At 48.3% G+C, this 121896-nt stretch overlaps 3 protein-coding genes across 3 annotated transcripts; 1 reads left to right on the plus strand and 2 right to left on the minus strand.

Annotated features, from left to right (window-relative positions):
* Positions 1 to 41493: 41493 nt before the first annotated feature.
* LOC121292003 lies at positions 41494 to 108782 on the minus strand. The gene is given in 4 exon segments (XM_041213736.1): positions 41494 to 45529; positions 59093 to 59227; positions 73170 to 73267; positions 108746 to 108782. Coding segments are annotated over 3 exon segments (3825 nt in total). The 5' UTR covers positions 73189 to 73267; positions 108746 to 108782; the 3' UTR covers positions 41494 to 41858.
* LOC121291250 (zinc finger protein 45-like) lies at positions 92974 to 97078 on the minus strand. Its single transcript, XM_041212324.1, has 2 exons — positions 96425 to 97078; positions 92974 to 93501 (listed from the first exon to the last, which is right to left on the minus strand). The coding sequence occupies exons 1-2, from the start codon at positions 97076 to 97078 to the stop codon at positions 92974 to 92976; spliced, it is 1182 nt and encodes a 393-aa protein (XP_041068258.1).
* A 3342-nt stretch (positions 108783 to 112124) lies between the features above and the next one.
* On the plus strand, positions 112125 to 119469 carry LOC121291251 (beta-2-microglobulin-like; the record flags this gene model as incomplete). Its single annotated transcript, XM_041212325.1, has 5 exons — positions 112125 to 112133; positions 112548 to 112585; positions 112934 to 113253; positions 114945 to 114977; positions 119240 to 119469. Coding segments are annotated over 5 exons (630 nt in total), but the record flags the coding sequence as incomplete, so codon positions are not given.
* Between the last annotated feature and the right edge of the window lie 2427 nt (positions 119470 to 121896).

Raw genomic sequence — 121896 nt, forward strand, 5'->3', positions numbered from 1 at the left:
GGGGTGGTCGGGTCTGTGTGTGCAGATTCCAATTGGGTGTGTGGGGGTCCCATGTGGGTGGTCGGGGGTGGGGTGTGTGGGGCGTTCCCAAGATGGTGGTCGGAGATGTGCATGGGGGGGTCACATGGGGGTGGTCGGTGTTGTTTTGGGGGGGTCCCATGGGGCTGGTCTGGGGTGGGGTGTGTGGGGGTTGTCCCAAGGGGTTGGTCGGGGGCGTGTGTGGCGGGTCCCATTGGGGTGGTCGGGGGTGTGTGTGGGGGTTCCCATTGGGGTGGTCGGGGGTGTGTGTGGGGGTTCCCATTGGGGTGGTCGGGGGTGTGTGTGTTGGGGGGGGTTCTCGGGGGAGGGTCTGGTCGGGGGTAGTGTGAGTATTGCATGGTCCCATGAAGGTGGTCAGAGATGTGTGGGGGGTTCCAATGGGGTGGTCAGAGGTATGTGGGGGGCGTCTCATGGGACTGGTGGTGGGTGAGTTTGGGAGGGTCTCGTGTGTGGTCGTGGGTGTGTGAGGGGCGGGGTCCCATAGGGGCGGTCGTGGTTGTGTGGGGGGGTCACATGGGGATGGTTGTGGGTGTTTGGGGGGGTCTCATGGGGGGGTTCGTGGGTGTGAGGTGGGGGTCTCATGGTGGTAGTCGGTGGTGTGTGGGGTGGGAATCCCATGGGGATGCTTGGGGGTGTGGGGGGGGTCACATGGGGTGGTCGGGAATGTGTGTGGGGGGTCCCATGGGGCTGGTCAGAAATGAGTGTGAGTGTAGGCCCATGGGGGTGGTCGGGGTTGTATGGGGAGGTCCCATGGGGGTTGTTGTGGGTGTGTGTGGGTGTCCCATGGGGTGGTCGGGGGTGTTTGGGGGTGGTCACATGGGGTTGGTCGGGGGTGTTTGGGGGTGGTCCCATGGGGTCCTCGGGGGTGTGTGGGGGGCGTATCATGGGCTGGTCGTGGGTGTGTTAGGGGGGGTCTAATATGCGTAGTCGTGGGTGTATGAGGGGCGGGCCCCCATGGTGGTCATGGGTGTGTGGTGGGCGGTCCCATAGGGGTGGTCGGGAATGTATGTGAGTGGGTCCCTTCAGGCTGGTCGGTGTTGTGGGGGATGGGGTCCCATGGGGGTGGTCGTGGGTATGTGGGTGTGGTCTCATGGGGGTGGTTGGAGGTATGTGGGGGGATCCCATGGTGATGGTTGGGGGTTGTGTGGCGGGTCCCATGGTGTTGGTCGAGGGTGTGTGGAGGGGGGGTCCCATGGGGTGGTCGGGGATGTGTTAGGGGCGGGGTTCCATTGTGGTCGTGCGTGTGTGGTGGGCGGTCCCATGAGGGTGGTTGTGGTTGTGTGTGGGGGGTCCCAGGGGGTTTGTTGGGGGTGTGTGGGCGGGAGGGATCCCATGGGCATGGTCGGGGTTGTCTGTTGGGAGTCCCTTGGAGGTGCTCTTGGGTGTGTTGGGGTGGACCCATGGGGGTGGTCGGGGATGTGTGGAGGGTCCCACGGTGATGGTCGGGGGTGTGTGGAGGGTCCCACGGTGATGGTCGGGGGTGAGTGGGGGTGTCCCATGGGGTGATCGGGAATGTGTGTTAGGGGAGTCCCATAGAGTGGTCAGAAATGTGTGTGGGGGGGTCGCATGGGGCTGGTCAGAAATGTGTGTGGGGGGTGCCCATGGGGGTGGTCGCAGGTGTGTGGGGGGTGACCCATGGGGGTGGTCGGGTTAGTGTGGGAGGGGGTCCCATGGGGTGGTCGGGGGTGTGGTTCATCTCATGGGGGTGGTCGGGGGTGTGTGGGGGTAGTCTCATGGTGGTGATCGTGGGTGTGTGAGGCGTGTCCCGGGGGGGTGGTCGGGGGTCTGTGGGCGGGAGGGATCCCATGGGCATGGTCGGGGTTGTCTGTGGGGAGTCTCATGGAGGTGCTCTTGGGTGTGTGGGGGAGATACCATGGGGCTGGTCGGGGGTGTGTGGGGGTGGTCCCATGGGGCTGGTCGGGGGTGTGTGAGGGAGGTCCCATGGCGGTGGTCGGGGTTTTCTGTGGGGTTTCTCATGGGGGTGCTCGTGGGTATGTGGGGGTTGTCCCATAGTGGTGGTGAGGCGTGGCGTGTTTGTGGGGGGGTCCCATGGGGGTGGTCGCGGGTGTGTGTGGAGGAGTCCCATGGGGTGGTCAGGAATGTGTGTGGGGAGGGGGTCCCATGGGGGTGGTCACAAGTGTGTGGCGCCCCGTGGTGATGGTCGGGGATGTGGCGGGTGGGTCCCATGGGGGTGGTCGGGTCTGTGTGTGCAGATTCCAATTGGGTGTGTGGGGGTCCCATGTGGGTGGTCGGGGGTGGGGTGTGTGGGGCGTTCCCAAGATGGTGGTCGGAGATGTGCATGGGGGGGTCACATGGGGGTGGACGGTGTTGTTTTGGGGGGTCCCATGGGGCTGGTCTGGGGTGGGGTGTGTGGGGGTTGTCCCAAGGGGTTGGTCGGGGGCGTGTGTGGCGGGTCCCATTGGGGTGGTCGGGGGTGTGTGTGGGGTTTCCCATTGGGGTGGTCGGGGGTATGTGTGGGGGTTCCCATTGGGGTGGTCGGGGGTGTGTGTGTTGGGGGGGGTTCTCGGGGGAGGGTCTGGTCGGGGGTAGTGTGTGTATTGTATGGTCCCATGAAGGTGGTCAGAGATGTGTGGGGGGTTCCAATGGGGTGGTCAGAGGTGTGTGGGGGGCGTCTCATGGGACTGGTGGTGGGTGAGTTTGGGAGGGTCTCGTGTGTGGTCGTGGGTGTGTGAGGGGCGGGGTCCCATAGGGGCGGTCGTGGTTGTGTGGGGGGGGTCACATGGGGATGGTTGTGGGTGTTTGGGGGGTCTCATGGGGGGTTCGTGAGTGTGGTGGGGGGGTCTCATGGTGGTAGTCGGTGGTGTGTGGGGTGGGAATCCCATGGGAATGCTCGGGGGTGTGGGGGGGGGTCACATGGGGTGGTCGGGAATGTGTGTGGGGGGTCCCATGGGGCTGGTCAGAAATGAGTGTGAGGGTAGGCCCATGGGGGTGGTCGGGGTTGTGTGGGGGGGTCCCATGGGGGTTGTTGTGGGTGTGTGTGGGTGTCCCATGGGGTGGTCGGGGGTGTTTGGGGGTGGTCCCATGGGGTGGTCGGGGGTGTGTGGGGTGTGTCCCATGGGGGTGGTCGGGTTTGTGTGGGGGGGTCCCATGGGGGTTGTTGTGGGTATGTGTGGGTGTCCCATGGGGTGGTCACGGGTGCTGGGGGGGGTCCCTTGGGGTGGTCGGGGGTGTGTGGGGGGCGTATCATGGACTGGTCGTGGGTGTGTTGGGGGGGGTCTAATATGCATGGTCGTGGGTGTATGAGGGGTGGGCTCCCATGGTGGTCATGGGTGTGTGGTGGGCGGTCCCATGAGGGTGGTTGTGGTTGTGTGTGTGGGGTCCCAGGGGGGTGGTTGGGGGTCTGTGGGCGGGAGGGATCCCATGGGCATGGTCGGGGTTGTCTGTGGGGAGTCTCATGGAGGTGCTCTTGGGTGTGTGGGGGTGGTCCCATGGGGGTGGTCGGGGGTGTGTGGAGGGTCCCACGGTGATGGTCGGGGGTGTGTGGGGGTGTTCCATGGGGTTGGTCGAGGGTGTGAGGGGGGGCCCATGGGGTTGTTCGAGGGTGTGAGGGGGGGGCCCATGGGGTGATCGGGAATGTGTGTTAGGGGAGTCGCATGGGATGGTCGGGAATGTGTGTGGGGGTGTCCCATGGAGTGGTCGGAAATGTGTGTGGGGGGGTCGCATGGGGCTGGTCAGAAATGTGCGTGTGGGGTGCCCATGGGGGTGGTCAATTAGTGTGTGGGGGTGGTCCCATGGTGGTGATCGTGGGTGTGTGAGGGGCGCGGTCCCATGAGGGTGGTTGTGGTTGTGTGTGGGAGGTCCCGGGGGGGGTAGTCAGGGGTCTGTGGGCGGGAGGGATCCCATGGGCATTGTCGGGGTTGTCTGTGGGGAGTCTCATGGAGGTGCTCTTGGGTGTGTGGGGGAGGTCCCATGGGGGTGGTCGGGGTGTGTGGGGGAGGTCCCATGGGGGTGGTCCGGTGTATGTGGAGGGGTCCCATGGTGATCGTCGGGGGCGTGGGGGGTGTCCCATGGGGGTGGTCGGGTGTGTGTGGGGGGGGTATCCAATTGGGTGTGGGTGGTCCCATGGGGGTGGTTGGGGGTGGGGTGTGTGCTGGGTTCCCATGATGGTGGTCGGGGATGTGCGTGGGGTGTCCCATGGGGGAGGGGGTGGTCGGGGTGGTTTGGGGGGGTCCCTTTGTGCTGGTCTGTTGTGGGTTGTGTGGGGGTTGTCCCAAGGGGTTGTTCAAGGGTGTGTCTGGGGGGTCCCATTGGGGTGGTCGGGGGTGTGTGGTGGGGGTCCCATGGGGGTTGGTCGTGTTTGTGTGGGGGTCACATGGGGCTGGTCGTGTTTGTGTAGGGGGTTCACATGGGGGTGGTCGTGTTTGTGTGGCGGGTTCACATGGGGGCGGTCGTGGGTGTGTGGGAGTGTGCCATGGTAGTCGGGGGTGTGTGGGGGGGTAATCCCATGGGGATGTTTGGTGGTGTGTGGGGGTCCCATGGCGATGGTTGGGGGTGTGTGGGGGGGGGTCACATGGGGTGGTCAGGAATGTGTGAGGGGGGGGTCCCATGGGGTGGTCAGGAATGTGTGTGGGAGGGTCTCATGGGGTGGTTGGGAATGAGTGTGGGGGGGCCCATGGGGGTGGTCGCGGGTGTGGGGGGGTGGGTCCCATGGGGTGGTCGGCGTGTGTCTGGCGCGTCTCATGGGGGTGGTTGTGGGTGTGTGGTGGGCGGTCCCATGAGTGTGGTTGTGGTTGTGTGTGGTGGGTCCCAGGGGGTGGTCAGGGGTTTGTGGGCGGGAGGGATCCCATGGGCATGGTTGGGGATATCTGTGGGGAGTCCCATGGGGGTGCTCTTGGGTGTGTGGGGGTGGTCCCCTGGGGGTGGTTGGTGATGGGGTGTGTCTGGGGGGATCCTATGGGGGTGGTCGGGGGTGTGTGGGGGGTGCCCCATGGGGTTGGTCGAGGGTGTATGGGGGGGGGTATTCCCATGGGATGGTCGGGAATGTGTGTGGGAGGTTCCATGGAGTTGTAGGGAATGTGTCTGGGGTGTCCCATTTGGGTGGTCAGAAATGTGTGTGGAGGGGGTCCCATGGGGGTGGGCGTGGGTATGTGGGGGACGTCTCATGGCGGTGGTCGGGGTTTTCTGTGGGGTTTCCCATGGGGGTGCTTGTGGGTATGTGGGGGTTGTCACATTGGGGTGGTCAGGCGTGGGGTGTGTTTGGGGGGGGTCCCATGGGCGTGGTCAGGAATGTGTGTGGGGAGGGGTTCCCATGGGGGTGGTCGCGGGTGTGTGGCGCCCCGTGGTGATGGTCGGGCGTGTGGCGGGTGGGTCCCATGGGGGTGGTCAGGGTTGTGTGTGCAGATTCCAATTGGGTGTGGGGGGGGGTCCCATGTGGGTGGTTGGGGGTGGGGTGTGTGGTGCATTCCCATGATGGTGGTCGGAGATGTGCGTGGGGGAGTCACTTGGGGGTGGTCGGTGTTGTTTTGGGGGGTCCCATTGGGCTGGTCTGGGGTGGGGTGTGTGGAGGTTGTCCCAAGGGGTTGGTCGGGGGTGTGTGTGGGGGTTCCCATTGGGGTGGTCGGGGGTGTGGGTGGGGGGTCCCATTGGGGTGGTCGGGGGTGTGTGTGGGGGGGGTGGGGTCTCGGGGGAGGGTCTGGTCGGGGGTAGTGTGTGTATTGTATGGTCCCATGAAGGTGGTCAGAGATGTGTGGGGGGGACCAATGGGGTGGTCGGAGGTATGTGGGGTGCATCTCATGGGGCTGGTCGTGGGTGTGTTTGGGGGGGATCTCATGTGTGTGGTCGTGTGTGTGTGAGGGGCGGGGTCCCATGGGGGTGGTCGTGGGTGTGTGGTGTGCGGTCCCATAGGGGTGGTCGTGGTTGTGTGGGGGGGTCACATGGGGGTGGTCGTGGGTGTGTGGTGTGCGGTCCCATAGGGGTGGTCGTGGTTGTGTGGTGGGGTCACATGGGGGTGGTCGTGGGTGTGTGAGGGGGTTCTCATGGAGGTGGTCTTGGGTGTGTGGGGGGGTGTCATGGGGGGTGTTCGTGGTTGTGAGGGGGGTTTCCCATGGTGGTATTCGGGGGTGTGTTGGGGGGCAATCCCATGGGGATGCTTGGGGGCGTGGGGGGGGGGGGGTCACATGGGGTGGTCGGGAATGTGTATGGAGGAGTCCCATTGGGTGGTCGGGAATTTGTGTGGGGGGATCCCATGGTGTGGTCAGGAATGTGTGTGGGGAGGGGATCCCATCGGGGTGGTCGCGGGTGTGTGGGGCCCCGTGGTGATGGTCGGGGGCGGGTGGGTCCCATGGGGGTGGTCGGGGTTGTGTGTGCAGATTCCAATTGGGTGTGGCGGTGTCCCATGATGGTGGTCGGGGTTGTGCATGCGGGGGTCACGGGGGTGGTCAGTGTTGTTTTGGGGGGTCCCATGGCGGATGGTCTGGGGTGGGGTGTGTGGGGGTTGTCCCAAGGGGTTGGTCGGGGGCATGTGTGGGGGTTCCCATTGGGGTGGACAGGTGTGTGTGTGGGGGTTCCCATTGGGGTGGTCGTGGGTGTGTGTGGGGGTTCCCATTGGGGTGGTCGTGGGTGTGTGTGGGGGTTCCCATTGGGGTGGTCGGGGGTGTGTGTGGGGGGTGGGTCTCGGGGGAGGGTCTGGTCGGGGGTAGTGTGTGTATTGTATGGTCCCATGAAGGTGGTCAGAGCTGTGTGGTGGGGTCCAATGGGGTGGTCGGAGGTGTGTGGGGGTGTCTCATGGGGCTGGTCGTGTGTGTGTTTGGGGGGTATCTCATGTGTGTGGTCGTGGGTGTGTGAAGGGGTTCTCATGGAGGTGGTTGTGGGTGTGTGGGGGGTTCTCATGGGGCGTGTTCGTGGGTGTCCCATGGTGGTAGTCGGGGGTGTGTGGGGTGGGAATGCCATGGGGATGCTCGGGGGTGTGGGGGGGGTCACATGGGGTGGTCAGGAATTTGCGTGGGCGGGGGGTACCCATGGGTCTGGTCAGAAATGAGTGTGGGGGGAGGCCCATGGGGGTGGTCGGGGTTGTGTGGGGGGGTCCCATGGGGGTTGTTGTGGGTGTGTGTGGGTGTCCCATGGGATGGTCGGGGGTGTTTGGGGGTGGTCACATGGGGTTGGTCGGGGGTGTTTGGGGGTGGTCCCATGGGGTGGTCGGTGGTGTGTGGGGGGGTCCCATGGGGGCTGTTGTGGGTGTGTGTGGGTGTCCCATGCGGTGGTCAGAGGTGTTGGGGTGGTCCCATGGGGTTGTCGGGGGTGTGTGGGGGGCGTATCATGGGCTGGTCGTGGGTGTGTTGGGGGGGTCTAATATGCGTGGTCGTGGGTGTATGAGGGGCGGGCTCCCATGGTGGTCATGGGTGTGTGGTGGGCGGTCCCATGAGGGTGGTTGTGGTTGTGTGTGGGGGGTCCCAGGGGGGTGGTTGGGGGTGTGTGGGCGGGAGGGATCCCATGGGCATGGTTGGGGTTGTCTGTGGGGAGTCTCATCGAGGTGCTCTTGGGTGTGTGGGGGAGATCCCATGGGGGTGGTCGGGGGTGTGTGTGGGAGGTCCCATGGGGGTGGTCCGGTGTGTGTGGGGGTTCCCATGGTGATGGTCGCGGGCGTGGGGGGGGCCCATGGGGGTGGCCGGGTGTGTGTGTGTGGGGGGTGTCCAATTGGGTTTGGGTGGTCCCATGGGGGTGGTTGGGGGTGGGGTGTGAGCTGGGTTCCCATGATGGTGGTCGGGGATGTGCGTGGGTTGTCCCATGGGGGTGGGGGGGGGTCGGGGTTGTTTGGGGGGGTTCCATGGCGCTGGTCTGGGGTGGGGTGTGTGGGGGTTGTCCCAAGGGTTTGGTCAGGGGTGTGTCTGGGGGGTCCCATTGGGGTGGTCGGAGGGTGTGTGTGTGGGCAGGTCTCGTGGGGGTAATCAGGGGTAGGGTGTGCAGTGCATGGTCCCATGGGGGTGGTCAGAGGTGTGTGGGGGGGGTTCCATGGGGTAGTCAGGAGTATGTGTGGGGGGCTCCCATGGAGTGGACGGCATTGTGTTGGGGGGGGGGCCCCGGGTGTGGTCAGGAATGTGGGTGGGGGAGTCCCAACGGGTGGTCAGGGTGTGTGGGGGGGTTGCATGGGGATTGTCGGGGTTGTGTGTGGGGGGTCCCATGGGGGTAGCCCGGGTGTTTGGGGGCGGGTTCGCATGGGGTGGTCGTGGGTGTGTGTTGGGTGCCCCATGGGGGTGGTCGGGGTTGTGTGGGGGGCTTCTCATGGGGTGCTCGTGTGTGTGTTAGGGGGGGTCTCATATGCGTGGTCGTGGGTGTGTGAGGGGCGGGGTCCCATGGTGGTCGTGGGTGTGTGCTGGGCAGTCCCATGAGGGTGGTTGTGGTTGTGTGGGGGTCACATGGGGGTGGTCATGTTTGTGTGGGCGTTCACATGGTGGTGGCCGTGGGTGTGTTGCGGGGGTGTCCCATGGGGGTGGTCGTGTTTGTGTGGGGGGGTTACATGGGGTTGATCATGTTTGTGTGGAGGTTCACATGGGGGTGGTCGTGTTTGTGTGTTGGGGGGGGGGGGTCCCATGGCTGTGGTCGTGTTTGTGTGGGGCTTCACATGGGGGTGGTTGTGTTTGTGTGTTGGGGGGGGGGGGTCCCATGGGTGTGGTCGTGTTTGTGTGGGGCTTCACATGGGGGTGGTCGTGTTTGTGTTGGGGGTTCACATGGGGGTGCTCGTGGGTATGTGGGGGTTATCCTATTGGGGTGGTGAGGCGTGGGGTGTTTGTGGGGGGGTCCCATGGGGGTGGTCGCGGGTGTGTGGGGCCCCATGGTGATGGTCAGGGGTGTGGCGGGTGGGTCGCATGGCGGTGGTCGCGGGTGTGTGGGGCCCCGTGGTGATGGTCGGGGGTGTGGCGGGTGGGTCCCATGGGGGTGGTCGGGGTTGTGTGTGCAGATTCTATTTGGGTGTTGGGGGGTCCCATGTGGTTGGTTGGGGGTGGGGTGTGTGGGGCGTTCCCATGATGGTGGTCGGGGATGTGCGTGCAGGGGTGACATGGGGGTGGTCGGGGTTGTTTGGGGGTGTCCCATGGGGCTGGTCTGGGGTGGGGTGTGTGGGGTTGTCGCAAGGGGTTGGTTGGGGGTGTGTGTGGGGGGTCCCATTGGGGTGGTCGGGGGTGTGGGTGTGGGGGGTGCTCTCGGGGGAGGGTCTGGTCGGGTGTAGGGTGTGTATTGTATGGTCCCATGAAGGTGGCCCGAGATGTGTGGGGGGGTCCAATGGGGTGGTCGGATGTGTGTGGGGGGCGTCTCATGGGCGTGGTCGTGGGTGTGTTTGGGGGGGATCTCATGTGTATGATCTTGGGTGTGTGAGGGGCGGGGTCCCACGGGGGTGGTCGTGGTCGTGTGGGGGTGTCACATGGGCGTGGTCGTGGGTGTGTGAGGGGGTCTCATGGAGGTGGTCGTGGGTGTGTGAGGGGTTCTCATGGGGTGTTCGTGCGTGTGAGGGGGTGTCCCATGTTGGTAGTCGGGGGTGTGTGGGGTGGGAATCCCATGGGGATGCTCGGGGGTGTGGGGGGTTTCACATGGGGTGGTCGGGAATGTGTGTGGAGGGGTCCCATGGGGTGGTCGGGAATTTGTGTGGGCGGGGGGTACCCATGGGGCTGGTCAGAAATGAGTGTGGGGGGAGGCCCATGGGGGTGGTCGGCGTTGTGTGGGGGTGTCCCATGGGGTGGTCGGGGGTGTTTGGGGGTGGTCACATGGGGTTGGTCAGGGCTGTTTGGGGGTACTCCCATCGGGTGGTCGGGGGTGTGTGGGGGGGTCCCATGGGGGTTGTTGTGGGTGTGTGTGGGTGTCCCATGGGGTGGTCGGGGGTGTGTGGGGGGCGTATCATGGGCTGCTCGTGGGTGTGTTGGGGGGGTCTAATATGCGTGGTCGTGGGAGTATGAGGGGCGGGCTCCCATGGTGGTCATGGGTGTGTGGTGGGCGGTCCCATGAGGGTGGTTGTGGTTGTGTGTGGGGGGTCCCAGGGGGGTGGTTGGGGGTCTGTGAGCGGGAGGGATCCCATGGGCATGGTCGGGGTTGTCTGTGGGGAGTCCCATGGAGGTGCTCTTGGGTGTGTGGGGGAGATCCCATGGGGGTGGTCGGGGGTGTGTGTGGGAGGTCCCATGGGGGTGGTCCGGTGTGTGTGGGGGTTCCCATGGTGATGGTCGTGGGCGTGGGGGGGGCCCATGGGGGTGGTTGGGTGTGTGTGTGGGGGGTGTCCAATTAGGTTTGGGTGGTCCCATGGGTGTGGTTGGGGGTGGGGTGTGAGCTGGGTTCCCATGATGGTGGTCGGGGATGTGCGTGGGTTGTCCCATGGGGGTGGGGGGGGGTCGGGGTTGTTTAGGGGGGTCCCATGGCGCTGGTCTGGGGTGGGGTGTGTGGGGGTTGTCCCAAGGGTTTGGTCAGGGGTGTGTCTGGGGGGTCCCATTGGGGTGGTCGGGGGGTGTGTGTGTGGGCAGGTCTCGTGGGGGTAATCAGGTGTAGGGTGTGCAGTGCATGGTCCCATGGGGGTGGTCAGAGGTGTGTGGGGGGGGTTCCATGGGGTAGTCAGGAGTATGTGTGGGGGGCTCCCATGGAGTGCACGGCAATGTATGGGGGGGGTGTCCCTGGGTGTGGTCAGGAATGTGGGTGGGGGAGTCCCAACGGGTGGTCAGGGCGTGTGGGGGGTTTGCATGGGGATGGTCGGGGTTGTGTGTGGGGGGTCCCATGGGGGTAGCCCGGGTGTTTGGGGGCGGGTTCCCATGGGGTGGTCGTGGGTGTGTGTTGGCTGCCCCATGGGGGTGGTCGGCGTTGTGTGGGGGGCTTCTCATGGGGGTGCTCGTGTGTGTGTTAGGGGGTGGCTCATATGCGTGGTCGTGGGTGTGTGAAGGGCAGGGTCCCATGAGGGTGGTTGTGGTTGTGTGGGGGGTCACATGGCGGTGGTCGTGTTTGTGTGGGGGTTCACATGGTGGTGGTCGTGGGTGTGTTGGGGGGGTGTCCCATGGGGGTGGTCGTGTTTGTGTGGGGGGTCACATGGGGGTGATCATGTTTGTGTGGGGGTTCACATGGGGGTGGTCGTGTTTGTGTGTTGTGGGGGGGGGTCCCATGGGTGTGGTCGTGTTTGTGTGGGGCTTCACATGGGGGTGGTCGTGTTTGTGTTGGGGGTTCACATGGGGGTGCTCGTGGGTATGTGGGGGTTGTCCCATTGGGGTGGTGAGGTGTGGGGTGTTTGTGGGGGGGTCCCATGGGGGTGGTCGCGGGTGTGTGGGGCCCCATGGTGATGGTCAGGGGCGTGGCGGATGGGTCGCATGGCGGTGGTCGCGGGTGTGTGGGGCCCCGTGGTGATGGTCGGGGTTGTGGCGGGTGGGTCCCATGGGGGTGGTCGGGGTTGTGTGTGCAGATTCTATTTGGGTGTTGGGGGGTCCCATGTGGTTGGTTGGGGGTGGGGTGTGTGGGGCGTTCCCATGATGGTGGTCGGGGATGTGCGTGCGGGGGTGACATGGGGGTGGTCGGGGTTGTTTGGGGGTGTCCCATGGGGCTGGTCTGGGGTGGGGTGTGTGGGGTTGTCGCAAGGGGTTGGTTGGGGGTGTGTGTGGGGGGGTCCAATGGGGTGGTCGGAGGTGTGTGGGGGGCGTCTCATGGGGGTAGTCGTGGGTGTGTTTGGGGGGGATCTCATGTGTGTGATCTTGGGTGTGTGAGGGGTGGGGTCCCATGGGGGTGGTCGTGGGTGTGTGGTGGGCGGTCCCATAGGGGTGGTCGTGGTCGTGTGGGGGTGTCACATGGGCGTGGTCGTGGGTGTGTGAGGGGGTTCTCATGGAGGTGGTCGTGGGTGTGTGAGGGGGTCTCATGGAGGTGGTCGTGGGTGTGTGGGGGGGTTCTCATGGGGTGTTCGTGCGTGTGAGGGGGTGTCCCATGTTGGTAGTCGGGGGTGTGTGGGGTGGGACTCCCATGGGGATGCTCGGGGGTGTGGGGGGGTCACATGGGGTTGGTTGGGGGTGGGGAGTGTGGGGTGTTCCCATGATGGTGGTTGGGGATGTGCGTGCGGGGGTGACATGGGGGTGGTCGGTGTTGTTTGGGGGGGATCCATGGGGCTGGTCTGGGGTGGGGTGTGTGGGGTTGTCCCAAGGGGTTGGTCGGAGGTGTGTGTGGGGGGTCCCATTGGGGTGGTCGGGTGTGTGGGTGTGGGGGGTGGTCTCGGGGGAGGATCTGGTCGGGGGTAGGGTATGTATTGTATGGTCCCATGAAGGTGGTCAGAAATGTGTGGGGGGGTCCAATGGGGTGGTCGGAGGTGTGTGGAGGGCGTCTCATGGGGCTGGTCGTAGGTGTGTTTGGGGGTGTCTCATGTGTGTGATCTTGGGTGTGTGAGGGGCGGGGTCCCGTAGGGGTGGTCGTGGGTGTGTGGTGGACAGTCCAATAGGGGTGGTCGTGGTCATGTGGGGGGGGTCACATCGGGGTGGTCGTGGGTGTGTGAGGGGGTTCTCATGGAGGGGGTCGTGGGTGTGTGGGGGGTTCTCATGGGGTGTTCGTGGGTGTGAGGGGGGTGTCCCATGGTGGTAGTCGGGGGTGTGTGGGGTGGGACTCCCATGGGGATGCTCAGGGGTGTGGGGGGGGTCACATGGGGTGGTCGGGAATGTGTGTGGAGGGGTCCCATGGGGTGGTCGGGAATTTGTGTGGGCGGGGGGTACCCATGGGGCTGGTCAGAAATGAGTGTGTGCGGAGGCCCATGGGGGTGGTCGGCGTTGTGTGGGGGTGTCCCATGGGGTGGTCGGGGGTGTTTGGGGGTGGTCACATGAGGTTGGTCAGGGCTGTTTGGGGGTGGTCCCATCGGGGGGTCGGGGGTGTGTTGGGGGGTCCCATGGGGGTTGTTGTGTGTGTGTGTGGGTGTCCGATGGGGTGGTCAGGGGTGTTGGGGGGGGGTGGTCCCATGGGGTGGTCGGGGGTGTGTGGGGGGCGTATCATGGGCTGGTCGTGGGTGTGTTAGGGGGGGTCTAATATGCGTGGTCGTGGGTGTATGAGGGGCGGGCTCCCATGGTGGTCATGGGTGTGTGGTGGGCGGTCCCATGAGGGTGGTTGTGGTTGTGTGTGGGGGGTCCCAGGGGGGTGGTTGGGGGTCTGTGGGCGGGAGGGATCCCATGGGCATGGTCTGGGTTGTCTGTGGGGAGTCCCATGGAGGTGCTCTTGGGTGTGTGGGGGTGGTCCCATGGGGCTGGTCGGGGGTGTGTGGAGGGTCCCACGGTGATGGTCGGGGGTGTGTGGGGGTGTTCCATGAGGTTGTGGGGGGGGGGGGTGCCCATGGGGTTGGTCGAGGGTGTGAGGGTAGTTTCCCATGGGGTTGGTCGAGGGTGTGAGTAGGGGGGGCCCATGGGGTGGTTGGGAATGTGTGTTAGGGGAGTCCCATGGGATGGTCGGGAATGTGTGTGGGTGTGTCCCATGGAGTGGTCGGAAATGTGTGTGGGGGGGGTCACATGGGGCTGGTCAGAAATGTGTGTGGGGGGTGCCCATGGGGGTGGTCGCAGGTTTATGGAGGGTGACCCATGGGGGTGGTCGGGATAGTGTAGGGGGGGGTCCCATGGGGTGGTCGGGGGTGTGTGTGTGGGACATCTCATGGGGGTGGTCGGGGGTGTGTGGGGGTGGCCTCATGGTGGTGATCGTGGGTGTGTGAGGGGCGCGGTCCCATGAGGGTGGTTGTGGTTGTGTGTGGGGGGTCCCGGGGGGGGGTAGTCGGGGGTCTCTGGGCGGGAGGGATCCCATGGGCATTGTCGGGGTTGTCTGTGGGGAGTCTCATGGAGGTGCTCTTGGGTGTGTGGGGGAGATCCCATGGGGCTGGTCGGGGGTGTATGTGGGAGGTCCCATGGGGGTGGTCCGGTGTGTGTGGGGGCGTCCCATGGTGATGGTCGGGGGCGTGGGGGGGGTCCCATGGGGGTGCTCGTGTGTGTGTGTGTGGGGGGTGTCCAGTTGGGTGTGGGTGGTCCCATGGGGGTGGCTGGGGGTGGGGTGTGTGCTGGGTTCCGATGATGGTGGTCGGGGATGTGCGTGGGGTGTCCCATGGGGGTGGGGGGGGTCGGGGTTGATTGGGGGGGTCCCATGGCGCTGGTCTGGGGTGGGGTGTGTGGGCGTTGTCCTAAGAGTTTGGTCAGGGGTGTGTCTGGGGGGTCCCATTGGGGTGGTCGGAGGGTGTGTGTGTGGGCGGGTCTCGTGGGGGTAATCAGGGGTAGGGTGTGCAGTGCATGGTCCCATGGGGGTGGTCAGAGGTGTGTGGGGGGGTTTCCAAGGGGTAGTCAGGAGTATGTGTGGGGGGCTCCCATGGAGTGCACGGCAATGTATGGGGGGGGTGTCCCTGGGTGTGGTCAGGAATGTGGGTGGGGGTGTCCCAACGGGTGGTCAGGGTGTGTGGGGGGGTTTGCATGGGGATGGTCGGGGTTGTGTGTGGGGGGTCCCATGGGGGTAGCCCGGGTGTGTGGGGGCGGGTTCCCATGGGATGGTCGTGGGTGTGTGTTGGGTGCCCCATGGGGGTGGTCGGGGTTGTGTGGGGGACGTCTCATGGGGTGCTCGTGTGTGTGTTGGGGGGGTCTCATATGCGTGGTCGTGGGTGTGTGAGGGGCGGGGTCCCATGGTGGTCGTGGGTGTGTGGTGGGCAGTCCCATGAGGGTGGTCGTGTTTGTGTGGGGGGTCACATGGGGGTGGTCGTGTTTGTGTGGGCGTTCACATGGTGGTGGTCGTGGGTGTGTTGGGGGGTGGTCCAATGGGGGTGATTGTGTTTGTGTGGGGGGGTTACATGGTGGTGGTCATTTTTGTGTGGGGGGTCACATGGGGGTGGTCGTGTTTGTGTGGGGGTTCTCATGGGGGTGGTCGTGCGTGTGTTGGGGATTCACATGGGGGTGGTCGTGTTTGTGTGGGGGGTTCACATGGGGGTGATCGTGCGTGTGTGGGTGGTGCCATGGTAGTCGGGGGTGTGTGGGGGGGTAATCCCATGGGGATGCTTGGTGGTGTGTGGGGCTGCCATGGCGATGGTTGGGGGTGTGTGGGGGGGGGTCACATGGGGTGGTCAGGAATATGTGTGGGGGGGTCTCATGGGGTGGTTGGGAATGTGTGTGGGGGCGCCCATGAGGTTGGTTGTGGTTGTGTGTGGGGGTTCCCAGGGGTGTGGTCGGGGGTCTGTGGGCAGGAGGGATCCCATGGGCATGGTTGGGGATGGCTGTGGGGTGTCCCATGGGGGTGCTCTTGGGTGTGTGGGGGTGGTCCCCTGGGGGTGGTCGGTGGAGGGATGTGTGTGGGGGGGTCCCATGTGGTTGGTTGGGGGTGGGGTGTGTGGGGCGTTCCCATGATGGTGGTTGGGGATGTGCTTGCGGGGGTGACATGGGGCTTGTCGGGGTTGTTTGGGGGGGTCCCATGGGGCTGGTCTGTGGTGGGGTGTGTGGGGTTGTCCCAAGGGGTTGGTCGGGGGTGTGTGTGTGGGGTCCCATTGGGGTGGTCGGGGGTGTGGGTGTGGGGGGTGGTCTCAGGGGAGGGTCTGGTCGGGGGTAGGGTGTGTATTGTATGGTCCCATGAAGGTTGTCAGAGATGAGTGGGGGGGTCCAATGGGGTGGTCGGAGGTGTGTGGGGGGCGTCTCATGGGGCTGATCGTGGGTGTGTTTGGGGGGGTCTCATGTGTCTGATCTTGGGTGTGTGAGGGGTGGGGTCCCATGGTGGTGGTCGTGGGTGTGTGGTGGGCGGTCCCATAGGGGTGGTCGTGGTCGTGTGGGGGGGTCACATGGGGGTGGTCGTGGGTGTGTGAGGGGGTTCTTATAGAGGTGGTCGTGGGTGTGTGGGAGGGTCTCATGGGGTGTTCATGCGTGTGAGGGGGGTGTCCCATGGTGGTAGCGGGGTGTGTGTGGGGGGGGAATCCCATGGGGATGCTCGGGGGTGTTGGGGGGGTCACATTGGGTGGTCGGGAATAGGCGTTGCGGGGGAGACCCATGGGGGTGGTCAGAAATGAGTGTGGGGGGAGGCCCATGGGGGTGGTCGCGGGTGTGTGGGGGGTGTCCCATGCGGGTGGTCGGGTTTGTGTATGCAGATTCCAGTTGGGTGTGGGGGGGGTCCCATGTGGGTGTGTGGGGCGTTCCCAAGATGGTGGTCGGGGATGTGCGTGAGGGGGTCACATGGGGCTGGTCGGTGTTGTTTTGGGGGGTCCCATGGGTCTGGTCTCGGGTGGGGTGTGTGGGGGGTCCCACTGGGGTGGTCGGGGGTGTGTGTGTGGGGGAGGGGGTCTCGGGGGAGGGTCTGGTCGGGGGTAGTGTGTGTATTGTATGCTCCCATCAAGGTGGTCAGAGATGTGTGGGGGGGTCCAATGGGGTGGTCAGAGGTGTGTGGGGGGCGTCTCATGGGACTGGTCGTGGGTGTGTTTGGCGGGGGTCTCATGTGTGTGGTCGTGGGTGTGTGAGGGGCGGGGTCCCAGGGGGGTGGTCGGGGGTGTGTGTGGGGTGGTCCCATGGGGTGGTCGGGGGTTTGTGGGGGCGGTCCCATGGAGGTGTTTGGGGTTATGTGTGAGGGGTGGTCCCATGGGGGTGGTCGGGTGTGTGGGGGGGGTCCCATGGGGGTGGTCCGGGCTGTGTGAGGGGTGTCCCATGGAGGTGGCAGTGGGTGTGTGGGGGGGTTTAATGGGGGTGTTCGTGGGTGTGTAGGGGGTCACATGGGGTGGTCGGGAATGTGTGTGGGGCCCCCCCGTCCCATGGGGATGGACAGAAATGAGTGTGGGGGGGAGGCCCATAGGGGTGTTCCTGGGTGTGTGGGGGGGGGGGTCCCATGGGGGTGGTCGTGGGTGTGTGGGGGGGGTCTCATGGGGGTGGACGTGGGTGTGTGGGGTGGTCCCATGGGGGTGGTCGGGGGTGAGTGGGGTGGGTCTCATGGGTGTGGTCGAGGTTGTCTGTGGGCTGTCCCATGGGGGTGTTCGGGGGTGGGGTATGTGTGGGGGTGTCCCATGGGGGTGGTCAGGGGTGTCCCATGGTGATGGCCGGGTGTGTGTAGGGGGTTCCCATGGTGATGGTCGGGTTTGTGTGTGGGGGGTCCCATGAGGGTGGTTGTGGTTGTGTGTGGGGGGTCCCATGGGATCGTCGGGGGTGTGTGGGCGGGAGGGATCCCATGGGCATGGTCGGTGTTGTCTGTGGGGAGTCCCATGGAGGTGCTCTTGGGTGTGTGGGGGTGGTCCCATGGGGGTGGTCGGGGGTGTGTGGGGGTGGTCTCATGGGTGGGGTCGGGGTTGTCTGTGGGGTATCCCATGGGGGTGCTCGTGGGTGTATGGGGGTTGTCCCATGGGGGTGGGGTGTGTGTGGGGGTGGTCCCATGGGTGTGATCGGGTGTGTGTGGTGGGGGGTTCCCATATGGGTTGTCGGGGCTGTGTGTGGAGGGTATCCAATTGGGTGTGGGGGGGTCCCATGGGGGTGGTTGGGACTGGGGTGTGTGGGGGCTTCCCATGATGGTGGTCGGGTATGTGCATGGGGGGTCCCATGGGGGTGGTCGGGGTTGTTTGGGGGGGTCCCATGAGGCTGCTCTGGGGTCGGGGGTGTGGGGTTTGTCCCAATGGGGTGGTCTGGGATGTGTGTGTGGTGGGGGGTCTCGTGGGGGAGGTCAGCGGTAGGGTGTGTATTGGGGGCTCCTATGGGGCTGGTCAGAGGTGTGTGGGGGATTCCCATGGTGTGGTCGGGAATGTGTGGGGGGGTGCCCCTGGGGGTGATCAGGAATATGTGTGGGAGAGTCCCGTGGGGTGGTCGGGGGTGCGTGGGGGAGTCCCATGCGGATAATTGGGGGTGTGTGCGGGGGGGTTTCATGGGTTGGTTGGGCGTGTGTGGGGGAGCGTCTCATGGGGGTGGTCGTGGGTGTGTGTGGGGGGGTCTCATGGTGTGGTCGTGGGTGTGTGAGGGGCGGGGTCCCATCGGGGTAGTCGTGGGTGTGTGGTGGGGGTTCCCATGGGGGTGGTCGTGGTTGTGTGGGGGGGGGTCCCATGGGGGTGGTCGTGGGTGTGTGGGGGTGTCCCATGCGGATGGTCGGGGGTGTGTGGTGGGGGGAGGGATCCCATGGGTGTGTTCGGGGTTGCCTGTGGGGAATCCAATGGGGGTGCTTGTGGGAGTGTGGGGGTTGCCCCATGGGGTGGTCGGGAATGTGTGTGGGGGGGTCCCATGGAGTGGTCGGGAATGTGTGTGGGGGTGGGGGGGGGTCCCATGGGGATGGTCAGAAATGTGTGCAGGGGGTCCCATGGGGTGGTCGGGAATGTGTGGGGGTTGTCCCATGGTGGTGGTCGGGGGTGGGGTGTGTGTGGTGGGGGTTCCCATGTGGGTGGTCAGGGGTGAGTGTGGGGGATGTCCAATTGGGTGTTGGGGATCCCATGGGGGTGGTTGGGGGTGGGGTGTGTGGGGGGGTTCCCATGATTTTGGTCGGGGATGTGCATGGGGGCTCCCAATGGGGTGGTCTGGGGTGTGTGTGTGGGGGGGTGTCCCATGGAGTGGTCGGGAATGTGTGTGGGGGGGGGGCCCTAGGGCTGGTCAGGAATGTGTGTGGGGGGTCCCATGGGGGTGGTCGGGGTTGTGTGTGGGGTGTCCCATGTGGGTGTGTGCCGGGGAGGGGGGGTGTCCCATGGGGGTGGTAAGGGGTGTGTGGGGGGGTCTCATGGGGGTGGTCGTGGGTGTGTCGGGGGGGGGGGGAGTCACATGGAGTGATCGGGGTTGTCTGTGTGGTGTCCCATGGGGGTGCTCGTGGTAGTGTGGGTGTGGTTCCATGGGGGTGGTCGGGGGTGGGGTGTGTGTGGGGCGGTCCCATGGGGGTGCTTAGGAGTGTGTGGAGTTTCCCATGGTGATGGTCGGGGGTATGCGGTGGAGGCATCCATGGGGGTGGTCGTGGTTGTGTATGGGGGTCGTCGGGGGCGTGTGAGGTGGGGTCCCATGGGAGCCGCGGTGTGTGGGGGGTTCCCATGGGGGTGGTTGCAGGTGTGTGGGGGGTGTCCCATGGGGGTGGTCGGGGGTGTGTGGGGGGGGATCCCATGGGGGTGCTCGTGTGTGTGTGTGTAGGGGTGGTCCCATGGGGGTGGTCGGGGGTGTGTGGGGGTGGGTCCCATGGGGGTGCTCGTGTGTGTGTGTGTAGGGGTGGTCCCATGGGGGTGGTCGGGGGTGTGTGGGGGTGGGTCCCATGGGGGTGCTCGGGGTTGTGTGTTGGGGGGGGGGGTCCCATGGGGTGGTCAGGAATGTGTGTGGGGGGAGTCGCAGGGAGTGGTCGGGAATGTGTGTGGTGGGGTCCCATGGAGTGGTCGGGAATGTGTGTGGGGGTGTCCCATTGGGGTGGTCAGAAATGTGTGTGGGGGGGGGTCCCATGTGGTTGTCGGGGCTGTGTGGTGGGGGGTCCCATGGGGGTGGTCGTGGTTGTGTTGGTGGGATCTCATGGGGTTGGTCGTGGGTATGTGGGTGTGGGTATCTAATGGGAGTGGTCAGGGGTGTGTATGGGGGGTGTCTCATGGGGTTGGTCGTGGGTGTGTTGGGGGTCCCATGGTGGTGGTCAGGGTTGTGTGAGGGGGGTGTCCCATAAGGGTGGTCAGGGGTGGGGTGTGTGTGGGGGGGGTCCCATGGGGGCGGTCGAGGGTGGGGTCTGTGGAGAGGGTCCAATGGGGGTCGTCGGGGGTGGGGTTTGTGTGGGGGTGAACCATGGGGGTAGACGGGGGGTGAGGTGTGTGTGGGCCGGTGTCCCATGGGGGTGGTTGGGGATGTGTGGGTGGGTTTTCATGGGGGTGTTCAGGGGTGGGGTGTGTGTGTGTGGGGGTCCCAAGGGTGTGGTCGGTGTTGTGTGTTGGGGGGGATCCCATGGGGGTGGTTGGGGATGTGTGGGAAGTCCTGTGGGGCTGGTCAGGGCGTTTTAATTTTTCCTAACCTTTTCTGAATAACTATTGGTCCCCATCAGCACCATCCGAAGTTTGCGATTTAAATCAATTTTCGGATGGTTTCCAACACCAGGCAATTTCCGTGTGAACATGGGGACGTCTGAGAGGGATTCCCCCCAAAATCTGACATTGGGGAGCTTGGAAGTTGTGGCCCTAAATATACAAGAAAAGAGCAGTTGTCCTGTTATGAGCTAATCAGAGAGAGCCTCCATGGCTTTATAGAGGGTAAATCATATCTAAATAACCTAGTGATATTTTTTGAAGCTGCCGAAGATAAGGAACTGTCTATGGGCATTCTTTATATCCACTGCCAGAAGGCATTCAGTAACAGCAGAGATTGTTGACTAAACTTAAATTGCATGGAATTGAAGGCAACTTGTTAGCTCAGATAGGTTAGGAGGCAAGAGTCAGAAAGCAGGGTTAATGGATAGGTACTCAAATTAACATCATGTGACTTGTGGCTCCTCCATGGAACTGTACAAGGTGTGGTAATCTAATGTGTAATATGTCTTTAAGTAGAATGTTACAATTGAAGGGCACATGCTCTTAGTATCCAATAGCTGAGTGGCGCCGGCTATCTCAATAGTCAGTAGTCTTGAGTTAGGTTTTGAGAAACACACAAGTGTAAGTGCTGCGTCCCTTGTGTAATAAACAGTATGTGTTTCATCTAATATCCATCAGCTGAATTGCTTTATCTTCTGTACAAACTCGGCCATCCTTAGTCAAGCATGCAACCCGTGTTCTTCAGTCCCAGTGAACTGGGGGCTAAAACATAACACTGGGCTCTCAGCTTTACACTTTTCATTTTTGCTAGACAAAATATTAAGGCTTATAGAACCAAGGCTGATAGATGGAGTTAATATATACATCAACTCCAGTCTTCTTGAATACTGGAGTAGCTCAAGTAGCTGAATGACGTACCCCTGTTCCTGTGTGGTGGACTGGAGCTCTCCATTAATCCTCATCAAGAACACCGGTTCCTCCACCATTTAAAGACTTCCACAATCAGATGATTAACCAACAGAGATAATGACATGATATAAACTGAATGCTATAAGTGTCAGTTTCAGTTCAAAGGTCAGTGGTCTTCATAATGCCATTGGTTCAAAAGTCAGTGGTTTCCATTGTGGACATATCTGTGTATAGCACACGTCCAAAGAAAGGACAGAGTTAAATATGGGCAACAATTTTAGGTGTAGACAGTTATTCTGCATCCCAGCCATTAAAGGATGTTCATGGAGGAGAGACACAGAGAATCGAGGATTTGACTCAATTCGCTAATATGTGTATACGATTGGGCAGGAAATTGACCCCAATCAGTTACTAAATCAATGGTTCTGACATTATTTCCAACAAGTAACCTTATTATCAAACAGCGGTTCACTGTGAACTATGTTACAGTAGATTGGACAGTGAACATTTGCTCCCATTTGGGAACCAGCTGGATAGAGTTATTAAAGCAGTGAAGTAGAATTAGAGATTAGTTTATTAACCAATGTAAATGCCTGCTTTCCATTTTGGGAACAGTTGGAAGGAGTTACTTAAATCAATATAGTAGCATCAGGAATTAGTTTATTAACTGAAGTAAAATCTGTTCTCAATATTGGATTTTTTATGAATTTTCTGTATTATTTTAATTTGCCCCTACATTTCAGGAACTAACCTCATTATAATTTCTAGCCTTAAGTGGAAGCAATCACAGAGACTGATAGAAAAATTATGAAGCACTTTATTCAATTATTAAGAAACAACCAGCAGCTCTAAAAAAAATGTTCACAACATTGGAATATAGTTCACAATGTGATTGACCAAATAATCTTGTTCTGAAGGAGAAAAAGCCTTAGACCATCTACAAAATGGTCTACCTTGTCTTCTTCATCTGCTTCTCGTCATTGCCACTCCTTGTTAATTTGTGTTCTCCCCTGGTTGCCCCCCCTGAGAATAATCAGTTCATTCTCCTTTGTATGCACTCTTGAAGTAATCTCCTTGAAGGGTATTGATAAGGCTTTCTTTCTCATAGCCTTGTAACCACTGACGACCACAATCTTTAAAAAAAGATTCATTCACGGGATGTGGGCTTCGCTGACTGGGCCAGTATTTATTGTCCATCCCTAGTTGCGCTTGAGAAGGTGGAAGTGAGCAGCCTCTTTGAGCCGCTGCAGTCCACGTGCTGTAGGTACACCCAATGTGCTGTTAGGAAGGGAATTCCAGCATTTTGACCCAACGACAGTGAAGGAATGGTGATATATTTCCAAGTCAGGATGGTGAGTGACTCGGAGGGGAATTCCAGGTGGTGGTGTTCCCATCTATCTGCTGCCCTTGTCCTTCTAGATCACAGTGGTTGTGGCTTTAGAAGGTGCTGTCTAAGGAGCCTTGGTGAGTTCCTGTAGTGCATCTTGTAGACAGTACACACTGCTGCTTCTGTGCTTCGGAGGTGGAAGGAGTGAATGTTTGTGGATGTGGTGCCAGTCAAGTGGGCTGCTTTGTCCAGGATGGTGTCAAGCTTATTAAGTGTCGTGAGAATTGCACTCAACCAGGCAAATGGGGAATATTTCATCACATTCCTGACTTGTGCCTTGTAAATGGTGGTCAGACTTTGGGGAGTCAAGAAATGAGGTACTCGTCGCATGATTCCTAGCCTCTGACCTGCTCTTGTAGCCACAGTATTTCTATGGCTAGTCCAGTTTAGTTTCTGGTCAATGGTGACCCCCAGGGTGTAGATAATGGGGATTCAATGATGGTAATGCTATTGAATGTCAAGGGGTGATGGTTGGATTCTCTCTTGTTGGAGATGGTCATTACCTGGCACTTGTGTGGCACAAATGTTATTTGCCACTTGTCAGCCCAAGCCTGGAGATTGTCCAGGTCTTGCTGCATTCGGACATGGACAGCTTCAGTATCTGAGGAGTCGCGAACGATGCTGAACATTGTGCAATCATCAGCGAATGTTCCCACTTCTGACCTTATGATAGAAGGAAGGTCATTGATGAGGCAGCTGAAGATGGTTGGACTGAGGATACTACCCTGAGGATCTCCTGCTGTGATGTCCTGGAACTGAGATGACTGACCTCCAACATCCACAACCATCTCCCTTTGTGCTAGGTATGACTCCAACCAGTGGAGAGTTTTCCCCCTGATTCTGATTGACTCCAATTTTGCTAGGGCTTCTTGATGCCACACTCGGTCAAATGCAGCCTTGATGTCAATGCCAGTCACTCTAGCCTCAACTCTTCTGTCATCTTACTTGGCCTGTGTTCAAGTTTGTATTATTTCTGTTTGCTGGGTATTTTATTCACAGCCAGAAGTCTGCAGTAGGCGACCATCTGAACAGCTGGCTGCTCACCAATTTACAGGCTGTTTTTTCCTTCCATCAATAACATAGCAAAATTTAGAAGTGACCAAGTCAACAAATTTCAGATATCCTAACCTTACAGTCTCCCCTGTGAATCTCAAAGATATTCTTGCTGATGCTGCTTGATGCTTTCTTCCTGGTAGACAAACATTCTCCCAGAACAAGATTCCCAATCTGCTCTCCTATTTATTTAAACAATCATCTACAAGCATTTGCTAATGATCTTCTAATATTAAACTAAGATTGACACACATAACAATACTCCATTACATTTCGAGTCTATCAAATCTCTGACTTACGTGTTTTGACAAATAACAGAAAATAGCATAATATAATCAAAACAAGAATAACAATAACCTTTTGAATTATCACAAAAACTGAAGACATGGTTAGTAATTAGTTTGTTATTTTCATTGTCTCCATATTATTGGGAATAATAATGAGGTGTTTGTCCTTCTGTTTCATTAGACTGATCAAATTTAGAGTCAATTGGTATGGAATACAATTGTAAACTAACCTGTTCATCAGGAAAATGACTAGGTTGGATAAAAAGCTGGCTTTATACCATACCTCCCCGACCCGGATTTCACTCTGCATTAAAATTAACAGAGAGTAATGATGTTCAGGGGGTTCCACCTAATCCCATGTCTTTCTCAACCAATAACTTATCTTAAACTTCTCCTGCAGAATGGCTGGAATATCCGATGTTGGATTATCTCATTTCATATCAGTGTCATGTACTGGAATGGGGGTAATAACATAAGACCCAACAATTGGGAGTAGTTAGTGAGGGATAAAACAAGCATTCATTTCAGTCAGACATATTAAATTCTGATATCAAGAGTGTGTTGATTGGTCATCACATCATACTGACCATCAATATTATAAGGTCCCTTAGGCCCACTTCGCTTCCAATCTGTTAACTTTACTGGATAATTAGTAGAAATATCATCATAGGTATCAGATGGTTGATTATATTCCTAAGCAGATAACTTAAAAATATTATATGACAATTTCAACTGTTAAAACAAAGACACTGACTTAAGATGGCTGCCACAAGTTACCTGACAAGTCTACAACTACAAGGTAGTCACACTTTCAATGAGGATTGCAAGTAGGGCACATCCAGGTAGCCCTCCTGTGCAACTTCACACCTGCTGTTGTCAAGGATTACTTCAAATGTGTACTAAAATTTAAAATGACTGTCACCATTTGCATCACCACAAAAGCCACATTCTATTCTGTCATGCTGGTATAGAGAGTCGACAGATAATGGAGGAATTGATATTCCTTCCTAGCTCATTATATGGAAGAATGAGTCAATTGGAAGTGACAGCGTGGACATTAAAAATTAATCGCCTAGACAATGACACTGTAACCCATATCTATCCACACATGAGCTAATTCATTACCTTGAAGGACTACACAATGGTGATTCCGATCACATGAACTCTCTATATAACATATACCTGCTTGCTAGGGGCAGTCTAGAGAAGCAACAACTGAAGTCAGCAACTGCTTGCCTCTCTCTCTCTCTCTCTTGTGCTCTCTTTCAACTAAGCTGGATCCTGGCTGCTCATAATATGTGGTCAGCAGACAGAGAAATTCTAAAGAAGGCTTCAAATTCCAAAGTAGAGTTCCCAGGAAAAAAAATCAATGACTTTATTAAGAACTGCCTTGACCTCATGGGCAACAGGAAGGACTCATTTAGTGAACTCTTTATATCTTTGCCTTTTATCGTTGAATCTTAATTTGACCAAAAGTCAACCACCTCTACTTTGTAACTTGTACAAGAGCCTCAGCCCTTGCCCTTGTCCAGCAGGTTCGAGATTCTTGCTCCCTGTGTGGACGAGAGCATAGCACCGTGGTACAGGGAGCCATTCAAGTGGGGGAAGAAAAGAGAAATGTAGTTGTAATCAGGGATAGTATAGTTAGGGGAATAGATACTGTGCTCTGGAGCCAGGATTGAGTGCCCCAGAGGCTGCGTTGCCTACCTGGTGCCAGGGTTAAGGATATCTCGTCTGGGCTGCAGAGGAACTTGGAGTGGGAGGGGAGAGATCCAGTTGTTGTGGTCCACGTAGGTACCAATGATATAGGTAGAATGAGGAAAGAGGTTCTGCTGAGGGAATGTGAGCAGCTCGGGGCTAAATTAAAAAAGCAGAACCAAAAAGGTAATAATCTCCGGATTATTACCTGAGCCACAAACTAATTGGCACAGGGTCAATAAGATTAAAGAGGAAAATGCGTGGCTCAAAGATTGGTGTGGAAGAAGTGGGTTTGAATTCATGGGACATTGGCACCAGAACTGGGGCAAGAGGGAGCTATTCCGTTCGGATGGGCTCCACTTGAATCATGCTGGGACCAGTGTCCTGGCGAATTGCATAACTAGGGTTGTAGACAGGGCTTTAAACTAAATCGTGGGCGGGAAGGGCTCAGTTGCATGAAAATATAAAAAATCAAAGTTTAAGGAGAGGGTAAGAGTGCAGGTTAGTGACGAGGCTGATTGTTACCAAAAAGTGAAAAGAAGGGACAGAGTGCGTGAACGCTATATTACTCCAAAGAAGCACATAAGAGTAGGAAAAATTGACAATAGGGCAAACTTAAAGGCTTTGTATCTGAATGCACGTAGCATTCAGAATAAAATTAATGAGTTAATAGCGCAAATAGAGATAAATATGTATGATTTGGTGGCGAATACTGTGACGTGGTTACAGGGAGAACAGTTTGGGAGTTGAATATCCAAGGGTACTCAGTGTTTCAGAAGGAAAAGGAGATGGTGTAACTTTGTTAGTAAAGGACGAGATCAGTGCTATAGTGAGGAATGATATAGGCACTGGAGAGCAAGACGTAGAGTCAGTCTGGGTAGAAATAAGAAATAGCAAGGGAAAGAAGTCCCTGGTGGGAGTAATCTATAGGTCCCCAAACAGTAGTTCAGCAATAGGGCACAGCATAAACCAGGAAATACTGAGAGCATGTAAGAAAGTTATGGCAATAATCATGGGTGATTTTAATATGCATATAGACTAGACAAATCAAACTGGCAAGGATAGCCTCGAGGGAGAGTTCATAGAGTGTATTAGAGATTGTTTCTTGGAGCAATATGTTGTGGAACCAACCAGTGAGCAGGATATTCTGGATTTGGTTTTGTGTAATGTGATGGGATTAATTAATGATCTCACAGTAAAGGATCCTCTGGGGAAGAGTGATCATAGCATGCTAGAATTTCAAGTTCAGTTTGACAGTGAGAAACTTGAGTCCCACACTTGTGTTCTGGAGTTAAACAAAGGTAACTACATAGGCATGAGAGCAGATTTGGCGCAAGTGGACTGGGCAGGAAGACTACAAGGTAGGACAATTGATGAACAATGGCAGATGTTTAAGGAGATATTTAATTCCTCCCAAGTAAAATATATTCCAAAGAGCAAGAAAGATGGTAAGAGGGGAAAAAGCATCCATGGCTAAGCAAGGAAGTTAAAGATAACATAAGGGCAAAAGCTAAGGCTTACCAAATTGCAAAGGTCAGTGGCAGGCTGGAAGATTGGGAAACTTTTAAAGATCAACAAAGGGTTACTAAAAAAACGATAAAAAGAGCAAAGGTAAATAATGAAAGAAAACTAGCGCAAAATGTAAAAACTGATAGCAAAAGCTTCTACAAGTATATAAAAGGAAAGAGAATAGCTAAAGTGAATGTTGGTCCCTTGGAGGATGAGACTGGGGAGTTAATAGTGGGGAATGCAGAAATGGCAGAGACGCTTAATCAATAGTTTGTCTCAGTTTTCATGGTGGAGGGCACTAATACCACCCCAATGGTAACAGGTAGTGCAGAGGGTATAGAGAAGGAGGAACATAGAACAATTACCATCGCTAGAGAAAAGGTACTGAGCAAACTATTGGGATTAAAGGGTGACAATTCCCCAGGACCCGATGGCCCACATCCCTGGGTCTTAAAGAAAGTGGCAGCGGAGATAGTGGATGCACTGGCTACAATATTCCAAAATTCTCTGGATTCTGGAAAAGTTCCAGTGAATTGGAAAAATGCTAATATAATGCCCTTATTCAAAAAGGGGTTGGGGGGGGAAGCAAAAAGTAGGAAGCTATAGACCAGTTAGTTTAACGTCTGTCATTGGGAAATTGTTGGAAACCATTATTAAGGAAGTAGTAATGGGGCATTTGGAAAGTCAAAATGCAATCCATCAAAGTCAGCATGGTTTTATGAAGAGTAAATCGTGTTTGACTAACTTGCTAGACTTCTTTGAAGATGTGACAAACAAAGTGGATAATGGGGATCTTGTAGATGTAGTATATCTGGACTTCCAGAAGGCCTTTGATAAGCTGCCGCACAAAAGATTAATACACAAGATAAGATCACATGGAGTTAGGGGTAATATATTAGCTTGGATAGAGGATTGGCTAACCAACAGAAAGCAGAGAGTCGGGATAAATGGGTCTTTTTCTGGATGGCAAGCTGTAACTAGTGGGGTGCTACAGGGTTCAGTCCTTGGGCCCTAACTATTTACAATCTATATTAATGACTTGGATTCAGGGATAGAAGGTAGAGTAGCTAAATTTGCAGATGACACCAAAATAGGTGGGAAAGTAAGTTGCAATGAAGAAATAAGAAATTTACAAATGGATATGGACAGGTTAGGTGAATGGGCCAAAATTTGGTAGATGGCTTTAACGTGGATAAGTGTGAGGTTATCCATTTTGGTCGGAAGAATAAAAAGGTGACTTATTATTTAAATGGAGAGAAACTTCAGAATGCTTCAGTGCAGAAGGATCTGGGTGTCCTCGTGCATGAATTTTTGAAAGCTAATGTACAGGTACAGCAGGTAATAAGGAAGGCAAATGGAATTTTGGCATTTATTGCAAAAGTAATAAAATATAAAAATAGGGAAGTGTTGTTGCAACTATGCAAGGCATTGGTGAGACCGCACCTGGAGTACTGTGCACAGATTTGGTTCCCTTACGTGGGGAAGGATGTAGTTGATTTGGAGGCAAGTTCAGAGGATGTTCACTAGATTGATTCCAGAGAGGCAGGGCTTGTCTTATGAGGAACGATTGAGCAGTTTAGGCCTGTACTCACTAGAGTTTAGAAGGATGCATGGAGAATCTAATTGAGGTATATAAGATGCTAAAGAGGATAGACAAAGTAGACGTGGAGCGGATGTTTCCTCTTGTGGGCCATTCTAGAATGAGAGGCCATAGTTTTAGGCGAAGGGGCAGTAGATTTATATCAGAGATGAGGAGGAATTACTTTTCTCAAAGGGTCATGAATCTGTGGAATTCACTACTCCAGAGTGCAGTGGACGCCGGGACGCTGAATAAATTTAAGGAGGAGATAGATTTTTAATTAGTAACAGGTTGAAAGGTTATGGGGAGAGGGCGGGAAATTGGAGTTGAGGCCGAAATGAGATCAGCCATGATCGTAATGAATGGCGGGGCAGGCTCGAGGGGCTGAATTGCTGACTCCTGCTCCTAGTTCTAATGTTCTTATGGTATGAACTTGTTCAGGTAAAACTATTCAAAGGTGTACATGTTCACAATGATGTGAATTCACAGTGAATTACATATTCACAATGACACTCATGTTCACAGTGATGGATATGATATTTTATAATCTCAACATCTGCCCAATTGCAAATTGACATTCCTTTCTATGGCTGAGACTACAAAGAGTTAATATTACTTTGTTAGTTCTGTCAAATGTTAGGTAAAGACATGTGGCTGCAATCCAAGACTGCATACACAATTAATAAGACAATACTAAAAACTGAAGAAATCTGGTAACAATGAGAAGATGGATGTAATATTCCCTCTTCAGCTTCTTTTCACCTTTCAAATCATTGGGTGGAATTCTCCCATCCCGCCCGCAGAGGGTTTTGTGGTGGGTGGGTGGGAACAGAGAATCTAGCCGCAGGCAAAAAGTTGGAAAACCGCCGGCGTAAAAACAGTTTGCAATTCTTGCAATGGGGGGTCATTGGGGGGTCAGTTAACCCGCTGCCCAGTGGAGTGAATGCAATTTGCATTTATTAACATCTCATGAATGCCAATTAAAACAGCTACTCGCCGGAATGTTGTCTCACCTTCCAATCTTCTGTCACCTCAGCGGGAAATTATGTCAGCCTCAAACCTGTCTGAAAAGGGATGGTATGCACAAGTCGGACCTCAGTTCGTCAGTAGCTTCGAGGTGAGTGGAACATACATTGCCGACGTGCCATAGTGCTGGGACGGTCTCCTTGCAATGAACACCTCACTGCTGGGGCTGTAGGTTAGGTCTGCTTCTGCTCTTTGCTTACATTGTCCTGAAAGACACCACTGTGGTCATCATGCAGGCCTCCACTTTCAGACAGTGACCAGTACTGCGGTCAGGGTTGGGGTGTGCAGGGGTCTTCCACTCCTCTTGGCTGACACAATTGTCCACAAGGACACCACTGTGCTGCGGTGCTCAGGAGCAACTGCAATTTCGGAAACTAGCATTTCAACCGGGGGTCGAGGGTGAAGGGAGGGTGGGGATGATGAACACAAGTTGGGCTACAGGAAAGGAGGGCTGTGCAAGGGTTGTGAGGGGGGAAAGGGTGGAAGATAGAAGGTGGAGTGTAGACTGAGAGTGAGAAGCTGGAGCCCGACAAGGGTATGTGAAACGTTGACAAACAAGGGGGTCAAAGGGATTATAAATTCTTGACTGGAAGGGGATGCATGGAGACTCCGGAATGGGGTGGGGGGTTGGGGTTGTTAGAGCGGAATATGAGGGATCAGTCGCGTGGTGATTCAGAAGGTCAGACTGGGCAGTGGTTTGAAAGAGGATACTGTAGTCCTTAGTCCTCATGGCAATAGGGAACTCCATGAAAGTCCAAGTCCTTTGCCTGTGGCTTGCAATCAGGAGTCACTGAGTACAGACACTGCTGCGGCGATGTAAAAGGAGTTAGAGAGTACAGACACTCCTGCGGTGATGTGAAAGGAGTTAGAGAGTACAGACACTGCTGCGGCGATGGGAAAGAACTTAGAGAGTACAGACACTCCTGCAGTGATGTGAAAGGAGTTAGAGAGTACAGACACTCCTAAAGTGATGTGAAAGGAGTCAAAGAGTACAGACACTCCTGCAGATATGTGAAAGGAGATAGAGAGTACAGACACTCCTGCAGATATGTGAAAGGAGTTAGAGAGTACAGACATTCCTGCAGTGATGTGAAAGGAGTTAGAGAGTACAGACACTCCTGAGGTGATGTGAAAGGAGTTAGAGAGTACAGTCACTCCTGCAGTGATGTGAAAGGAGTTAGAGAGTACAGACACTCCTGAGGTGATGTGGAAGGAGTTAGAGAGTACAGACACTCCTGCGGTGATGTGAAAGGAGTTAGAGAGTACAGACCCTCCTGCGGTGATGTGAAAGGAGCTAGAGAGTACAGACACTCCTGCGGTGATGTGAAAGGATTTAGAGAGTACAGACACTCCTGCGGTGATGTGAAAGGAGTTAGAGAGTACAGACACTGCTGCGGTGATGTGAAAGGAGTTAGAGAGTACAGACACTCCTGCAGTGATGTGGAAGGAGTTAGAGAGTACCGACACTCCTTAAGTGATGTGAAAGGAGTCAAAGAGTACAGACACTCCTGCAGATATGTGAAAGGAGTTAGAGAGTACAGAAACTCCTGCGGTTGTGTGAAAGGAGTTAGAGAGTACAGACACTCCTGCAGATATGTGAAAGGAGTTAGAGAGTACAGAAACTCCTGCGGTGATGTGAAAGGAGTTAGAGAATACAGACACTCCTGAGGTGACGTGAAAGGAGTTAGAGAGTACAGACACTCCTGCAGTGATGTGAAAGGAGTTAGAGAGTACAGACACTCCTGAGGTGATGTGAAAGGAGTTAGAGAGTACAGTCACTCCTGCAGTGATGTGAAAGGAGTTAGAGAGTACAGACACTCCTGAGGTGATGTGGAAGGAGTTAGAGAGTACAGACACTCCTGCGGTGATGTGAAAGGAGTTAGAGAGTACAGACCCTCCTGCGGTGATGTGAAAGGAGCTAGAGAGTACAGACACTCCTGCGGTGATGTGAAAGGATTTAGAGAGTACAGACACTCCTAAAGTGATGTGAAAGGAGTTAGAGAGTACAGACACTGCTGCGGTGATGTGAAAGGAGTTAGAGAGTACAGACACTCCTGCAGTGATGTGGAAGGAGTTAGAGAGTACCGACACTCCTTAAGTGATGTGAAAGGAGTCAAAGAGTACAGACACTCCTGCAGATATGTGAAAGGAGTTAGAGAGTACAGAAACTCCTGCGGTTGTGTGAAAGGAGTTAGAGAGTACAGACACTCCTGCAGATATGTGAAAGGAGTTAGAGAGTACAGAAACTCCTGCGGTGATGTGAAAGGAGTTAGAGAATACAGACACTCCTGAGGTGATGTGAAAGGAGTTAGAGAGGACAGACACTCCTGCAGTGATGTGAAAGGAGTTAGAGAGTACAGACACTCCTGAGGTGATGTGAAAGGAGTTAGAGAGTACAGACACTCCTGAGGTGATGTGAAAGGAGTTAGAGAGTACAGACACTCCTGCAGTGATGTGAAAGGAGTTAAAGAGTACAGACACTCCTGAGGTGATGTGAAAGGAGTTAGAGAGTACAGACACTCCTGAGGTGATGTGAAAGGAGTTAGAGAGTACAGACACTCCTAAAGTGATGTGAAAGGAGTTAGAGAGTACAGACACTGCTGCGGTGATGTGAAAGGAGTTAGAGAGTACAGACACTCCTGCAGTGATGTGGAAGGAGTTAGAGAGTACAGACACTCCTGCGGTGATGTGAAAGGAGTTAGAGAGTACAGACACTCCTGCGGTGATGTGAAAGGAGCTAGAGAGTACAGACACTCCTGCGGTGATGTGAAAGGAGTTAGAGAGTACAGACACTCCTGCGGTGATGTGAAAGGAGTTAGAGAGTACAGACACTGCTGCGGTGATGTGAAAGGAGTTAGAGAGTACAGACACTCCTGCAGTGATGTGGAAGGAGTTAGAGAGTACAGACACTCCTGCAGTGATGTGAAAGGAGTTAGAGAGTACAGACACTCCTAAAGTGATGTGAAAGGAGTTAGAGAGTACAGACACTCCTGCGGTGATGTGAAAGAAGTTAGAGAGTACAGACACTCCTGAGGTGATGTAGAAAGGAGTCAGAGAGTACAGACACTCCTGCGGTGATGTGAAAGGAGTTAGAGAGTACAGACACTCCTGCAGTGATGTGAAATGAGTTAGAGAGTACAGACACTCCTGAGGTGATGTGAAAGGAGTTAGAGAGTACAGTCACTCCTGCAGTGATGTGAAAGGAGTTAGAGAGTACAGACACTCCTGAGGTGATGTGGAAGGAGTTAGAGAGTACAGACACTCCTGCGGTGATGTGAAAGGAGTTAGAGAGTACAGACCCTCCTGCGGTGATGTGAAAGGAGCTAGAGAGTACAGACACTCCTGCAGTGATGTGAAAGGATTTAGAGAGTACAGACACTCCTAAAGTGATGTGAAAGGAGTTAGAGAGTACAGACACTGCTGCGGTGATGTGAAAGGAGTTAGAGAGTACAGACACTCCTGCAGTGATGTGGAAGGAGTTAGAGAGTACCGACACTCCTTAAGTGATGTGAAAGGAGTCAAAGAGTACAGACACTCCTGCAGATATGTGAAAGGAGTTAGAGAGTACAGAAACTCCTGCGGTTGTGTGAAAGGAGTTAGAGAGTACAGACACTCCTGCAGATATGTGAAAGGAGTTAGAGAGTACAGAAACTCCTGCGGTGATGTGAAAGGAGTTAGAGAATACAGACACTCCTGAGGTGATGTGAAAGGAGTTAGAGAGTACAGACACTCTTGCAGTGATGTGAAAGGAGTTAGAGAGTACAGACACTCCTGAGGTGATGTGAAAGGAGTTAGAGAGTACAGACACTCCTGAGGTGATGTGAAAGGAGTTAGAGAGTACAGACACTCCTGCAGTGATGTGAAAGGAGTTAAAGAGTACAGACACTCCTGAGGTGATGTGAAAGGAGTTAGAGAGTACAGACACTCCTGAGGTGATGTGAAAGGAGTTAGAGAGTACAGACACTCCTAAAGTGATGTGAAAGGAGTTAGAGAGTACAGACACTGCTGCGGTGATGTGAAAGGAGTTAGAGAGTACAGACACTCCTGCAGTGATGTGGAAGGAGTTAGAGAGTACAGACACTCCTGCGGTGATGTGAAAGGAGTTAGAGAGTACAGACACTCCTGCGGTGATGTGAAAGGAGCTAGAGAGTACAGACACTCCTGCGGTGATGTGAAAGGAGTTAGAGAGTACAGACACTGCTGCGGTGATGTGAAAGGAGTTAGAGAGTACAGACACTCCTGCAGTGATGTGGAAGGAGTTAGAGAGTACAGACACTCCTGCAGTGATGTTAAAGGAGTTAGAGAGTACAGACACTCCTAAAGTGATGTGAAAGGAGTTAGAGAGTACAGACACTCCTGCGGTGATGTGAAAGAAGTTAGAGAGTACAGACACTCCTGAGGTGATGTAGAAAGGAGTCAGAGAGTACAGACACTCCTGCGGTGATGTGAAAGGAGTTAGAGAGTACAGACACTCCTGCAGTGATGTGAAAGGAGTTAGAGAGTACAGACACTCCTGAGGTGATGTGAAATGAGTTAGAGAGTACAGACACTCCTGCGGTGATGTGAAATGAGTTAGAGAGTACAGTCACTCCTGCAGTGATGTGAAATGAGTTAGAGAGTACAGACACTGCTGCGGTGATGTGAAATGAGTTAGAGAGTACAGACACTCCTGCAGTGATGTGAAAGGAGTTAGAGAGTACAGACACTCCTGCGGTGATGTGAAAGGAGTTAGAGAGTACAGACACTCCTGAGGTGATGTGAAAGGATTATAGAGTACAGATACTCCTGAGGTGCTGTGAAAGGAGTCAGAGAGTACAGACAGTCCAGGGGCCATGTGGAGCTCATAGCCAGAATCAGAAATAGGAGCCAGTCCAGGGGTTCAGAGGGCATGCAGCAGGAGGAATCATTGGGAGCATGGTGTACTCCAGCTGCAGGGATGGGCAAGGGCTGTGTACTCCAGAGGAAAAAAGCACAGATTGGTGTGTGGGGCTGTCTCACAGTCACTGTCCATGGGCTTGTCTGTCTCTGTACTGGGCTGCAGATGGAATGGTGATGGAAACTAGAGGCATCTGTAACCTGTGGATGGGCAGAGGTCCACATGGGGTAGGGGAATGTCACAGGCACTGAGCTGAGCAGGGAGGGTAAGAATGTTGACCACAACAACTATGTGATCAAATATTATTGGGGGAGGCTGGAGAACAACTTTCACATTGTGAGGTTCGAGGTATATATTTGGCACATGGACAGTGAGAGAGGGAGCATCGATTTCTGTTTAATAATAAAAGTGAAGAATCACCACCTTGCTGTACTGGCTCAAAACAAAAGTAACAGCGAAGCCAATCAGGAGGGGTCTGAGGCAGTGTGGGAGGAGCTCACTGCTGGGCTAGGGGGACCATGCTGGGGATGCTCTTTAACCTGTTAGTGTTGCAAGAGTGAACAGGAATCAGCTTAGAAAGAAAGAAGGAAGACCTCCTTAGGAATAAAGCTACTAAAAGCCAATGCCAATAAGTGCTGTTAAAGGGCTGTTCAGAACTCAGTGGCTTCACCTCACAGTCTTAATGGAGAATGGAGAATTTGGGAATACAGGCAATGGTGAAGGAGGCACAGCTGTATCATATATGGCATTCCATCAATGAAGGCCTGTCACATGTTCAAGAAATGTGACTCTCCTAATGGGCCAAAGGGCATCTGTTCATTGACCTTGAGCAATTGACTGGTCATTAGTCTGTCACAACAGAGATTGGAACAACGAGCTAGGTTGGTCACTCATCTCATTTACACCTTATCATCCCACACAGGGCTCAAGGGGTTACTTATCTGTGATGCCACCCTGGTCACCTCGACGTGTGAGCTAATGTCTCAGGGACAAGGCAGCATCAGCCACCATGCAAATAGGTCAGGAAAAGATGTGGAGCCCTAAATTTCCCATGGGCTTCATATTCAGAGCTTCACTTTCTTGATCCTTTAATAATTTTTGGTCTTCAATGTTTCATTTCAGAGAAAAGGCAAAAGCAGATATGGATCCAGGGCTCAATGCTGCCTTTGTCAGGGTCCTAATGCAATGGAGGAGGTGAAGGAGGGAGAGGTGACTCCGAGCACAGCTCCAGCAAGAGGGACATGGTCAATCGGAGCCAGCGCATGAACAGGAGGGTCAGGAGGAGAGACCCAGAACATAGGGGCGACTCGCTAGGCCTCGGGTTTATTGTAGAAGAGTCTCCCATTTACAAATGAGTGAGAAGCAATGCCGTGCACATCTGCGCTTGTCCTGAGCTCTGGTACATCACATATACCACATTCTTCCTGACCCCATGTGGAGCTGGAGGGCATCCCCTGCCTGTGGCATTGAAGGTGACCGCAGCACTCAGTTTCTTGGCCTCTGGTTCTTTCCAAGGATCAGTAGGGGACCTGTGCAGCATCTCACAATCTGCAACACATTGATGCATAAAGGAGGTCACAGATGCCTTTTACAGGAAGACCCATCATTGTGTCAGGTTTGGTCTAGACGTAGATAGGCTGAGATTCACCGGCCTTACCACCATCTCAGGCTACCCAAGAGTGCAGCTTGCAATAGACTGCACCCATGTGACTGTAGGGGTTCAATGCAGGAGCCTCTAATGTTTATAAACTGCAAGGGCTATCATTCCATCAATGTACAACTGGTGTGTGATCACCGGAAGCACATATTGCACATTTGTGCATGGTGCCCTGGGAGTTGCCATGACTCCTACATCCTGAGCTATTCCCAGGTGCCTGAGGTTTTCCAGGGGCCATTACATCTGCAGGGAATGCTGCTTGGGGATAAGGGGTACTCATTGAAACGCTGGCTGATGACACCGGTGTGTTGCCCTCTGTGTCGTTCCGAGGAGAGGTACAACACGGCTCACAGCTCCACACACTCCCTTAGAGAGCAGACCATGGAGCTACTGCAGATGTGTTCCAGATGCTTGGGCTGCTCAGGTGGCTCACTACAGTACACTCCCGACAGGGTTTCCCACATCATCGCAGGGGGTTGCGTCCTTCACAATCTGGCAATGCAGAGGTGAACCCCTTCCAGAGGAGGATAAGAGCTCATCGAAGGATGAAGATCCACAGGCCCAGGAACCTCATGAGGTTGCTGAGGGTCAGAATGAGCACGATCACGCCTTGGAGAAAGGAAGGCTTGGGAGGCATGACTGTGATACTTTAATCACTGACAGGTTGCAGGAAGAGTAAAGTTAAGTGATGGAATATGGCCACTTCTCTCCTAGCTTTCAGGGACATTCCCTTTGATCTCAGGGATATTCAACTACTCACAGCGAGAACAAGTCATAGATTCACATTTGCGCATTCTGGCCTCACGAATCACCAGGCCATGCTCTTTGCTTTGGTGCATGGGGCCCTGTGAGTGAGCTCACTCTGGGAACTGAGAGTCCACTCTGGAGCAAGAGCGATGAGAGGGAAGACTTGAAGCCTTCGCCACCATCTAATGATGCAAACATCGCTGTGACTGGGATGTGGACATGCCGAGGGATCTCCTCCTCCTGGGTGTCTTTTTTCTGCTACTACCACTGAGGAGACACAAATGCTGCTAGAATATCAATGCTGATGAGCTGCCCTCGCTCAATGGTGTTCCGCAAGGAAGAAGGGTTATAAACGCTTACATCACACATTTCCAATAAAGATTTAAACACATCTCCCTGACATCATACAAAGGTGCGGAGACTAGTTCAACAGAGCCTGACATCACAGGCATATGAATCTCACAGTGGGACACTGAGCGGGAGGAAAGCTAAACCTTGAAATAAGAGGATTCCAATGTACAAAATCACCATGCCTTCAGTTGACAGAAACAATCAGGTAACCATCAAACGTATTAACAAAAGTATAATTTCTTTACAGTGATAACACACACGTTACCCAAAAATGACACAAGTCTTTCTAAACTTTTCTAATTCTACCACTGCATCTGGGTGCAGCCCTGACATCTGCAGCAGAGGTGGAGACAGCCTGCTGACTGCTACGTCCTGATGTCTGTGATGACCTTGGTGGACGCCCTCTAGTGGCTCGAGGTCTGGAGGGCCCCAGTCTGATAAGGGTCTCCTGCCCTTGGCGGCCTGAGAAGCTGGAGTGGATGGGGTCACAGGCAGAGGGGGCTGTGAGCGGCTGCACAACCTTAGAGTGTCCTGAGAGGAGACCCCCGGGGTGCCCGGCTGACGCTCATCCTCTCCGAGGGCCCCACCCTGACTCCTGCAGGAGATGGTGCACCTGGAGGGAGGTCAAGGTGCCTCATCCCCATGTCACCTCCATCTTGAGTGTTATAGCTTGTTAAATTAACAAGTGGGCTGTTGAGTTGAGTGGTTAGGTGATGCCCAAGGTTGCTTTTCCTTTGAGTTTTCATCCTTAAAAACAGGCAGAAGTCTTGATGATGCCCACCAGGGTGTGTGGCCATGGAGTGCAGGGCTGTGTGCAAATCCAGCAAGACCTGCAGGACCAAGGTCCCCATAGTGGACGCCAATCTTCCCATGGTTACGTTGTGGCACTCGCTTGTTGGAGTCAGGACATCAGACAAAACGCGGTGGATTTCTCCATCATCTGCTCTAGTCTGCTGAGTGACTGATGAATCTGCCTGATGTTCGGCCTCCTGTTGCTGCATCTCTAGCACAGATTTGGCAGCTGCTTCCAGAGGCTCATCATCTGATTCGGACTGTGCGGATGGCTGGTCTCCAGCAGCCCTCCGAGTGCTGGAGACCTGAGCTGTCCCTGCCTCCGACTGCTACAGGGACGTGTCAGTGAGGTGTTCCCCAGAAAGTGAGCCCAAGCCTAATCTGTGCCCCAACGATGTGTGTGTCTCTGAGCTGGTGGAGGGTGTGTGTGAGGGCAGTGACAGTTCTTCCGGAGCTTCCTCCTCGGACGTCTGGGGGCTTGGACTGGTGCTGGGCCGGCTGTGGGCTTCGATCCGCTGGTGCCTAGTAAATGGAGAATAGAGTTTCAGTTAATGAACATAGACTATATAAGACTGCGTGTGGCTCACTGTGAATGTCAGGATTTGATGAGGTGACGGAGCTGTGGTCCATATTCAGTTCCTTGAAGAGGCCGATCTCCCCTTCCCCACGGGAGCGATCCCTGTCCTCCCCAGCCAGCTCAGCTGCAGCCTCCTCAAACTCAGTGAGGGCCATGACGTCGGCCGTCCATCCCCCGGTCTGCGCTCTCTCACGCCTGTTATGTAGCAGCTTGGCCTGAACAAAGACGCAGAAAGTCATATGATGTGAAGGGATGGAGCAGAGGTTGGGTGAGATGCATGTCCTCTGCGTGTGGTGAGCTGTCCCCAGAAAGGGCTGTGGATGGAGAGTAAGCAAATGATAGATGGGCTGTGAAAGTTTCCGTGAGGCAGTGTTGATATGTGTGAGATCCCTGAATAGAGTCGCTGTTTAAGCGCATGATGCCATGATGAGAGTTCATATTGGAGGGAGTTGGAGGAAGACTTCCCCTGGTGGAGCAGATGAGATCATTCATCCTCTTGCTGCACTGGATGGTGTTTCAGGCACAGTTGCCAGCCACGCTGACATGCTCTGCAAAGGCCAGAGATGTGAAGTTAAGTGTGCTTCCTGGAGCCACCCCTGGGATACAGGGCATGCCTGTGCACCCACACTCCTCTGATCAAGGCCTTGAGGGCCTGTTGGGTGAAGTGGTGCGCTGCCTTCTTCTTGAGGCTGCAAGCCTTGTTCTCCTGGTTGCCAGACATCTGTAACGGTCTCCTGGAGACAGATGGGCTGGAGAGAGTGAGGTTATATGTTGGACTGGAGGTTAAATATGGCGCCCAGACCTTTGACTCCTCCACCTGATGCGGTGGCGGACGAATCAGCTCCTGACCTGGCTGGTGATTCTGCACGACAATCGTGCGTGCTTTATTAATAAGTGCCGAATCCGGCATCAGTTCCCGCCATTCTGGCCAGCAAGCTGAGCGCTGCTGAAACCACTTGCCACCACACTTAGCCTCATAAATGGATAATTCCACCCACGTATCCTTGATCAGTGAAGTCAATTTTTAATCTCTGATAAGTCTCAGTTAACTCAGACCATCTTAGACCAATTTAAGATCTCATGTAGGAGAGAGACCTTTAGTCAAGCTTGTATTAGTTCTCCTGTTTAAAGGTTTTCTCCTTCACTACCATTCGTGAAGGAAAGGATCTCGTGATAAGATTATAGATGGATAGGAATGCTGGAGAACTGGTTAAAGAGTTCCATCTCTTTCTCAGTTCACTTTCTAGAACCTCTATCACTGACCTTCTCCCTTCTGGTCTCATAACCTGTAACACACTTTGCTGTTTAAATATGTATTTGACTTCTGAGATTTCTATTTTGCGTTCCTCACTGAAGCTTTTGCAAACTATTTTATCCTCATCATGAGTTTCATTGTATTGTGTGAGGAATGATACTTCTCAGCCTCCTCTGTCAACCTTTCCCCACTTCCCTCGATGACATCGCTACCTGAGTTTGATTTTTGTACGTATACTATGGGCAGGGATTTCCAGCCCCAACACTGCTAGGCATCGTCTTGGGCAGGGCGTGAAAATTTGGAAAGCTGTTGACTTTTAACGACTTTCTAAATTTTCCTGTTCCAGCCGCAATGATGCCTGCCCTTGTGTGGCTGAAAAATTCCACCCTATTGTCGGGATCATACCAGATTTGCACTAAGTGCAGCAGCGGGCAGGTAAAACAACATTTTACCCGCCGGCCACAATGGTGGCTTCTCACGCCATATCATCTCAAACCCCACCGCATTATGCATTCTCGGGAAACACGCCATTTCGGCGGCAGGTGGGCTCCGATTCGCATGCCACACCATCAACTTGCCACTTCATCATGCCGGCGCCACATTTAAAATATAGCCGCGCGCATACCTCTCTGTGCTTCTAACCCAGAACTGCTGCAAATAAAACTGCGAGTGCTGCCCAAAGCAAGGTCGGCAAACACACCTGGAAGACCTGAGTGAAGTGCAGCTCGCCAGGTGCACATTGCTGCTTACATGCTGTTGCAAAACAAGTCGGTGTGAGGGCAGATGATCAGCATGGGGGGGTGTGGTGGGGGGGGGTCCGGCGGGCTAGCCTTATGCAGATGTTTTGCAATGAGTTTCCCGATGTCCGATGGCAGAAACACGGCCCACCATCAGTGGGCTGAACGGATGATCACAAACTGCTTTCATGACATTATAAAACTGATTTGTGGCCTTCTCACTATATTGTCCACTCATGTCACCGAAAACGCCCGAAGCCAGTGGCCATGGAAAATTCCGCCCTATATCTTTGAACTCTCAGCTGTTCTTGGAACTATTGTGTCTGTTTCAAGCATTCTACATGAACACAGAATTTCCATTTTCATCCTCCTAGACCCTTACTGCCACTACTCTTAGAATAGCCTCCACATTGTAATTCTGTGTTTTAATAAAGAACTGAGGTATCCCCATTTATGTCCTCAGTTCCTTTTCTATATTTACTTTACACAACTATTTCTGATTGGTAATATTTTCATTTTCCAGGCTATGGATTTTACTACCACACGAGAATGTTTCTTCTTATCCCTCCCCCCATTGACCTCCCACCTCTTTCAGTAAAACAGTAATCTTTATCGGCGCTTCTGAATTCTCTGCTTTTGGTTTCTCATTACTCTCCCTGACCCAAATTGTTGTGTAACCAGATTACTTTCCAGTGCTTTGTCTTTGTAACCTTTTTGTTTCAAACCCTCTGCATTACAATTGAGAAATGGAACAACACCCATGTATAATTTTTCATATTTCTGCTGGTGTTTTTTCTCTATACATTTTTGGATTTCTTCTTCCAACTTACTCCAACCTAAAGGAACTCAAATATCTTAACTACTACGACACCTCTTCCTTGGAATTATTCATCATCTTCAGCCTCTTCATGTTGCCTTACCCAGATAATTATTTGCTCTCTGAGAACAGTTCAGTTTGTTTTCATTTTATAAAATTTTGAAGTAATCCAATTGATTCTGAATAAAATGATTTCCTATGTCTCAGCCTTATGACTTCTGACAACCATAAAAAAGGTTTTCTTCCCTCCTGCTCCTGATGACAGCTTATTGTAGATTCCTGGGCTTCTTACCAGCAGATAAAGGTCTCTAGTATGTGGTCATCTGAACACAAATTTTTATTTGACAATTTACAGGCGTTTTTTTTTTCATTTAGTCAACAATCCAAAGAGTCATTATTCCCATAAAATTAGCTGTGCTAAAATTTACCAAAAATCAGATTTAATTTATCAACTGAGAAATCTCTGGATATAGTTAATTCAATCAGTGAAACTGAATAAGGCATTAGTTTATCAACTGAGTGAAACAGCTGTTCTCCAGATAAGAAACAGTTGGAAAGAGTTACTCAAATCAGTAAAGGCTTAAAATGATCAACTGGGTGAAACATCAGTTTTCCATATTTGCAACAGCTGCATTATATTAATATTCATCAACAGACTTTTCAATTTAATTGACTTGATGACTGATTCAATGGCACATATTAGATATCCTTGCTTTAACTCCTTTTCTGGCCTTTTTCCATTCCTTTCCAACTTGATATTGTTTCCATTCCTCTGGTAACAGCTCTTCTCTCCCAGCAACTTCTGCTATTATCTCAGCCTGTTGCTTTACTGCACTCAGTGACTGGATTCTATTCAGGTACCCAGGTTTAGCCTCCTCTTTCTCAGATTGAATCAAAAGGTCGATGTAAGCTGGAGTTGATAATGGGTTTGGTCTGAGAGCTATTTCTTCAAGTCTTAAAATGCTCTGGGATGATTGTTCAATCAGCTCCAACACGACATCCTGAACATCAGCGAATTCCTGCTTAAGATTCTCCATGATTTTCTGCTGTGTCATCTTTTCACCAGATGCCTTTTCATACTTCTCCTTCAGCTCATTGTATGTCCTCTTCTCCTTTTTAGTTTCATAATCAAATTTGTACTTTTGTTTGAAATGAACATTCCAGAAACATTTATTAGGACAGACTGTGCAGTATCCATTCTGGCCCATTGCTGCACATCCCCTTTTACCATCATCATTAGGAATTCTACAGGGATAGTGACAGGTGAAGTGACATTTCTGACAGTTCATTATATAATTACCAGTCCCTCTGAGATCTACTTGTACAGGAACTGTGATTTCAATTTCATACTCAAAATCTTTATTTGCATCCAGGTCAACCTGGTGTTGGTTCAAAGCCTGTTGTGTCCTCCTGATCTCCCCCAGTTTCATCAGACCGACTTTGATCTGAGGCTGCAATCCCTCTATTGCAGTTTCCAGCTGCTGACGATCCCTGAGGACTTCCTTTGTCAAGCGTAAACTCTTTGTTTCCATTTTGTTCAGAGCTCTAAAGAATTTCTTCATACTGTTTGATCCCATCTTCCAGAACATTGCATCAAAGTTATCACCATCCTCCTCATCTTCCTCCTCATTGCTATCCTCAGGGCTCCTCTTGGTTCCAGAAGAGTTTCCAGGAACTGAACTTTGAGCAAATATGGCTGAATTGTTGAACTTGAAGTGAACTGGAAAACCTTTTTTATCTTTGGGACATGATACCTCAGCAACATTGATGGCCTCCAGAATGGGGAGAACTTGTCCATCTGCAAATGTCACCAGGATTTGGATGTTCTCTGCAATGTCTTTGCCAAAAATGGAGAGAATTGAATCAAAGACGTATTTCTGTGTGAGAGTCAAGCGAGCCAAAGAGGCTTGAGCAACAAAACACACGGCGTCGATCTGATCAACACCAGCTGGGGAAGTAAAGAACTCTCGGATCTGATCAATGATCAATTTATCTCGGGTTATCCCCCTGGTATTTCCAAATCCCGGAGTGTCAATGATAGTGAGAGAGTAATCAATCTGGAATCCTTCTCGATGGTGAGGTTCATAGGCAGTGATTGAGGATGTCTGACTTTCAGCCTGGGATCTTCCTGTCCCTTCGTCTATTAATTTATATCTGAAGTTGTCCTCCCATTTCACACCCAGGATGTAGTTGATCATTCCATTGATGAGAGTTGTTTTTCCTGCTCCTGTTGCCCCAAGAACCATAACTGTCCTCACACTATGTTTTTTGGTAGGTTTTCCAAAGGAGCATTTTACACGGTGTCCATCCATGTCAATTGTCTTCTTCTCTAAGGGGATTGTGTAAATGGAAGGGTTCCCTTTGGATGTTAATGTACTTTCGCTGCGAAGTTTCTCAGCCAGTCTCTTTGGTTCATTTACTATTTTTATTAAAACCCCATCACTTCTTGGTATACAAGAATCTCCTTGTCCACAGTGAGCAGAGAATGACTTGGGTTTCAATCCCCCTGAAGTATCATGATAATGATATTCATTGACTGTTGTCTTTATTTCCTCCTTTATTGCATTCTTCTTGCTGGAGATAATTATCCTAACTTTGGGATTTCTATCAGCAGATTTATTTGTAGGAAGTGTAGTGACACTGTAACTCTCACTGACCATGCTGACTCCTGCCTTGGTCACTGCTCTGTATTAGAATTGATACTCCTGGTGCGACTGTAACCCAGATATTGTGTGGGAATCGGAGTTATCCGATGTATCCACAGTTGTCCATTCCTCCTGTTGATTAGCTCGGTACTCCACCTCGTACCCAACAATCTCATCAGCACCGTATCTCGGTGGCTGTAATTGGAGTGTCACACTGTCATGTGTTCTTTCACTAACCACAGGTTTCTCTGGCTGTGATGGGAGTTCAAAGCAGTGACTCACCACAAACCCTCTCTCATACAAGTAAATCGATGCTCCTACATTACTGTCATCCTGTACAGAAGCAGCAATGAATTTTGTTTTCCCTCGTGCTCTGTTGGCTGTGAAAAAATCCAGGAATAAGCGAGAGCATTCCCTCATCTTCTGGGATACAGACACTGAGTTAAACCACTGCTGGTTGTGATGTTCTGCACTAACCTGGTGAGCAGGATTAGGTATCAGCATTCTCTCAGTTGTGTGAGATTGTAGGTAGCTGTCTGCTCCTGACAGATAGAAATCCTCTTGATACAGTGATGTGAATGTGAAGCAAACCACATACTCTGTCTCTGGATTCAACACTTCTCTATCCAACTCACTCCTTGATTTCATAATTTGTATATCTTTCAATATTATGAGATAATATCTCACCACATTCATTTCCCGCTCCTTGTCATCCAGCCATTTGATCAGTGACTGATGATTGAATGGTGACTGTTCCTTGTTCTTCAGAATGTCCACCAATAATCCTTCCTTCTTCCCACCTCCTCAGATAGATGATAACACCTTGGCTAAACTCTTCTGGAAAACCAATGCGTACTCCTGACACATTTCTTGGAATTTCTTTATCCTGTGTCTGATCTCTGGGAATTGAACAGTGACACTGTCTCCCATCATATCATTGCATCTCATCACTGCCTCATTGAGCTGCTCCAGCACAGACTGGGAGCGATTGACCAGTCCGATACTTATGTCCCGTACCAGCTGAGCAGCTTTGGAGTCCAGTTTATTGAGCGGGTAGAGCCAGACACTCATGGGCACTGTGTGCTCTCCATCCTGTTGCAGTAAATTTGGCAGATTTGTGTAGATTTTGATGGCATCTTGGAACGTAGTGGGATTGTTTTCCAAGGAGAAATCCCCATAAAATGTGCAGCTGAACTTCTGAGCATTTGTGTTTTCTCCATCGGTCACTTTTAGGGAGGCCTGACCATCAACTGCAATCACAGGAATTTTTTTAATCATCAGCTCCAGGTTACCCTGAATATCCTGTAGAGTCTCTGTTGAAGAGACCTCTTGATCAAACACAAAGAAAGCCTGAGCCCCGTACAACACTGCTGTAACCACATGAGTAGCTGTCCCCTGATCAAATACATGTGGGTAGGTTACATTCTGTCTGTCTAAGTGGCTCATTGTCAGCTGCTCAAACCTGGTTGTTGTTCGGTACTGAAGGGTCACTCGGGCCTGTTGCTTCGATCTCTTTGTATCATTGAGATATTTTGCAGATCCTTTCACCTCTACCAGCCCACCCAGGAAACTTGCTTTCAATGATGCATTCACATTCAGTGCACTGGCTTTCTTCTCAATGGAATCGGATGCAATGAGTTGAAGCTCTGTGTTAGGCTGAGGTCGCACATCGAGGTCATTCCGCAGGGCCTTTATTTCCCACAATGTTACCCCTACAGAAAAAATAGAGCAACAGGCAGATTTGATTTGAGTTTAATGGTATTAAATGAGAAATTAATCAGAGAATTTAGATAGTACATTTAGTAGATCATTTATAATGAGAAAGCTCTCTTTTGGAATGAAAATATGGCATAAATGGAATAAGCATTTCATTTTCTTAGAAAAGATTTATGCTTTTTATCAGTGCAAGTCTCACTGGTTATCATCGATCTGATTATCATTTAGCAGATTAATACAATGTGTGATTGAGGCATACAATGGAGAGCGTGCAGAAGAGGTTTACAAGAAGAGATGAGAAACTTCAGTTACGAAGATAGATTGGAGAAGTTGGGATTGTTTTCCTTGGAGAGAAGAAGATTAAGAGAAGATGTGAGAGAGACGTTTGAAATCATGAGGGGGCTGGACAGAGTAGATGTTCCCGCACGTAAAAGGATCAAGAACAGTGACGTGAGAAAATACTTTTATGCACAACGAGTGGTTCGGGTCTGGAATGCACTGCCTAGAAATGTGGTGGAGGCAGGTTCAATCATGGCATTCAAGAGAGCATTTCAGAATCACAGAATCTTAACGGCACAGAAGGAGGCCATTCGGCCCATTGTGTCTGCACAAATGAGCATTATGGTCTAGTGCCATTGCCCTGCCTTTTCTCTGTAACCCTGCACATTGTTTCTATTCAAATAATTATCTAAGGCCCTCTTGAATTTCTCAATTGAACCTGCCCCACCACACTTCCAGGCAGTGCATCCCAGACCCGAACCACTCGTTGTGTGAAAAAGTTTTTTCTCATGCCATATTTGCTTCTTTTGCAAATCACTTTAAATCTGTGCTTTCTCGTTCTTGATCCTTTTATGAGCGGGAACAGTTTCTCCCTATCTGCTCTGACTAGCCCCCTCATGATTTTTAAAACTTCTATCAAGTCTCCCCTCAGCATTCGCCTCTCCAAGGAAAACAGTCCCAACTTCTCCAATCTATCTTCATAATGAAGTTTTTCATCCTTGGGACCTTGTAAACCTCATCTGCACTCTCTCCAATGTGTTCACATCCTTCCTATAATTTGGTGCCCAGAACTGTACACAATATTCCAGCTGATGTCTAATGAGAGTCTTATATAAATTCAGCATAACCTCCTTGCTCTTGTACACCATGCCCCTATTAAAAAAGCCCAGGATACTATATGCTATATAACTTTATTAACTCTGTCCACCTGTCCTGCCACCTTCAATGATCTATGCACATATATACCCAAGTCTTTCTGCTCCTGCACCCCCTTCAAAATTTCACCCTTTATTTTATATTGTCTGTCCATGTTCTTCCTACCAAAATGCATCACCTCACACTTCTCTGCACTGAACATCATCTGCGACCTATCTGCCCACTCCACCAACTTGTCTATGTCCTCTTGAAGTTCCACACCGTCCTCCTCATGGTTCACAACACTCCCAATTTCATATCATCCGCAAACCTTGAAGTTGTCCTCTGAACACCAGGATCTAGATCATTGATATATATCAGGAAAGCAAGGGTCCCAATGTCAACCACTAGAGAACTCCATTACAAACCTTCCTCCGGCCTGAAAAACATGCATTGATCATTACTCTCTGCTTCCTATTTTTCAGCCAATTTTGTATCCCTGTTGCTACTGTCCCTTTTATTCCATGAGCAATTGCCTTTCTCACAAGTTCGCTCTGTACCACTGTGTCAAATGCCTTTTCAAAGTCCACGTACACTACATCAACAGCATTACCCACATCGACCTTTTCTATTACCTCTTCAAAAACCTCCAGCAATTTAGTTAAACACGATTTCCCCTTTAGAAATCCATGCTGGCTCTTCCATATTTTTCCATGTGTCTACTAATTCTATCCCAAACAATCCCAAATTGTTTCTAGAATCTTGCCCACACTGAGTTTAAACTGACTGGTCTGTAATTGCTGGGCTTATCCTTACAACCTTTTTTGAACAAGGGTGTAATGTTTGCAATTCCCCAGTCCTCTGGCACCTCCCCTGAGTCTAGGGAAGATTGAAAGATTATGGCCAGTGCCCCTGCAATTTCTACTCTCACTTCTTTCAATATCCTTGGATGCATCTTGTCCAGTCCTGGTGCCTTGTCAACTTTAAGTACCAAGAGTCTATTCAACACTTCCTCCTTACCAATTTTGAACCCTTCTAGTGACAGAGTTTCCTTGTCTGTCACCATGGCCTGGGTAGCATCTACCTTCTTGGTAAAGACAGATGCAAAGTATTCATTTAATACCTCAGCTGTGGCCCCTTCATCCATGTGTAAATTCTCTTTTAGGTCCCCCCAATCCTCCTTTTACCACCCTCTTAATATTTATATGCCTTTAGAAGGCTTTATTTATGAATAGAAACAATGTGCAGGGGTACGGGGAAAAGGCAGGGCAATGGCACTAGGTCATCATGCTCATTTGGAGATGCAGTCACAATGGGCCGAATGGCCTCCTTCTGTGCCATCAAATTGCTGTGATTCTGTGACTTTCTAGTTCTATGTAATTATTCTAGTTTGTCCAATCATAGTCTTTGCATCTATAACAATGTCTTCTCCCCCTCCTTCCTTTGCAGTGACATCCAGAATTACTCCAATTTTCTATTATTGGCCCTTCCTCTTCTTTATCTGCTTTTTGATGTGTCATCTGAAGTCACGGGGTCAGCTTCCACTTCTATGTGAATAACATCCAGCTCTGGGTCTTGCTGATCTCCCTCAGCCTCTCCATTGCTTCAATACTGCCTGTCATGTGTGTTATAATGACATAAAAGCATCAGTCGCCCATAAAGAATTATGAAAAAATGGTTCATTTATCTAGAATAGGCACGGGAAAACAGGTATAATTTGGTATAAAGTTTAAGATACCAGCAACAGAGCTGTATGTGCTGTGCTGCGCTGAAAGTAAAAGCGAAACTAAAACAGGGACGCATGACACACCTGTTGAGTAAATGACATGCTGCTATCCCTTAAACGCATATTACAACAATCCCCTTACTTTTTAAAAATATTTTCCACCCTTCCAAAGAGGTTGAACTACTTACAATACATTTTCATGTTTAGTTACCATTACATACGAGTTTAGAGCTGATGAATACATGAATCTCTAAACCATAGAGGTAATCTGCTGATACGCCCAGATCTTGTAATCTTGATAACCTTGGGTGAAATCATCTGCTCCCATTGGCAATATGGTGAGAAGGCCAACAATCAGTTTCACGCCTTTGTGAAGCCAGTTTGCAATCGTCTGCTCTACCTTTCAATAGCAGGCCGCATTTCCCCCACTGCATGTCAGGAACCTAATTTCAATACTTTGGTATCTCATTATAAGCCCTGCTCGCCAGAATCATCCCCCTACGCTGGATTACCCAGGCACGTCGGTGTGATTGCACATCACCGTGTTTCACAACTGGACGTAAGCAACATGCATCTAGTGAGCTGCTCTTCACTCGGGACTTCGAGGTTTGTTTGCCTGAAGCAGCACTCGTGGTCATCAGCGCCAGGCTTCACAGGCAGCACCACATCACCTTTACAGGGGCTCACAGGCAGGCTTCTAACTACCAGACCAGCTGTAAGGCGAGGGTGACTTTTCAATGGCTGCATGACTAAGACTTGCTTGGGGAAAGGGGAGAAGTGGCCTCAGGTAAGTGAAGAGGCTGCAGAATGAGGGCTGTACTGGGGAAGGAGGGTAACCCAGGGTATGTTTGGGGGCAAATGTTGATCTGTGCAAGTGACCTCGAGATGGTGAGGAGGCAGTCTCCAGAGGAGATCAGGCCAGATGGAGATGTGAGGGTGTGTGTGAGAGAGTGAGTGGTGATGCCCCTTGAGCTGGGAGTGAGTGAGATGCCAGTGAATGTGTGATGGCTTTGTGAGTGTGTAAGTTTAGAGTCATGAGAAAATTGCCTTATCTTGCAGCACAGATGAAATCATTCTTCCTCTTTCTACACTGGATGGCCAACCTCTTCTGTACAGCGCTGGCACTGACCACCACTGCCACCACCTCTCAAGCCGGAGTGGTGAGGTTGCTGGACCTCCTGCGGACAGAGTGGGGGTGGAGGACATCACGACAGGCCCCTGAAAGGCAAACCAGGGTTGGGTCACTGAACCCTTCCTGGCTTTCAGGGCCATGGCTCCACTGGAGCAGACCTGGGCTGCAAGCATTGAGAACTGTGTGCGTGGCTGCAGTTTAAATATGGCAACCGGAGTGAGGAAACGGTGAGGTATGGCAGGCAATTCAGAGGCTGCCCGTCAGTGAGTCGGCATGTTTCCTGTGGCTGTATAATTAATGAGGTGGGAAGGGGACGATACAGAGTGAAAACCTGCCATTTTGGCCGGTGGGTAAAACATCTTTTTTCACACCCACTACCACACTTAGTGCAAATCCGGGATGATTCTGCCCTTTGTCTGGAGGTATCTATAATTGCTCACAGTAATCTGTATGATTGTCATTCTTGGATGTTGTTCCTGGTTTCATTTGGGATCTTGTTCTTGATGCACTAAAACTGTACAGTTGTTGAGGAACTGGAATGGATCTGATTTGTCCTCGGTTATATTTCACTGTTGTGCCTTTATGTGTAATGATTTCATAGGACCTTAGTTCTGAACATATCCTTGTCACCTTTTTGGTTGTCATGTACCTTCTGTATGATCCTGGATGCAAATTTGTTATCTCAACTGTAAACTTGGCAATTTTGTACCCTCATTTTTATCATGTACATTGGTCATCTTCTCTTGCAGGTTTAAGTTCCTCTCTAGTTTCTGAGAGAGTACAATTAGTAACAGTAGGTAGATTGGCAAGCATTGGTCTGCCAAACATGAGCTCTGCCAGTGATGGAATAGTTGCACTTAAATGTGTCACTCTCAAATGGAAAATTGCAATGCATAGACCTTGCTGGGTCTCGCTACATTGAGAATTAATGATTTCACCATGCGAATAATTCATTCAGCTAGGCTAGATCTAGGGTAATGAGGAGAAGAAGTAGTGTGATCAATATTACACTTCTCACACATATCCTGAAAGGCTTACCAGTAAACTCTGCACTATTATCTGTAAAAAATCTCTCTAGGCACACCAAATAAACTGAAAATAACACTTGGAGTGTGCGTGACAGTTGTGCTGGACATATTGTGCAATATTGGACAATGGTCTACTTGGTAAATTGCAACCTTGGCAGTGCACTGGTCAATGGCTTTTGCCAAATCATCGCCAGTGGCTTGTGATTGGTCTCTACCACAAATCTTTTGCTAAGTAGTTAGATATGAAAATGCATGATTCTAAACACTAAAGCTAATGTTTCCTGCTCAATGTTGGAATTGTTGGAATGCATTACATAAACAGACTTTGAAGCAAATGCAATCGGTTTGCCCTTTTGTAACAAGCATGCTCCCAGATCTTTCTTTGAGTGATCTTTCTCCAGGGTAGCTGTCTCCCTGGGATTGTAAAATTGCAATTTGATGTTTCTGATAATGACTGTTTCAGTACTGGTCATCTGCATGCCATAGGAAAGGCACATCCTTTTTCAACAATTCCTTTAGTGATTAAGATTTTTGAGCAAAATTGGGAATGTATGGGGACAAGAAATTAAAGAGACCTAGGCATCTTTGAAGATCGTTCTTATCTTGAGATATTGGCATGGCTTTAATATCTTCTATTTTACCTGGTTTGGGACTTATGCCAGCGCTGGAATGAATAGAACCTAAGAAGTTGATCTGCTGCTCGTTGATGACACATTTCAGACTGTTGAACATCAACCCTTCATTATGTGTTGCTTGCATCAATTAGTGTAGATTATGGCTATGTTCTTGTTTTGTTTTTCCCACAACAGCAATGTAATCGGCGAGACACATGAATCCTGGCACAGTGCATGTAATGAGGTCCATGGAGCTTAAAAGAGATCCTAGCTGACAGATAGCCCAAGAGGAAGTCATTGAAAACAATATTGTCCAAACAGGGTATGAAATGTCGTAAGCTCCTGGGACTTCTCCGTGAGATGTACATACATCTTGATGGCATCAAGCTTCAAGAAAAATTTTGTGTCTGAAAATCTCTGATTTAACTCTTCTATTGTGGGTATTTTGTAAGGACAACATTTCAAAGCTATGTTTAAACATTGTGGATTGAGGCATATTCTCAATGATCGGTCCTTCTTTATGACACACGTAATGGAAATACATCACCACTCTTGTGTGCTCTTGTACTTTTCTGATGATTCTGCCTTTTTCCATTTTGTCCAGATCAACTTTCAATTTCTGTTTTAAGTGGCTGTTACACTTACTTGGTGGATCAATGGACAGGCTTGCATTCTCCTGCAAATGTCATGTTGCAGCTCCCTTGAACTGCCAATTTTGTCAACACATTCGGATATTTTGATCTTAGGTCATGAACTGAGAAAATAGGAGTAGTTTGAGGTTGATCCGCCGTGTGAGGTCTGACTAATCCCAAGGATTGTCACTAGTCCGGGGTCACAGCATGCCGGTAGAACTGGGATTGCTAGGCCATTCAGCTCCATGATGTAGAATGTCTGTGACATCCAGGAGGATTGATTGTATTTGCACTCCAGAACTAATGGACACTACACATGGAATAAGTGAACAACTGAAAGTTGCATGGCCCTCCATGTTGTGGATATATGTCTTTTTTAGAATTTGTGGGGTGGTATGTTGGCACTTGCCTGTGTTAATCTTGACCAGTAACAATTAGTTACTAACTTTCTTAGGGCAGATAATTCAAATCTTAGCAAATATTTCAGACAATAAGTTGGCATTTATGTTCTCCACCTAGATTGACAGTATGAAACATGTGTTTACCTCTCTTCATCTCATTGTGCACTTCATCGTCATGTTTTGATTTGTCAAATACCTCATGTTTATGTTCCTGATGGGAGATTGGATGGTCATTCTCATTGCTTGAAGGTACCCGTTGTGTAAGGTCTGTTTGGATCCGTGCATGGCTCTTTGTAGCTACATCAGCTCTAGTGCAATGGCACTTTCTGCCACATGCCTTGCAGAACTGATGGAAAGCTGAACATTTTCTTGGTCTATTCAGAAGGACACACCTTCCACATGTCTTGATAGGGTTGGGTGTTTTAGAAAGTACATCGACAATTAGGATTTTACTTAGGACCTGTAACTTCGTCAACCTGCGAGGATCACTTCATACTTACATCCATCCTTGAGTAGTTCTTTGATGCCTATAGCTTTTTGGCTTATCTAGTAGAGCCTACTGGATTCTTCCATGGAAGTGGATGTGATCACCATCACAACAATTCTGTCTGCTAGTTCTGCATCTGAAAAATCACAGTACATATCCTTTTCTCTTCATTGGCTGAAGTGGGTTCTGTAGGCTATTGTTGAAATGACATGAAATCTAGGTGATGAATATGGATGTTTCACCTGCTACTGAACCAGTCTTCTGATGTAGCCCAGATCCTTGGCGATCCTTTACCTCTTCCACTGTTAACTCTGACATGTTCAGCCTGTGGAGACCTTCATTCCCAATTGCTAGGCCAATTTTTATTGTATGCTTTTCTGGTTCTGAGATACCTGAATCAAGAAACCATAGTTCTGCAAGCTGCTTAGCATTCTGAATTCGGATATTAAGTTAGCTGCATCTCAAATGAAACTAAGGAATGTTGTGAACATTCTGACAATATCCCTTTGACCTTCCTTCTCCTGTAGTACCTGGGATGAGTGTCACTGGTGCCTCCTTCAAAGTTCATTCATTATAATCACAACCTTCTCTGGCCTGATTTTTATGATGGTTTTTTTTATTTTGTTTTGTTTTGTTGGACTCTCCCTCACTTGCTATCGATCCACCCACACCCTGGACACTCCCCTTTCCCGACAGAGCTAACCCAGTGCTGGTCCTCTTGACGCACTGTCCCACTCACTGAACTGACAGGCTTTGCCCTGCAATCTCACCATGAGGGATCATTCTGCTCACCAGCTCTTTATTTATCCTGGCACTCTACCTTCAAAGCTTATTTGTGCTGTCACCACACAGCGATTTCAGCACTTTCCGATGCTGTGGCTCTATTACCATCTGACTAGAATGTCTCATGACATAACTGTTCACCATGTCGTACCTGTACTGAATATTGTTGCCAGGCTGAGCACAGTGACCTTTAGAGGGAATCACTGCTGCACACCATATTGTGTGTGTTATAATGATATAAAGACACCAATCACTCAAAGAATTGGGTAAACACATTTTGGGTTCATTTATTTAGAATATACATATGAGAACAAATATAAATGGGCATCAAGCTTGAAGACACCAGCAGCAAAGCTGTAAGTGCTGTGCTCTGCTGAAAGCAAAAGTGACATACTTAGTTTCTGGTGAATGTCATGCTGCTATTCCTTAAAGGTGTATCGCAACACTGGCCACACATGCTATTATTACTATAGGGTTTATTGGTTCTGTGCAGTGTGTTTACTGGGTAAATGTGCATGGAATTGCCATAATGTGGAATGAAGGTAATGAGAGGGCACGGGGGGTGGAGGGGTATAGGTTGGCAGGGCGAGGGGTTGCGTGGTTAAGACATTTTGAATTTAGGTTTCAAAAGGTTTCCTCATTGAGATTATGGTCCATGACACCTCGGAAGGGCTGTGAACCACAAGTCCTTGAAAAGTTGACCCAACTCCACAAAAATTGCAGAGGGCTCGGAGATGCCAATCCCTGCAACAGTGCTGGCCAGGCTGGGAGTACAGGGTGCGGGCTTGTGACCCGCACCAGCCTGCACTCATACAGTTCTGACAAAAATTTGGGGTGTTGGAAATGGAGCCGGGAATCCCAGGATTAGACCATAAAACCATAAGACATAGGAGCAGAAATCAGGCCATTCGGCCCATCAAATCTGCTCCGCCATTCAATCATGGCTGATAAGTTTCTCAACCCCATTCTCCCACCTTCTCCCCATAACTTTTGATCCCCTTACCAATCAAGAACCTATCTATCTCAGTCTTAAATACACTCAATGACCTGGACTCCACAGCCTTCTGTGGCAATGAATTCCATAGATTCACCACTCTCTGGCTAAAGAAGTTTCCCCTCATCTCTGTTCTAAAAGGTCTTCCTTTTACTCTGAGGCTGTGCCCTCGGGTCCAAGTCTCTCCTACTAATGGAAACATCTTCCCCATGTCCACTCTATCCAGGCCTTTCAGTATTCTGTAAGTTTCAATCAGATCCCCCCTCATCCTTCTAAACTCCATCGAGTATAGACCCAGAGTCCTCAAACGTTCCTTGTATGTTAAGCCTTTCATTCCTGGGATTGTTCTTGTGAACCTCCTCTGGACCCTCTCCAGGGCCAGAACATCCTTCCTGAGATACGGGGCCCAAAATTGCTCACAATATTCTAAATGTGGTCTGACCAGAGCCTTATAAAGCCTCAGCAGCATATCGCTGCTTTTATATTCTCGTCCTCTCGAAATAAATGCCAACATTGCATTTGCCTTCCTAACTACCAACTCAACCTGCAAATTAACCTTCAGAGAATCCTGGACTAGAACTCCCAAGTCCCTTTGCACTCCAGATTTCTGAATTCTCTCCCCATTTAGAAAATAGTCTATGCCTCTATTCTTCCTACTAAAGTGCATGACCTCACACTTCCCCACATTGTATTCCATCTGCCACTTCTTTGCCCATTCTCCTAACCTGTCCAAATCCTTCTGCAGTCTCCCCGCCTCCTCAATACTACCTGTCCCTCCACCTATCTTTGTATCATCTGCAAACTTAGCCAGGATGCCCTCAGTTCCTTCATCTAGATCATTAATGTATAAAGTGAAAAGTTGTGGTCCCAACACTGACCCCTGCGGAACTCCAGTAGTCACCGGCTGCCATCCTGAGAAGGACCCCCTTATCCCCACTCTCTGCTTCCTGCCAGACAGTCAATCTTCTATCCATGCTAGTATCTTGCCTCTAACACCATGGGCTCTTATCTTACTGAGCAGCCTCCTGTGCGGCACCTTGTCAATGGCCTTCTGGAAGTCCAAGTAGATAACATCCATTGGCTCTCCTTTGTCTAACCTACTCATTACCTCCTCAAAGAATTCTAACAGATTTGTCAGGCATGACCTCCCCTTGATGAAACCATGCTGACTTTGCCCTATTTTACCAGGCACTTCCAAGTATTCTGAAATCTCATCCTTAATAATGGACTCTAAAATCTTACCAACAACCGAGGTCAGGCTAATCGGATGTAATTTCCCGTCTTTTGTCTCACTCCCTTCTTAAACAGGGGGGTTACATTAGCGATTTTCCAGTCCTCTGGGACCCTCCCTGACTCCAGTGATTCCTGAAAGATCACCACTAATGCCTCCGCTCTCTTCAGCTATCTCCTTCAGAACTCTGGGGTGTAATCCATCTGGTCCAGGTGATTTATCCACCTTCAGACCTTTCAGTTTTCCTGCACCTTCTCGTTGGCAATGGCCATCATACTCACCTCTGCCCCCCGACTCTCTTGAACTTTGGGGATGTTACTCATGTCTTCCACCGTGAAGACTGAAGCAAAGTACCTATTCAGTTCCTCCGCCATTTCTTTGTTCCCCACTACTACTTCCCCAGCGTCATTTTCCAGCAGCCCAATGTCCACTTTTGCCTCTCTCTTACCCTTTATATATCTAAAAAAAACTCTTGCATTGGGTTCTGCCCACCATTTTTAAAGGTCTGTGAAAAGTCCAGCCAATCGTCTCTATCTCATTGATGTAACCCACTAGTGGCGCACACTTGTTAGAGTTTAGTATATGGAGAAGTTTAAGCAGGTAGTTGGTAGTGGAAAGAGAGAGGCGGAGTTATCTTTGCTCCCCAGGATGATCCTGGAATAGTTCAGAATCTGCACCTGCTTCAAAATGTTAGATCATTTTCAACCAAACAGTCTGGTCTCCATTCTACCCCTGCTTTCTCCATCACTTCCAGCATCCTGAATAATTCCATAGATTGGTAAAGCAGATTTGAAGTAAAATTTCTTCACTATTAATCCGTAGTTTATATGTATGAACTGACACTAAAAAAAGACTGGTCTGTTGGGTGCATTCCATATTAGACACAGTTGTGGTCTCTTACAGTCTGCTGCCACCATATATGTTGAGGGTCTCAATGTAGGCCTCAAGGGGTTCATTTCTATGCTACCTATGCTAGGCAAGATATTGGGAGCAACCGTTCCATATTTGCAGTAAGTGCGGTAGCGGGCAGGACAGCCACCCAGTGTCGCAGGAGGATGAATGATTTTTTTTTCTGTTATTCATTCACGGGATGAGGGCTGCGCTGGCTGGGCCAGCATTTATTGTCCATCTCTAATTACCCTTGAGATGGTGATGGTGAGCTGCCTTCTTGAACCACTGCAGTCCATGTGGTGTAGTTACACCCACAATGTTGTTAGGGAGAGAGTTTCAGGGTTTTGACTGAGATCTCCTGTGTTCCACCAGGGTAAGTCACTCTTCTCATCACTCTCAAGTCACACACTCACAAACCCATCACACTCACTGCCAGCCATCACCATTCACTCTCTCTTAAAAACTTTCACTGTCCTCATCCCATCCATTGGACTACTCACCATCCACATATGCCCGAAAGCCCCACCCACCTCCACCCTGCCCGATTAGTGGCAGCTTAGTCCATGCTGTGCTCTCAGCTCAGGTGCAGGCATTCTCCTCACCTGCAAGGCTGCACTGTTAGCTTGAACCATGGTGAGACTGGTCCAACCTGGGACGCTGACATTGCATGGGGCTGTGAGCACCTCCACCAGCGATTGGAGTGTTCTCATTGCATGTTGTCATCATCCTCCTGCAATTGAGCAACTATTAGGGCCTCCAGTGTGTCTCCATAACAGCAGCATTATCACAGAAGGTATGTGCACTGCTGTAAACCAGATTTAGCTTTAGCAAGGAGATTGTACCAACGTGCACAGCTATCTGACTGTTCTGCAGTCCACGAAAACATTCCTTACTTTTCAGTCTGTGTTTGAGGGGTGAAAAGCTTTGGAGAACTTTGTGGCACTTTGATGCCTCTGCGTTGCTTGAGTGGGCAGATAAGCTAGAAGCCCGACTCCAATCAAATCAATGGCTGCACCTGAAGTGTCTCAGCTGCACAGGGATGGTCACTTTATATAAGGTGTCTCTAATGCGTGGCCACTTCCCTCGCCCACCCTACCCTACACCCCAAGTGCTTGTGCGCTACCTTCAACTGCAGGGCTGCCCTTGCCCCCCACCCCCTCAAGCCACATGAACTGCAGGGCTGCCCTTGCCCCCCACCCCCTCAAGCCACCTGAACTGCAGGGCTGCCCTTGCACACCCCTCGCCCCCAAGTCACCTCAACACTCAGGAATGCCCTTGCACCCCCCAAAACACATCGCAAGCTTGAAATCCAACAGATGACCCTGATGAGTGCTGTGCAACATTGCTGTGTACTCACCTCCGAGTCCCCCTCAAAGTACAGCCCACCAAGTGCACGCCTTTTATGTGCTGTTGTGAAACTTGTTGGCAGCTTTCCCGCCGACGTGGGTGGACAATGCAGTTGGGGAGTGGGGGGATGATTCCGGTGGGTAGGCCTAATAATGATATGCAGATGTATAACAATGAGCTTCCCAACGTCTGATGGTGGGAAACATGGTCTGCCATCGGCGGGCTGGGCGGACGATCGCAAACTGGTTTCACGCCATTTTGAAACCAATCACGCCATATTTTCCATTCACGCCACTGAACACGCCTGATGCCAGTGGGCATGGAAAAACCCAGCCATTGAGATTGCGACAAGGGCTCTGGTTGAACAGTTACATGAAGTTTATTATTAGCAATAACTACATACAGCACTGCACAGGCCTTGATCTAGTCTGGTCCTAAAAGTTACCTAGGCTGACTACTTGAGTATATGCCTGACTGACAAGGCACACATGAAGTCTTGCTGACACAGAGTCACAGACAATAGTGAATATCTAACCTGGAGGCTGTACCTTTTATCCTCCAGCCTTCCGAATGGTGATGTCACAGTAATGTCACTATGCGGCTTAAAGGTACATGTCATTATCTGCATTGGCATACATACAACACACACCATTAATCCAATTCCCCAGAGATGAGCCCCAGCTCCCTCTCTAGCTCTGTGAATATAAGTGCACAACTCTACATGGTAAATACATGCTTCAAATCCTGCTATTCAAATACTTCAAAATGCATTGATCTAGATTAAACATCATGAGCTATGGGCGATGGAGATGCAATGACATGATGGTATTGTCACTGGACTAGTAATCCAGAGATCCAGGGTCATACTCTGGGGGCCTACATTCAAATCTCACCACAGCAGATGGTGGAATTTGAATCCAATAAAAATCTGGAATTAAAAGTCTAATGGTGACCCTGAAACAATTATCGTAAAAGCCCATCTTGTTCACTAATGTCCCTTTAGGGAAGGAAATCTGCTGGTTGACATGTGACCCACAGCAATGTGATTGACTTTTAAATGCCATCTGAAAAAGGGCAATTAGGGATGGGCAATAAATGCTGACCTAGCCAGCAACACCCACATCCCATGAGCGAATTAAAAAAGAGATCATTTCGTTACCTGGGATCAGAGAATCGGATCGGCAGTCGTACAGCATTCCCAGCCGGAAAGGACGGCCCAGAGCTGCCCGTTCAATAACCAGTGTTTCTCCACTAGCTTCTGGACCATGAGGAGATCCATCCAACAGAGGCTTATCTGAAACAGAAAATTCAGTGAAATAGCTGCATTCAGTAGGTTCACATCAGCTAATTAATCAGACATTCCAGTTTAGAAATTAACTATTGGAGAACAACATTGTGACCCAGTAAATATCTCTGAAAACTATGATTAACATGGTGCAATATTTGATTCTGGCTTTAGAGCCGAGGTAGATTTATAAAAGGGAGGTCATGTCTAACAAAATTAACTGAATTTTTTGACGACGTAACTAAGGTAGTAGACAGGGGAATGTCGATGGATGTAGGTTATATGGACTTCCAGAAAGCATTGGATAACTTTCCACGTTAAAGACTACTTGGTAAAATTAGAGCTAAATTGCAGGCAAATCATTGACCCGGTTAGATGGGTTAGGCAGAAGAACAAGCATAGATAATGAGTATGGATTGAAATGGAAGTGTCTAATAGTGTCCCAAAAAGATCTGCACAGGATTCTCAACGCCAGCAAACCATTTGTACAAGTTTGCCAATGACACAGATTGGTGGTAAAGAAAGTACTGTGGATGGAAGTATGCACATAAATGTGAGGTCATTGGTTTGGATCAGAGCGGGGTAGGTCAGAGTATTTATTTAGATGGTAAAAGTTAGGAACAAGCGAGGTTGAAACATACGTAGGGGTCCATCAACACAGATCACTGGAATGTAGGAGATGGGTACAAAAGCAATGAAACAAGTGAATGGAATATTAGTCATGTAACTAGAGAGCTAGAATAGAATGGGGAAGTTTTGCTACATCTATACAAAGCCCTGGCTAAACTACTACTGTGGACAGTTCTGGGTACTGCACCTCAGAAAGGATATATTGGCATTAGAAGTAGTGCAACACAGGTTCACTCGAATGTAAAAATACAAAATATTGTGAAGGCTGAAATAAAAACAGAAAATGCAGGAAGTACTCAGCAGATCAGGGAGCAACTGTGCAGATGGAGAGAGGGAGAAAGAGACAGAGAGAGAAAGACCCATGAATGACCTGAAAATAAAGCACAGTGTCAGTAAAAGTTATTAAATTGTCCTCCAGAGAACGAGACCTGCTGTCCTTACCTGGCCAGTGTAGATAGCAACTAGAGATGGGAAATAAATGCTGGCCTTGCCAATGAGGACCCCATCTTGAGAAATAATGAGTCACAAATGACATCCTCAGTGACTGTGGTCTTCCTCTCTCTGACTAACCCCTCCTCGATCTGTCTGCAGCTTTTGACATGGCCAGACTCACCATCATTCATTATCCTGCATTTTGGAATTGCTTTTGATTTGTTCCCTTGTTAACAATCTGATTGTGGCCAGAACATCTCAATCAATGGCTTCTCTTTCTAGTCCATACCTCACCCTAAGAGTTCTGTAAGGATATTTGCTAGGTTCTGTTCTTTTCTTCATCTATATGCTGCCCCTTCATGTGATTTCTGCAGCCTCTTCTGCATTTATACTATTGACATCTATGCAAAACTCTTGTATTTCCTCCACCTCTTCAGCAGTGAGCCAGCTGCTAGTTTTAAACCCATTCAATTTTCTTTGCATTCTATAGAAAGTAAACTTAGACTGTGTAGTGGATGACTGATTGTCCAATATGGGACATAGAGATATCATGATAGGGAGACAGCCACTGCATCAAGGACTGGAGGCAGTCATTCTAGAGAATGTCACATGGCTCTGATCTCCCAGATGGCAGGAGTTCAGTTGAAAGCCATCACATTTTGGGTGAAGGTACAGAGCCCAAGGAGCGCTAAACTTTTAGAAAGAAAATTAACTTAGTAACTTAACTCAGTAACTGTCTCCCTATCATGATCATCCTCCAGGAAGCACATATCATTAGCCACCAACAGAAAAACATGGCAACATACGTAATTGCAGCAGGTTGGCACCTTGTTCCTGAATTTTCACAGTTTAATTTTTAACCCCTCTGCTGACCACTCCAACCAGTCATGGGCTGTAGGGGCGAGATTGTCATCCATCCAGTACCTCTTCATTCTTACACAAACACTGACTTGATTTTTAACCCCTTGCCCTTTGACAGGCAAGAACACAACCTCATTCCTGATCATCATAATATTAACAGTACAGTTCCAGCCCTAAGTCTCTCACCAAAAGCAGCCCGCGGGAGGGTGGGGTGTTGAACTTAAGATTCAAATGTCATGGCCCGATGATGTCACTAGCACGCAAGACAATTTTAAGATCAGCCGAGGAAAGTCGCACAGTCTGTTGCTCAGCAGCAGCACAGTGGGAGGGTTCAATTGACCAGAAGATAACATTCCCACTACTGCCATTTCCTGATCTCTAAGCCAGCAACAACCTCTCCTCTAATTAGTCACCAGAAAAGAATCCAACCTTCCCATCAACGACGACAACAATTTATATTTACATTGTGCCTCTAACATAATAAAACATCTCAAGGTATTCCGCAGGAACATCATAAAATAAAGTATGATACCGAGTAACATAAGGAGACATTAGATTCATAATATTCGGAAATATAAGACCAAAAGCTCGGTCAGAGGTAGGTTTTAAAGAGTGTCTTAAAGGGAAGTGAGGGGGAGAGGGTGGGGGCCAAGGCCATGGAGGAACGTGAAAACAAGGCTGACAATTTTTAAGTCACGATGCTGCTTGACCAGGAGCCAATGTAGCTCAGCGAGTAGAGGGATGATTGGAGAATGGGACTTGCTGCGAGTTAAGACATGAGCAGCAGACTAATTCCCACCATGATTAGAAGCTATCCCGTCCAGTCATTGAGTTTGGAGCTTATTCCCCAGCAGTGACCAAGTTTCCACTCTGCAGAGATCTTTTGTAAGATAGACAGATCATCCATGTCTGCAATCTTGCTGGATTGGTCAGCTACAATCTACCTCCCCTGCATAATTCTCATTTTCCCTGCCCTCACTTTTAGATCAGGAAAAGAGAGATGGTTGCAATGAGAGGAAAGCTTGATTAAATGTTCCTCTTGGTGTTCTGCTGAGTGTAATTAGGTGTAGGGCAGTACTGTTTCCAAGCCAATGGTAAAAGCAAACAGTTAAAGAAAGACTATATGTGACACAAGAGGAGAACAACAGATATGTGAAAATGAGGCCTTGAATCCAGTGCCACAAATGATTCAATGACCTGATCAGGTCAGAAAAGGTCAGAAAATATCTCTACGCAACTGAATTGTATACTATGTCCCCCCTCACTCTCAAATGTCAAGCATAATCTATTCACAACACTCTTCACAGCCAATTCACTTGCAACAACAGCTTTGTTTCATTGTTCATCTTATCATCCTTGCTCCCCTTATACTCATCTCTCCTCTCCTCCACCCGACACTACCAATCACTAGTCCTCAGTAACCAGTAGCCATTAACTTATGATGTCTCTCCCTGATAGTCTCTTTTACGAAATGCACTACATCTTAGGGTTTCACTCTGAGCCACAAATTGGTCTCTTGTGCCCTCCTTGCAGAAGAGGCCGCAAAATACAAGGGAGAGGTCAAGGACCAGAGGGTGAAACTAATAGATCATGGAGTGCTACTCAGCAGAAGAACAGGGTCTTGCAAATTCACAACGTATCTGTCTCTGAGTATCAGAGATGGCGAGATTAATTCTCCGTCAGGCAGGGTGACAGCATTAAATCTCAGAGATCAAAATCTTCGATAACAAAGTCACTTTGAACTGAGTTCATCACATTATCAATTATGATCATCCTAATGAGATGTGTTTCAACATTTGAAAATTTCAACGAGTGAATCTTAACCCTGGAGGAAAGAAGAGATGTTATCAGTTGGAAGCTGAGATGCATAATAAACAGTGAGGAAGCAAGTAAAAGATCAAGATGACACAGCCTGCTGAAATGGGCCAATACATAACTGATGTAAAAAGTATGAGGTAATGCATTTTGATAGGGAGAATAGGAAGAAACAATACAAGTTAATGTTGTGATAAGCCTTTAAGAGATAGCAGCACAACATCATGAGAAGGGAAGTGTGTCATGCGATCTAGTTTCACTTTTGCCTGTGAGCAGAACACACCACAGCTCTGATGTCTTCAAGCTTTCTATCTTTGTATAAATATTCTCGTGCCTAATCTTAATAAATAAACCTATAATATGTTAACTGAATCCCTTATGAGTGATTGGTGCCCATATATCATTATAACAACAGGGCATTTAAGTGGTACAATTTAAAAGGGAGCGCAAAAACATGCCTGGGTCTGCTTGTGCACAAATTGTTGAAGTTGGTGTGACAGGTTAACAAAACAATTAACAAAAATAATTAATTGTTAATACAGGATCCTTGACTTTATAAATAGAGGCAATAGTACAAAAGCCAGGAAGTTACATGAGACCTACATGGAACGAACATTAGTTTGGTCCAAACTGTAGTAATGTGCCCAATTCTGAGCGCTGCACTTTCGGAAGGATGTGAATGCATTGCATAGGGTATAGAAGAGATTTGATTAAAATGGTTCCAGAGGTGGGGGATTACAGTTACATAAAGAAGCTGGGCTTGTTCTGCTTTGAACAGAGAAGAATATTCTATAAAGAAGATGGTTTACTCTCATCCTTCTAACTGGTTATTCTATTTCTAAGGTCAATGTCAGTTGCAAATGTCAAAAATTTCAATACCTCAAAACCCAAGCCATTAATACATATCAAAAACACAGTTGGGCCTGGAGAGAAAATCGCTATGGGGAAAGAATGGTGACTGATTGGATTGCTCTTTGAAGGAGCTCAATGGGCTGAATGGCCTCCTGCTGTTCTATGAATCTATCACATGAAGAAAATGAACCCCTGCCTGAAGGCAATAAGGACTCTTCGGAGCAGCTTGATACTGCTGCATGCCACTCTCACAGGAAATGTGTGTTACCAGCATGTCAGAGGACCCATGCAGGTGCTCATAGCAACACCCTTTATTTGGATAAAGTGAGTTAGATTCAAGAAATTGTTCAATGTGAGAACAAGTTCAGTAAGGTGAAGGAGGCTGCTTGGGCCTCCATTCATGGAAGAAGCCGAGAGATTTTAAATCGTCCTGGTGGAGGATGGAGTTGGACAGGGATTGGATGTCCATGGTGAAAAGGAGACAGTTTAGGACCTGGAAACTGATAAAGTGAAGGAGAACACCGGAAGAGTCATAGCTGTAGGTAGGAAGAAACTGGACAAGGGGAGAAAAATAGTCAAGAAAGGAATTAATCAGTTCAGTGGGGCAGGTGCAAACTGAAATGATGATTCTTCAGGCAGTCTTGTATGTGGATTTTGAGACGGAGGTAAAAGTGAGTTGTTCGGGACTGGTGCACTATGAGGTTGAAAGCTATGGTGGGAAGACCTCCAGAGGACATGAGGTTAGTATCGGTTTAATTTCAGACTTAAGCTCTTTTTATGTTTTTGGTTATCTTTGTCTGGCAAACACTGGCTGTGCCCTTGATATTAACACATTAGTTGGTGCTTGAAACAATATAGGCAGAGAGACCGACCAATTAGCTGAACAAACACTGGTGGTTTATTGGAACTAAGAACAGAGCACTAACACCATGTGTGCTCCTTCAATCATCTCCAGCTCTAGAGTTAGTTACCCAAGAAGCCTGCAATTGGTCAATACAATCACATAGTCAACTAACTACATTCAATTAAAGGGGGAGGGATGTGGTAAAGTGGAGTGCTTAGTACCTTTAAGAGAAAGTACACTTGACAAGCATCACAGCATCCAAATTATTTACATGAATAACTATTTACAAGTCAAGTCTCTCAGGAAGCTTCCTCTGATGTGCTGAGAATTGTAGCTCAACGGCCTCAGCTGTTTTTTTCTGAGACCCGCTTCTCAGGGGTTAACTGTTCACCAGGCTCTTCGGTGGAAGTGGGCAATTTTGTGGCTTCAACCCTCTCGGGTTCAACATGCCCCTTCTAAATAGTGTGACATTTCTTCCACGTGCCGTGCAGACTCTAACACAGATGATGACCGTGTTTCTTCTTGTGGGGCTGCCTCTCTTCTCTGGAGATGATCCACATGTCGTCTATTTATTGGGCCGTTTATCGACACATTATAGGAAAGAGAGGTCCTGTCACAGCATTCATTTCGTCTATTAGCCAATTGGGCCCATCTCCAAATTCTCTCGCAAGAACTGCGTCTCCCACCGTGAAATTTCTTTCAGGATTATGGCCATCTTGTCTAGTCTTCTGGGCCTCTTGGCTTCCCTCCACTCTCCCCCTAAATTCAGGCTAATAAGAGTTAGACGGGTGCAGAGGCGTCTCTTCATTATTAGTTCAGCGGGGGCAATACTGCTGGTCATGTGTGTGGTATTGTCCAGTACGCGAACAGGAACCATGATAATCTGGTGCTAATGGAATCCCCATCCAGCTTTTTGATCCCAGACTTAAATGTTTGGACTGTCTGCTCAGCCAAACCATTAGAGGTGGGGTTGTAAGGCGAGGTTTTGATATGTTATTCCTTTGGGGGTTGTAAACCTGTGGAACTCCCTGCTGGTAACTGCAGTCCTGTTGTCTGACACAAGTACCTCTGGTAACCTGTGCACTGCCGACTCTGTTGCAAACTCTATGGTGGCAGCAGACATGGGTGACCAGACTTCATAGACATCCATCCACTTGGAGTGGGTGTCTATTAGTAAAAGGAACATTGTGCCCAAGAAGGGCCCCACGTAGTCAACATGGAGGTGCACCCATCGCCACCCCAGCCATTCCTAGGGGTGCAATGGAGCTGCTGGCATAGAAGATAACTTTTGACTCGGGTTTCAACGTCTGCCTCTGTCCCTGGCCACCAGAAGTAGGTGCATGCGACTTCTTCATCCTATTAATGCCAGGGTAAGCGCTATGTAATTCAGCCAATAATGGCCTTCACCCTCTCGGAAGCACGATAACCCTTGCTCCCCAGAGCAATATGCCCTCCTGGAAGGTGAGCTCACTTCTGCGATTGAAATAGGGCTTCATGTCATCAGACTTTGGCTCACCTGACCATCCATTCAAGACCTGCTCCTGGACGTGAGATAAAAGTGGATCTCGGCTTGTCCACTCATGCATTTGTTTGGCCTGGACGGGGGAGGAATCCAAAAAATTTAGTACTAAGACAAGTACCTGGGGAATTGGAACCTTCATGTTGTGATCTGCAGGAGGAGATGGCTCAGCATGTTAGCATGTGTGATCCAGCTTCCCGATCAGTGAATAAAAAAGTGTTTTCATAAGCAGCCAATTATCAGTGCCCACCTTTGGATGTGAGCAGATGCAATGGGGGTATCGCATTATCCTCTCCAAACAATCCGAGCAGAAGCTTGAGGTCAGATATATTGTGAAAATGGTGAGCGTGGAGGTATTGATGGAATTTCCAAACATCAAATGCAACAGACAAGCCTCCTTTTCAATTTGAGAATATAGTCACTCTGCAGCACTGACCGTACGAGATGTATAACCTTTGGATCATTTGGAGCCATCTGCCATCTGATGTAAAAGTACAGTCCGTACTCCATAGGGGGATGCAACACAAGTTAAAATCAAGTCTTTCTTTGGGTCAAAGTGGTCCAGTAGGGCTGATGATTTTAACAATTGCTTTACCTTCAGAAATGCATCCTGGTGCGGAGCTTGCCAAATCCATTTATGGTTTTCCTTAAGCAATGCGTATAACAGAGCCAGTAGGTTGATAGATTTGGGAGCAATCTCTCATATAGTTTATCATGTCTAAGAAGGCATTTAGTTCTTAAGTGTTTCTCGGTGCAGGTGCCTCATGAATAGCTTGACCTTTTCTTCCACAGGATGCAGGCCCTGTGCGTTGACCTAATGGCCCAAGTAAACTGCTCTTTGGCTTGGAAAAGATATTTTTCTCGCTTCTAATGCATCTCCACTTGTGAGAAGTGTTTTAGCACCTCCTCCGAATTAGCTAAGTGTTCTTTGTCAGTTCATCCAGTGACTCAGACATCATCCAGACATGGGGCAATCCCTGAAGCAGATTTTCCATGGTAAACTAGAAAATAGCGCACACAGTTGAGACCCTAAAGGGTACTCGAGAATATTGATACAATGCTCAATATGTACTGATGATCACAAATCTCCTAAAGATCCATCTGCTGGTAGGCGTGGCTCATGTTGAATATTGAATATGTGATGCCCTTTGCCAATTTTGAATATAATTTGGCAATCTTTGGTATCGGTGTCTATCAAGTTTGGCCGCCCTGTTTACCGTTAACTTATAGTCGCTGCATAAGTGTACTTGTGAGATTCAGTACGGGTACTATGGGTGCCTACCACTGGGAAAATTACCAGTCCTAAGATACCCAACTTTTCCAGCCTGTTTATCTAGGTCTCGATCTTGTCCTATAGAGCATAAGAGACTGGTCTGGCTCTGATAAATCTGGGGATTTGCGTTAATGTCTGTGTGGATTTTGGCTTGTAGCCCACGAATCCCTTCCAGCTCATCACTGAAAATGGAAGCTTACTTTTGTAAGAATTCCTGTAAGTTTCTCATTCTGATTTGAAAAATCTCAGCCCATTGCAATTTCATCTTTTTGACCCAGTTACAACCGATTAAACTGAGCTCGCCCCAGCTACTACTATAAAGGGGTAAATTTGCAGCCTGAACTCCAAACTGCACCAGTACTTGACGTATCCCTTTCATTCTTACTTCTTTGCCTGTATATGTTTTTAATTTAGTGTCCAATTCTTCCAAACTTAAAGGACGGACTCCTTTATTCAAGTGTCTGAATGTATATTCTGCTATGACAGACACTGGCACCCCAGTATCTATCGCCATCTTGACTCCAATGACTACCTGGATTGGCTCAGTTCTACCCACTTTCAGGTTGTATAATGAATAGATGTCAGACTCTGCTTCCTCTGGTTCTTCAATCAGACAGATTTCGTGATTTCTACCTTTGTTTTTAAAATGCTGCCGCAACCTCTGTTGACAGTGCCACATTATGTGACCATTGTAGTGGCAGGAAAAGCATTCGGCATTTCAGAACTGTTAATTGCCTGCAGGCTGCCTGGGTGCATTTCTCTCATTAATGTCGCAGGCTTTCACTGTAGTACTGTTGTTCTTCAATGGTCTGTACATGGTGGGCGTTCCCTGCCTTTCTGCGGAATCCAACGTTTTCGTGCCTTTTGTTACTGGCCCTTCCTGCCCTACTAGATGCACGGCACCATTTTGTGCATCTTTTGTTGCCTCTGAGTCTCTAACAGCGCTCTCCATGGCTGTTGCCAATTCTAATGCCTTACTGGAGTCTAGATTAGTTTCAGATGCTGCATATCAATCGGTCTCTCAACATGGCATCAGTTGAAGTTCCGAACTCTCAATATTCCGTTAATTCCTTTAAAGCAGCTACATAGCCAGTGATTGTCTCTCCTGGAAGCCTATTCCCCGAATTGAATTTAAAATGCTGCATAGTGACTGAGGGCTTTGGCTTCAGGTGGTTTCTTACAATGTTTACTAACTCATCAAAAAAGTCTTTGTTTCGGGAGTGTTTGGTGATGTGAGGCTGCGGATCAGCCCATGCATTTTGCTCCTGCACATGGACAAAAGAATTGCCCTCTTCTTGTCCTCCCCCACGATGTCATTAATGGTAAAGAAGGATGCCAGGCGTTCGATATAATGAGACCAGTCATTGGAAACAGGGTTGAATGGTTCAAGATGTCCAAACTGCAGCATACTCGACGACTAAGGAGACTGCTTTCAAACAGCTTTCAAGGTAGTAATGAAGTAACTTAGCTGGCTTACCCGGCTTTCTTGATTGTCATCAATTGATCCTATCCCATCCTCATTGCCAGTTTTATGTTTCTGTTTATCAGTTTCGCTTTGCCCGGCTGATGTTAGTTTCGACCTTGATATTAACACATTAGTTGGTGCTTGAAACAATATAGGCAGAGAGGCCGATTAACTGAATAAACACTGGTAGTTTATTGGAACTAAGAACAGAGTACTAACACCAAGTGTGCTCCTTCAATCACCTCCAGCTCTAGATTTATTTACCCAAGAAGTCCGCACTGTGTAGCGATTGGTCAATACAGTCACATGGTCAACTAACTAAAGTCTCTTAAAGGTACATAGCACTCCATTTTACCACATCTCCGTACCTACTTTTTTTCCCCTTTTTCTTTGCTGGCTTTGGTTTTACTTCCTTGTTTTCATTTTTGTTTGCTTTCTAATATCAGCTGTTCATCATTCTGCCACTCAGACCTCTTCTAGACCCATCTTTAGTTTCTTTACTTGACCTGCGGCCCCCATCCAATGGCCTTACACCACCGTCCCTACTACTGAATAATCTGCATTCTGATGAAAAGTCAGAGCTGAAACATTGGGCTGGATTTTATAGGGCACGGCACCCTGACTGAAAGTTGAGTGAGAGCCCGCCCACGACAAAGCCGGCTGTTCCACAGTCATTTTACACTTGACGGGGCTAAGATCGAGTCTTCTGCCTACACCTGGGGAGGAAGTCCTGCCATAGAAAGCTGCCAGACAATTGGATTGGCCAGCAGCTTGTGCAGCAACACAGCTGGGGCACCATGCAGTCTCTGAAGAGGAGCTTTTGAAAGCCAAAGGGTAACACCAAGCCCACTGAGGAACAAGAACGATGCAAGAGAAGATTTGAAGCCTTCTCCGCCATCTAATGATACCAACAAAGCTGCGACTGAGATGAGGACATGCCGAGGGATCTCCCCTTCCCATGCATGTCTTTTCTTCTGTCACTACCACTGAGGAGACACAAATATCGCTAGGTTATCAATGCTGATGAGCTACCCCCGCTCAGTAGTGTTCCGTGAGGAAGAAGGGTTAGAAATCACACACTTCAAATAAAGATTTAAACACATCTCCCTGACATCACACTAAGGGTGTGGAGACTAATTCAACTGAGGTTGACATCACAGGAAAGTGAATCTCACAGTAGGAGGAAGGCTTAACCTCGAAATAGTCTTTTAAAAATTCATTCATGGGATGTGGGCTTCGCTGGTTGGGCCAACATTTATTGCCCATCCGTTGTTGCCCTTGAGAAGGTGGTGATGAGCTGTCTTCTTGAACCACTGCAGTGCATGTGGTATAGGTACACCCACAGTGCTGTTAGGAAGGGAGTTCCAGGATTTTGACCAGCGACAGTGAAGAAATGACGATATATTTCCGTCAGGATGGTGAGTGACTTGGAGGGGAACTTCCAGGTCGTGGTGTTCCCATCTATCTGCTGCTCTTGACCTTCTAGATGGTAGCAGTCAAGGGTTTGGAAGATGCTGTCTAAGGAGCCTTGTTGAATTCCTGCAGTACATCTTGTAGATGGTACACAATGCTGCTACTGTGCGTTGGTGGTGGAGGGAGTGAATGTTTGTGGATGTGGTGCCAATCAAGTGGACTGCTTTGCCCTGGACAGTGTCAGGCTTCTTGAATGTTGTGGGAGCTGCACTCATCCAGCCAAGCAGGGAGTATTCCATCACACTCCTGACTTGTGCCTTGCAGATGATGGACAGACTTTGGGGAGTCAGGAGGTGAGTTACTTATCGCATGATTCCTAGCCTCTGACCTGCAATCTTCAATCTTCAGCCAGAAGTGCCAAGTGGATGATCCATCTTGGCCCCCTCCAGAGGTCCCCAGCATTACAGATGCCAGTCTTCATCCAAAAAAAAAGAGGATTCCAAAGTACAAAATTACCATGCCTTCAGTTGACAGGAACATTCACATAACCATCAAATTTGTTGACAAAAGTACAATTTATTTACCTGCCCAGCACACACGTGACTCAAAAGTTACATCAATCTTTCTAAAAACTTTCCTAACCCTACTGCTACGCCTGGGTGCAGCCCCACCATCCGCAGCAGAGGTGGAGGCCGCCTGCTGACTGCTATGTCCCGATGCCTGTGATGACCTTAACAGACGTCCTCTGATGGCTCGAGGCCTGGAGGGTCCTGGTCCTGGCTGCAGTCTGAGAAGCTGGAGTGGATGGGATCACAGGCAGAGGGGGCTGTGAACGGTTGCATATGCTTGGATTGTCCTGAGCGGAGGCCCCCAGTGTGTCCGGCTGATGCTCATCCTCTGAGGGCCCCACCCTGACTCCTGCAGGAGATGGTGCACCTGGAGGGAGGTCAAGGTGCCTCGTCCCCATGTCACCTACATCTTGATGATGCCCACCAGGGTGTGTGGCCATGGAGTGCAGGGCTGTGTGCAAATCTGGCAAGGCCTGCTGGACCAAGGTCTCTATTGTGTTCACCAACCTTCCCATGGTGACCTCGAGACGCTCGCATGTCAGACTCATGACATCAGACAGAATGCAGACGGACTCCGTCGTTCGCTCTAGTCTGCCGAGTAACTGCTGAATCTCTGCCTGATGTTCCACCTCCTGTTATTGCATCTCCATCACAGATTTGGCGGCTGCTTCCAGAGGTTCATCTGACTCAGACCGAGTGGGTGGCTGGTCTCCAGCAGCCCTCCGAGTGCCGGATACCTGGGCTGTCCCTGCCTCCGATTGCTACGGGGATGTGTCAGTGAGGTATTCCCCAGCAAGTGAGCCAAAGCCCCATTAGTGCCCCATTGACGTGTGTGTCTGAGCTGGTGGAGGGTGTGTGAGAGGGCAGTGAGGGTTCTTCTGGAGCTTCCTCCTCGGACGTCTGAGGGCTCGGACTGGTGCTGGGCTGGCTTGTGAGCCTCAATCCGCTGGTGCCTAGTAAAATGGAGAATAGAGTTTCAGTTAATGAGCAGGAGCTAGTTAAGACTGTGTGTGACTCACTGTGAATGTCAGGATTTGTTGAAGTGATGGAGCTGTGATCCGTATTAGGTTGCTGGGAGAGGTCGGGCTCCCCTTCCCCACAGGAGTGATCCCTGTCCTCCCAAGCCAGCTCAGCTGCAGCCTCCTTAAACTCAGTGAGGGCAATGATGTCGGCCGTCCCTCCCCAAGTCTGTGATCTCTATTGCCTGTTGTGCACAAGCTTGGCTTGTGTGAAGAAAGTCATGTGATGTGAAGGGATGGCGCAGAGGTTGGGTGAGATGAGTGTCCCCTGTGTGTGGTGAGCTCTCCCCAGAAGGGCCAGAGGATGGAGAATGAGAAACTTGATAGATGGGATGGTGGAGATGTGAACATCTTGGTGAGAGAATGAGTGCTGATATGTGTCCCCCGCTAATGGTTGCGTGAGACCCTTGGAAAGTAGCTGTTTGAGTATATAATGCCATGATGAGAGCTTGATATTGGAGGGTGTTGAAGGATGACTTACCCTGGCAGAGCGGATGAGATCATTCTTCCTCTTCCTGCGCAGGATGGCATTTCGGGCGGGGTTGTCAGTCACGCTGACCTGCTCCGTGACTGCCTCCCAGGCTGGAGAACTGAGGCTGCTGCGCTTCCTGGAGTCATCCCTGGGATAGAGCATGTGCCTTTGTACCTACCCCATTCTGATCAATTCTCAGAGGGACTGATGGGTGAAGTGGGGTGCTGCCTTTCTCTTCAGGCTCTCGGCCTTCCTCTTCTGGCTGCCAGACATCTCTGGTGGGCTGGTGAGTGTGAGATTGTGAGTTGGACTGGACTTTAAATATGGAGCCCAGACGTTCAAACCTGCCAGCTGACAGCAGGCGGACGAATCAACTCCCGACCCGCCTGGTGACTTGGATCAATAAGCGTCTCTAAATAATTAGTGGCCCTCTAAGTGTCAAATCGGGCCCGAGTTATGGACAGCAGGCTAGGTGCTGCCAAAATTGTCCACCCTGCACTTAGTTTCACAATGGGAGAATTCCGCCCACAAACTTGGTCTTGTACTCCTATGCACCTGATAACACTATCATGATCTCACGCTCAGACAGACCTATTTTCCCACACTGAAGTAATACATTCACGTAAATACGGATGGTGTCTCACACTCACACGCAGCTATTGTCACAGTCACCCATGTTGTCCCTGTCTCAAACAACTACACAAGTACAGCCTTGCACTTATACACATAAACAGGTAGACACACTCACACTCCGAAGTTCCCTTATCCTTGAAGCTATTTTACTGACCAGCATATGAAGTCTCCATTATCCAGCTGATACTGTAGAAGGCGGTTGGACCAGTGGGTTTCACAGAGATGTCATCTCATGTATTGACAGCACCTGATCTAGAATAGGAAAATTGGTCTGGTGAGAGATGAAGACAAATTCCAAGTGTGTCAGTGATTTATGCTGAGCATGGCCGGACGTACAATAAAACTATTATCAAATGCAGAAAAAGATTATTGCTGACACGGATGGAACTGGCTATATTTCCAGTCAGGCAACATTCCAAACCTTTATAGGATCTGTTGTTCGTGTCTATGACTCAACAGTACAGGTTCACAGATTTTCACTGTCTTCATCAGTTGCAGTTCTTACACATTTTGAAATTGTTTATCAGAAATTCTGTAAGTCCTGTTTTTACTGACAATATGATGCCTGACCCCATAATAAACAAAGGAAAATGGCCAGAGCATGCCGAGTCAGGGATCAAGCAGTGGATTGGATTGCCAGCTGGCAGCATGGGAGTGGGGGTAAAGGGCAGTTACTCGGAGCGGCAACATGGGAAGTGGTATTCTGCAAGGATCATTGCTGGAACCACTGTTGTTCACAATTTGCATTAAGAATTCAGACTTTGGAAATCAGAAACACAATGGCTAAGTTTGTGGATGAAGTCAAATTGAGGAATAATCAATGTGAGGAAGACTGCAACCAATTAGAAAAAGGCAATAATAAATATTAAGAATGGGCTGAAATGAATTCAGCACAAATGTGAGATATTACAGTAAAATGAGAAAAATAGGCAGTTTAAAAAGGAGGGGCGAGAGCAGGGCAACTTCAGTTTAAAAAAAGGAGGGGCGAGAGCAGGGCGACTTCAGTTTAAAAAAAGGAGGGGCGAGAGCAGGGCGACTTCAGTTTAAAAAAAGGAGGGGCGAGAGCAGGGCGACTTCAGTTTAAAAAAAGGAGGGGTGAGAGCAGGGCGACTTCAGTTTAAAAAAAGGAGGGGCGAGAGCAGGGCGACTTCAGTTTAAAAAAAGGAGGGGCGAGAGCAGGGCGACTTCAGTTTAAAAAAAGGAGGGGCGAGAGCAGGGAGACTTCAGCTTAAAAAGGAGAGGCAAGAGCAGGGAGACTTCAGTTTAAAAAGGAGAGGCGAGAGCAGGGAGACTTCAGCTTAAAAAGGAGGAGCGAGAGCAGGGCGACTTCAGTTTATAAAAAGGAGATGCGAGAGCTGGGAGACTTCAGCTTAAAAAGAGCAGGGAGACTTCCATTTGATAAAAGGTGCGGAAAGACGTGGAGACTTCAGTTTAAAAATCAAGTCAGAAGACAAGAAGATACTTATGAAACACATTCCATTCAAGAAATTAGGACTCACGACAAAGATGAAATTAGAGTTTCTAGAGGAGGTTAATGGTCTTAATCAATACTATTGGCCAGTTACAGTGCAACTTAAAGGCTGCGATACCGCCTTTAAAATTGAAACCGGCGCTGCTGTTGACATACTAGCAGATGATCTATACTGGCTTCAGTCACTACTCCTTCATCCATCAGACAAGGTCCAGGAGGCACACAAGTACCAGTCAAAGGCAGCATAATTGCTCCTCTTTGTTACAAGGGGCAACAGATCATAGATTATCTCTATGATGTCCACAATCGACTCACATTTTCATTGAGTAGAGATATTGGTGTACTTCTAGGAACTCTGGAAAAGCCAGGTGATGACCAGCATTTCTACAGTTCAATGTCTTTCATCGAACAATCTCCAACCTTTCATTTTGAACCAGTGGAACTTCAGCCTGCAGCAGCTGAGGAGGTTTATCCAATCAGCAGTAAGTTCTTTTCTGTCACAGAGACACCATGCACTGGACCCCGGGTGGAGATTGAGGTTATGAATCTCTGAGTTCTTTATGAAGTTAAGCCAGAGGTTGCAGATACAGAAGGCACTTTGGCAGACAGCGACCATCCACATGAAGACCTGCTGGAACTGAGCTGACTCTTTCTTGAAGGAGGAAGTGGCAGTTGTAGCACTGAGTGAACTGATGGAGGATAAGGTCCTCGAGGTTTGTCTATCTTTCCAGTTGATAGACATATGAAGCCTCTAATCCTTTTTTTGATGAGTATTTCTAGTGGTTGAGCAGCAGTCAGGCCTTTCACCCATTCAAACCAATGTATGCCCAGTCTGTCACTAGTTGTCCATGAAGAGTCTTCCAGAGAGAATGCTTTGCCTGATTCTATGGTACAGTCCATGGAGGGCCACACTGCCAAAGAGCTGGTAGTTCCCAGTGGTAAAAGTCAATTGACACCCATATTTCAGACCCAGCTGAAACTTTTCTTCCCTTCAGAGCTGGAGGTCAACACAGAAGTTGCATAGAATCTTGCGCACCTCTAAAGCCTTGCAATCCTGTGCAGCAAACTTGTCTTTGAGTTATTCATCTAAAAGAAATTTGTCTTCGTTTTATCATAGAAATTCATTCCATTGCAGAAGATGATTTTTTCAAAGAAATGCCATTGGGAAATCATCTCTTCTTTTCTTGAAAGGCTTACTGGAATTTTGTCTTTATTTCCCCTTCATCCCTTCATTGGATTCACAGATTTTTTTTTTATTCGTTCATGGGATTTGGGCACCATTGGCAAGGCCAGCATTTATTGCCCATCCCTAAATAACCTTGGGCATTATTAAGAGTCAAACCATATTGCTATGCATCTGGAGTCACATGTAGGGCAGACCAGGTAAGGACAGCAGATTTCCAGCCCTAAAGGACATTAATGGAGCAGATGGGTTTATAAAACAATCAATAATGGTTTCATAGTTATCGTTCAACTTTTAATTCCAAATATTTATTAAATTCAAATTCCACCACCTGCTATGATGCGATTCGAGCCAGGCTCCCCAGAGCATTAGCTGTCTAGTAACAATACCACTACACCACCACGTCCTTATAATCTACAGATCAGAGGGACTATCCAAGACAGCCTTCTCAGCCATGTCAGACCCCATCCAACTGGAGTGGAAGCAAGTCATCCTTGATACTGAGGGACTGCTGAAAAAGAAGAAAAGGTTGGGTTTGTGCTGCATTGTTGCTGTGGTGGTACTGAGGGAATGCTGCATTGGGGGAGGAGCACATTTTCAGATGCATGTTTAATCCTGGGTTCAAGCTACCATCTCGTCTGGATGTAGATGATCTCATTGCACTCTTTGATGATTAATAAGTGTGTTATTCCCCCCTTGGCTCAAAAACACATATGCCAAAATCAACTGGTTCATTTGTTGTTTGTGGGAACTTGCTGTACACAATTTGCTACCATTTCCATTCATTACTACACTGTCAACACCTCAAGTGATTTTATTAATGTGCTTTGGGACGTTCTGAAGATGTGAAAGTCTGTACTGTAAAGACACACCCTTTCTTTACAGCTCAGTAACTGGGTTGAAGCCGTTAAATCAATGGTTAACACAGATATAGAACACTCCTTTATACAGGAATCAAACCAGCCATAAACAACTAATCAGTCATAAACAACAAATCTGTAACAATTAAGCAATAATTCCATAGTCCACATGCAAACACAGAAAAATCTACTGAAAGATAGAAACATTCCAGGGAGCAGAGTCGGAGGGCGGAGTTCCAGAGAGGTGAGTATAATAACCTTACCTCGGGGATTCGCGGCCTAGTTCCAGAGAGGTGAGTATACAAACCTTACCTCGGGGATTCGCGGCCTAGTTCCAGAGAGGTGAGTATACAAACCTTACCTCGGGGATTCGCGGCCTAGTTCCAGAGAGGTGAGTATACAAACCTTACCTCGGGGACTTTTATATTTAAAAAAAATTAAAAGTGACAGCCTGTTAAATCTGTGACCTGATTGGCTGGTAGGGAATCTACACTGAATTTGAAACTAAAACATTGTTAAACTAATTAAACCAAATAAATTAATCACTTAATTAATAAGTAGAGGGTATCTAGACCAGAATCAGGGGATTACTGTTCTTAGAATTTAGCATTTATAGTAGAAATCTAGCCCTAGGGAAAGTATAGTTAATAAGGAGTCAATAAGCTGTTTTTGGATTTAAATTAATTTATTAAATAGTGCTAGAAATGGCAGTTACTGGAGTGAAGTGCTTCACCTGTGGGACGTGGGAAATTGGTGACGCTTCAAGTGTCCCGGACAACTCCATCTGCAGGAAGTGTACCCAATTGCAGCTCCTCACAGACCGCGTGGATCGGTTGGAGCAGCAGTTGGATGCACTTAGGAGCATTCAGGTGGCGGAAAGCGTCATTGACAGGAGTTTTGGAGATGTGGTCACACCCAAGATACAGACAGAAAGATTGGTGACTGCTAAAAGGGGCAGGCAGTCAGTGCAGAAATCCCCTGTGGCTGTCCCCCTCTCTAACAGGTATATCATTTTGGATACTGTTGGGGGGGGATGGCCTATCAGGGGAAAACAACAGCAGTAGCCAGAGCAGTGGTACCACTGCTGGCTCTGTTGTTCAGTGGGGGTGGGGGGGTGTCAAAGCACAGAGGAGCAATTGTCATAGGGGACTCTATAGTCAGGGGCTCAGATAGGCGCTTCTGTGGTCGTGAAAGAGACACCAGGATGGTATGTTGCCTCCCTGGTGCCTGGGTCAGGAGGTCTCTGATCGGGTACGGGACATCTGAAGGGGGAGGGAGAACAGCCAGAGGTCATGGTACACATTGGTACTAATGACATAAGCAGGAAGAGTGACGAGGTCCTGCAGCGGGAGTTCAGGGAGTTAGGCAGAAAGTTAAAAAACAGGACATCTAGGGTTGTAATCTCAGGATTACTCCCTGTGCCACGTGCCAGTGAGGCTAGAAATAGGAAGATAGTGCAGCTGAACACGTGGCTGAACAGATGGTGTAGGAGGGAGGGTTTCCGATATCTGGATCATTGGGATCTCTTCTGGGGCAGGTGGGACCTGTGCAAGAAGGACGGGTTGCATCTAAACTGGAGAAGCACCAATATCCTGGCTGTGAGATTTGCTAGTGTCACTCAGGAGGGTTTAAACTAGTATGGCAAGGGGGTGGGAAGCAGAGCAATAGGTCAGGAGGTGAAATAAAGGACTGGGAACCAGTGAATATGGCCAGTAGGACTAAGAGGAAGGGCAGGCAGGGAGAAATTACTGAACACAGTGGAACTGGGGGTCTGAAATGCATTTGTTTCAATGCGAGAAGTATAACAGGCAAGGCAGATGAGCTTAGAGCTTGGATTAGTACATGGGACTATGATGTTATTGCTATTACAGAGACTTGGTTGAAGGATGGACAGGATTGGCAGATAAACGTTGCAGGATTGAGATGTTTCAGGTAGGATAGAGAGGGATTTAGAAGAGGTGGGGGAGTTGTACTGCTGGTTAAGGAGAATATCACAGCTGTACGACAGGAGGACACCTCATTGGCCTCATGCAGCGAGGCAATATGGGTAGAGCTCCAGAATAGGAAGGGTGCAGTCACAATGTTGGGGGTTTACTATAGGCCTCCCAACTGCCCGCAGGAGATTGAGGAACAGTTATGTAGGCAGATTTTGGAAAGCAATAGTGTTGTTGTGGTGGGTGATTTTAGCTTTCCCTATATTGACTGGGAATCACTTAGTGCTAGGGGTTTGGATGGTGCAGAATTTGTAAGGTGCATCCAGGAGGGCTTCCTGAGACAATATGTAGATAGTCCAACTAGGGAAGGGGCAATACTGGACCTGGTATTAGGGAATGAACCCGGCCAGGTGGTCGAAGTTTCAGTAGGAGAGCATTTTGGGAAAAGTGACCATAATTCAGTAAGTTTCAAGGTACTGGCGGATCAGGATAACAGGAGTCCTCAGGTTAAGATGCTTAATTGGGGGAAGGCTAATTATAACAATATAAGGCAGGAACTGAGGAATCTAGACTGGAGGCGAATGTTTGAGGGCAAATCAACAACTGACATGTTGGGTGCTTTGAAACGTCAGTTGATAAGAATTCAGGACCAGCATGTTCCTGCTGGGATGAAGGATAAGCATGGCAAGTTTCAGGAATCTTGGATAATGAAGGATATTGTGAGATTAGTCAAAAAGAAAAGGGAAGCATTCATAAGGGCTAGAAGGCTGGGAACAGATGAAGCCCGTGGCGAAAACAAAGAAAGTAGGAAGAAACTTGTACAAGGAGTCAGGAGGGCTAAAAGGGGTCATGAAAAGTCACTGGCAACCAGGATTAAGGAAAATCCCAAGACCTTTTATACATATGTAAAGGGCAAGAGGGTAGCCAGGGAAAGAATGGGCCCACTCAGGGACAGAGGTGGGAATCTGTGTGGAGCCAGAAGAAATGGGAGAGAAACTAAATGAATACTTATCATCAGTATTCACCAAAAAGAAGGACTTAGCGGTCGATTTATCTAGGGAAAAGTGTATAGATAGCCTGGGTCATGTTGAGATCAAAAAAGAGGTGTTAGGCATTTTGAAGAATATTAAGGTGGATATGTCCCCAGGGCCAGATGACATCTACCCCAGAGTACTGAGGGAGGCAAGGGAGGAGATTGCTGGGGCCTTGACAGAAATCTTTGTATCCTCACTGTCTATGGGTGAGGTCCCAGAGGACTGGAGAATGGCCAATGTTGTTTCGTTGTTTAAGAAGGGTAGCAGGGATAATCCAGGAAATTACAGGCCAGTGAGCCTTACGTCAGTGGTAGGGAAATTATTGGAGAAGATTCCTCGTGACAGGATTTACTACCATTTGGAAGCAAATGGGCGTATTAGTGAGAGGCAGCATGGTTTTGTGAAGGGTAGGTCATGTCTCACTAACTTGATCGAGTTTTTCGAGGAAGTGACAAAGATGATCGACGATGTTAGGGCAGTGGATGTTATATACAAGGATTTCAGTAAGGCCTTTGACAAGGTCCCTCATGGCAGACTGATACAGAAGGTAAAGTCGCACGGGATCAGAGGTGAGCTGGCAGGATGGATACATAATTCGCTTGGCCATAGAAGACAGTGGGTAGCAGTGGAAGGGTGCTTTTCTGAATGGAGAGCTGTGACTAGTGGAGTTCCGCAAGGATCAGTGCTGGGACCTTTGCTGTTTGTGGTATACATAAATGATTTGGAGGAAAATATAACTGGGCTAATTAGTAAGTTTGCAGACGACACCAAGGTTGGAGGAGTTGCAGACAGTGAAGAGGATTGTCAAAGGATACAACAGGATATTGATCGCTTGGAGACTTGGGCAGAGAAATGGCAGATAGAGTATAATCCGGACAAATGCGAGGTAATGCATTTTGGAAGGTCTAATACAGGCAGGGATTATACAGTAAATGGCAGAACCCTTAAGTGCATCGACGGGCAGAGGGATCTGGGTGTACAGGTTGACAGGTCACTGAAAGTGGCAACGCAGGTAGTCAGGAAGGCATATGGCATGTATAGAATCTTGGTTAGGCCACACTTGGAATATTGCATGCAATTCTGGTCACCACATTACCAGAAGGATATGGAGGCATTGGAGAGGGTGCAGAGGAGGTTTACCAGGATGCTGCCTGGTCTGGAGGTTATTAGCTATGAGGAGAGGTTGTAGAAACTCAGTTTGTTCTCACTAGAACGACGGTGATTGAGGGGCGACTTGATAGAAGTTTACAAAATTATGAGTGGCATGGACAGAGTAGATAGTCAGAAGCTTTTTCCCAGGGTGGAAAAGTCAATTACGAGGGGACATAGATTTAAGGTGAGAGGAGAAAACTTTAGAGGGGATGTGTGGGGCAAGTTTTTTTACGCAGAGGGTAGTGAGTGTCTGGAATTTGTTGCCAGAGGAGGTGGTGAAAGCAGGTACGATAGTGGTGTTTAAGAGGCAGCTTGACAAATACATGAATAGGATGGGAATAGAGGGATACGGACCCCGGAAGTGCAAAATGTTTTAGTTGACGGGCAATATGATCGGCGCAGGCTTGGAGGGCCAAAGGGCCTGTTCCTGTGCTGTACTTTTCTTCGTTCTTAGTTGTTTGTTCTTTAATCTTTCCAAAAGGGCTCAGTTCATGAGAACTGATGATAGGTCACAAAGCTGAAATGTTGCATTGGATTTTGCCCTTCCACCCCTTCATAGAAATGCATTAGGAATTAGTTAACTAAAGTTCACAGGCCCACAATTTCATTCTTACCCCTCCAATCCTGACCCATGCCATTTTCCCCTAGGCAGGAAATGTGGTGGGTCACGACCCCACATGCATATCCTGAAAACTTTTGTACATCATCCACCATGCAATGTTCAATGTGAAGATGTGGGAACCCCACCAGGTAAGGCTGTTAATAAGCTTTGAGGAAAGCCTATCAAGGAGTCAGGATCAGAGAGCTCTGCCTTGAAAGGGTAAAGTTCCCAATACATTGGCCAGCATTGTGTAAAGTATTGAGATGAATATGAGTACTTTCCCCTTGGTGAAATTGCTTATATATTCAAAACTACTGACAAAAACATGTCAGGGAATCCTGTTGGAATGACTTGAACAATGACTTAAGAACCCAGTATGCAGAATCTTTGATAAAACAATTGCATGTTTGTTCTTGGACTAATTTGATTGACAGGCCATCTGCTGAACCTTTGAAGAAGCCTGGCCATCCTTTCATTCTATTTCAAAGGGTCCATGGTATTCAGCTCCAATGGGGTGCTTATAACTTTGAGGTAATTGTGAATGCTTGGCTGAGTTTCAAAATCTACAAATGGTCTGAACTTAGTAAAGGATCTGTGGACACAGCTGTGAAGGGCATAAGTGTATTATTTGATTGACAGTTTTAAGAGGTGGTAATAGGGTTATCAATCTTTGATGTGCTTCTTGAATGGATGTTTTGCTTATTGTAATCATGCTCAGTACCAGCATGAGGATAGTGGATATTTTGTGCCATAAAATAATACTTTGTGAAAGTACCTACAATCTTTGTTAAGATGGCCGCAACTTAACATGTGACTATGGACATTTAAACTGCAGACAGTATTCTACTCTATGGGCAATATTTAGTTCAACTTGGACCTGAATAAGGGACTTTGGAGCCACCTATGCAGTTTAAATATCTCATTGTGTAAAGATGAACCAGCACTTGAAGAATCTGGGATCTCTAGACTTTTAGCCTCTGAGTGCCTTATTTAACAAAGGAGAATATTTGAGCTTAAGTTGGAACAGAGATAAGAGTGAATGTCCATTGTCAACTGCTTTTGTATCATGGTGGTCTGGATCCCACAAGTGTTAACCCTGCAGTCATGTGACTGAAACTAATTGTCGGGGACTGCAGTACAATACAACCTCAACAAAGCAAATCTGGGAGTGTTAGAAACACCTGAAGCACCAGGAGACATTTGAAATAGCTGAACCATCATAGCTTCAAATGCAGCCAAAGTATTGTGCTTGTTCCAGCTTCCAAGTCCATCTCAGAACCAAACTCTGGGCCATTCATCTAAAAGAACCCTCACAGCTTCATGAGAGCCCTTTGCTTCTGAAAGACCTTAATTCCAACTGAAGTGTCAATTGAACCAAGAAGACAACAGGCCTGCATCGATACAAAGACTGAGTTATAATTCCCATTCTTATAATTACAGCTTTAACCTCATCTGTATCTAATCCTTGTGTGTGTGCACTAGTGAGTGAGATGAGCTGGGCACACATCCTGGGTGAGTGTGTGAGAGAGAAATGGACCATAGTATCATGGAGTGAACGGTCCCTACGGAATGCTGACGGTGGGGGGGGGGGGGGGGGGGGGGGGGAGTTGGGGAGATGTGTTTGGTGGTGGCATCATGCTGCAATTGGCAAAAATGGCAGAGGGTGATCATTTGAATGCGGAGGCTGGTGAGGTGGAAAACGAGGGCAAGAGGAACCCTATACTGAGGGGTAGGGGTGAGGACAGAAGCACAGGAAATGGATTGCACACAGTTGAGAGCCCGGTCAACCATGGTGGGGAGGAATCTTGGTTCGAGGGAAAAGGAAAACACGTAGGAAGTGCTGGTGTGGAAGGTATCATAAGCAGAACATATGCGACAGAGATGGGGAAACTGGGAGAATGGGATGGAATCCTTACAGGAAGCGGGGTGAGAGGAGCTGTAGTTGAGGTAGCTGTGAGAGTCAGTGGGCTTGTAATGAATATTGGTGGACAGTCTATCCCCAGAAATGGAGACAGAGAAGTCAAGGCAGGGAAAGGAAGTGTCAGAGGTGGATCGTGTGAAGGTGAGAGACGGGTGGAAATTAGATGCAAGACTGATGAGCTTTTCCAGGTCCAGGTGAGAGCATGAAGCAGCACCGATTCAGTCATTGATGAACCAGAAAAAGTGTTGTAGGAGGGGGCCTGAGCAGGACTGGAACAAGGAATGTTACACATACCCTACAAAGAGACAGGCATAACTGGGGCCCACAGCCACACCTTTTATTTGTAGGAAGTGAGACAAGCGAAGGGAGAAACTGTTCAATGATAAAACAAGATCAGCCAGGCACAGGAGGGTGGGGGTGAATGGGACTGATAGGGCCTCTGTTCATGGAAGAAGCAGAGAGTCCACAAACTATCCTGGTGGGAGATGGAGGTTTAGAGGGATTGGATGTCCATAGTGAAGAGGAGATGGTTCCGGCCAGGAAAGTAGAATTTGTTGAAATGACGTAGGGCATGAAGCAAATCACAAATGTAGGTGGGAAGAGACTGGACAAGGGAGAAAAATCAGAGTGAAGTCAGGAAGAAATAAGTTCCATGGGGCAGGAACAGGCTGAAACAATGGGCCTACTATGACAATCCTGTATGTAGATTTTGGGAAGGAGGTAGAAGTGGGCTAAATGGGGTTGAGGGACAATATGGTTGGAGATTGTGGAGGGCTGTGGAAACAATGGTTTGATGTTTGGTGGTAGGGTCACGGTGCAGGGAGAGGTAAGAAATGCCTGAGAGTTGGTGCTGAGCCTTTGCAATGTAGAGGTTTGTACACCAGACAACAGCACGGCCCCTGTCAGTGGGTTTGATAACAAAGTCACAGTTGGAACTGAGAGAAAGTGATAACAAATTCAGGGTTGGACACAAGAGAATGTGATAGTAAATCCAGGGGTGGTCCTGGGGTATTTTGTTATCAACCCTGCTGGCAAGAGTGGTGCTCTTGATCTCAAAGGGAACAAGAATTTATAATGCATGTGAAGAGGGTGCTGATTGGTTGGCAAGTGGACTCTGATTGGTAGAGGTGTTGCCATACTAGAACATTGCATGCCATGTAAAGAATTGTTCCCTTTGAGATTTCGTATTCTTGAGAATTTGTCCTGATGAATGCAAGTTAAGAAGCTTTGACACCTGATCTACTTTTCAGCAATTCTAAAGTTCTGTACTACCAAATGACTAAATGTCAAATCTTTTAGAGGGCTTAAAGGGAATTGTTTACCACATGGATGGCATGTTGATACACGGCCCCATTCAAGGTGAGCATAACATGAGAGTGGGAGCAGTGCTGAGATTGCTACAAGGGGCAGGATTGACACTCAATAGTAATGTGAGTTTGCACAGCCATCAATCAAGTTTCTTGGTCACATAGTGAGTGCATCAGGAATGAAGGTTAGCCCATCGAAGACCAGAGTCATAAAAAAATTTCCAGATCCAAGGAACATCACAGAGTTGCAAAGGTTCATAGGAATGGGTGCATCCAGTGGCAACATTTCTAAAAAAAACCTTAACAGAGCTCCAGAAGCCACTACATCACTCATTACCAAGACAATGAACGGTGTTGGGAAGAAGCACGTAAGAAATCATTAAAAAAAAATCAAGGAGCGGTTAACGTCATCTGAGATATTAGCATATCACAATCTGGCGTTACCTACAATGTTAGGGTGGGCACATCCTCTACAAGACAGGGGGCAATATCTTTTCAGGATCAAAGAGATGGAAAACACAGTCCAGTCTGTTACACATCATGGTCATTACTAGATACAGAGAAGAGTTACACAGTAATCGAAAAGGAAACATTAGCAGCCACGTGGGCACGTGAGAAATGTGTTGACTACATCTTAGGTCTTCACATTACGATCAAAACAGACCAGAAACCTTTAGACACACTACTGAAATTAAAATAGCTTGCAGTGATGCCATCAAGAGTTCAAAAGGTTTAAATTAAGATTGAAGAGGTTTGATACTCATGCAGTATATTATTAAGGTAAATTCTTTTATCCTCTTTGAGGGTCTTAGATGAGGTTGTTCATGGTCTGGATTTACAGATACTGCTGGAGGCAAGGCTATTGGTAAACCTTATCTTTCTTTGAACATTATACTAACTACGTAACGTACAGGCTTCGCATGATGCTCTACATCGAACTACCTCTCAGCATACTTTGTTGTCATGTGATCCCATGTCATTAACGATGTAAACTAAATATATTTACATATTTAAAATTAACCCTTTATACGTTATCAGACATTGAAGCAGAATCGAGAAAAATGCAATATTGAATTTGTGGAAGAAGTCAAGGAGTTTGCTATAATGAAAGTCCAGACACTATTGGTAACTACACATAGATTGAGTGAAATTAAAGATGCTCAAAAATCAGACGAGGAATGTAAGCAGATCAAAGAGTTTGGCATTGGAAGAAATTATATCCAGATGTCAGCTGTACAACTCACAGACACATCTCAAAAGAACCACTGTCACCTGCATTTTCTACAAGCCCATGGGACTGCCTAGGAATGGAGCTATTTCAGCATAAAGGGAAAATGTTCATAATAGTAGCAGATTACTACTCAAGGTGGATTGAAGTGAAACAGTTACTTGGTCACACACCAGAAACAGTGACAACGTCATTGAAAGCAATTTTTACAGTCTTTGAGATTCCTCGTATTGTGATATCCGATAATAGTCCACAATTCACAAATATTGAGTTTCAAGAATTTACAGAATTGTTTGGATTTGTTCACATAGCAAGTTAACTGAGCTTTCCTCAGGCTGATGGAGAAGCTGAGAGAGGTGTCAAAACTGTAAAAGCGTCACTGATAAAGAATGAGGCTTTTAAACCAATGCTCTTGAGTTATAGCTCCTCACTCTTGCATAATGGAATGACTCCATGTGAGTTCTTATGAGAGGAAGGTTGCAGATATGGATTCCTACCCTTCCACATACATTGATGCCACAGGTCAAAGGCACAGACAGAGAAAATACGAGAAAGAGAGGAAGCTTACTGAATTAAACAGATGAAACACTGTGATGGACATCACACAGCAAAAGCATCAGCAGATCTCCAACAGAAAGAATAGATCAGTTGAGATTTGGAGAAATAGTAGAGAAATCGCCACACACAAAATCTTACCTGCTCCAGACAGAACAGGGCACAGTAAGAAGAAACAGAAGAGCTTTGATCAAAATTGAGCAACAGAGTGAAAATCAGAGAGCAGAGAGTTCTCAAAAGTCAGAAATGAAAGTAGAAGTAGGTGATCCTGAACCATCTATTCATTCAAAATCTATTCAACAGCATCCAGAGGGCTAACACCAGAATGAGAAGACCTTATTCCCAACAAATGGGAGGAGAATGAGGTATGGTAGATTAATGAAGGCAGCATAATGCTTATTGGTATAAGAGGTGAGAATCTCAAAAAAATGGAGGAAGGAGAAGAGAGAACAAGAGGAGAACATGCAGGGAGAAAGAATATCCACCCAAGAGAGCAAAAAGAGGCTAGATTTCCTAAGAGACTTCAAAACCCTGAAAATGTTCAGAATGAGTTGCAGACTGAAGCATTGGGTTTCCAGGAACATTGGAAAACTTTGAAGTCTTAACAGAGACTTGGAGGAAATGTAGTATAATGGAGTATGTTAGACTAAGTCCCATAAAAGGGCTAACTGTAATCGCCTGCAATATCATAGAAGGAAGTGAATTATACTACTCCGATCTCAGCGCCTAGAAGAAAGCAGCATGAAAATGAGCTGGTGTAAGAGAGTGTCCTCATAACTGTAAATATATTACAGTAAGGTTAGAGGCCAGGATTTCCTGGTCCCACCAGCAGCGGTCAAAGTCACAGTCAGGAATGGAAAATCCTGCCATGGCTGTATGCAGCTGGTAGTCTTTAGGAGTTATTGTAACTACTCCAACCCAGTAACACACTGGTGTACCTTGTTCCTACATTATAACAAGGGCAACACTTTTAAAGTACTTAATTGACTGTAAAACACATTAGGATGGCTTGAATATGTGAAATGTGTCAGAAATGAATGGCTAAGAACATTGAAAAGCTTCTTTTACCACTTACAGTATGTGTTGGTGGCAGCTTGACAGCTATTTGCCTATCTCTGTGGTTCAGTGTGAATTTAAGTTTTGGATGCCACGGGTACACTAGTCTGGAATCGCTGGAGATCTCTGGAATGCATTTCTTGATTTTGTTTGTAGGTGTCTTTAGCATCCATTAGGCTGTGCACACGATCCCACAGCATTAGTAGCATGAACATCCCCAAGAGATGCAGCCACTGTGCTTACTGTCTGCTACCCATACAGAGAGCACTTCTGGTCAAGTTACCCACCAGCCCACCCCCACCTCACCCTGTGGCTTGAGGGGGATTTCCTAACCCCCCATTGTCCCCCTGTCTTTGGTTGGGGTTATTCACTGATCCTGCCATTGCCATTTACCCATACAGAGTCTCTGGTTGGGGAGATTCACTGCACAAACCACACCTACCTACCTTACTCTGTGCAAGCAGACAAAACGCTGGTTTTCCTGTCATTCCCCCGGGGAAGCCTCCAATCATTTCAGGCCCTGTAAGACTGAAATCCGGATGAGGTTCCCCAGCTCCTGGACATTGCTAGGCCTCCACCCAGCAAATTAATCACCAAAAGAAGCGACGGGGAAAGTAGAAGAAAAACGTTAGCCAGGCTGGTTAAAATCTCTATCACAAAGCATCACTGGATGAATAAATCCTTTTAACAATGAACGAACTGACATAGAGAGAGATAGGAACATTGAAGTGTGTGAAAAGTGAGCAGGAAAGAGTGGTTAGACTTGGTGGCTGGTTGAGGAAAGAGGCCCAGATAAGCCTGTTTCTGCTGTAACAGTCCTTGAGCTGCGGGTAGCCTTCCTTCAGTAACTATTCCTGTCCCTTTGGCAAATGACACACACTGTGATCCTTCCTTCACTCTGTGTCAGAAATCAGGCATTAAATTGCAGCTATCTACACCGCACGTAATTCAAGCGATTCCTTCGTCTAGCGCTGTTGTACATTTACTTGTATGAGAATCTCATGGACACATGGCACCTTTCCCCCTCAGAATGACACACTCTTCATGTGAGACTCCAGTCCTTGCTGCAGCTCAGTGCTGTTATGCATTGGGCAGCATATCTGAGGAGGGTATAGGTGAGTTTGGATTTAGAACAGTGAGGTGCAGGAGGACTGCCCGTGTCCAGTTATCTCCCTCAGGTCACCCTGACATCACCCTTACTGTTTGGATCCCTCTTCAGGTGTCCTGAGGCCTGCCCTAGATTGGGAAGGTTTCCCACTTCTTATAAGTGACCTAAATCTAACTCCAGTACCTTTCTTCACAAACTCCATTATTTACACTATACGCCTCTAGATAAGTACATCTCTCTCTCCTGTACATGCTATTTCATATTTTCTTATCAATCTCTTGAACATGACTGCTGATGTCACTGTTACATCATGATACACATCTCTATCCCATTACCATAACTATTAACCCATTATTCTCCAGAGAGCACCATCGGCTAAGATTGCAGACTCTGAAGGATCTGGGACATTGGGAACTGAGACACTGACAGAGTCACCATGCAGATCAAACCAGGATTATTACTGGGACTGAGACACTGACAGAGTCACCATGCAGATCAGACCAGGATTATTACTGGGACTGAGACACTGACAGAGTCACCATGCAGATCAGACCAGGATTATTACTGGGACTGAGACACTGACAGAGTCGCCATGCAGATCAGACCAGGATTATTACTGGGACTGAGAAACTGACAGAGTCACCATGCAGATCAGACCAGGATTACTACCAGGAACTGAGATACGCTCGCAGTACCATGCATTCCAGGACCCGGAGTCACCATTCCACCTGCGGATAATTTTCCCCTGGAACAAAACGGCTAATTAAGTTACGATGAGGTCCCATCACTCTGAAACGATAACTCTTATTTCTCTCCCCAGATGCTGGCTGACCTGCTGATTATTTCCAGAATTCTGTTTTTTTTCATTTCAGCGTGCCCACCTCGTTTTTCTCAGCACGTGAATTTCCGCCCTTGGCCTCTCAGATGTTTGGGCTTGGATGCTAAGGCCCATGTGGGTTCAAGTATGTCTTAGAATTTATATAAAATATATGATGTCGGGGGAAGTTTCATTCTTATTATAATGGCTGGAAAATCATGAAGGAGTGCGCACCTAAGTCCATACAATGCTCTCAGTTTACACAGAAACCCGGCACCAGGATAGGAACACATAAACATCAATGTACTTTTCAGCCTTGGTTTGGTGGCAACTGCCACTCAAGGAGCTGTAGTTTGTCTGTTCAGGCACTAAGTGAGTTGCAGTTCCGCAGTTTAATGGGGTCACTGGAAACCCATTTTACTTTAGTAAGATCAATCGAGGAAGGAATGCATGTTAGCGAGTGGCCTGCGTTTCCACTGCTCGTGAAGCAACATTTAAACGGGAAGATCCAAAGTGGCCTGCTCGTACCCACAGTAAATTGTAACCCCATCAGGGTTATGCAAAAAAATTAATGGTTTTAACACCTGCCAACCGTTTGCAGTGTTAAAGGTGCTATATAAATGTAGGTTGTTGTTGATTGTCACATCTGCCAACCAAACGGTTGCACAATTTGCAGCAAACAATGAAAAGTGGTTAGCAGCTGGTAAGCACTGTTATGACTCAGGCTTTTACTCAACAGTGCTTATTCAGATTCAGAGTACACTTCATGGGCAGGTCCATACCTCCCAGTAACAGAAACAGAAACCTTGTGGGTGAAGAGAACATCATGGTGCAGCAGGCACTACTACATTGTACACAATTATTTTGCAACAGGCACAACAACTTGCATTTGTATAGCACCTTAAATGTAGTAACATGTCAGAAAACACTTTGGCACTGAGCCGCATAATGAGATATTAGGGGCAGGTACCCAATTGGTCAAAGAGGTAGGTTTAAGGAACGCCCTAAAAGGGGAAAGGAGAGAACAGGAGACGGAAAGATTTAGAGGCGGAATTCCAGAGCTGAGGTAGTTGAAAGCTGCCAATGGTGAAGAGGATTTAACCAGGATTGGGGAAGGGCAGAGATCACTGAAGGTTGTAGGACTGGAGGAGGATAGAGAGATGGGCAGGAAGCAGGATGCAGGACATGCAGAGTACCTATCTTACACTCCTGGATATTTCAATAGATGAAGAAGACGCCATGCTGATAAGCTATACAATATAAGCTAAAACTAAAAAAACAAATTTATTAATGGTTGTAAATTTACACAAAGTGGTGTTTCACAACAACATGGTGTTTCACGAACACAAATATCTTAAACTACTTTGAAACCAAGAAAGCACTTTATAGTGCTTTTGAGTCCTTCTGAAGTGTCCTTTAACTGCCTTTTGAGTAAATATAAAAATGGGGTCCACAGCTGCATGGAGTACCGCTTCCATATCACTACACTGAAATATAAACACCCAAGACCCAAGATCCAATTTTCTCTGATATTTGGCTATAAAGGAAGAGGAACATCTTTCTCACTGATCAAAGCACAAAGTATGTCATCACTGGCCCTCTATCCAGCTTTACCTGTCCCTTACCAGCTTATATTTCACCTCATTTCTAAATTCCCCCAGTTCTGATGAAGAGTCATACGAAACCTTAACTGTGCTCCTCTCCGCAGACGCTGTCAGACCTGCTGAGTCTTTCCAGGTAATTTTGTTTTTGTTTATGTCATGAGTATCAATTGCTTCCCAAGGAGAATATTCAATGATGGGTCAGCCACCATAGGGAATGTGTGGCCGCTTCTCAATGGCAACTCCAGACACCGCCTGTAGTGTTTGTCTGAAATGATACAGCCCTAACGGAGACAGGTCTATAGGCTCTACCACCCGTGAAAGCAGACATCATGTTTCAGCCGCTATGTTCACGCATTGTTGACACCGAGTCCGCACTCCAGATATTTACTCTGCACTGCCTACGCCAAGCCTTCACAATCAGTCATAATTAAAATCTTTCCACATCCTCTTCTAGGTAGGTGTCCTGCACACAGGGCCTCAATCTATGACAGCAGAGTCCTCTGGCCTTGCCTCCCTCCCTGGATCTTGTCCATGGTCGTTCTTCTGGCCCCCCACTCTGCAGCTGGGCTGAGATCTGGAAACTCCCCACATCCATGTACTGGGGAGGCCATTGCTGCTCTGAACCTCTATTACAACACTTCTTGGGCACAGTGTGATGGAGCTATGGCACGATGCCACTTCAGCTCCCTCGGTTGAAAGTTTTCAGTTTTAAACAGTCCCCATTTACGGCGGGTCTGCTGCAGGCATTTAAACATCTGCACTAGTGGAGGTAATGGAGAAGCAGAGATAATTAAAATTCCCACACAGTGGGCACTCACAATCACTGGCACCCTTCAAGAGCCAAAGCACGGGAGCAGCAGAAAAGACAGTTCACTTGGGCTCTGAGGCAGGGAGTGCCCCCCCACCCCTCGCCCACAGCCCCTGCTCACACTCCAGCAGACTGGGCAAGTTGGGGGGGGGGGGTGCGGGGGTAATAAAACCCAAATACAATAATGGAACAGCTCCTTCCCCACAGGGCACCCTTTTCCATTCACTTAAAATTCCTGCAGGATGCCTCCAGAAAATTGCAACAGTATATCACCAGGCGGGCTCACTGGAACACCACCAGAGCCACAGGGGCTGATTTGCAGGGAGAGGGGCAAAAAACAGGAGGCAGTGCTGGAAGACAAAACTGAAATAACCCAAGCCCACTGCGTCAGCCGTTACAGAATGTCCTTAGAGAGTCTTTATCCCCGTTAATATAAAATCACTACCATGAAAAGCTACTTTGTGCCAAATGTGAGACTCTTGCATTGCAGTCACTGCTGCCTTCAAGGTTTGATGCCATGATGAGGATGTGTCACATCCTGTTGGAGTCCCTGTGCAGTTCAATCTGCCGGTAATTGTTCATCCGCACTGAAAGGCAGCCACAGTCTGTCAAGCCTGACTGGCAATGGGGAAGATAGGATGAACAAAAGGTCACTGGGATCATTGGAACAGTTTCCCACTAGCCACTGCACACAGTTCACTTCCTATGGGGCATTTCTCCTACAGGTCTCTTTCCCTTTCTCTGGCTGATTTCCCCACCCCCCAAACCTTACCCAGAGTTTTTTAAAAATACAACGGCAGTATCTCGAACTAACGCCTCTGGAATGGATCAACCCCATATGCATGTGTTGGTGGATCAGCAGGCGAAGCCTTTCCGACATTGGGCAGATTTGCTCAGTTTCTAGTGCGTGTGTGAATCACTTGTTCAGAGGCTCTACTGGAAGGGTTCTCAGCCTGCATGGGCACGCTGCTCCTCCAGGAAGGACTTTAGGTCTGGAATAACTCATTCCCTTTATGGCTGCACTAGGGCGACTGATGCTGGGGAACTCACGCTGCTCATAACCCTCTCGAACGTGTTGTACTTCCAGAGTTTCTCACTCCTGTGGAAGTACCGTTGGCGGGAGAGGGAAGAGACACTTGCTGAGATTTGAGGCGGCGCACTGTGTCTGGAGTGTGGGGGAGAAGGGTGGGGGTTGCACAGGCAGCTTGGGCAGCCATCTGGATTACGCCTGCCGGATCTATGAAGATGTGCTGGTCTTTCCGGAGGCTGCAGAGGTGACCCAGCAGGCCCGGCTGAGAATCTCACACTCTGGCTCTTTCTCATTTGTGTGTGCGCTGATGTACCAGCAGCGAAGATGACTGAGTAAAGGCTTTGTCGCAAAGCTCACACTTGAACGGCCTCTCCCCCGTGTGCGTGCGCTGATGCACCAGCAGGGAGGACGAGCGGATAAACGCCTTGTTGCAAAGCTCGCACCTGAACGGCCTCTCGCCTGTGTGAGTGCGTTGGTGTGCCCGGAGGTTGGGCAGCTGTGTGTAGGCTTTGTCGCAGATGTCACACTTGAAGGGTTTCTCCCCGGTGTGGGTGTGCCGATGGACCTGGAGGAATATCAGCTGAGTGAAGGCTTTGCCACAAACCTCACACCTGAACAGCTTCTCCCCTGTGTGGATACGCTGGTGCACCCGCAGGTTTGACGACTGTGTGAAAGCTTTCTTACACACCTCGCACTTGAATGGCCTCTCCCCTGTGTGGGTCCGCTGGTGTACCTGAAGATTCGATGACTGGGTGAAAGCTTTGTCACAGATGTCACACTTGAAGGGCTTCTCCCCGGTGTGAGTGCGCTGATGTACCTGGAATCACAGAATCATGGTTATAACATAGAAGTTTGGCCCATCATGCCCATGCTGGCCCCTGCAAAAAGCAACTCCGACAGTCCCATTCCTCTGCCTTTTCCCCATGGCCCTGAAAATCTTTCCTTTTAGGATAATTATCCAATTTCCTTTTTGAAAACCACGATTGAGCCTGTCTGCACACTCCGCTTAGGCCCTGCATTCCAACCTCTAACCACTCACTGCATAATAAACACTTCCTCATGTCGTGATGGAATCCATGGAATCTTTATGCCACTTTCTTTTGCCGTCCACCTTAGATGAGTGTCTGCTGGTTCTTACCCCTTTACCAGCGGAAATCGTTTTTAATGATTTAGAACACCTCTCCTCAAATATCAAGTCTCTTCTCAACCCTCTCTTCTCCCAAGAGAGCAGTTCCAGCTTCAGCAATCTATTGATGGAACTGAAGTCTCTCATCCCTGGAATCATTCTTGTAAACCTTTCCACACCCTCTCCAATGTCTTCACATCCTTCCTAAAGTGTGATGCCCAGAACTGGACACAATACTCCAGTTGAGGCTGAGCAAGTGTTTTTGTACTCTAAGCCTCTCTTTATAAAGCTCAGGATCCCTGCCGCCTTCAATGATTTGTGCTCGTGTACCCCCAGGTCCCTCTGCTCCTCTACCCCATTTAAAATTGCGCCTTTTTAAAAAAAATAATGTCTTTCTTCATTCTTCCAGTCAAAACGCATCACTTCACACTTCGCTGAATTAAACTTCACCTGCCACCATGTCCACCCATTCTACTGGCCTGTCTATGTCCTCTTGAAGTCTAACACTATCCTCCTCAGTTCACAGTATTTCCAAGTTTTGTGCCATCTGTAAATTTTGAAATTGTGCCCCACATACCCAATTCTAGGTCATTAATATAGATCAAGAATGTCAGTGGTCCTAATACCAACCCCTGGGGAATCCCAATACATACCATCCTCCAGTCCGACAAAAGAACCATTCATTACAGTTCTCTGTTATCTGTCACTCAGCCAACCTCATATCCATGCTTCCATTTCCTTTTTATTTCATGTACTTAAACTTTGCTGAGAAAATGTTTTATGTAGGCCTTTTATCATTTTTAACATTTGCAATCCTCCAGTCCTCTGGCACCACCCCTGTAGCTAAGGAGGATTGGAAAATTATGGCCAGTACCTCCATGATTTCCACCCTTGCTTCTCTCTGTAATCTTGGATGCATCTGATCCGGTCCTAGTGCCCCTATTAGATTTAAGTACGGCCAGCCTTTCTAATTCCTCCTCTTTGTCGGTTTATAGCTCATCCAGTGTCTAAATTCTTCCTTGTTCATGGTGATTTTGGCAGTACCTTCCTTGGTAAGGACAAAGTTAAAGTGCTCATACACTACCTGATCTGCATCCACGTGTAAATCGCCTTTTTAATTCCTAATTGTTTCCTTATTTTACTACTGTTTATGCCCATAGAAGACTTTTGGATTCTCTTTTATGTTAGCTGCCAGTCTCTTCTCATACTCTCTCTATACTGCTCTTCTTTTTTTTTTCACTTTCCCGGCTGAACCTTCCATATTCTTTCTGGTTCCGAACCTGTCGCCTGTCATGCACACACTTTTTGATTGTCTTTTATTGTCCTAGCACTCCCCATTGTCTCAATATGCCTTGACTCTACCCAACCTATGTCTTCTTTAAAGATAGCCCTGTATTTGTTCAGTACAGTTTTGCCTGTCAATCTTTGATTCCAATTTACCTGGACCAGATCCATTCTCAACCCATTAAAATTGGCCCACCTCCGATTAGTTATTTTACTCCTGATTGCACCTTCTTCCTTTTCAAAGCCAACCTGAACCTACTTTTTAAAATTTATTCTTTCATGGGATATGGACATTGCTGGCAAGGCCAGCATTTGTTGCCCATCTCTAATTGCTCTTGAACTTAGTGGTTTGTTAGGCCATTTCAGAGGGCAGTTAAGAGTCAATCGCATTGCTGTGGAAGGGTCATGAGGACTCGAAATGTCAACTCTTTTCTTCTCCGCTGATGCTGCCAGACCTGCTGAGTTTTTCCAGGTAATTCTGTTTTGTTTTGGATTTCCAGCATCCGCAGTTTTTTTGTTTTTATTTTTAGCATTGCTGTGGGCCTGGAATCACAAGAAGGCCAGACCAGGTAAAGATGGCAGATTTCCTTCCCTAAAGGGCATCAGTGAACCAGGTGGGTTTTTATGACAAGGTTTCATGATCAGGATTAGGCTAGTTTCTATTCCAGATTTGATTAATCGACTTTAAATGCTACCAGCTGTCGTGGTGGGTATTTGAACCCATGGCGTCAGAGCATTAGTCTGGACCTCTGGATTATTAGTCCAGTGACATTATCACTAGGCCATGGCTATAGCTAATACCAAATTTACTTGACCCATCTCATTCCCCAGAACCTGACCAAGCAATGCCTCTTCCCCTGTTTATGCAAAAACATACTTATGCGGAAAATTCTCCTGAATGCTCTTCAGGAACCCTTGACCCTCTCTATCCTTTACACAATTACTATTCCTTTACACAATTATTATTCCAGTCTATTAGGATGATTAAAGTCCCCCATTATAACTACTATATAGTTTTTGTACTTCTCTAACTTCCCTTGCAAATTTGTTCCTCCATATCTCCCCCACTAGTTGATGACATATAGAATACACCCAGCAATGTACAGTGCCTCTACTGTCTCTTAGCTATAGACAAAAAGGTTTGGTAATTGCTGCTAAGTCCTCCTGTCTCTCCAACATTCTCCATAATGAATACCACTTCCCCCCCCACCTTTTTTTCCTTCTCTATCTTTTCTGAACACTGCATATCCAGGAATGTTTCTTACCCAGCCCTGCTCTTTGAGCCAGGGGCTATCTGTGCCTGTAGCTCAGCATCGTCCACCAAGCTTACCTGGAGGAAGATCAACTGGGTGAAGGCTTTGTCGCAAGTGTTGCATCTGAATGGCTTCTCCCCTGTGTGGATGCGCTGGTGGATCAGGAGCTGTGTTGACTTTGCGAAGCCCTTGTCGCAGACCTCGCACTTGAAGGGTTTCTCTCCGGTGTGGATGCGCCGGTGCTCCACGAGGCACAGTGACCGGGAGAAGGCTTTGTCACAGATCCCGCACTTGAAGGGCTTCTCACCCGTGTGGATCCGCCGGTGTTGCAGAAGCGTCGACGACTGAGTGAAGGCCTTGTCACACACCTGGCATTTGAAGGGCTTCTCGCCCGTGTGAACCCGCCGGTGACTGACCAGGAATGCCAGCTGCGTGAAGGCCTGCTCGCATACCTCACACTTGAAGGGCTTCTCCCCGGTGTGGGTGCGCTGGTGCTCGCGGAGACGGGAGGACTTCACGAAGGTCTTGTTACAAACATCGCAGTGGAACGGCCTCTCGCCCGTGTGGGTGCGGTGATGCTCCAAGAGGCCCACAGAGGTCACGAACGCCTTGCCGCAGAGCTCACACTTGAAGGGTTTGTCCCCCCGGTGGGCACGCTCGTGGACCTGGAGGGTGTAGGCCTGTGCAAAACCCTTGCCACACAACTTGCATTTGAACGGCTTCTCCCCCATATAGCTGCCCTGGTGTCATGGGAGGCACAATATTAACACTGGGGCTTCATCCAAAACTTAAAACGCTCGATCATGTGCAGACTCCTCACACAATCTCGTAGTCGGACCGGCCACATCGCTGTTTCATTGCTGATTGTGAAAGGCAGAAAAGGCAAACAAGCTTGTCGGGCTGCTCACCAGCCTCACCTGTGAACTGCCTCTCCTGCCCGCCTGCCTGCCGCTCTTCACTCTGCACAGGTACAGGGAAGACCCAATATCGCTCCTCTAGTTTCAGACTGGATACAGTGCCGATGTGCTCCTGTTTGAGTAGTTTGAAATGGAGATGTTTCCCAGTTGGTGGGCCAGAGTAGATCTTTGCTTTAAATCCTCCTGGTTTTCTCCATACAAGTTTTTAAAATTGTTGCAATTTTTCCTGCAATACAACAAACAGGTAAAAAAAGTCACAGAATCACAGTGCGGAAGAGGCCCTTCGGCCCATCGAGTCTGCACCGACACATGAGAAACACCTGACCTTCCCACCTAATCCCATTTACCAGCACTTGGCCCATAGCCTTGAATGTTATGAGGTGCCAAGTGCTCATCCAGGTACTTTTTAAAGGATGTGAGGCAACCCGCCTCCACCACCCTCCCAGGCAGTGCATTCCAGACCGTCACCACCCTCTGGGTAAAAACATTTTTCCTCACATCCTCCCTGAACCTCCTGCCCCTCACCTTGAACTTATGTCCCCTTGTGACTCACCCTTCAACTAAGGGGAACAGCTGCTCCCTATCCACCCTGTCCATGCCCCTCATAATTTGTACACCTCGATCAGGTCACCCCTCAGTCTTCTTTGCTCCAACAAAAACAACCCAAGTCTATCCAACCTCTCTTCATAACTTAAAGGTTTCATCCCAGGCAACATCCTGGTGAATCTCCTCTGCACCCCCTCCAGTGCAATCACATCCTTCCTATAATGTGGCGACCAGAACTGCACACAATACTCCAGCTGTGGCCTCACCAAGGTTCTATACAACTCCAACATGACCTCCCTACTTTTGTAATCTATGCCTCGAATGGCAAGTGTCCCATATGCCTTTTTCACCCACCACTAACATACCTCTCTGCCTTCAGAGATCTATGGACACACACGCCAAGGCCCCTTTGTTCCTCAGAACTTCCTAGTGTCATGCCGTTCATTCAATACTTCCTTGTCAAATTACTTCTTCCAAAGTGTATCACCTCACCCTTTTCAGGGTTAAATTCCATCTGCCACTTATCTGCCCATTTGACCATCCCATTCCTGTAGCCCAAGACATTCAACCTTTTTGTTGATCACTTTTCCTCCAATTCCCTCTCTCCATCGCTAAAGAAGAGTGTCCCACAGGGGCTCCATAAGAACTAATTGCCTCATGCTAGCCTTGCTTGCACACACTCTTTCCTGCAGAGAAAGGGGTTTGAGAGGAGGGGGGGGGTGGTGGGGGTTTGTCACTGGGCTGTATGAAGGGGGAGGCGCTGGTTGTTCTCTCACCCGCTTTCCGACTCCAGTGCCCAACCAGATCAGACCCAGCACAGACGATGCGGAGAGGCTGCATTTCACTGCCCAGCAAGGCTCAGTGTCATTCTGGGTAGTACTGCCTTAGTCCTTGCCCCTCACTGGCACAATTGGTCTATGACCCCTCCCATGGGGGATGGGGGTTTTCCAAGCCTGCCGAAGGCAATGGGCTTTGGGAATGGCTCGCCACATTTCCCAGCCCTGCCCCCTGCCACGACAGGGCTGGAAAATTCCACCCAATACCTTTCAACACCTTGCATTTATGTAGCATCTTTGACATCCAACAGAGGGCGCTGGTGAGAAATGACTGAAGCATTGTGGGAGAAGTCACTGCAGCCAACGCGACTCAGGAGGGAATCGAGGAGGACCCACTGTCAAAGAACGGAATAGCTCCAAATATTACATTGCTGTAGTGTTTCCATCGCTCTCTCCTTCTCAAACCTAAAAAAAGAGAGGAAGAGGCAGTGCCTTCAGGAGTGCACCAGACCTGCGAGGGACACTCTTCTGAAAGTGGATTATAAAGAAAAAGCAGCTGATTGGTGAGTAAATTCTAGGAGCAGACTCAGTGGGAAGAGCACGGGAGCGGTGAGTATAAATCTAGCTTACCTCGGGGATTCGCAGCCATGTCTCCAGGGAGCAGACTCGGAGGGAGGAGCACCGGAGCAGTGAGTATAAATCTAGCTTAACTCGGGGATTCGTGGCCTTGTCTCCAGGGAGCAGACTTGAAGGGAGGAGCACCGGAGCGGTGACCTCATGGCACAGAGTAACTGAAGCCAAAACTGAAAAAGTGACATCACAGGAAAGCTGTGACCTGATTGGTTGGTAGGAAATCTGCACCAAATTTGAAAAACAAAAAACTGAAAGCTAATTAATAAATTAATTAAGTAAGTCGAGATGGCTGGGGAGATGATGCGCTGTAGCTGTATGATGTGGGAGCTAGCAGATCCCATTGTGAGCCGCAGTGACCACACCTGCAGTAAGTGTTGGTTGCTGGAGGAATCCCGGCTCAGAATTGATGAGCTGGAGTCTGGACGCTGCGGCACATCTGGGAGGGGGAGAATTACCTGGATGCTTTGTTTCAGGAGGCGGTCACATCCGGTAGATTAAGTACCTCAGGTTCGGTCAGTGGTCAGGGTTAGCAGGCTGTGACTGCAAGTGAGGCAGGTAGAGGGATCCTGTGTTCAGGAACAGAGGAGCCTCAGCTCTTGATCTTGTCCAATAGGTACGAGGTACTTGCTCCCTGTGTGGATGAGGAACAGGGCTGTAGGGAGGATGAGCCAGCTGACAATGGCATCGTGGCACAGGAGGCCATTCAAGAGGGGGGAGCAAAAACACAAGTGGTAGTGGTAGGGGATTCTATGATTAGGGGAATTGATAGCATCCTTTGTAAGCAGGATCGAGAGTCCCGCATGGTTTGTTGCCTGCCTGGTGCCAGGGTGAGGAACATGTCTGACCGGCTTGAAAGGATTTTGGAGAGTGAGTGGTAGGATCTAGTTGTTGTGATCCACGTCGGGCCAAATAACATAGGTAAGACTAGGAAAGAGGGCCTGTTTGGGGATTATCAGGAACTAGCAACTAAATTAAAGAACAGGTCCTCAAGGGTTCTAATCTCCGGATTACTACCCGAGCCAAGTGCAAATTGGCATAGTGACGCGAGAATAAGAGAAGTAAACACGTGGCTGAAGGAGTGGTGCAGGAAAGAGGGGTTCCATTTCGTGGGGCACTGGCATCAGTGTTGGATCAGGAGGGACCTGTACCGTTGGGACTTTCTCCACCTGAACCGATCTGGGACCAATGTTCTAGCGAAAAGGGTAAATAGGGTGGTCAACAGGACTTTAAACTAGAAAGTGGGGGGGAGGGAAGGGTAAAACTCCAAGATGTATGACTAATGGGAAACAAAGCAGCAGGTTAGCATGTGGGGGGCTGGATTCAGCTTCATGGAAAATTATGAAAAAACTGAAAAGGAAGGAGAGCCCAGGAGAGGCTATTAAAGTCTCCAGAACACAAGATAGGACAAAGTGTTTGGAAAGGGCTAGGAATCTAACTTCAAGCACGTCAGATAAAGGGACAACAATGAGAAAGGGGATGGGAAATACAGGACTGAAGGTGTTGTATCTGAATGCATGCAGTATACGAAATAAGGTAAATGAGCCTGTGGCGCAGATTGAAATTGGCAGATATGATGTGGTGGGCATCACAGAGACATGGCTGCAAGGGGATCAGGACTGGGAGCTAAATATCCAAGGATATACATCCTATCGAAAAGATAGGCAGGTTGGCAGAGGGGGTGGGGTTGCTTTGTTAGTAAGAAATGAAATTAAATTGATAGCAAGAAATGACGTAGGGTCAGATGATGTAGAATCTGTGTAGGTAGAGGAACTTCAAAGATGAAAAAAACCATAATGGGAGTTATGTACAGGCCTCCGAACAGTAGTCAGGATATGGGGCACAAGATACACCAGGAGATAGAAAGGGCGTGTAAGAAAGGCAAGGTTACAGTGATCATGGGGGATTTCAATATGCAGGTAAACTGGGAAAATCAGGTTGGTAGTGGATCCCAAAAAAAGGAATTTGTGGAATGTCTACGAGATGGCTTTTTGGAGCAGCTTGTGGTGAAGCCCACTAGGGAATAGGCAATTCTAGATTTAGTGATGTGTAATGAGGCAAATTTGATAAGGGAGCTTAAGGTGAAGGAACCCTTAGGAGGAAGTGACCATAATATGATAGAATTTACCCTGCAATTTGAGAGGAAAAAGCTGGAATCAGATGTAACGGTATTACAGTTGAATAAAGGCAACTACAGAGGCATGAGGGAGGAACTGGCCAGAATTGACTGGGAGATGAGCCTAGCAGGAAAGACAGTGGAACAGCAATGACAGGAGTTTCTGGGAGTAATCTGGGAGACACAGCAAAAATTCATCCCTAGGAAGAAGAAACATACTAAAGGGAGGACGAGGCAACCATGGCTGACAAGGGAAGTCAGGGACAGCATAAAAGCTAAAGAGAAAGCATACAATGTGGCGAAGAGCAGTGGGAAACCAGGGGATTGGGAAGCCTGCAAAGACCAACAGAGGACAAGTAAAAAAGAAATAAGGAGGGAGAAGATTAAATATGAGGGTAAACTAGCCAGTAATATAAAAGGTTGCAAGAGTTTTTTTTAGATATATAAGGGGTAAGAGAGAGGCAAAACTGGACATTGGGCTGCTGGAAAATGATGCTGGAGAAGTAGTCGTAGGGAACAAAGAAATGGCGGAGGAACTGAATAGGTACTTTGCTTCAGTCTTCACGGTGGAAGACACAAGTGACATCCCCAAAGTTCAAGAGACTTGGGGGGCAGAGGTGAGTATGGTGGCCATTACCAACGAGAAGGTGCTAGGAAAACTGAAAGGTCTGAAGGTGGATAAATCACCTGGACCAGATGGATTACACCCCAGATTTCTGAAGGAGATAGCTGAAGAGATAGTGGAGGTGTTAGTGGTGATCTTTCAGGAATCACTGGAGTCAGGGAGGGTCCCAGAGGACTGGAAAATCGCTAATGTAACGCTCCTGTTTAAGAAGGTAGTGAGACAAAAGACGGGAAATTACAGACCGATTAGCCTGACCTCGGTTGTTGGTAAAATTTTAGAGTCCATTATTAAGGATGAGATTTCAGAATACTTGGAAACGCATGATAAAATTGGGCAAAGTCACCATGGTTTCATCAAGGGAAGGTCATGCCTGACAAGTCTGTTAGAATTCTTTGAGGAGGTAACGAGTAGGTTAGACAAAGGAGAGCCAATGGATGTTATCTACTTGGACTTCCAGAAGGTCTTTGACAAGGTGCTGCACAGGAGGCTGCTCAGTAAGATAAGAGCCCATGGTGTTAGAGGCAAGATACTAGCATGGATAGAAGATTGGCTGTCTGGCAGGAGGCAGAGAGTGAAGATAAGGGTGTCTTTCTCAGGATGGCGGCCAGTGACTAGTGGAGTTCCGCAGGGGTCAGTGTTGGGACCACAACTTTTCACTTTATACATTAAATGATCTAGATGAAGGAACTGAGGGCATCCTGGCTAAGTTTGCAGATGATACAAAGATAGGTGGAGGGACAGGTAATATTGAGGAGGCGGGGAGGCTGCAGAAGGATTTGGACAGGTTAGGAGAATGGGCAATGAAGTGGCAGATGGAATACAACATGGGGAAGTGTGAGGTCATGCACTTTGGTAGGAAGAATAGGGGCATAGACTATTTTCTAAATGGGAAGAGAATTTAGAAATCTGGAGTGCAAAGGGACTTGGGAGTCCTAGTCCAGGATTCTCTTAATGTTAACTTGCAGGTTGAGTCGGTAGTTAGGAAGGCAAATGCAATGTTGGCATTTATTTCAAGAGGACTAGAATATAAAAGCAGGGATGTGCTGCTGAGGCTTTATAAGGCTCTGGTCAGACCACATTTAGAATATTGTGAGCAATTTTGGGCTCCGTATCTCAGGAAGGATGTGCTGGCCCTGGAGAGGGTCCAGAGGAGGTTCACGAGAATGATTCCAGGAATGAAAGGCTTAACATACGAGGAACGTTTGAGGACTCTGGGTCTATACTCGATGGAGTTTAGAAGGATGAGAGTGGATCTGATTGAAACTTACAGAATACTGAAAGGCCTGGATAAAGTGGACATGGGGAAGATGTTTCCATTAGTAGGAGAGACTAGGACCCGAGGGTACAGCCACAGAGTAAAGGGAAGACCTTTTAGAACAGAGATGAGGAGAAACTTCTTTAACCAGAGAGTGGTGAATCTATGGAATTCATTGCCACAGAAGGCTGTGGAGGCCAGGTCATTGTGTGCATTTAAGACTGAGATAGATAGGTTCTTGATTGGTCAGGGGATCAAAGGTTACAGGGAGAAGGTGGGAGAATGGGGTTGAGAAACTTATCAGCCATGATTGAATGGCGGAGCAGACTTGATGGGCTGAATGGCCTAATTTCTGCTCCTATGTCTTATGGTCTTATGACATAGAGAAACATCCCAAGGTCATTCATAGGAGAGCTGATGAACTAACTCAGGCCATGTGATGGAAATAGCTGTTCTTGGTGATGGTGTGGTCACGTGGACAGCAGCTAGGCCCAGGGCCCGATATGATGCCCAGGTCCTGAAGACTTGTGAGCAGTTCTGATGAAAGGCCATGCACCTGAAACATTGGGGTGGGGCTTACAGTCTCGAATCGGCCCTACGCTTATGTAAAATACAGTGTCACTGGGTTGGCAATCCACGCCACCCTGCCACCACCCCCCCGACAATAGGGAAGACCAGCGGATGTCAAAATCAGAAACCCACCCACCATTTTGGAGAAAACAGTTAATAAGCTGTTAACATAAAAGCAAAATCCTGCAGATGCTGGAAATTGGAAATAAAAGTGGAAAATGCTGGAAACACTCAGCAGATCTGCAGAGTAGGAAAAGCAGGGTCAATGTTTGCAGTCCAATCTGACCCTGCTTCAGAACTGCCACTGAGCTTTGTTAAAGAGGCAATTGGCAGCAATCTTTCATCGTCCGCTCCATTTCACACGTGCCACAAGGGAAAAGCGTTGGGGGTGAGTTATGCCGGTGGTGAGGGGGCCTCCAAACAGGACCATGGTGCACACGTGGCAGCAGAATCTGAAGGTGGCCGTGTTTGGCTATTAGTAGGTTTTATTCCTTCAGTTTTCATTGGTTGACATAACAATGAAGGAGAGAGTGAGAGGGAAGGGGGGCTTTTAAATTGTTGGCCCCAACCGATTTCCGGCTCACAGCCTAACCCCTCACCCGCTGGACATCCTGCCCTCGACACCCGATTGGGTGCAGAGCACCCCCGCTAACCCCCCACTCCCCAACAACGCTAACTGGCCAGCATTCCCATTGGCTGGCTGACACCAAAACAATGGGGACAGGAGTGAGCGGACTGCGCACTTCCCGTTCTGCCTCCCTTACCCTTGCTGGAAACCGTAAAATCTTACCCATTACCGCTGTTTCTCTCCTCACAGATGCTGCTGGGCCTCCTGAGCGGTTGCAGCACTTCCTGTTTTTATTGCAGCTTTCCAGAATCTGAAGCGCTTTGCTTTTGTAAGAGTTGTGGACCGCCTAGTTCAGCTGAATTCAGGCAGTGGCCAGGGAGACGAATGGAGACTGTAGCTAGGGAGCAGAGTTTCTTATGGCGACCAAAGCCAATGGCATTGGTCTTTCCAATACTCTACTGGAGGAAATTTCCCATCCAGTGCATCAATGGGTGTCAGACAAGCAGTGGAGAGGTCAAAAGAGGTGGTGGCGAGGTCAAGCTGGGTGTTGACAGCATCCACACGAAAACTGATGTTGTTTACTTCAACGATGTTGCTGAAGGACAGCATGGAAATGAGACATAGGGATGGGTCAAGGGAGAGACGCTTGGAATCTTTAGCAGTACAGGAGCAGGAGAAAAAATCGTTGTAGGAGATTTTCCAGCTCCGATTAGATAGGTAAGTATGGGACCAGGAAAGGTCAGCTCCAGCTGGACAATTGAGGAGAGGAGTTGGAGGAGGATGGCAGAGTCAATGGTGATAATAGCTTACTCTCTCCTCCTTGTTAGATAGCTCCCTAGCTCGAATTATCAAGATGATTAGTCTTGGTTCATAAAGGACCATTGGCATCATTTTCCATTAGAGAGAGATCAGCTTGAGGGGCACCACTCCACTTCAAGCATGGGCCAGGCATGGAGGCAGGTCTCTGTAAACTACCACCGCCTGTATGAGATTGAACCTGCACCATTAGCATCATCCTGCACCACACTCTGAGCGACCTCTCAAATGAATGGAGTTTACTAATGATCACATGGCGAGATGGCAACTGTTTGTGTAAAACATGCCGAGTTATTTTCAAACAATGATGGACGTAATGAAAATATTCTCAAGCTTTCAAGCTTCTGTATTCCCATTCACTTCAATCTCTGCAATGGGGGTAAGAGTGTCGGCCTCTATAACACAGAGCTCACTGTCAAGATATCTGTCGAGGAAAGGACAGATTGGGCTTGTTTCCCCTGGTGTTTAGAAGGATGAAGGGCGATTTGATTGAAGTATATGAGATCCTGAACGTTATTGACAAGGTGGAGGTTGAAGGACTGTTTCCTCTTGTGGGTGAGTCCAGAACTAGGGGCCACTGTTTTAGAATTAGGGGTTGCCCTTTTAGGACAGAGAGGAGGAGGATTTTTTTTCTCTCAGAGGATTGTGTGACTTTGGAACTCTCTGCCTCAGAAGGCGGTGGAGGTGGGGTCACTGAATACTTTTAAGGCAGAGATAGTTAGATTCCTGTCAGGCCAGGGAATCAGAGGTTATCGGGGTTAAATTGGAATGTGGAAATCGAAACACAAGAAGATCAGCCATGATCTTATTGAATGGCGGAACAGGCTCGAGGGGCCGAATGGTCTACTCCTGTTCCCATTTCTTATGTTCTTATGCTCTAACCCCCCTGTATTCCCATTCACCACAACCTCTGCAATGCCCTATTCTGAGTTTAAATGAGTCAGTGGATTGTGATCTGCATTTACCGTGAAATGTGCAGAGCTATGGCTCAATCTTCACAATACTCACATGGCAATGTAATTCTTCCCAGGCAGTGAGCGCTACAAGACAACAATAGCTTGTGGCTCGAGTAAACAACTGTTACTCCTCCCCTTGTTCATTCACCTGACTCAGTGTGACCCCTGCTATCGCCCTGCCTGTCATATTAGTAGAGACCATAACTCGAGTGTAATCTGGAGCTGTGCTCAGTTCAGTAAGGACACTGCCTCAGCTTGCTGGCCACACCACTTGTTGCTGTTCCATGCTGTTGTCAGGTTTGTTGTATTAGGGTGTTTCCCAACAGCGATCACTTGAAACAAAGATCTGGCAATGGCCTGGTTTCCAGGTATAGTAAGTTGCTTCTTTGTCTCTGAGACCCCCAATTGCACTGTACAACGTTGTGCACAATATAGCACATCAGCTGTGCCTACGTGACATCTCCCAACTCCCCAAAGCTCACCTGCCTTTGGTAATCAAACCAGTGCATTATCGACAAAGAGATTTTGACATTCCAGACTCCTACCTTGTTCAGCTGATGATTTGTTGTAGTTTCCCAGATCATATCACTCAGTTCCACTTATAACCAGTCCTGAGGGCCACAGTGTCCCTGTCACTCAGCCCCACTGTGTGAGGATTACAGTCTCCCTGACTCTCAGTCCCACTGTGTGAGGATTACAGTCTCCCTGACTCTCAGTCCCACTGTGTGAGGCTTACAGTCTCCCTGTCACTCAGTCCCACTGTGTGAGGGTTACAGTCTCCCTGACTCTCAGTCCCACTGTGTGAGGCTTACAGTCTCCCTGTCACTCAGTCCCACTGTGTGAGGGTTACAGTCTCCCTGACTCTCAGTCCCACTCTATGAGGGTTACAGTCTCCCTGTCACTCAGGCCCACTGTGTGAGGGTTACAGTCTCCCTGACTCTCAGTCCCACTCTATGAGGGTTACAGTCTCCCTGTCACTCAGGCCCACTGTGTGAGGGTTACAGTCTCCCTGTCACTCAGTTCTACTGTGTGTGGGTTACAGTCTCCCTGACAATTCAGTCCCACTGTGAAGGTTATTGTCTCCCTGACCCTCTCACTCAGTCCCACTGCGGTCTCCTCGAGATGCCCATTCGCTCAGCACCACTAAAACTAATGTCTAAATCAAACTAATGATTCAGAGTTAGGGGCTGGACATGCCATCCTTTTTGGTCTCTTGCCCTTTTCGTTGTTTTTTTTTAATCTTTAACTTTGTTTCAGATTGTAGGTGAGTTCTCACTTGTTCTATCTCAGAGTGCTTTTACCTTGATATCTGTATAAAATTCATGCCATGGCCAGGTAAGAAATAAAGAAGACAGGTTATTTCAGTGTCTTGCTCTATCCCGTATCCTCACAGAATGCGGTTTGTAGTTAAGAGGTGGGAGTGTAAGACTAAACTGCCCCTTGTAAACTTTGACAAACACAATGATTAAACACCATGAGAACAAGTGAATGGTATCAGTAACATCACAGGCAGCTCCTTGAGTAGAAATACTAAATAGTTCCCTTCCCCTGTGCTAAAATGATAAATCAGCCCTTTCCTTTTTTTAATTCATTCACGGGATGTGGGCTTCGCTGGCTGGGCCAGCATTTACTGCCCATCCCTAATTGCCCTTGAGAAGGTGGTGGTGAGCTGCCTTCTTGAACCGCTGCAGTCCGTGTGGTGTAGGTACACCCACGGTGCTATTAGGGAGGGAGTTCCAGGATTTAGACCCAGCGACAGTGAAGGAACAGCGATAGGTTTCCTTATTCTCACTATCTGTGAAAGCACCCTCTATGGTCACTCAAACCTCTTCAAAGTCACTGATTTGAAAAAAGACTGCTAGTAGAACAGCGCACTACTTAAATAACAGAGCTGTTCAATTGAAAAAGTGCTGCCAATTAAGTAACCCGCTGAACAATACACACTGAGCCGAACTGCCCCAGCCTTGGAAAAAACAAATAGAAACTTTTTTTTAAAGAAGCAGGACTTTGGAAATGTGATCACACCATCACCAGTGCTCTTCACACTGAGCTGGCCGAGCTGCTCTGTATATCCAACTACGTCTCCATTTCTGATAATTTTTGGTGTCACTTGAAAGATCGGCATTGATTGCCCATCGCTGATACGCTCCAATTGCCTGCTGGCCCACTTGAGAGAGCAGCTAAGGGTCAACCATGTTGGCATGGACTGGCCTCAAAACTAGGCCCAAGCTTGCCCTGACTCTTACAACAGATTTACCCACAACAAACTAGACTTCCCTTTACAGCAGGACTCCTCCCAGAGAATGGTCTCCAGAAATGCATTCTCATCACAGGCAGGGAATCTATAAGAATCCTCCTGCACCTCTCAGCTATTTACCCCTCACCTTCTCAGTTTCAGCAATGGCCCACAAATAAAACTCAGCCTGTCAATGAAAGGGAGGTGCTTCCAATAAGCACAGTCACTCAATCTCCAACTCTCAGCTCCAGCCGAACAGTTCAACACAAAGCACAGAAGCCTCTGAGCTGGGATCCTCATACACAGTGCAGCCTCCTTCCTGATTCCCAGCAGGATAATCAGACTGCCTCAACATTAACAATTTTACTGTATAAAATCTGTACAAACCTTCTTCCAGCCCTCACCAGCTTTATTGCTCACACTTTGATTGCAGACACAGGAGGGACTGAACCTGCTGAAAGAAAGGAGGAGGAAATCGGGACACTGGACACATTAGACAGACTGACAGTGTTCACAGCCAGTCAGAAACTGCATTCCAAGGAGAAACCACCCACAACTAAAATGCCAATCAAAGATTCCAGCCATTTAGAATGAGCTGGGAGTGGAACTTCCCTTCAGATAGTGAGAGGGAGGGTAGCCCTGGGAGAAGATTTAAACCTAGTTAAAATATAAACCTAATCCTAAACCCTCATCATTTTAAACCCTGAGTCTGATCCCCAATCCTAAACTCTCATCAATTTAAGCCCTGAGTCTGACCTCAATCCTAAACCCTCATCAATTTAAACCCTGAGTCTGACCCCAATCCTAAACGCTCATCAGTTTAAATCCCGTCTCTGACCCCAATCCTAAACCCTCTTCAATTTAAACCCTGAATCTGACCCCAATCCTAAATCCGCATCAGTTTAAACCCTGAGTCTGACCCCAATCCTAAATCCTCATCAGTTGAAATCCCGTCTCTGACCCCAATCCTAAACCCTCTTCAATTTAAACCCTGAATCTGACCCCAATCCTAAATCCTCATCAGTTTAAACCCTGAGTCTGACCCCAATCCTAAACCCTCATCAATTTAAACCCTGAGTCTGACCCCAATCGTAAACCCTCATCAATTTAAATCCTGTCTCTGACCCCAATCCTAAACCCTCATCAATTGAAATCCTGTCTCTGAACCCAATCCTAAACCCTCATCCATTGAAATCCTGTCTCTGAACCCAATCCTAAACCCTCATCAATTTAAACCCCAGTTTGTTGGAGGTACTGCAAGGTCTCGGTTTTACAGACGGAGTCTGACACAAGCCAGGTCACCATCATGCCACTGGACCCTTACCTCGGAGTCCAGCTTTCAGCATTCTCCTCCATCTCTCAGCTTTCCCCCTGGGCACATCCTATAGGCTTCTAACCTCCCTCTGTCCCATTCAGTCAAATCTCCTTTCCCCCTCTCTATTACTTTGTAACTCAATTTAAAATGTTCAATCATCATGAACAAAAAGCAGAATTTTGTCCATTTCCGCTATGATTTTTCTCATAGTTACTGGCAGCAGTGCAGATGAGCTTAAATTTTAATCCCTGGAGTCTTGAACACAATGCTGGAGAATTGACAACTTTGCTCTGGGGTCCTGCTATCTCTCCACCTTTTCAATGAGAACTTCCTTACTCTCTGACCTTAACTTACAGCCTTCCCTTCCCTCAATTCGAACACCATCATGGTGACAGAACCTGTTGAGCAGTAGGCCTGGGTGTTGTGGAAGAGCCTCCAACTTGCTAAGACCAAACCTCAACTTTGACAACTCTTTTTAACTCCAGATGAACTTTGATTCCATGTCATTATTCCCCAGACAGCAGCTAGTCTCGTCTCTCCTGGTGACCTATCCCAATATTGTTTTGAATCTCATAGTTCCCCAGCTCTGCAGAACCCATTTCTTCCTCCTGCCCAAGATACACAAGCCCACCTGTCCCACTTGTTTACCATCAATCTGAATTAATTTCCTGCTAGGTTGACTTTACCTTTACCTTTTTGCCCTCCCAATCAACTGCAGTGAGAACCTTAACACCTTTCTGCCACTTCCATGATTTGGGATTTTTCAGTCCCATTCATTGTCTCTTCACAATGGATCAACAGTCTGTTGGAGCCTGCGTGCATCCTGTCTCTGATTTGGATCCTAACCAATCCCACCCATTGGAGAAGCAGACATGGATCCTAGCTATACTTGCCTTTCTATAGGTTGTGTTGAACACTGTTCCAATGTTACTGGGACTCTGCTTTCTTTACACAGGATCCAGGAGGTTTTGACAGAGTTGAGGAACTATGGATTTCAAGTTACTGTTGGGATAGGTCACGAGGAGAGCAGTCACTGAAGTCTGGGAAATAATAGCTTCGGGTAACAGTTCAGATGGAGTTAGGGGGAGGTGCCAGAGTTAGAGTTTGGTCTCAGCAAGTTGGGGGTCCTTTTATTGATCAACAGGCAGGCCTATTTCTCAACAGGTTCGTATTGAGGGCAAACAGTGGTGCAGATTTAGAGCAGGGTCGATTAGAGAGTGAAGGCTCCTGTTCCTGGGTATCAAAATGTAAAAAGGACGAGAGCTGGTCTGCCCTGAGGGGAGGGGAGAACATGAGAAGTGCAAGCTTATACCATCTGCAGCTTGTGAGTCAGAAGACGTAGAATGAGGGGCAAGAGGGACATGAGAAGGAGGGTAAGTATGAGAACATCCTCACCTTCAATTGCTTCAGCTTGACCTCACAGCCTTCCCCATGTCATCTCCATGCGAGGTTAAAACATGCAGGCAGATGTGTCCTTCTCCAGGTCTTTCCTGCTATTTCCTCTTTCTGCGAGAAAGAGGGTGAGTATGCTGCAATCTGTTTGGGTGATGTGGCTGTCATGGTTAAATAGCTCCCAGTGTGTGTGAGCTGTGAGTCTTGGACGTAGACTTCCAATAATGCTAACCATGTGAGGATGAGGTAAAGCTTATGAATGGGAGGGTTGAGCCTTGATTGATACAGATTGTTAGTAGGTCGGTGATAAGAGTATACTAAAGCAGTGGATGAGGCGAGTGGTGCAGTGGATGGGAAACGCCATTTGAAGATTGGACTCATTCACCTTGACAAATTATGTCAGGTTACTAAGCTTCTTCCTGCATTGTATCCATATTGTTGGAGCAACATTCCTACCATTAACCTCTGTGGTTATCCGTTCCCACTGCCGATTAATTGTGTGCCTGGAGTATCACTTTCCCAACCTGAGGTTAACATTCTACGGATTACCATTGACCAGAAACTGAACAGGACTAGCCGTATAAATACTGAAGCTGCAAGAGCAGGTCAGAAGCTGGGAATTCTGCAGTTTCTAACTTACCTCCTGACTCCCCAAAGCCTGTCCACCATCTACAAGGCACAAGTCAGGAGTGTGATGGAATACTCCCCACTTGCCTGGATGAGTGCAGCTCCCACAACACTCAAGGAGCTTGACACCATCCTGGACAAAGCAGCCCATTTGATTGGCACCACATCCACAAACATTCCCTCCACTGCTGACGCATAGTAGCAGCAGTATGCACCATCTACAAGATGCACTGCAGGAATTCACCAAGGCTCCTTAGACAGCACCTTCCAAACTCATGATTTCTGGCACCTAGAAGGACAAGAGCAGCAGATAGATGGGAACACCACCACCTGGAAATTCCTCTCCAGGTCACTCACCATCCTGACTTGGAAATATATCGCCGTTCCTTCACTGTCGCTGGGTCAGAATCCTGGAACTCCCTTCCTAACAGCACGGTGGGTGTACCTACACCACATGGACTGTAGCGATTCAAGAAGGCAGCTCACCACCACCTTCTCAAGGGCAATTAGGGGTGGGCAATAACTGCTGACCTAGCCAGTGATGCCCACATCTTGTGAACCAATATATTTTTAAAAATCTCCTTTGTTCCACTTCATACACCAATACCACCAGTGCGGCTGAAAAACTGAGACCACGTTGCATGTCCAACCATTTTTCAAGCTTTGACACCACAGCTTCAGTTCACAAATGACTTGCATACGTATATCAGCCTGTATGCACCCTTCCACCCTCCATCCTACCCCACCCCCCGGCCTAACCACCCCATAAAGAGGTGCAGGCTGCCATTCAGCACTGCTAACCAATTACAATATTGAGTCCACCACTGATGCATACATCCAATGAACAGCTCAAAGCAATGGCTGCAATACACAGAAATTATGGTAAAAAGCAGGCAGCTTTGATCAAGCTCTGAAATGAAAGTAAAATACCGTGGATGCTGGAGATCTGAAATAAAAACAGGAGAGGCTGGAATAACTCAGCAAGTCTGACATTATAAAGAAGAGACATTTGGACTCGGTTTGTCCCTCCAGAGATGCTGCCAGACCAGCTGGGTTTTTCCAGCACTGCCCATTGTTTAGATCTAACATGCCCCTGAAATGCAAAAGATGGCTGCAGATAAATTGCATATTGTGATCCATTTTTGGGTATTATCCAGCTTAACATACTGAAGACACACAGCCCTGTGCAGCCTTCTGACGGGATTAAACACAGCCCCAAACCCCCTCAATTTAACATTCAGTGTCTGTCTATTGTTTGTGTTTTCACCCTTTCCCATTACAGTTCAGCCTGAAGTGTTTATCTCCAGAAGTGACCCCAATAATCAGTACAAGCCGCTCACTCTCTCCTGCCTGGTTACTGGGTTTTATCCTGTAGACATCGAGGTGAGCTGGCTAAGGAATGGAGAGGTAATGTCTGAGACACTATCCTCGGGGGTTCGACCCAACCACGATGGGACCCATCAGATCCAGAAAGAGATTGAAATAAATGCTGGGGATGAGGATCAATACTCCTGTCAAATTGAACATAGCAGTCTGGCAGAGAGCAAGCTCTATCAGTGGGGTAAGGAACTGTAGTAATAAACAAATTAAGGTAATATAAGCAAGAGAAGGCCATTAAGCACTTAGAACCATTCCACCATCCTTGAGATCCTGACTAATCTGTACCTCAGCTCCATTTACCCACTATTGCTCCACATCTCTCACTGCTCTTACACAACAAAGATCTCTCCATCTCAGTCTGGAAAATTTCAGTTGACCCCCAGCTCCCACAGCCCCTTGCTGGAGAGAGTTCCAGATGTCCACTGCCCTTTTTGTGAAGAATCGCTTCCTGATTTCACTCCTCACTCTAATTTTAAGTTGATTCTCTCTTGTTCTGGATTCTATCACCAGAGAAAATAGTTTCCCTCTGTGACACTATCGACTCCCTTTATCATTTTAAACATCTCCATCAGATCATCCTTCACCCTGTTAAACACAAGGAAATACATGTCAGCTTTATAGAACCTGTCCTCATAACTGAACCCTCTGAGCTGTGGGGTCATTCTGTTGAATCTACACTGTTCCCCTCCACGGCCAGTATATCTGATGTGAGGTTTGGTGTCCAGAACTGAATGTCGTTCTCCAGATGGAGTCTGACCAAAGCTCTGTACAACTGAAGATTCATTTCCTCACTTTGTGTTCAAACCCCCTTGAGATAAAGGACTACAGCCCATTAGCCTTTCTGATTGATTTTTTATAATAGTGAACGAGCTTTTAGTGATTTGTGTACATGGCCATCCACATCTCTGATTTTGTACAGCTCCTAGACTCTCAACATGATGAAAATATTCCAAATTATCGTTCCCAGATTTAATGTGGGTTATCCCACACTTCCCTACATTGGGAAAACTGTGGCAGATGGAATTCACTCATTTAATCTGTCAATGTCCCTTCACTGTGTCTCCTAACTTAGTGTCATCTGTAAACTTGGATATACGACTCTCTGTTCCTGCATCCAAGCCATGAATATAGACGGTGAAAAGCTGAGGCCCCAGTCCAGATCCCTGGGGAATACAACTTATCACATCCTGCCAATGTCCCCGGTCAGACCTGGGAATGGATCCGGGAACAGAGAGACAATCCTGATATTATTCAAATGTGTTTCAGAAATCTTGGAAAACAGTGGAGATCTTCTAATTCTTGGAATTGTAACATGATTAATGATCGCTGGAATTTTTATATTCAGGATAATTGGAATGTTAATTTGGAATAGGCAACGGAGAGGTAAAAATCCAAGAGGCGGGAACGTGGAACTGAGGGGACAGAGTGAGTGTGGGGGAATCTCCAGTACTGGGAGTACAGGACACTGAGAGGGGAGAGTGAGAGAGAGGGGAATGTGGAACTGAGGGGACAGAGTGAGTGTGGGGTAATCTCCAGTACTCGGAGTACAGGACACAGTGTTGAATGGAACTGATTTAATTCCCACACACAGATACACACGTATAAACGTGTCTTGTTCCCGTCTGATCTTCCTTAGTGTGATCAGCCCAGACCAGGTCTAATATTGAACCCACCACACACACTCACATCCTCACCTACTGAATATCGATGAAATGGAAGAGATCGACAGGATATCCATAAAGTGTAAGGATGGAGGGGCGTATGGGAATGAGTATTTCTTACACAATCTCCATTCCCTCACACTTGTTGTGTTTTCACTCTCTGATAATGGATTATTCCCCAATCTAACTAACATTTATTTTGCTTCTGCAGATTCACCAAGTGTGACCTACACAACAGCTCAGAGTAAGTGACTGAGGGACAGATTGTTGGGAGTGAAATAGGAGGGATTGAAAGTTGTACAATTATATTCTCCTGGGAGTAATTTAGGATTGCAAAGGTGGGTCACTCACTCACTCCTCCCTTGCTGACGACACCCTCACCCTCCTTTCCTTATCCACCATTCCCTCCCCATCCACTCTGTTACCCTCATTCCCTCCCCCTCCTCTCCTGTCCCTGCTTCTCCACTCCTGGGAGTTGCGGTCTCAGGAAGATGAACATAAGAAATCAGAGCAGGAATAGTCCATACGCCTCCCTCAGGCCTGCTCCACCATTCATTAAGATCATGGCTGATTCCCTACATCAATAGGAGAGATTGGAAGTGTTCAGACTGTCTCCTGGAATAGAGACGGTTAAGAGTCATTGAATAGAGATTTTCCTGATGAAGAAAAGTTTTGATAGAGTAGATGGAGAAAAATTATTCTGTCTGGTGAGTGATCGATAACGAGAGGTTATAGATTTACAATCATTGCTCAGTGACCCAGAGAGGAGAAGAAGAGAAACGTTTTTCACTCTGGGAGTTGTCAGGATGTGGAACACTGCATCTGAAAATGTAGTGGAAGCTGATCCCATAAATAATATTAAAAGGGGGTTGAACAGATGCTTGAGGATGAGGAACTTACAGTGATAAAGACAAGAAGCGGGAATCTAGGACAAAGCATAATGGCTGTTTCAAAGATCCAGCAGGGGAACATGGGCAGAATGGTTTCCTTTTGTGCTGAAAGTTTCTATGATTCTAGGGGGCTCCACTTCAACTTAGTTACAATTCCATGTTCCCACTTCATTCCCAGATCCCTTGATCCCCTCAGTGCTGCAGAATCGATGGATCTCAGTGCTGAATGTACTCATCACCTGTTCATCCACAACCCTCTGGATAGACAATTCCAAAGATTCACAACTCTCTGAGTGAAGACATTTCTCCATCTCAGCCCAAACTGAGTGATCCCTTATCCTGAGACTGGGAATCCTGGATCTGGTCTCTCCAAACAGGGGAAAGAGTTTCTCAATGTCTTCCCATCAAATCCTCTCAGAATTTTATCTGTTTCAATGAGATCACCTCTTAGCCGAGTCAACACAGGAGAAGATAGGAACATTCTACTCAAATTCCACAGGGGGATTCATTGTCTTTCTCCACTCCCTCACCCTCCATTACCTCACCCTCCACTCCCTCACCCTCCACTCCCTCAACCTCCTCTCCCTCAATCTCTTCTTCCTCACCCTCCTTTCTCTTACCCTCCACTCCCTCTGTGTTCATTTACCATGTGTGAGTCAGTTTAGTTAATGCTGGGAGGTGATTAAGAGGGGAGTTGAGGAGAAATGTTTTCACCCAGAGGGTGGTGGGAGTCTGGAACCCACTGCCTGGAAGGGTGGTTGAGTCAGAAGCTCTCGTAACATTGAAGAAGTATTTAGATATTCACTTGCATTGCCATGGCCTCCAGCGCTATGAGCCAAGTGCTGGAAAATAGGATGAGTGTAGTCTGACCTTTGTTGACCGGCATGGATACGATGGGTTTAATGGCCTCCTTTGGTGCTGGGAATGTTTATGAGCTGGTGAGTGAATGGAACTTGGGCCCAGTGAGTGATATAGAATGTCTCACACTCTTGGTTTCTTATATGTTATCCTGTTTCTCACCTTCTGTTTTTATTTTCTCAGCTTCTGACGTCTCTGTTCCAGAACCTTCCTGATTCAGTTAGTGACAACTTCAATTTTCAATATTGATGTATTAGTAACTTTTTCACTCTGCTCCTGATGCTCTCACCCTTCCAGACACTGTTAAACCTGTCAGACGAATTTCACTGCCCTCCTGACCCTGTCTCACCCTCTCAGACACTGTTAAACCTGTCAGACTAATTTCACTGTCCTCCTGACCCTGTCTCACCCTCCCAGACACTGTTAAAACCTGTCACACTAATTTCACTGCACTCCTGACCCTGAACCGATTGCCCTGTTTCTGTCCATTCCTTACCTCGTGTGTTTACTGTGTTCCACTGCAGGACATTCCCAGAGCCTCATTGGTGAATAACTGGATTTGCCTGTTCTAGTGTGAACATGGACATCATCGTCCATCCTTCCATATCACAGCAGACACACAGAATCACAGCTCATTGTTTACACTGAGTGCTTTGATGATAGAGATCTATTTTTCCTGGGAATGTGTTTCCAGGGATTGATCCTGGATCCCCCAGATCGGGATCCTGATTCTTCAAGTGAGGTTTTCTCAAGTACCGGTGATGTGTCAGCTCTCACAGTCAAAGGGACATTCAGGGATTGTTTTCCCTCACACCTTCTTGCCTTCAACAACTTGTTCCCAATTATGGACATCTGTCTTGCACTGTTGCTGCTTCCCTTTGAAACAGAGTTTATAACTCTCAGGATCACCCTCAAATGTTCTAGAAAAGATCATCTTGGGGATTGGTTCATCAGACACTGGAACCTCGTGAGCTGACCATTGTCACCATGATTCACAATTGGAGCATTGAGACCTGGAAGCTCAGCTTGTTGATCGTCTATGTCAAGAAGATATAATAATGTTTGTAATTTTATTGGAAATTATATTTCAAATAGAGTTTAGTGGTGTCTGTGATTATGTGTGTGAGCCTTAATTGGATTAAAGCTAGCTAGTCAACATGAATGATGTATAGGAGAGAAGTAAGTTTGAATTATTAATTCGATAAACATGGGGGTAATTTGCATTTTTAAATAGACCATTCAGAAGAGTGGGTAAAATATTATACCTAGCCAGAAGAAGCCAAACAATGTGTTTATTTTTTTTTCAAAGCTTTCTAATAAAATTGAATTTATGAAAGGGCCTTATTGTTAGGAGAGGTAAAGTTCAAAGAATCTAGTGATACAATGAGAATTTGCATTCAAAGAGGAAAATATGTATGAAGGAAGAGAAGACTGTTTGTAAAAGGAGAGGCATTCTAAGATCTAAAGGCTCCAGCCTGTAACCCTTAAGGCATTGTCTGTATGGTTCCAGAGCTGAAAGAAACTTGTTTTGAATGCGACTGTCCAGGGTGTGCTTTGCCAGGAGCGTGTTTAAATCTCTGTGGTTTACTGTTGTCTTAACAGAGGTGTAACTGGGAATAAGAGCAATTAGGGGATTTTTAGAAACTATTATAGGAGTAATTTGTAGACATATGTATGTATGTGCTTACAATCTTTTAATTAATACATGTTTAATTTATAAGAATCTCTTGAGACTCAGTAGTCTTATTAGTACTGAATTCAAAGCCTGCATCTCGAAACATACAAATTGCAAAATTGGTTATGACAGTTGTTTCAAGTCTCCCTCTGGGATTTGAACAGCTCAGCATTTATCATCGGCTGTGTCATAACAACTTTGGTGTGTGAGATCTTGTTTAACCATCTGATCTTCATTTGTGGAATCAGGAAGCTCGGGGGAGAGTGATTCCATTTCTTAATGTGGTCAGAATATGTGATCCACATCTCACAGACATAAAGCAGGATCTTGTGGATAGACAGATCCATACACAGTTTACAGGAAAAGGGAGACAGACAGATATGGATACAATGTCAGATACATCAGAATACACAACACACACAGACACACACACACACACACACGAACAGTGACAGACACACACATAGACACAAAGAGTGACACACATTGACACATATACACATACACACAGGCACAGGCATAGACCCACTGACACATACGCACACACAGGCACACATACTGGCACACTCGCACACACACCCACGTGCACACACACACACACAAATACACATACCCACACACACAGTGACACACAGTGACACACGCCCACTGACACAAAATCACAAATTCTGACAATGTCACACATTCTGACACGCACAAACTCACACACACACACACACACACACTGCCACACACACATGCTGTCACACACAGACACACACACGCTTTCACACACACACACTGCCATACACATGCTGTCACACAAACACACACACACACTGCCACACACACACACACGCTGTCACACACACACATGCTGTCACACACACACACACACTGTCACACACACACACACACACGCTGTCACATACACACATGCTGTCACACACAAGCTGTCACACACATGCTGTCACACACAGACACACTATCACACAAACACACACACACACAAAAGTCAGACACATAGGGCAGAATTTTAGGGACCCACCACAGTGGGGGCGGGGCTAAAATGTGCTGAACAGTTTAAAAGCCCATTGGCTTCAGCGGGACCTGAAGATTCTGACAGCAGAAGGAGCCGTAAAATTCCGCCCATCGTTATGGATCCATATATCCAGAAATATCCCATGACTGTTTCTGGGATGGGGTTCATCCCTTGTTGTGGACAGATTGAGATATTAGGGGGTGTTGTATTCCTGACTGACACGTTGAGGTATTCAGGCTTCATGAACCGAGAGTTCTTCAGGAAGACTTACACGCCTGTTCGAAGTGATTGACACCACGAGGGATTCACCCTTCGGTCGTATGTACCACCCAGATTGGTGAATTGAATGGAAAGGGTTTTATATTTCATTTCAAGGTATATCAGAGGGTGTGTGACACCCACCACTCCACAGATTCTCTTCACAGATACTGAAGGGAAGTTGAACAAGTACAATGTAAATCAGGACAGAGAGTAACAGGTTCCAGAAGTCAGTGTGGATGGTTATACTAGACAGTTACAGGCAGAAATGAGAGAGTCACTTCACTTTACAAGTTGTGTGCTATGAAAAAGGTGAGAATCGAGGCAGTGAGTTCCCAGAGAGTCACAGACTGTTCATCCCAGCACCTCCATTAAGCAGGACTCTGTGTTCTACCGGCTGTTCCCAGGAACACACACCGAGATAAACAGCATCCGCTGCTAGAGGACCATCAACTGAGTGAAGGATGTGCTTTGGTCTGTCTGAAACCAGCTGCTCTCCCAGTGCCCAGTGTTGTTGATCAGTGAGTGTTGCAGACTGGCACATTCCAAGTTCCAGGACTAATGCTGAGGGACAAATTAAAACTTGGAGCAGCTGGTGTGGAGGCTCAATGGTGAAAGATCACTGACTAAGACCCTCGGCCATTTTATACTGGGGCTGAAAACTCTGTAAAATATTCAGTTTAAGTGAAGGACATGAAATGATTATCTTCAATATAAACTGTAACTGTGGGTGTAGTGAGGCTCCTGTTTTCTCCTGACAGGTGCTGTCTTTGGACACAATGGCTGGAGGTGGTGGTGAGTCAGTGAGAGCAGCCCAGGAGCCTGAAAGGGAACCTGGTGAAGACACTGAGCCCCGGATCACAGAGGGAATTGAGACACTAACTGAGCTGGACAGGGAAGGGGAGTGACATCCAGACGAACAGGAGGGTGAGCACCCTGGGTGGGAGGGCAGGTGAAGTGACGCTGTCTCTCCTGCCCCCATGTTGCACCTTCAGCATTGCAGTGATACAAATAACCCCAACAGAGCCACTCCTGACAGCTCCAAGTACAGAAACAGAGCAGGACCATGAGACAGCAGCTGGACCTCGAGTGGATGCAGCTTCTGGTCAGCAGCTCCCCAGTGAGGAGTTATCAGCTGCTGGCATGTCTCTGTCACAAGTGGGGGCAGCACACGGGTACGGGGAAGATGCAGGGGGCATTAGGGTGGCAGATCTTGCAGAGTGGACATCTTTATCTCTCCCCTCCCCCTTTGTGACAGTGACCCTCAGGCACAGAGAGGGGGGGTTTGTTGCTGTTACATTTTGAGGAAATGTTTGTGTTGTCTTATTTAATGAGAATTCTATTTGTAAATTATAAATTGTTGGTATTCTATTTGAGTCTGTTGTTGTATTTACCCATCATCCTGGAGTCACTCTAAATAACTTTTATTAACATGAAACATTTAAGATTATAACAATTTACAAAGTAGAAAAATAACTCATTAACATAAATGTTATGTAACGTTTTAGACCAATTTTCTGAGCTTTACATTGTTCAACACTGATTACCTCGAAGCTCTTGCAATGGGGATTTGCTGTTAAAATAAAATGTCACTTGTTTCACTCTCCATCTACACTGTTCTTTGGTCCGATTTCCTGGGGAAGGGAGAGGGATTTTCTCACTCTCAATGTCCAAATGTATCAGCCTCCAGCTGCTCTCCAGCTGCCCCGACAGCTGCAGTCGGAGTTTCCTCAGCTTCTCCGTGAGGCCTGGATCCAGTCACATCCATGTTGGATCCTCCATTCCATCGATTTCTGGAACAATCTGGTCAGTGAGGTGAAGGGTCAGTCCTTCCTGCAGGGGAAAGTTGTGCAATGGGGAAGAGACCAACACAATCCCCGACACTTTAACAGGAGAGGGTTGCAGACTGACCCCTCACCTGTCCAAGCTCCGGAAATGGGATTTTATCCCATCAACTGTCCCACTTGATGTGTTTCCGAGTCTTTTATACTGAGTCAGAAAACTCCTGATAAAAACCCATGTACATTTAAGGATCCTTCAAAACTGAGATAAATTAAAACAAAGGAAATGTGCAGAAAATCTAATATGTTTCATTCCCAACAATCTGTCCCTCAATCACTTACTCTGAGCTGTTGTGTAGGTCACACTTGGTGAATCTGCAGCAGCAAAATAAATGTCAGCTAGAAAGGGGAATAATCCATTATCAAAGAGTGAAAACACAACAAGTGTGAGGGAATGGAGATTGTGTAAGAAATACTCATTCCCACACTCCCCTCCATCCTTACACTTTATTACGCCTGGCCCCTGGGTGAGGTTCTCCAATTTGTTATGCTCCCAGCGAGATTCCTCAAATCCTTCTGATCTTGGGTGAGGAGGAATGACCTGGCTCCCCTACTTTATTCAACTGCTTCATTTGGTCACAACAAGGTTAATTTAAAAAGGATCCCTTCCCTTGAGGATA

This window comes from Carcharodon carcharias, chromosome 19 (genome assembly GCF_017639515.1).
Source record: "Carcharodon carcharias isolate sCarCar2 chromosome 19, sCarCar2.pri, whole genome shotgun sequence".
Classification (NCBI taxonomy): domain Eukaryota; kingdom Metazoa; phylum Chordata; class Chondrichthyes; order Lamniformes; family Lamnidae; genus Carcharodon; species Carcharodon carcharias.

What these genes read in the sequence shown, in the direction of transcription:
- LOC121291250 (XM_041212324.1), bottom strand. Translation starts at nt 97,078, where the DNA reads ATGGGGGAGAAGCCGTTCAAATGCAAGTTGTGTGGCAAGGGTTTTGCA. An exon ending in CCCAGTTGATCTTCCTCCAG is followed by an intron (nt 93,502 to 96,424) that starts GTAAGCTTGGTG and finishes CTGTGATTCCAG; the next exon opens with GTACATCAGCGCACTCACAC.